Source organism: Jaculus jaculus, chromosome 15, assembly GCF_020740685.1.
Source record: "Jaculus jaculus isolate mJacJac1 chromosome 15, mJacJac1.mat.Y.cur, whole genome shotgun sequence".
NCBI lineage: Eukaryota > Metazoa > Chordata > Mammalia > Rodentia > Dipodidae > Jaculus > Jaculus jaculus.
The window spans coordinates 34371913-34482656 of NC_059116.1; the positions used below are offsets into that span (position 1 = coordinate 34371913).

The 110744-nt window shown below is 52.0% G+C and overlaps 5 protein-coding genes and 1 long non-coding RNA gene across 15 annotated transcripts; 3 read left to right on the top strand and 3 right to left on the bottom strand.

Annotated features, from left to right (window-relative positions):
* Nucleotides 1-9538: 9538 nt before the first annotated feature.
* Nucleotides 9539-23808, top strand: Scamp4 (secretory carrier membrane protein 4). 8 transcript variants are annotated; one of them, XM_004654903.2, is made up of 7 exons: nucleotides 9539-9618; nucleotides 14969-15010; nucleotides 15520-15648; nucleotides 15830-15986; nucleotides 17948-18049; nucleotides 21500-21617; nucleotides 22650-23808. In XM_004654903.2, the coding sequence occupies exons 2-7, from the start codon at nucleotides 15004-15006 to the stop codon at nucleotides 22827-22829; spliced, it is 693 nt and encodes a 230-aa protein (XP_004654960.1). In that variant the 5' UTR covers nucleotides 9539-9618; nucleotides 14969-15003; the 3' UTR covers nucleotides 22830-23808. The 8 variants fall into 8 exon arrangements, with proteins under 8 accessions (XP_004654960.1, XP_044990994.1, XP_044990995.1 ...); XM_045135059.1 differs by lacking the exon at nucleotides 9539-9618 and adding an exon at nucleotides 9669-10039; XM_045135060.1 differs by lacking the exon at nucleotides 9539-9618 and adding an exon at nucleotides 9669-9967.
* Nucleotides 9566-13876, top strand: Adat3 (adenosine deaminase tRNA specific 3). Its single transcript, XM_004673319.3, has 2 exons — nucleotides 9566-9618; nucleotides 12508-13876. Exon 2 carries the CDS (start codon nucleotides 12522-12524, stop codon nucleotides 13578-13580), a length of 1059 nt encoding a protein of 352 aa, XP_004673376.2. The 5' UTR covers nucleotides 9566-9618; nucleotides 12508-12521; the 3' UTR covers nucleotides 13581-13876.
* A 7590-nt stretch (nucleotides 23809-31398) lies between the features above and the next one.
* On the top strand, nucleotides 31399-51701 carry Csnk1g2 (casein kinase 1 gamma 2). 2 transcript variants are annotated; one of them, XM_045135030.1, is made up of 12 exons: nucleotides 31400-31512; nucleotides 44824-45242; nucleotides 49376-49416; nucleotides 49560-49629; nucleotides 49711-49859; nucleotides 49943-50177; nucleotides 50259-50344; nucleotides 50413-50497; nucleotides 50571-50719; nucleotides 50828-50911; nucleotides 50984-51090; nucleotides 51190-51701. In XM_045135030.1, exons 2-12 carry the CDS (start codon nucleotides 45059-45061, stop codon nucleotides 51242-51244), a joined length of 1245 nt encoding a protein of 414 aa, XP_044990965.1. In that variant the 5' UTR covers nucleotides 31400-31512; nucleotides 44824-45058; the 3' UTR covers nucleotides 51245-51701. The 2 variants fall into 2 exon arrangements, with proteins under 2 accessions (XP_044990964.1, XP_044990965.1); XM_045135029.1 differs by having other exon boundaries at nucleotides 31399-31512; nucleotides 49560-49859.
* Nucleotides 48125-49593, bottom strand: LOC123455088. Its single transcript, XR_006633671.1, has 2 exons — nucleotides 48636-49593; nucleotides 48125-48402 (listed from the first exon to the last, which is right to left on the bottom strand). It is a non-coding gene; the product is annotated as an uncharacterized LOC123455088 (long non-coding RNA).
* Nucleotides 51702-54717: 3016 nt separating the features above from the next.
* Btbd2 (BTB domain containing 2) lies at nucleotides 54718-74751 on the bottom strand. Its single transcript, XM_004654905.2, has 9 exons — nucleotides 74372-74751; nucleotides 65491-65610; nucleotides 63348-63504; nucleotides 59024-59129; nucleotides 58050-58247; nucleotides 56653-56845; nucleotides 56291-56378; nucleotides 55959-56105; nucleotides 54718-55842 (listed from the first exon to the last, which is right to left on the bottom strand). The coding sequence occupies exons 1-9, from the start codon at nucleotides 74749-74751 to the stop codon at nucleotides 55681-55683; spliced, it is 1551 nt and encodes a 516-aa protein (XP_004654962.2). The 3' UTR covers nucleotides 54718-55680.
* Nucleotides 74752-83586: 8835 nt separating this feature from the next.
* On the bottom strand, nucleotides 83587-94038 carry Mknk2 (MAPK interacting serine/threonine kinase 2). 2 transcript variants are annotated; one of them, XM_004654906.3, is made up of 14 exons: nucleotides 93972-94038; nucleotides 93721-93837; nucleotides 90065-90152; nucleotides 89873-89974; nucleotides 89689-89786; nucleotides 88076-88155; nucleotides 87845-87918; nucleotides 87560-87664; nucleotides 87422-87477; nucleotides 87228-87323; nucleotides 86656-86850; nucleotides 86401-86565; nucleotides 85855-85898; nucleotides 83587-85590 (listed from the first exon to the last, which is right to left on the bottom strand). In XM_004654906.3, exons 2-14 carry the CDS (start codon nucleotides 93769-93771, stop codon nucleotides 85350-85352), a joined length of 1395 nt encoding a protein of 464 aa, XP_004654963.1. In that variant the 5' UTR covers nucleotides 93772-93837; nucleotides 93972-94038; the 3' UTR covers nucleotides 83587-85349. The 2 variants fall into 2 exon arrangements, with proteins under 2 accessions (XP_004654963.1, XP_044990986.1); XM_045135051.1 differs by lacking the exon at nucleotides 93972-94038 and having other exon boundaries at nucleotides 90049-90152; nucleotides 93721-93739.
* Nucleotides 94039-110744: the final 16706 nt, after the last annotated feature.

Consider the following 110744-nt stretch of genomic DNA (forward strand, 5'->3'; position numbering starts at 1 on the left):
CAGACAGAGGTAGGAGGATCACTGTGAGTTTCAGGCCAGGCTGAGACTGCAGAATAAGTTCCAAGTTAGCAAGGACTAGAGTGAGATCCTGCCTTGAAAAAAAAGAAGAAGAAGAAGAAGAAAAGGAAAGAAGGAGCTGGACAGATGACTTAGTGGTTAAGGGATTTGCCTTCAAAGCCAAAGGACCCAGGTTTGATTCTCCAGGACCCACATTAGCCAGATGCATAAGGAGGTGCATGCGTCTGGAATTCCTTTGCATGGCTGGAGGCCCTGGTGCACCCATTCTCTCTCTCTCCCTCTTTCTCTGTCAAATAAATAAATAAATAAAAATATATTTTAAAAGAAAAGGAAGGAAGGAAAGATGGATAATGGGGCTAGGGAAATGAGATGGTTCAGTGGGTCGACACACTTACTGAGGTAGGAGTCTGAGTGCCAAGTTCCATCACCAACACAAAAGTTAAAAGCCTAGCATGGGGGCTGGAGAGATGGCTTAGTGCTTAAGGCCATGTCTGTGAAGCCTAAGAACCCAGGTTCGATTCTCCAGGTCCCACGGAAGCTAGATGCACATGGTGGCACATGCATCTGGAGTTTGTTTGCAGTGGCTAGAGGCCTTGGCATGCCCATTCTCCTCTCTCTCTCTCTCTCTCTGTGTGTGTGTGTGTGTGTGTGTGTGTGTGTGTGTGTGTAAAAATAAATAAAAGTCTAGCATGGTAGGACACACATGGAACCCCAATGCTGAGGGGTAAAGAGAAGAGAGTTGCTTACTCCCTAATAACAGTGTGACTAAGTCTACTGGGGCACACATATGTTCATACACCACGCACATCAAATTCTGTACAGAGCACAGACATCTGCCTGCTCACTCATACTACACACTCTACACATATCACATGCTGTGCAAAGAACAGACGTCTACTCACACATGTGCTTACACCACACACATCATATGCTGCACGCAGCACACATCTGCTCACACGTCATACAACACAGACACATCACATGCTGCACATCTACTCACTCATGTGCATATACCACACATATCATAAGCTGCACAAAGCACACACATGTGCAGACACCACACACAGCACGTGCTGCACACAGCACACACATCTGCTCACAAGTGTTATATACCATTCATCATATGCTTCACACAGAGACTGGCTGAAATAAAAGAAAAATAAGTAAATGAAGGAATGATTACAAAACCTTCTTGCAAGCCAGGCATGGTGGCGCACACCTTCAATCTCTGCACTCAGGAGGCAGAGGTAGCAGGATCGCCATGAGTTTGAAGCCACCCTGAGACTACAGAGTGAATTCCAGATCAGCCTGAACCACAGACCCTACCTCAAAAAAAAAAAAAAAAAATTGTTGCAGCTGTGCAGATAGCTTCAGGCCCTGCATTCCAGGAGTTTTTTTCTACCTTGTAGAGATAAACCGGAGCTCTAAGGACAGTTCCCTAGATGTTGCCTGCTTTGGGGCTCCTGCCCAGAGCTCCTCACCACTTCCCTGGGCTGTTCAGAGCTATCCTTCACTGCTCTCAGATCAAAAGGTCAGCCAGACCAAGACCCCACCCCAGTGTCCTCTAACTTCTCTGAGATCTGTCTCCAGTCTCCTTCCCCAAGTGCCAGGAGGGGGGTACCAGAGCTGGATAACCCAGAAAGACCAGATGTGCCTGGAATAATTGTTCCATGTGGAAAGAGGGTGACAATATGTACGAAGTGGTCATAGGAGGTGGGGATGGGACACAGCTCCCACACCTCAAGAGCTCTAATGTACCTGAGGACATGCTGTAATACCAGCACTAGGCAGGCAGAATCAGGAGGATTGAGAGTTTAAGGACATTAGTAGCTACAAGAGACCATATCTATCCACTCTAGTAAACCTAGAATGTAGTAGCTGTAAGTGGTGACTCACACCAGTAATCCCAGCACTCACAAGGCTGAGGCAAGAGGATTGCTGGGAATTTGAGGTCACCCTGAGACTACAAAGTGAATTCCAGTCTTGCCTGGGCTAGAGTGAAACCCTATCTTAAACAAAAAAAAAAGCATGGGCTAGAAGGATAGCTTAGTGGTTAAGGTGCTTGCCTGCAAAGCCAAAGGACCCAGGTTTGATTCCTCATTACCCACGTAAGCCAGATGCACAAGGTGGCATATGCATGTGAAGTTTGTTTGCAGTGGCTGGAGGCCCTGGTGTGCCCATTAACAGAAAGGAAAAAAAACAAAGCAGCTGGGACAACTCAGGAGAGGAGGTGTGGGGCGGGTCATTAGATCCCCACCTGAAGTCTCAGGCACCCCTGTGCCAGCTGCATACAATGATACACAAGGTCTGATGGTGTCAGGGGGAGATGAGTAAATAGAGGGCAAAAGATCCAGGGGCAAGAAGCTCCATCAAAATGGCTTCACTGGGGCTGGAGAGATGGCTTAGTGGTTAAGGCCTGTGAAGAGTAAGAACCAATGTTCCACTATCCATTTCCCACTTAAGCCAGACGCACAGTGACACAAGAATGAGGTTGCACTTGCCCACTAGGTGGCACAAGGGTCTGGAGCTCTACTTCAGCGGCTGAGGCCCTGTCACAACAATTCTCTCCCTCCCTTTGTTTGTGTCTCTGTCTCTGTCTATCTGTCTGTCTCTCTCCCCCCCCCCCACTTATCTCTCTCCCTAAAATAAAATTACAAATGGCTTCTTTGGGGAATCTCATGCTCTATAAACCATCACCCTGAGACTGAGTGAGGAGCATCTGTGGAGGTGATCCCAATGTAGTGAGTCCCACTGAATTGCTGCTTCAAGGTCTCCATACTCCTGTACAGGTCAAAGAGCTCCTTTAGGTGGCCATGGGGAAGTTTTCTTTGGGGGGTGGGATGAAACTTGGTGGTGCAGCTGCTCTCGGGTCCACATGATCTGTAAGTAAGCCCTTACCCTGAGGCTGAGGGAGGAGCATCCAAGGATTAATATAAATTTTTAACTTTTATTAATCTATTTATTTGCATAGAATTCCAGGTCTTTTTGGGTTCCTGTCCCTAACTAAAATTACTTAAAAAGCTGGGCATGGTAGTGCATGCCTTTAATCCCAGCACTCCAGAGGCAGAGGTAATTTTTTTTTTTTTAATGTTTTTTCAAGGTAGGGTCTCACTCTAGCTCAGGCTGACCTGGAATTCACTATGTCGTCTCAGGATGGCCTTGAACCCATGGCAATCCTCCTACCTCTGCCTCTGGACTGCTGGGATTAAAGGCGTATGCCACCACGACCGAAAACAATTTTTTAAAAAAACTTAATTAATCGCCGGGCGTGGTGGCGCATGCCTTTAATCCCAGCACTCGGGAGGCAGAGGTAGGAGGATCGCCGTGAGTTCAAGGCCACCCTGAGACTACAGAGTTAATTCCAGGTCAGCCTGGACCAGAGTGAGACCCTACCTCGAAAAACAAAAAAAAGCAAAAAAAATTAATTAAAAAAACTGCTTAAAAGAAGCTAGCTTTCTCCTAAGTCTCCTTCATTTGGCTGTCACTCTACCTCTGACCACGCCCTCAGCCCTCACTGTGGATTCTAGGCCGTCACTCTACCTCTGACCACGCCCCCCGCCCTCTCTGTGGGTCCCAGGCCGTCACTCTATCTCTGACCACGCCCCCCGCCCTCACTGTGGGTCCCAGGCTGTCACTCTACCTCTGACCACGCCCCCCGCCCTCTCTGTGGGTTCCAGGCTGTCACTCTACCTCTGACCACGCCCCCCGCCCTCACTGTGGGTCCCAGGCTGTCACTCTACCTCTGACCACGCCCCCAGCCCTCACTGTGGGTTCCAGGCTGTCACTCTACCTCTGACCACGCCCCCAGCCCTCACTGTGGGTCCCAGGCTGTCACTCTACCTCTGACCACGCCCCCAGCCCTCACTGTGGGGTCTAGAGATGCAGGATTTGGAGATTCAGGAGGGAAGCTAACCAGAACCTCGAAGTTCAGCAGTCAGCCAAGACCTTGTTCCTTTCTTCTTCTTTTTTTTTTTTTGCTTTTGTTTTTCAGAGGTAGGGTCTCACTCTAGCTCAGGCTGACATGGAACACAATAAACCATGGTAATACCCCCTACATTCTCCTCTCTAACTCCACTCTCCATTACACACCTTCCCCTTCTCAATCAGTCTCTTTTATTTATTTATTTTATTTATTTTTGAGGCAGGATCTTACTGTAGCTCTGACCTAGAATTCACTATGTAGTCTCAGGGTGGCCTTGAACTCATAGCAATTCTCCTACTTCTGCCTCCTGAGGGGTGGGATTAAAGGCGTACCCCACCATGTCTGGTTTTATTTATTCATTTAGTTAATATTTTTTTTTGTTTTTTTTGGGGGGGGTTCAAGCTAGGGTCTCGCTCTGGCCCGTGCTGACCTGGAATTCACTATGTAGTCTCAGGGTGGCCTCAAACTCACAGCGACCCTCCTACCTCAGCCTCCCGAGTACTGGCATTAAAGGCGTGCGCCACCACACCCGGCTTTTTAATTTTTTTATGTTTATTTATTTATTTTTGTTTTTGTTTTTAAATATTTCAGTTATTGGAGAGAGAATGGGTGCACCAGGGCTTCCAGCCACTGCAAATGAACTCTAGATGCATGTGCCACCTGTGCATCTGGACTATTTGGGTACTGGGGATTCAAAGCTGGGTCCTTAGGCTGAAGGGATGACTTTTTGGATGCGAGCACTTACTGCATAAGCGGGAGGATCTGTGTTCATTCCCCAACACCCATATAAAAACTGGGGTCTGGCTGCACATGCCTGTCACCCCAACATTGAGTGGGTAAAGATGAGAATATCACTGGAACTCATTGGTCAGCCAGTTTAGCCAAAAGAAAACAGAGAACTGCTGGTTCAGTGAGAGATTCTGCCTCAAGGAATTAATGCAGAAGAGCGCTAGCGGGACACTTCGTGTTCTTCTCCAGCCTCTGCACATGTATGTAGGGGGCATGCATATCTGTAGACACATGTATATACCACTTGCACACACACATATATACCACACATACACCAAAACCCTTTGTCAGATTCAGTGCAAAATATTTTTTCTCGTCTGTTTACATTTCATGTTTTCCCCTTTTAGAAGTATTTTTTTATTTTTTTTATTTTTTTAAGCATTTTCCATTATAAAAAAAATCCCATGGTAATTCCCTCCCTCCCCCCCACTAATTTTTTTATTTTTTTAATAACAACTTCCATGATTATAATAAATACCCCCTGGTAATACCCTCCCCCCCCCTTGCCCCTTTGAAACTCCACTCTCCATCATACCCCCTCCCCATCTCAATCAGTCTTTCTTTTACTTTTGATGTCTTGATCTTTTCCTCCTCTTATGATGGTCTTATGCAGGTAGTGTCAGGCACTGTGGGGCCATGGATATCCAGGCCATTTTGTGTCTGGAGGGAGCATGTTGTATGGAGTCCTGCCCTTCCTTTGGCTCTTATATTCTTTCCACCACCTCTTCCGCATTAGACCCTGAGCCTTGGAAGGTGTGATACAGATATTGCAGTACTGAGCACTGTGGTCATTTCTTTCCATTACCATAATAACTTCTGAGTTGTTTCAAGGCCACTGCCATCTGAAAAGAGAGAATTCTCAACCAAAAGTGAGAGTAGCATTAATAAAAGGGTGTGAACATTAACAGAAGTGTGTACTGGGCAGTTTGATAAGCATAGTATATACATTTGGCCAGACAACAGCAGATGTTACACCACTAGGGCTCATGACTACCCCTGTTTTAAGTTTTCAGTATCAGGGATGTATTCCATTCCCATGGAGCAGGCCTCCAGTCCAATTAGAGGGCAGTTGGTTTCCTCCATAAAAGACATGCCACTATTGCACCCATTGGCTCATTTGGCCTGGCTGGCCAATTATAAGGCTTGCAGTGTCCACTGATGAGTATCTTCATTGGTGATTTCTCTTTCTCCTATTGAACTACATGCAGAATGGCTTCTTCCAGCTTTTTTTTGAGAGAGATACAGAAATAGGCAGATAGACAGAGAGAATGGGTGCTCCAGGGCTTCCAGCCACTGCAAATGAACTCCAGATGCGTGCGCCTCTTGTGCATCTAGCTAATGTGGGTCCTGGGGAATCGAGCCTCTAACCGGGGTCTTTAGGCTTCACAGGCAAGCACTTAAACCGCTAAACCATCTCTCCAGCCCTATTAATTTATTTTTAATATTTTATTTTTATTTATTTATTAGAGTCAGAGAGGGATGGGAAGGAGAGAGAGAGAATAGGCATACCAGGGCTTCCAGCTACTGCAAACAAAGCTTATGTGGGACCTGGAGAATTGTACCTGGGTCCCTATGGTTCACAGGCATGCGATTTAACTGCTAAGCCATCTCTCCAGCCCTTTTAATTTTTTTTAATTAAATTTTTTTTTTTTTTGAGGTAGGGTTTCACTCTAGCTCAGGCTGACCTGGAATTCACTATGTGTTCTCAGTGTGGTCTCAAACTCACAGCAATCCTCCTACCTCTGCCTCCTGAGTGCTGGGCTTAAAGGCATACCCCCCCATGACCAACTGATTTTTTAAAAAAATTATTCATATATTTGCAAGCAGAGAGGGAGATAGAGAATGGGCACACCAGAACCTCCTTCTACTGCAAAGGAACTCCAGACACATGCACCACCTTGTGCATCTGGCTTTATATGGGTCCTGGGTCGTTAGGCTTTGCAGGCAAGTGCCTTAACCACTAAGCAATCTCTCCACCTCATTTGTTTATTTATTTATTTATTTTTTGTTTGTTTTTCAAGGCAAGGTGGTCTCACTATAGCTCAAGCTGACCTGAAATTCACTATGTAGTCTCAGAGTGCCCTGGAACTCATAGCAATCCTCCTACCTCTTCCTCCCTAGCGCTGGATTAAAGACCTGTACCACCATGCCTGGCTTATTTCTTTATTTTTATTTATTTTTTTAGTTAGTTTTTAGTTGTTTTAGTATTTGGAGGTAAGGTCTCACTCTACTTCAGGCTGAAATGGAATTCACTGTGTAGTCTCAGGATGGCTTTGAGCTCACAGTGATCCTCCTACGTCTGCCTCCTATTTTTTTTTTTTAGTTTTATTTATTTATTTATTTAAGACAGAGCACGTGCGCAAGAGAGAGAGGGGAGAGGGAGGGAGAGAGAAAGGGAGAGAATGAGCATGCCAGGGCCTCCAGCCACTGCAAATGAGCTCCATACACATGTGAAACATTGTGCATCTGGCTAATGTGAGTCCTGGGGAATTGAACCTGGGTCCTTTGGCTTTGCAGACGTTTGTCTCCTGAGTGCTGGAATTAAATGTGTGTACCACCATGCCTGGCTTACTTACTTATTTGAAAGAGGGAGAGGGGTAGATAGAGAAAGAACGGGCACAGGAGGATCTCCACCTGCTGCAAACAAATACTAGATGCATGTGCCACCTTGTGCATCTGACTTACATGGGTCCTGGGGAATCAAACCTGGGTCCTCTGGCTTTGCAGGCAAGCACCTTAACGGCTAAGCCATCTCTCCAGCCCAGGTCTTAACGATTTCTGTGCCATCACAATTCAGCATTGTCTGTGCCAAGAAGTCCCTAGACAGCCCACACAGACACTTCTTGATGGCTAAACATGTGGAGGTCATGCCCTGGGCATGCAGGGGCATCCAGCCTGGTCCCCATGCCTTACCCACCCTGTGCAGGTCCTCTTTAGAAGCCTTTTGTGAACTCTTCCTCCCTTTTCTTTTCTTTCTTACTGTCTGTCCTGGAAGTCACCCTGTAGTTCAAAATAGTTACAGTCTCCCATTTATTTTGAGACAGGGTCTCATTAAGTTGCCCAGGCTGACTGGAACTCATTCTGCCACTTACCTCACCTGAGTGGCTGGGTTGACTTTCCTGCTCTGCCCTGCCCAGTCATCTCCACACCTTTCAGGGTCACTGAAATCTTTAATTAATTAATTAGAGAGAGACAGAGAGAGAGAGAGGATATGAATTTGGGCACACCAGGGCCTTTAGCCATTGCAAATGAACTCCAGACACATGTACCACCTTGTGCATATGGCTTTACATGGGTACTGGGGAATCAATCGTAGGTCTTTAGATTTTGCAGGCAAGTGCCTCAACTGGTGAAGCCATCTCGAGCTCAAAATCTGTTCTATTTGTTTTGAGGTAGGTTCTCACTCTCCAGCTCAGACTGGACCTGAAACTCATTCTGTAGTTCCAGGCTGGCCTTGAATTCACAGCCATCGTCCTACCTCAGCCTACCGAGTGTTGGGATTAAAGGCATATGCTGGGCTGAAGAAATGGTTCAGCAGTTAAAGGTGCTTGCTTGCTGGATTAGATTTCTCAGTACCCATGTAAAGCCAGATGCACAAAATGGTGCATGTGTCTGGAGTTCTTTGCAGTGGCAAGAGGCCCTGGTACATGCACACTCTCACTCTCTCTGTTCACCTCTTTCTGTTTCTCTTACATAAATAAAAAAGTAAATGTATGTGGAAAACAGTGTGGAGGTTCCTAAAACAGCTAGAGATTGATCTACCATATGACCCAGCTATAGCACTCCTAGGCATATATCCAAAGGACTCATCTCATTTCCTTAGAAGTACATGCTCAACCATGTTTATTGCTGCTCAATTTATAATAGCTGGGAAATGGAACCAGCCTAGATGTCCCTCAACAGATGAGTGGATAATGAAGATGTGGCACATTTATACAATGGAGTTCTACTCAGCGGTAAAGAAAAATGAAGTTATGAAATTTGCAGAAAAATGGATGGACCTGGAAAGTATTATACTAAGTCAGGTAACCCAGGCCCAGAAAGCCAAGCGCCACATGTTCTCTCTCATATGTGGATCCTAGCTACAGATGACTGGGCTTCTGCGTGAGAATGAAAATACCTAGTAGCAGAGGCCAGTAAGTTGAAAAGGAGGCATAAAGGGTGGAGAAAGGAAGGGAGGATGATACTTAATAGGTTGATATTGTATATATGTAATTACAATGATTGTAATGGGGAGGTAATATGATGGAGAATGGAATTTCAAATGGGAAAGTGTGGGGGTGGGGAGGGAGGGAATTACCATGGGATATATTTTATAATCATGGAAAATGTTAATAAAAATTAAAAAAAAATAAAAAGTAAATGTAAAAATAGCCGGGCGTAAGGCAAAGGATCGCCACGAGCTCGAGGCCACCCTGAGACTGAATTCCATGTCAGCTTGAACTAGAGTGAGACCCTACCTTGAAAAAAAAATAAAAGAACAAGCAAACAAAAACAAAGAAAAACGAAACAAAACAAAAATAAAGTCGTGCGCCTCCACACCCAGTTGTGAAAGGCACAATTAGATTAGATTCCTCACTGGTGTCTTGGGTCGGGAGCTCTCAGAATGACTAAAGATGGCAATAACCTCCGTCTTGTGCCTCAGTCTCCCCACTCTCCAAGTGTCCTCATGGGCCACTCAACAGCTGGTCTGTAACCCACAAGCTGGTAAAGCCCCGCGGCGCCATTCTGGAGGGGGCGGAGTCAGTCGAAGGCAGCCGAGGTCCTGGCCCCGCCCCCTCGCGCAAGGCCCCGCCCCCTGCACCGCGCTCCCGTCGTACCTCGCGGCGGCAGGCGGGGCGGCCGGTTGCTAGGACCTGGTGAACGCTGTGCTCCCGCGTCCTCCGCAGGTGAGCAGCCGTTTGGAAACCGTGGTGCCTTTAGCCTGGAGTGTGACACGGGGAAGCGGGGACGGCGACTGGGTCGAGGCGTTGGGCGGAAGGGGGCTGTACTGGTCTCCTGGGTGGATACGGGAACGGTGCCTGAATCTGGGAGCGCGTGCACGAACGAGTCCTGCCAGTACGCATGCGCTCAGAGCCCTGGCTCTGCCGCTCCGGGGCCTGTCCCAGCCGTGCCTAGCCCTCTCCACGATCCGGAAATCCCGTGCTTTCCAGCTGCTTCCGTTCGCCCCTTGCCACCCGGCACACGGTAGCCGCCCAACTCACTTTGCACGCCGAGGCTTTATTTTTATTTTCCGAGGTAGGGTTTCGCTCCAGCCCTCGAACTCTTGGCGGTCCTCTTGTCTCAGCCTCCCGAGTACCGTGATTAGAGGTATGCGCCACCACGTCCGGTCCTGAGTCTTGAGTTAAGAGTGTCGTTAAGTCTTCTGGGCTGTCCTGGCACTTGCCATCCGCTTGCCTCTGCCTGTTGAGTTGCTGGGATGAGAGATCTGTGTCCCCTCGACCTGCTTGGACAACGTTGTCATGTTGCAAGGGAAATGTGTGGAGGTTCTCGATAGCACTCCCTCACCCAGCCGTACTCTGGGAGCCCTACCAAAAATAGACAGTGGCACCTAGTGACCCTCATTTGGGGGGTAACCCCCATAGCCCAGGTCTCAGGTCTTGAGGTGTCCAGCCTTGCTGGTGTCCTCTGAGATAGTGCATCATTGTATCATGGCATATGGAGTGGGACGCCTAACTCACCCTCTGGGCACATCCGTTGGGGTCAGGCTGAGACCAGAGTGCCCAGGTCAGCTTGGATGGTGAGCAACTTTGGGTACCATTCTGTAGTCTCTGTGAAGGAAGAGTCACTCTTTGGGGCATGGAAGGCAGTAGAGGGGACCCCACCAGGGGAACTGGTGGCTTTGAGACAACAAGCAAGGTTAAGTGCAAGTGATTCACTAAGACACTGATGCTGTCCTCCCACGTGGCCTATGATGCCTCCCTGTGAAGCTGTTGCCCTGGTCCCTAATGCCCTTACCCTGGCATGCTGAGAACAGTCAGGGTTCAGGCTCTGAGGACTGTGTGCCATGGGGTGGTGAATGCATCTCCAGCTTCATGAGAGCACTGGATGCAGCTGGCACGAGCCTTGGCAGAAAACTCAGGTGGCAGGAGGGAGCAGGTTCCTAGCCTAGCCCACTCCAGCAGGAGGTGGAAGAGCCTTGCTCTGGCCACATGGGAGAACCCCAAGTGCACCCTGGCTGCCAGGCCATGGCCACAAGCACAGCCTGGTGCTGAGGACTGTGTCCTTGGAGCACTTATTGTGACCTGTCTTTTCGAGTATGTAGGTAGGATTGAGATGGGGTCTTCTTAAATGTTTTTACTTATTTGAGAGAGAGAGAGAATGGGCACACCAGAGCCTCCATCTACTACTGCAAGGGAACTCCAGATTCATGCACCACCTTGTGCATCTGGCATATCATGGGTGCTGGGATATTGAACCTGGGTCCTTAGGCTTTGCAGGCAAATGCTTTAACTGCTAAGCCATCAATCACTCCAGGCCACAGGGTCTCATTATATAGACCAAGCTGGCCTTGAACTTTCTGCCCGTCCTCTGCCTCTGTCCCCAAAATGCTGGGTTGACCCACCGAGCCTGGTTCTGTGTTCTTCCTCTGTCATCCTGGACGTATTTTACAGAATTCATTAGAGATGGGTGTGCTGGGTCAGGGTGGGCTATGCCTTGTTCTAAAAGAGGGGAACATGTGCCCCAAACCTGGCATCTTCTTTTCCATCATTATAGCAAACTGTTACTAGTTTATAGTGTAAAGTGATGACTGCTCCCTTTCCATGGTCAACAACCTGGGCACAGCATGGTGATTCCTCTCCAGCTCTCACATGGCTGGAGTCAGATGAAGGCTGCATTCTTACATGGGCTCAACTGGGAACGTTATTGCAGGATTTGGGTCCTTCCTTGCCTCTAGTCTCACTGACCCAGAGTTGGGGTGAGTGTAGTTTGGAGTTCGGGAGTTTGAAGGTAGCAATGGTTGCATGTCTCCAAATGTGCTCTTAAAAATGGTGGCCTTTAGTAGGGTGTGGTGGTGCAGGCCTTTAATCCCAGCACTCAGGAGGCAGAGGTAGGAGGATTGCTGAGTTCCAGGTCAGCCTGGCTTAAAGTACTTGTCTTGAAACAAAACAAAACAACAACAAAAAATGGCTGCCCTCAAGCTGGGTGTGGTGGTGCATGCCTTTAATTCCAGTAGAGGTAGGAGGATCCCTATGAATTCGAGGCCACCCTGAGACTACATAGTGAATTCTAGATCAACCTGAGCTAGAGCAAGACCCTGCCAAAAAAAAAAAAAAAAGGCAGCCCTCATAGTGTGGGAACATGTCAGTGTTGTAATGTCCTCGGAGAGGATTGGATTGTGTGCAGGTGCACATGCATGTGGAGGTCAGTACAACCTTGGGTGCTGCTCCTTAGGAACACTGTCCACCTTCTTTGAGACAGGGACTCTCCAGACTGTCACTGACCAATGAGCTCTACACCAGGAGGCTCCTGCCCAACACCCCAGCACTTGCTTACAGGTGCATGCCACCATACCTGGCATTTTACATGGATGTGGGGGACAAGTTCACTCAGGTCCTCATGCTTATGAGGCAAGAACTTTGCTCATTTAGCTGTCTCTGCAGCCCAAGGGGTTTTACTCTGTGCACATCTAGAGACAGTGAGCATAAATGGTGTGTTATCCATATTGCTGAGCCTCTGGCCTCTTGGAGTCCGTGGCCTCCTGGGATGGACCCTGGCTGAGCCAGGCCCGCTGCAGCCAGCAGATGATGCCCCGCTCCGATCTCTGTCTCCCACAGTCGAGTCTTGGAGGATGGAGTCTGCCCTGGGCCTCATGGACCAGCCTGGGCTTGGGAAGACCAAGAGTGAGGAAGAGCCTGCACCATGGCGAGCCCTGCCTGTCCTGTCTGAGCAGCAGTCTGGGGCCGTGGAGCTGGTACTAGCTTATGCTGCGCCAGTCCTTGACAAGCAACAGACTTCACGCCTCCTCCGTGAAGTGTCCACACTCTACCCACTGCCTGCCCAGTCCCACCTCAAGCGGGTCCGCTCTAGCCGTGGAGCCAAAGGTTCCCATGCCCTGGAGCTGCTACTGTGCTTGGCCAGGCCATCGGCTGGCCCATGCTCCCTGGCTGAGCTTCTTCCGAAGCCAGCTGTGGACACCCGTGGCCTGGGGCCACCCTTCTTGGTGCTTGTGCCTGCCCGGCCGCCCCTCACCCGGAACCAGTTTGAGGAGGCACGTGCACACTGGCCCACATCTTTCCATGAGGACAAGCAAGTGACCAGTGCGCTGGCTGGCCAGCTCTTCTCAGCCCAGGAACGGGCTACCATTCAGAGTCACATGGAACGGGCCATGCGGGCAGCCCAACGGGCAGCAGCCCAGGGCCTGAGGGCCATGGGTGCTGTTGTGGTGGACCCAGCCTCAGGCCAAGTGCTGGCTACCGGCCATGACTGCAGCTGTGTGAGCAGTCCCCTGCTGCATGCTGTTATGGTGTGCATTGACCTCGTGGCCCAGGGCCAGGGCCGTGGCACCTGGGATTTCAGGCCCTATCCAGCCTGCTCCTTTACCCCAGCCACCGTCCTGCAAGGTGCCCATGTGGGCAGTGTTCGTAAGCTGGACGCTGTTGAGGATGAGGATGGCTTGCCCTATGTGTGCACTGGCTACGACCTGTATGTCACCCGTGAGCCCTGCATCATGTGTGCCATGGCCCTCGTCCACTCCCGCATCCAGCGTGTCTTCTACGGGGCTCCCTCTCCTGATGGTGCCCTGGGCACGCGCTTCCGCATCCACGCACAGCCGGATCTCAACCACCGATTCCAAGTATTCCGAGGTGTCCTCGAGGACCAGTGCCGCCAGCTTGACCCTGACCCGTAGGCCTGGTGCCCTCTGCTTCCAGAACATTCTCTGCTTTAGCCAGTCTCAGTTGTGTCACCTGAGGCCCTGTTGCTCTTGGTCCAGAGGCCCTGTCCTTTGTAAGGACATTGGCGCTTATCCCAGTATGTGGCTCCTTCCAGCCCGAAGCAAGTGCCCCCTCTGTCTGCTGGATGTGAGGATCCCAGGGCTCAGCTCCTCATGGAGCAAGCTCAGTGGCCATCTTGTCTACCTAGTGGTCCTCTACTGTCCTGACCAGGAACAGCTATGGTGTGGAAATAAACCAGCTCCTGTCTGCACGGAGGCCCCAGTCACTTTTTTTTTTTTTTAACATTATTTATTTATTTGACAGAGTGAGAGAAAGAGACAAATAGAAAGAAAATGGGCATGCCTGCAAAACTCCACTTGCAGGTGCCACCTTGTGCATCTGGTTTAGTGGGTCCTGGGGATTCAAACCAGGGTCCTTAGGCTTTGCAGGCAAGTGCCTTAACCACTAAGTCCTCTCTCCAGTCCCCCAGTCACTCTTACATTGATGTCTGTGGAGGGTGGCTAGCTGGGTGGCACAAGTATCAGAAGATGGCCTTGACGCTGCTGGGTTCACACCCAGCCTGTAGGCACAGTAGGCCGGGCCTAGGATAGATGGAGACTTTTGGGTCAGCTGGGCAGAGGTGGACTCAAAATGGAAGCTGTGGCCACAGAGAGTGGGGACCAGGGTCCATGCTGCTCCACAGAAGGCAGGTCAGGGTCCCTCCCAAAAGGTGTGTTCCCAAAACTACTGGATGGGTGACTTGGGTGGGGGTGGAGAGGGAGGGTCTGAGCAGCCTACCCTGGAAGCCTGGGGAGATGCACCTCAGCATGCCTGTGGCACTCTCACCTGAAGTGGTAAGAGGTCCATAGTCCAGGCTGGTTCCTTCCCTCCCACACAGCTATGTGCTAGGCCCTCGTGGGCACCAAGGCCTGGTCTGTGTTGTGCATTGTCACTGGGGACTGAGCTGCCCTGAGGACCCACGAACTGTGTCAGGGTTCTTTGGCAAGTGCAGTGCAACTCACGGCGTGATGTGACTTGATAGAAGTCACAGGGCAGCAAGCTGGGTTCTGAGTAATGCAGTGGCACAGGTCTTTGTGCTTGGAGGGGAGCAGAGGCTGGGATGGGGAGCCCTCTGGAACCCAGCCATATCCTGAACCCAGGTGAGCACCCTGACCCTTCCCCTTCTACCAGCACCTATCCCTGAGAGGAAATCACGTGGGGTGGCCCCATATCCTGTCCTGAGACATCTGCTGAGCCAACAGCTGAGCTGATAAGCCTTGCCAGTAAAGCCCCAGATGTTGGACACCATTAGGGGCACTCTGAGCCTCATGGCCATGAGACCCTCATGCCTGTCTCCTTGCAGGTGGCAGCTCCCACTCGACGCTGTCCAGCACAGACATGGCAGGTGAGTCTGCCAGCAAGGCCCTGTCTTTGGGCAGCGTCTTCAGGCAGGAGAGACACAATGGCTTTGGCTTTTGACTTAGCTTCCTCACCCCTCCCTCCCAGCTCATGGGCTGGGCCCTCAGCTCTTGACACCTTGGGCAGAGCAGTTGGGTGCACGCATGTTCTGGCCTGTGAAGACGCCATCTGAAAGTTCCACTGGCCACTGGCCAGTGTCTTAGAGATGGGAGAGGGCATGAGTGAAGTACCTCAGGCCTTGGAAGGGTGTGCAGTGGACCTTAGGGGCCATGGAAATTCCTCTGACTTCCTTTCTCCCTGCTGGCTTGACTACTCCAGGACCCATTGGGTTCTCACTCCAGGACATTTGCACCAGCAACATATAGCCCACATGGTCCAGGCTGGTCCTTCTGAGGCTCTTGCAAGGGTGGCTGGGCCTGGGGAAAGCCTGTGTCTTTGGTTGGGGCAGGATGTCCTGGCCACCACAGTCCATGTGACTCCGTTTCCTTCCAACAGGAAAGGAGAACAACTTCCCGCCCCTGCCCCACTTTGTGCCCCTGAAGCCGTGCTTCTACCAGGACTTTGCTGACGAGATTCCCATCGAGCACCAGGTGCTGGTGAAGAGGATCTACCGCCTGTGGATGTGTGAGCTGTGTGGGCGGGCGGGGTTGTCCTCACCCCAGAGACCCCAGGCAAGCCCGGCTCTGTGCCACATAAGGCCCATGTCCCCACACCCTAGTCACCCAGATCATCCTTCATATATGGCCCTGCAGGAGATCCTGTCCCTCCAGGTGGCACTGGTGACCCCTTGTCCCTCTACCCTCAGTTTACTGTGCCACTCTTGGGGTGAACCTCATTGCCTGCCTGGCCTGGTGGATCGCTAGACGCAGTGGGGCCAACTTCGGCCTGGCCTTCGTCTGGCTGCTGCTCTTTACCCCCTGCAGCTACGTATGTTGGTTCCGGCCCGCCTATAAGGCCTTCCGGTAAGCTAGCTCTGGACCTCCCGTTCCTGTGATGGGGGGATCTCAAGACACTGCTCAGAGTCATGGGTGACCCACACAACTGCCTGTGTGAGCTCTGGTTTCTGTCACCCCAGGAGGCTGTCTGCAATGGGATATAGCTGTCCCTGCTCTTGTGCAGTTTGGATAGCTTTTGATATTGAGGTCCTTGAGCCATGGCCTCAGGCCATGTCCAGCTGTCTGGGTTCTGTGGGGTTTGCTGTGGGGGAGCAGGTGCTTGGGTGGAAGCCAGAGCATCAGGCATTCCTGGCAAGCCCTCACCACTGAGCTGTTGGGCCCTGAAAGGCCCAGGCGTGAGGCCTAGTGGAACTTCCTGAGCCTAGCTAAAGTTTGGCGACCTGTCTCTGGCCAGCTAGGACTCAGCAGGATGCCTAAGGGCTTCTGGCCTGCTACTTCCTCGTGGTAATTGTAATTACCATTTCAATAGTTAAAGTTTACTATTGGCCCTTACCTCTTCTCCCACCCTAAAATCCCCGCCTTCATCCCCAACATGATATAGGCAACTGCTCAGAGTAATAAAGCGAGTTGTTCCTGCATTGCAAAGACTCCCGACTCAGTGGGGTTTGTCTCCGGTGGCCAGGAGAGGTTTCTGAGTCGTCCGACGCTCATCATCCCCTCAACCCCTAGGGAGGAACCAGCAGGCCTGGTCCTTCCCTCGGCACTACCTGTGCGGGAAGGAGCCCCGCACTGAGCCATGCTCCCAAGCTGACCATCCTCCTTCCTTAGCCTCCTGAGTGTTGGGATTTCAAGTCTGTGCCTGTGAGCTCTGTTTGATTTGGTCTTGCTGTAGTCCAAATTCCAGCTGACCTGGAATTTACTATGTACTTTCAGGCTGCCCTTGAACTCACAGCGGTCCTCTTACCTCTGCTTCCCAAGTGCTGGGATTAAAGGCCTGTGCTACCGTGCCCTGCTTTTTTTTTAGTTTTTAAATTAGAGTCTCACTCTAGCCTGGGCTGATCTGGAACTCACTCTGTGGTCACTGGCCTCCAACTCACAGCAATCCTCCTACCTTTGCCCCCTGAATGCAGGGATTAAATTCATGCTCAACCACCACCATGCCCAGCAGTGACCGGTTTAAATTTTAATAACAACTTAGGGAACCACACTTCACAGCACATTGCACACTTTGCCATCACAGTAAACTTACCCCAGTGCTCAGTGGCTCAGCCTTGCTACTTCCTATTTCCAAAATGTTCCATTGCCCCTATAAAAAGCTCTGTACCCCCAAGCTATTACCCAAATCCCTCCCCAGCACCCCCAGATCCATTTTCTATCCCTGGATTGGCCTGTTGTGGTCATTTCCTGTCATGGAGTTCTATATTGTGTGGCCTTTTGTATCTGGTTCTCTCACTGATGTCCTTCCACACCTTGACTTGTGTCCAAACCTTCATGGCTGAGTACTGTTCAGTGTGTGTATGGATGGATCATGCCGCATATCCATCGGCTACCCATGTACGCTGGGCTTTTCCACTCACACTGGTTGTGAGTCACGCTAGGTAGATGTCTGCCCTCAGCTGCCCATCCCCCACTCCTTTGGAAAGTCCCGCTTGCTCTCCCATTGATGTCCCTGAACTGACTTCGCTGAGAGTCCCTAGGTCTGGAGCTCTCCTAAAGAAGGCAGACCTCTCCCAAACCTGGGCCTGGGACAGGGAGGAAAAGACCTTGTCCTTAGCAGCCCTCCACTTCCCTCCTGGTGGGCTGGAAAGGCCTGGCCTCAGCATGGTCCATCACAGGGCTGCAGAGCAGGGCCATCTTAGTGGTGCTGGGGACTGTGGGGTCCTCCAGCACTGACCCCAGGAGCCACAGTGTCCTGAGTTGTCATAACGCAGGCCAAGTACGTGTGGGAGCAGCTGAGGGTCAGTGAGATACCCCACCTTCTCTCTGGCACCATCTCCACCCTGCCTGTCTGCCACATGTCTCCGCAGAGCCGACAGCTCCTTCAACTTCATGGCATTCTTCTTCATCTTCGGGGCCCAGTTCATCTTGACTGTCATCCAGGCCATCGGCTTCTCAGGGTGGGGCGCATGGTAAGCTCTGGCAGACCATGGTGAAGGGGATGTATGTCACCCATAGACGGGTGGGTGTGTGCGCACGCACAAATATGTGTCAGTCAGCATGTGTGTCATGTCCATGGGCTCATGGTGACCAAGGAACAGGTATCCACGCCCACCCACATGCAGGCTGGGCCAGCATTGTGACCACTGCAGCCCTACATCGGCCTGGAAGAATCAAGCCAATGGCTGCCAGCCGCTGCAAGGGTGAGCGAGGGCAAGAGGTGAGGGGATCAGCATATTCCAGCAAGGCATGTTGTCCACACAGTATGGCCCCAGTGGCTTCCTGTGGTGGTGCCAGGAATGGGCCTTGTGTGTGCCAGGTAGGCACTCACCAGTGGGCAACATCAGTCCTTTGCCAGCCTTTGGGATGTCCCCTTTTTTTTTTTTTAATTATTTGAGAGAATAGGTGCACCAAGGTTTCTAACCATTGCAAACAAACTCCAGATGCATGTGCCACCTTGTGTATCTGGCTTTCCGTGGATACTGGGGAGTGGAGCCTGGCTCCTTTGCGCCTTAACTGCTAAACCATCTCTCTAGCCTCTCCCCCCTGTTTTTTGTTTGTTTGTTTTTTGAGGTAGGGTCTCATTCTAGCTCAGGTAGACCTGGAATATACTATGTAGTCTCAGGGTGGCCTCGAACTCAGTGATCCTCCTACCTTTGCCTCTCAAGTGCTGAGATTAAAGGTGTGTGCCACCATGCCCAGCTCTTCCCCCTGCCTTTTGTTTTTAATTTATTTTGTTTTTTCAAGATAGAGTCTTGCTGTAGCTCAGGCTGACCTGCAATTTACTATGTAGTCTTAGGGTGGCCTTGAACTCACAGAGATCCTTCTACCTCTGCCTCCTAAGTACTGGGATGAAAGACATGCACCATCATGCCTAGCTTATTTATTTGCTAATTTTATATTTGTTTGCATGTATGTGGGGGGCTGCAACAGTGTCTCCTGCCCTACAAAGGGAATTGAAGCCAGGTCGGCAGGCTTTGCAAGCAGATACCTTTAACTGCTGAGCCCACTCCCTAGCACAAGAGCTCCTCCCAAGAGCTGGAATTAAAGGCATGTGCCAACAGGCCCAGCTCCCCCCCATGACTTTCTAATGGTGACTTTTTTATTTGTTGTATGTTGTGTGTTTTTTTTTTAAGGTTTATATTTTATTTATTCATTAGAGGCGGGGAGAGAGAAAGAGAGAGTGAGAATGGGCACACTGGGTCCTCTTGCCACCGCAAACGAACTCCAGACACTTGTGCCACCATGTGCACCTGGCTTTCGTGGAACCTTGAGAATAAAACCTGGGTCCTTAGCCTTTGCAGGCATGCGTCTTAACCACTAAGCCATTTATTTCTCCAGCCCTTTTGTGTTGTTTTTGAGACTAGCCTCAGATTGCCATGTGGCTGGGACAGACTTTGAACTCCTGAGCCTCCACCTCCCAGTGCTGGGGTGGCAGGTGTGCCCACTTCATCTGGCTCCTGTAACGTTAGTTCTGAGATTCAGGGCACAGCCCTGTTCTGTAGGGTTAGTGAGGCCCTGACTTATAGCTAAGCACTTGACGGCATATTTTGTGAAGTGAAACCTTTTACTTTATTGTTGCTATTATTTTTTAATATTTATTTGCAAGCAGAGGGAGACAGAAAGAGAAAGGGTGCTCCAGGGTTTCTAGTCACTACAAATTCCAAATGCATGCAACACTTTGTGCATCTGGCTTTATGTTGGTACTGGGGTTCTAGTACTTTGAACTTTGCAGGCAAGCACCTTAACTGCTGAGCCAGCTTGCCAGCCCATTTTTTTAAAATTTTATTTATTTATTTATTTATTTATTTATTTATTTATTTGAGAGAGGAATAGAATGGGTGTGCCAAGGCCTCTAGCCACTGCAGACAAACTCCAGATGCATGTGCTACCATGTGCATCTGGCTTACATGGATTCTGGGGAATCGAACCTGGGTCCTTAGCAAGCAGGTGCCTTAATTGTGAAGCCATCTCCATTTCCCAATTTTTAAAAAAATATTTTATTTGTTTGTTTGAGAGAGAGGAAGAGGCAGAAAGAAAGAGAATGAGTGCACTGGTGCCTCTAGTCTCTGCAAATGAACTCCAGACGCATGTGCCCCCTTGTGCATCTAGCTTACATGGGTCCTGGGGAATCAAACCAGGGTCCTTAGGCTTCACAGGCAAATGCCTTAACCACTAAGCCATTTCCCCAGACCCCCTTCTCCCACATTTTAGAAAATATTTTATTTATTTATTTTGAGAGTGAGAAAGAGGCAGATGGAGAGAGAATGGGTACACCAGGGCCTCTAGCCACTGCAAAGGAACTCCAGATGCATGTGCCATCTTGTGCATCTGGCTTTTTAAATTTTATTTTATTTTATTTTGGTTTTTCGAGGTAGGATCTCACTCTAACCCTGGCCAACCTGGAATTCACTATGTAGTCCCAAGGTGGCCTTGAATTTATGGTGATCCTCCTACCTCTCTGCCTCCTGTGTGCTGAGATTAAAGGTGTGCCCCACCACTGCCACGTTCAAGGTTTGTTGTTGTGGGGGGGGGCGTTTGTTTGTTTTTTGGTTTTTTGAGGTAGGGTCTCACTCTAGCTCAGGCTGATCTGGAATTCACTACTTAGTCTCAGGGTGGCCTCGAACTCAACAGTGATCCTCCTACCTCTCCCTCCCAAGTGCTAGGATTAAAAGTGTGTGCCACCACGCCTGGCTAAGGTTTTTTTTGTTTTTGTTTTTTTTTTAATGATGGAAAAAAGTAGTTTACCAGTGTGATGGTAGGAAAGGGAAATCCTACCTGGTTCTCACTGGTGTGGTGGTAGAGAAGGTATGCCACATCCTAGCTCCTTACATGATGTTTTGACAATGTTTCTTTTTTTGTTTGTTTTGTTTTGTTTTGTTTTGTTTTGTTTTGTTTTTGTTTTTCAAGGTAGGGCCTCACTCTGGTCCAGGCTGACCTGGAATTAACTGTCATCTCAGGGTGGCCTTGAACTCATGGCAATCCTCCTACCTCTTTCTCCCGAGTGCTGGGATTAAAGGCATGCGCCACCACGCCCGGCTTTGACAATGTTTCTTAGTCACTTCGTCATCCTTGAAGATTAATTGCCTGTTCTGTTTTTTAAAAAAATATTTATTTATTTGAGGAGGGGGAGGCAGAGAGAGAGAGAGAATGGGCTCATCAGGGCCTCTAGGTGCTGCAAACAAACTCCAGACACATGCCACCTTGTGCATCTGGCTTACGTGGGTCCTGGGGAGTCAAACTTGGGTCCTTTGGCTTTGCAGACAAATGCCTCAACCTCTAAACCTCTAAACCATCTCTCCAGCACCTGGATCACTTGTTCTTGAGAATTTTTTTTCTTACTGATTTGTGAGTGCTCTTTAACATATGAAGAACAAGCCCTTCTCTTATATGCTGACTCCATGCCCCCTCTCTCTCTGCAGTGGCTGGCTGGCGGCCATTGGATTCTTTCAGGTCAATGTTGGGGCTGCAGTGATCATGCTGATCCCAGCCATCATGTTCTCCATCTCAGCAGTGACAATGGCCATAGTGATCATGAAGGTGAGCTGCCCTTAGGTCTCACCATGTGCCCTAGCTCTCTGCTTCCCTAAGCATTCTAGGTGCAGAAAGTTAGGTGAAGCAGGCAGGTGCTTCCAGAACCTTCTTTCAGAAGTCATGCAGGATGCACTTCATCTCCTCAGCAATGAGGTATGACCATGCTTGTTATCTGTGAGGTCACAGAAACTTAGCACCTGGATGTTTTACATGGGGACATGTGGCCCCTCTGCCCAACACATGCACACTGACTTTGGGGGGCAGAAGACTTGGGCACGTGGAACCAATGGATTCACCCAGGAGCCTCTCCCAGCAGAAGACATGTGGGTGACCCTACCCTGCTCCCGTCCCTCACACATTTCTGTAGTGGACAGCTACTTGAGTGGGACAGACCCCACCCAAGGATGATGAGCCCACTCAGCTGGGCCGATGAATGAAATCATCAGTTTAAAAGCTTTATTTATTTATTTATTTAATATTTTGGATTTTCAAGGTATGGTCTCATTCTAGTCCAGGCTGACCTGGAATTCACTGTGTAGTTTCAGCGTGGCCTTGAACTCTAGGCAATCCTTCTACCTCTGCCTCCCGAGTGGTGGGATTAAAGGCGAGCACCATCATACACAATTTTTTTGTTTGTTTATTTTTAAGGCCAGCTCTTGTAGTCCAGTCTGGCTTCCAACTCTGATTTAGCCTCCCATGTGCTGGGACAGCATAATGTGTGTCCCTCCACATCCCCACACCAGAATGTCATTATTACACAGTGACCAGAATTTTGCCTCTGGGCACAGAATGATCACAGAGCTCACGACTCTTCCCACCTCGAGGCCACAGTGATATGGTGCCACAGTGCATGTGGCCCTGGGGATACAGTTAAGTTGAGGTGTCCAAAAGACTTCAGAGTAAAGAATGGCCTTGTGCCCCATCTTGTTCTGTCTGGGGGCATCAGGAGGGGAGACCCTTCAGACATGAGGGAGCCAGGGAGTTGTGGTGTCCCTCCACCGGCCTGCTGACCTCCTATCCATGTCCCCCACCCTGCAGGTGCACAGGATCTACCGTGGAGCTGGTGGAAGTTTCCAGAAGGCACAGACTGAATGGAGCTCAGGGACCTGGCGGAACCCACCATCACGAGAAGCCCAGTTTAACAACTTTTCTGGGAACAGCCTGCCTGAATACCCCACAGTCCCCAGCTACCCAGCCAGTGGTGGCCAGTGGCCATAGAGGGAGCAGGTGACCTGTCACCACCAGCATATTGCTCCTGTCATCCTTGGTCCCGTGAGACCCAAACATTTCCCCATGTTGAGTTTATCTCTCGCCCAAGCAGAGCCCTCAGTAAGCACTGCCTTGCAGTGGACACCCTCCTGCTTCTGAGAACCTGCTGCCACTTGTGGCCTTTTCCTCCAGAGCCATGGACACAGCCAGACTGGCCCTGAGTTGGAACCCACTGTTGACAAGGGCAAGGCCATGTGTGCAGGCCCTGTTTTCCTGAGACGCTGGGCATCATCCTTCATGCTATTGTCCTCTCGGGCCCGCCAGCCCTGGTGGATGCGGGGTGGACAGAGGCAGGGGTGTGTGTACCCATTCGCTCCCTGGGGCTCAGTAGTCCCTCTGCCACTCATCTAGCCCACTCCTATGCTTTCCTGGAACTGGACCCCAGGCAAGGCCTCAGATGACTGATGCCTTCAGCCTGGAGATGCTGCTCTAGAGGCATCAATGATAGGAGGTGAGAAATCACGCTTTGCTATGTGGCTGCTCACCCCAGGTCTGGAGGATAGCTGAGACCCCGAGACTCCTGCTTAGAAGCAGCAACCAGAGAACCCTCTAGTCTGCAAGATGCAGTGCTCAGGGGCTGACATGTGCCTTAGAGAGGAGTCTCCTCCCCTTCCTTCTCCCACCCAGGACAGGCATGGCCTCCTGGGAGTGCCCATACCACTTTCAGTGATATTTGGGCCAAATACCCTTTCCTCATGACCTTCCTGGGCTGCATGTCTGGGGTGCTGGTCTCTCACCAACCTGCCCAGGCACTTTGCTGCATTAGGCATCCCCAGGGTCACTGCCCTGCACCCCAAGGTGTGCCTCAGTGTAAGTACCCTGTGGGCAGCATAGGCAGTTCCTTGCCTGTCCCCCCTCCACATAAGTGCTCAGCTCGATGTGGGTTTTATGATATGAGGATATTCCAGAAATAAATGCTCTTTCTATAGCACAGTGATTGGACTGACATTTGTGGTGTGTGAGTGTGTGTACGCAAGCACATGTGCATGTGTCTCAGGCTGTCCTACCTATCAGAGGATCCCAGAGCTCTTGGCCAGTAGGAGCCTGGCCTATGTTCCAGCCTCAGGGTGGCTCTGCCTGGCATCTTGGTACCACCTAGTGCCTGACAGACTGTTTTGCCCCCAGGGATCTTCCTGCAAAGTTATCCCAGGGTGCAGCAGATGTGAAAGTTCTCATCACACATTTCCTTCATGTAGTTCTTGGTGGTGTGGTGTGTTTCTGGAGGGAAGGTCTCACTAGCCCAGGCTGGCCTTTAACTGATCCTCCTACCTCTACCTCCAGAGTCTGCTGGGATGGCTGGCATGTACTGCCATGCCAGCTCTGCAATCACTTTGTCCTCTCCTCCCCAGACCAGAAACAGATTACCTGTCCCAGGCTTGCAAACCAGCTGGCCAGGTGAACCCATGACTGATGGGGGGAGCACCCTGCCCAAGGTCAGCTGACTAGTTGTTGGGTGAACTTTCCATATGGAAACATGAACAAGCATCTTCCATCCCACCCCCCAGGTAGGGTAGCAATGATAAACCAAGGTATGAGTCCATCCAAGTCCAATTTGGGGAACCAGTGAGTTTATTGCAGCACTTATGGAGAGCAAGTGGTGACAGCTGCTCTCAGGAAGGCGGCCTGTGTTTATGCTCAAAGGACAGTACTCTATAACACTTGTCTGCTAGCCCTTAGGACCCAGGACCTGAACTTTGGCTGTACTGCCCAAAGGTGACAGCAATTGTCTCCCAGGATCTCCAAATCTGAGACCCTCTGCCCCAAGTCTGAGACCTTGAGCTGACCATGCCTCAGCACCATTCTTCTGGAGTTGGGCCCCTCCCTCTTCTGTAATCACACCTGAGAAGATGCCACTTTTTTTTTTTTTTTTTTTTTTTTTGAGGTAGCATCTCACTCTAGCTTAGGCTGACCTGGAATTCCATTCCCTATGTAGTCTCAGGGTGGCCTTGAATTCATGGTGATTCAGCAAAACACCACTCTTATATGAGGCCACCACCACTGGTCCCTCCACTGGCCACCTAGCTGTTCCCATGAAGGGTTCTACCAGACACCTGATTTCCTGTGGCCTCGGTCATGCAGATGAGACTGTGGGGTCTCCATCCATCTGCACCTTGGTAAAACATAGGATGTGGGCCATATTTGGGGCACCAGAGGCAGAATGCCCATCAAGAGGAGCACCCCAGGGAGATACCAACAAACAAGTCTGGAGCTGAGCCAGGCATGTGGTCCACAAGGAGGGTGTTGCAGTCCAGGTTGCATTGCTGGTAGAAATCACCCAACCAAGAGTAGCTTCTGGGAAAAAGAGATTTATTCTGGCTTACAGGCTCGAGGGGAAGCTTCACGATGGCAGGGGAAAATGATGGCATGAGCAGAAGGTGGACATGACCCCCTGGCCAACATAAGATGGACCACAGCAACAGGAGGGTGTGCCAAACACTGGCATGGGGAAACTGGCTATAAAGCCCATAAGCCCGTCCCCAACAATACACTCCCTCCAGGAGGCATTAATTCCCAAATATCCATCAGCTGGGGAGCTAGCATTCACAACACTTAAGTTTATGGGGAACACCTGAATCAAACCACCACAGAGGGTCTCAGCTTTTCCATGAAACAGCCAGAACCTAAAGGAAGCCATATCTCCCCCAGGCCAGTCAAAGTTATTTCTAGTAACCTTTCCAAATTTACCCATGCACCCCTCTGTACAATACACACCCACAGCCTGTCATCCCAGTACTGGGCAGGTGGAACTAGGAGGATCAGAAATACAAGGTCATCCTCAGGTACATAGTGAGTTCAAGCCAGCCTGGGTTAGATGACACCCTCTCTCACAAATTAATAAATCCACTGGAGAGATGGCTTAAAGGTTAAGGCACTTGTCTGCAAAGTTTAAGGACCTAGGTTCCATTCCCCAGAACCCACGTAAGCCAAATGCACATGGTGGTGTATGCATCGGGAGTTCATTTGTAGTGGCTAAAGGCCCTGGTATGCATGCTCTCTCTCTAAATAAACAAACAAATAGAGCTGGAGAGGTGGCTTAGCAGTTAAGGCGCTTGTCTGCAAAGCCAAAGGACCCAGGTTCAAGGCCCAGGACCCACATAAGCCAGATGCACAAGGTGGTATATATGTCTGGAGTTAGTTTACAGCAGCTGAAAGCTCTACTGTGCCCATTCTCTCTTTCTGTCTGTCTGCTTCTTTCTCAAATAAGGAACATAAAATAGCTGGGTGTGGTGGCACACGCCTTTAATCTCAGCACTCACCTTTAATCTCAGCACTTGGGAGGCAGAGGTAGGAGGATCACCATAAATTCAAGGCCACCCTGAGATTCCATAGTGAATTCCAGGTCAGCCTGGGCTAGAGTGAGACCCTACCTCAAAAAACAAAAAGAAAAAGAAAAAAGAAAAAAAAACTGATATTAAATAAATATTTTTAAAAAATCAAAAAACACATAGGGCTGGCCTTATAGCTTGGTGGTAGACATGAAGCCCTAAGTTCAGTCCCTAAAGAAAAAATAAATAAAAATAAAATATTAAAAAATAAAAGCTGGGCTTGGTGGCACATGCCTTTAATTCCAGCACTTGGGAGGTAGAGGTAGGAGGATCGCTGTGAGTTCAAGGCCACCATGAGACTATATAGTGAATTCCAGGTCAGTCTGAACGACAGTGAGATCCTACCTTGAAAAATGAAAAAAGTTATAAATCCAAAACAATAAAGCAGGGGTTGGAGAGATGGCTCAGAGGTTAAGGGACTTGCTTGCAGAACCTTACTTGGAAGCCCTAGTTAAATTCCCCAGTACCAACATAGAGCCAGATGCACAAGGTGGCACATGTATCAGGAGTCCATTTGCAGGGGCTGGAGGGCCTGGCATGCCTATACTATTCTCTCTGTCTTTTTTCTTTCTTTCTTCTTTAATATTTTATTTTTCTTATTTGAGAGAGAGACAGAGAAATAGGCAGGTAGAGAGAGAGAGTGGGAGGGAGAGAGAGAGAGAATGGGTGATCCAGGGCCTCTAACTACTGCAAATGAATTCCAGATGTATGAACCCCCTTCCCTGTGCATCTGGCTTATGTGGGTCCTGGGGAATTGAACCTTGATCCTTTAGCTTTGCAGGCAAGCACCTTAACCACTAAGCCATCTCTCCAGCCCCTCTCTGTCTCTTTTCTGTCTCTCTGCTTGCAAATAAATTTTAAAAAAATTTTGAGGCAAGCCCAACAGACTGGCCATGTGTGTGTGTGTGTGAGAGAGAGAGAGAGAGAGAGACATAGAGAGAGAGAGAGAGAGAGAGGAAGGGAGGGAGGGAGAAAATTGGTGCACCACGTCCTCTAGCCTCTGTAATTGAACTCCAAATGTGTGTAACACCTTGTGTGTATGTGCAAGTTTGCATGCTTCTGTCACCTTATGTATCTGGCTTATGTGAGATCTGAAGAGTTGAACATGGGTCATTAGGCTTTGCAGGCAAGTGCTTTAACTGCTAAGCCATCTGTTTCATGCAATAAAAATATTTTTTAGCAAATTCCTTTTCTTTCTTTCCTTCCTTCTTTCTTTCTAGATTTTTTCTAAGATTTTTTTTTGGTTTTTCGAGGTAGGGTCTCACTCTGGTCCAGGCTGACCTGGTATTAACTCTGTAGTCTCAGGGTGGCCTTGAACTCATGGCGATCCTCCTACCTCTGCCTCCCAAGTGCTGGGATTAAAGGCATGTGCCACCATGCCCGGCATTGTTTTTTATTTCTTTATTTGAGACAGAGAGAGGGGTGGGGGAGAGAGAGAGTGACAGTGGGTACACCAGGGCCTCCATCCAATGCAAATGAACTCCAGGCACATGTGCCACCATGTGCATCTGGCTTATGTGGGACCTGGAGAATCAAACCTAGGTCTTTAGGCTTTGCAGGCATGTGCCTTAACCACTAATCCACCTCTCCAGCCCCCAAACATTTTTTTGTTTGTTAGAGAGAGAATTGGTGTGCCAGGGCCTCAACCACTAAAATTGAACTCCAGATGTTTGCACCACCTAGGGGAAATGTACAATCTTTTGCTTGCCTCACCTTTGTGCATCTGGCTTATGTGGGATCTGGAGAGAGATTGAATTTGGGTCCTTAAGTTTCACAGACAAGCACCTTAACTGATAAACCATCTTTCCAGCCAGAGATATTTTTAAAAATTAATAAATGGAATCTGGGGGAATGGATCAGCAGTTAAGGCACTTGCTTGCAAAGCCTACTGGACTACTGGACTAAGTTCAATTTCCCAGCACCCACATAGGTCAAATATACAGAGTGGTGCGTATGTCTGTGCATTTGCAGTGGCTGGAGCCCCTGCATGCTTATACTTTGTTTCTCTATACCTATATTCCCCACCCTCTCAAATATATATATATATATTTTGGTTTTTCAAAATAGGGTTTCTCTCTTGTCTAGGCTGACCTGTAGCTCACTATGTAGTCTCAGGATGACCTTGAACTCACTTGCAAAGCCTGCTGGCCTGGATTTAGTTCCCCAGTACCCATGTAGAGATGTGCACAAAGTGGCATATGTGTCTCTAGTACATTTGCAGCAGGAGGGGGGCTTGGTGCACCCATATTCTCTCTCCCCTCTCTGATTGCAAATAAATTAAAAAAAAATTTTTTCCAAGTAGGGTCTCACTCTGGCCCAGGCTGACATGGAATTTACTATGTAGTCTCAGGGTGGCCTTGAACTCACGACAAATGGCAATCCTTCTACCTCTGCCTCCCAAGCACTGGGAATAAAGGCGTGTGCCACCATGCCTGGCACTGGTTTTTTTTTTTTTTTATTTTTTTTTATTTGAGAGCGACAGACACAGAGAGAAAGACAGATAGAGAGAGAGAGAGAGAATGGGCACGCCAGGGCTTCCAGCCTCTGCAAACGAACTCCAGACACGTGCGTCCCCTTGTGCATCTAGCTAACGTGGGACCTGGGGAACCGAGCCTCGAACCGGGGTCCTTAGGCTTCACAGGCAAGCGCTTAACGGCTAAGCCATCTCTCCAGCCCCTGTTTTTTTTTAATTAATTTTTTTTAAAATTTATTAGAGAGAGGGAGAGAGAATGGGTGCCCCAGGGCTCCAGCCACTGCAAACAAACTCTAGATGTAGGTGCCACTTTGTGCATTTGGCTTAAGTGGGACCTGGAGAATCGAACCTGGATCCTTAGGCTTTGCAGGCATGCGTCTTAACCACTAAGCCATCTCTTCAGCCCCTTTTTTTGGTGGCCTTGAACTCATGTAAATCCTCCTACCTCTACCTCCCAAGTGCTAGGATTAAAGGTGTGCGCCACCACACCTGGTACTGTTTTTTCTTTTTTTCTTTTTTTTTTTTTTTTTTGGTTTTTCGAGGTAGGGTCTCACTCTGGCTCAGGCTGACCTGGAATTCACTATGTAGTCTCAGGGTGGCCTTGAACTCATGGTGATCCTCCTACCTCTGCCTCCCCAGTGCTGGGATTAAAGGCGTGCACCACCACACCCGGCTGTTTTTTCTTTATTGAGGTAGGGTCTCACTCTAGCTCAGGCTGACCTGGAATTCACTATGTAGTGTCAGGGTGGCCTTGAACTCACAATGATCCTCTTACCTCTGCCTCCCAAGCGCTGGGATTAAAGTTGTACGCTGCCACCACCTCCAGCTAGTTTCATAATTTTGTGTGTGTACCCTGTGTACCTCTCTCCTGGATGGAGATGCACCCACAAGATGTAATACCCTTGGCCAGAGATGCAAAGGTAAATTGCCCCTTGACCTTGGTGGTGGTGTTTTGTTTTGTTTTGTTTTCAAGGTAGGATCTTATTCTAGCCTAAACTGACCTGAAATTCACTCTTCAGTTGCAGGTTGGCCTTGAACTCATTGTGATCCCCCTACCTCTACTTCTCCAGTGCTGGGATTAAAGTTTTGTGTCACCAGGTCAGCTCCTGTTCCTTCTTTGCCGCCCTATGTGGTGGATGTTCCTGCTGGACGGTGTGTATCTAACCCCTAACCAAGCTGATCACTTTTGGCTTTCAGCCTTTAGAGCCCATCTGGCCAATGGAATCTTCCTTAGGCACACTGCCTTCGAGAACATTTGAAATCATAGCGTCCCGCTCTCCCTAGGACTGAGCAGTCAGCTTGTGACACGGGAAAAAGAAGCCCACAGGCCTCACCTGTTTCTCAAGTCTCTGCCTCAGGAGACAGCATACCACAAGGGCATGAGAAAGCACTCTGGAAGGTGCACAAATTGATTGTCAGCTGGGTACAGTCTGGTACCTAAGAGACCCGCTACAGGATGGGGTCTCCAGAGACGCTGGGTCACTTGCATGAACCCTCTCCTCTGGCCCTTGTCAGCATGCCTAAGAAAAACCAGAGGTGCCTGGTGTGGGATTACACACCAGTAATCCCAGCACTCCGGAAGCTGAGGTAGGAGGAGCAAGTGGGTTGGAGGTTGGCTGAGCTACAGCAAGACCCTACCTTGAAAACAACAAAATTCTTTGTTGTTGATTCGTTTAGTATTTATTAGTGTCTCTTTTTTGGGGGGGGAGGGGAGGGTGACTTGGAATTCACTTTGTAGTTCCAGGCTGACCTCGAGTTCACGACGATTCTACCTCTGCTTCCTGAGTGCTGGGATTAAAGGTGTGTGCCACCACGCCAGGCTACTTTTTCTTTTTCTTTTTTCTTTTTCCCCCGAGGTAGGGTCTCTTTCTAGCCAGGCTATGTAGTCTCAGGGTGGACTGGAATTCACGGTGATCCTCCTACCTCTGCCTCCCAAGTGCTAGGATTATCGGCGTGCGCCATCACGCCTAGCTATTTTTCTTGTTTTTAAGTTTTTCTTTACATATCATAAATCTGTACTTTTTCCTTTGCTGACCACTATTCCACTACTTTTTACTTTCACGGAAGCAACTTCCGGGCCCAGCGTCGCCCCCTCCTCCTCAACACGAAACCACACCCTGCGGCACCGCCCGTCGTGACGTCAGGTGGCGAGATCGTGACGTCACAAGCAAGGCGGCGGAGTGGCGCCGGGGCGACCAGCCACGCGTCTCCATGGTGACAGAGGGGTGGAGCCTGGAGGCCTCCTGAAACCCCGCCCCCGTCAGGATGGGACGGCCGCTTGGCACCGCCCAAACTAGCGCGCGCTCCCGCGGCCTCGCGCCTCCTTAGTTCTCGGGTGGTTCCTGCGCGGTCGTAAAGCCTGGTGGCCGTAGAGCAGCGCTCCCCTGAGCTGTCGCAAAACGGCGCGCCCTTCTGTATTCCCCGCCCCCGTGGTGCCGCAAAGTGTTGCGCTCAGCTCTCGGCCACGCCCCCGCTCCGTCGCAAATCGGTCCCGCCCCGATACCTACCCACGCCCCGCGCTGTGACGTATGAAGCGCGCGTCCCGCGACTCAGACTGCGCCTGCGCTATAGCGGTCTCAGCAGTCGTCTCCTCCCTTGGCTGTCCTGACGCTGGCGGCGTAAGGCGCGTGCGCGCGCGCGGGGGCTTCCCCGGAGCGGGCGCGGCGGAGCGGCGGAGCCCGGCCCTCCCCGCTGAACATGCCGAGGCCGGCCCCGACGGCGCGGGAACCTGAACGGGGACCCGAGCCGGAGCGCGAGTGTGCGCGGGGCCCGGAGCGGAGGACGCCGTGCTGCTGAGCCCGGCCGCCGCCCGCGGGCCCCAAGCGGAGCGCAGGTAACGATGCGCGCGCACGGCGGAACCGGGCCCCACCCCCACCACGACCCCTGACGTCCCCCCGCCGCGGACTCCGCTGACCCTGAGCCTTCGACCCCGGTGACCCCCGATGACCCCCCTTTCCCACATTCAGCGCTTCACCGACCCCGATCTCCGCACCTCGGGGTTCTCGCAGCGAGCCCCATCCTCACCTTGGGGTCCCATCCATGTCGCACTCCGAATCCCGACGCCTTCCACCCACCAAGACCTCAATGCTTGCCCCCCCTCAAGTTCCCGCCTCGGTTTCCCCCACTCAGATTCCTCTGTCCTCCATTGACCCTCAGGCCCTAGATTTCCTGATATCCCCAATACTCAATCCCACCTGCGATGCCTATGGATCTCTCCCACATTCCCCTTCTTGTCCTGGGGTCCCTCTGTCCACCTGGTCCCATGGCCTCTTGCCATCTGGGCTTGAAGCGCCTGCCCTTCCTGGTTCCCAATCTTTCTTCACTCTGGTGTCCCCTTTCTAAGACTACACTTTGTGGTTCTGATGCTTTTGAGGGGTACAGGTGAGGGGACTTGGGCACAGGGAAAGGGGTCAGATTTGCAGGGACCTGTTGCAGGCACAGCTTGGGAACTCGGGGCTCTGCTGGCTGCGCCCTCCCCCTTCCGCCCTGGCCACCGGCTTTGTTTTCCGGAAACACACGGATGGAGGAGGGAGGGGTGAGATGTCTAAGCCGGTCACCGCATCCCTCCTTGGCCTTCTCTGTTCCAACTTTTTCTCCAGGGGTGACTTTCTCAATATGGGCAGAGAAGTGGGGAAGGGAGACCACCATGGCATCTGGCGCCAGGCCAGCTTCAGAGGAATCTCCTTCTCATCTGGGTGGCAACTTGGCAGGAAGCAGCCTGGGTGGGGGAGTGCTGTAGGTGGAAGCTTGGTGTCTTGTCGCTGTCCCCTCGGAAGTGCCCCAGCTTGGGTTACTGTCTGTATGCCCAGCTCATATGTTGGGGCTCTGGCTCCTGGGACCTGTTATCCCCACCCCCAGGACACAAAAGAGACTTAATGGTATCTATGGCCTAAGGTTCTGATGGAGCTGATGGGAAAGTAGAAAGGCTTCAATTGTCCTGGGGATGGGGTAACCAGAACTGATCTTTCATGGATGTTAGGAGGTGCCCTCAAGGGTCCTGGTGCTCTGGACCAGAGCATATCATGGCCACAGGTTTGAAAGGGGAAAGCTCGCAGTTGTGTTTTTGTTTTCTGCACCAGAGCTGGGCGCCACCTGCCCACCACAGGTCTCCAGAGCTGTCCCTGATGCTGCCTGGGAGCCAGTGGGAAGGAACCCAGGTCTTTCAGGGACCTGCAGTGGGCAAACAGGGCCACATCTGGGAGGAGCCATGCAGTCTGCACATGGTGGCTGGACTCCCCCACGGGGGAGGCAGGTGGCTGTGGTGTCATAGGACTGGTTTGAACATGCCCCTTGTTTGGAACCAGACTATTGGTATGAGAGGTGGTCTCCTGTCTGATTCAGTCCCTTGGGGTCTGCTGAGGAGGAGTGTGGGGTAAGGGGTGGTGTATGTTGTCACTGTGGGCTCTGGATATGTCTTAGAGGGCCAGCCCTCCAGCGCTGTTGTTGACAGTGTGGAACTCCTGTGATGTCTTTGAATTTCCAGTGACTTCTCTTTTTAATTACATAGTAATTACCTCGGTTGCAGAAGGAAGTAGGTGAGGCTTTGGTAATTGACAGTCTTGGACCTGCACACCACCCCCAGCTTAAGGAAAACCAGCGCCAGCCACTAATTTGTGAATCAAGACAGTTGTGCAGTATGCCTGAAAGATGTGGGACCATTTGTGTTCGTGGAGCTTGTGGGTGGAAATGCCCCCCTGAGAAGCAGGCCCTGGGGCCCTGGCTAGCCTGTTGCTGGATACGTGTCCTCAAAGCTATGCAGGACTGAGGCTATGTGGAGGCACAAGCGATGTTTCTCCTGGGACCTGTTCCAGAGGAGTGTGTATGTGAGAGAGAGAGAGAGAGAGACACTATGGAGTTTGGGGCTCCCACAGTGCCATCCCAGCTCCCCCACCACTAATAGCCCTTCTCTCTGCAGAGGGCTGGGGCACCATTGAGGCCGGGCTGGGGTAGAGGAAGGGTAGTGCTTGTGGACTTCATGCCATGTGGCCTTCACTGTCCAGGTGGTGGGCAGGCCGTGGCTTTCATGTAACCCACAGGGCAAATGGGGTCATGTGAGGAATGCTCTGACTCCTGAGTCCTGGCAGGGTCGCAGTGGTAGTGGAGGGGGAGCAGTTGGGCTTTGTCCATGTTCAGCCACATGTCTGATGTCCTCCAGACTTGGTGGCTGTGCTCATGCTGGATTGTGGGCTTGTCTTAATGGGCTGGGCACCAGCTGTGCCTGGTAGAGCCATGAGGGGCCATCTGCAGATGTTCCGCATGGCCTTCGCTGAATTTTGGTGCTGGTTCCGCTTGAGGCCTGGGGCTTGTACAGGTGAGCCAGGGCCTGGAGGCTTAGGTAGGCCCCTCAAGTCTACAGCTCACTCCATAGCCTTTGTGAGTTTGTGTGATGTGGCTTCAGGGAGGTGGCCGTAGCACCTGGCTGGCCCGCTTGGTAGAGGAAGACCTAGGGTTTGGAGATCTGACTCCAGTGACAACAGGCCAGAGGTGCTGCTGGAAGCTGGTGGGGGGTGGTGGTGGTGGTGGTGAAGGCATGTTTGTAGGAGGCTGTTGTCCTGGGTGGCCCCTTTTGATGTCTCTCCTGCTTCCTGTCCCTGCCATTCCTTCCTGAGGCTGAGCAGCCTGTTCACTGTGGAATGACAGTGCCTGATCTGTCCATGGGCTGCTTTGGCCTCAAGCTGGGCGGGCTGACCTCGTGGTAGTGAGGTGTTAGGTGACGCTAGTGGGTTTCCATTTGTCTCCTGAAAAGCAGAAATACACCTGGAACATTTTAGTGGCTACTTGGTCACCTGCACAGCCCTTCTGTGGCTTCTAGCATTCAGATGTGGGCAGGACCCCAAAGCTGGCTCATCCACCACAACAGGGACCCAGCGTGCTTCCCACACTCAACTCCCCTTGACCCTCCGTGGAGGCTCAGGATCACCGCAACACCCACACTATCCTTCCCTTTTTTCTGTCCCATTCATTTCACTGTGTCACTAGCCCACTTTGTCCTGGCCAGAGGGAGGTCACAGGACACACCATAGGAGTGGTGGCAGGCAGAGAGGTGAGCCTGGAGATGGCAGTGAGGACCTGTCCACTGCTGCCCTGAAGGAGACCTTGGTGGAGTGGCTTGCTCAGGGTCAGCTCTTGTTCCTGCTTCCCTGGGCCCTGCGAGCCTTTGGGCTGTGTGGGGCATGGTGGACAGCACAAGGAGTTCAGTGGCTCAGGAGGGGTAGACAGTGGTTTTTCCTTTCTTTGCCCTAGCTACTCCCCTCAAAGGGACTAAACCATTGTTCAAAGAACTTCCCCATCTCATGACCTGCCCCAGGTCCTCTTCCCTGGAACATGCCTCTGGATAGCCCAGGGCCTCCTGCCCATGCCTGCACCCCTCGGGACGGCTCAGTGCCACAGGCCCAGACAGATTTAGGTCACATCCTGTTAAATAACAGATTCTTCCAGAGTCCTCTTGACACATATTGGGGTCCAGCTGATAGCACACAGACCTGTGCTGCCATCAACTCTTGAAGCCTCCTGTGGGCTTTAGGGGTGCCTTGGAGCCAAGGTGTGAGGCTGTCCCCATGGGGGCCTCGTGGGCCTGTGGCTGTGGGGCTGAGCTGAGAGCTCTGGATGGTATGATAGATAAGAGGACCTGACCCCTGGGACCAGGTAGAGAGCACGATCACTCTTGAGGCGTGCAACCATCACACCACCCTGGTGTCTGGGGCTCCACAGGGCTGGCAGGTGGTCCCAGAGCATAGGCCCGCCTCCTCTCCATCTTACTGTTTCTGTGGCTTGCATTTCCTGTAAGCATACCCTTGCCCTCTGAAGTCAGTCTAAGCCAAGTCCCTGTCAGGTGAACATAGCCCACTGAGAGGAGGCTGGCCCTGGCAGGGTGAACGCTACTCCTCCCAGGTAGATATCTGTATGGGGCAAGCCACTAGCCTTCTCCTCCCGTGATCACCTTCCCCACATGGGGGCCAAATGTCTCTGTGCTGTCCGTCAAGGTTGGTCCTCTGCTTGGTCCCTACAGGCACCTGGTGTCCTAATTCTGTGCCTGCTGGGCAGACATTCCCTCGAAGTGTATGTGGTGGGCAGCATCTCCCCAAAGTTAAGTTTTGTGCTGGTCTTCACCTCTAGAACTGTCTTTGTAAATGTTCCAGGTTTACTTGACTTGGCGTTTGAAGCATGCCTGGGCTACAATGAGACTCTGTCTCAAAACACCAAAACAAGGGCTGGGGAGATGGCTTAGAAGTTAAGGCATTTGTCTGTGAAGCCAAAGGACCCAGATTCGGTTCCCTAGGACCCACGTAAGCCAGATACACAAGGGGCACATGCATCTAGAGTTTGTTTTCAGTGGCTACAGGCCCTGGCGTGCCCATTCTCTGTCTGTCTATCTGTCTCTCTTCTATCTCTCTTGCTTTCTGCTTGCAAATAAATAAAAATTTTAAGTTACTTAAAAAAGAAAAACACAGGGGCTGGAGAGATGGCTTAGCGGTTAAGCGCTTGCCTGTGAAGCCTAAGGACCCCGGTTCGAGGCTCGGTTCCCCAAGTCCCACGTTAGCCAGATGCACAAGGGGGCGCACGCGTCTGGAGTTCGTTTGCAGAGGCTGGAAGCCCTGGCGCGCCCATTCTCTCTCTCCCTCTATCTGTCTTTCTCTCTGTGTCTGTCACTCTGAAATAAATAAATTAAAAAAAAAAGAAAAAGAAAAACACCAAAACAAGCTGGTGGCACACACCTTTAATCTCAGCACTCAGGAGAGGAGCCAGAAGTAGGAGGATCCCCATGAGTTCGAGGCCACCCTGAAACTACACAGTGAATTCCATGTTAGCCTGGACTAGAGTAAGACCCTACCTGGAAAAAAGCTTGGGCCAGTCAGTTTTGCTTGCATATGTGTGGATGCTGTTATCCACCTGTCTTGGTTTCTGTGTGTGCCTGGTTCTACTCAGAGATGGCCCAGGTCTTAGGGACACTGAGTGCCTTGCCTAGGTTTGGGCACATGTCTCTAACCCATTCTCTCCCCTTGGCACTGTGGTTGACACTGGCCTGGCAGTCCTGGGCTCTGCAGGGTGCTGAGTAGCACCTCTGGCTTCCACCCCCTCTGTACCAGGCTCCCCCAGTGGTAAAGGCCACACAGGTCCTTAAACATGTCTCTGAGTTCCATGGATGTCAGTGTTCCCTGGATGAAATCCCCTGGGTCAGGTGACTCCACAGGCTTCAGGAGACTGCTTCCCATGGTCACCTGCCCTGCTGAGGTCCAGGGACACTGCCCATATGGAGACCTCTACATTGATTGGAGAGGGAGACAGGAGGTCAGTCCAACAAGCTTGGGTCCCCTGGGTGACACCATCTGCCCCAGTGGGACATGTTCTGTTGTGACCAGTGCCTAAGTAGCAGAAGGCATGGGACCCATTTCTCCCTCTCTTCATCCTGTGTCCCCTTGACAAAGGCACAGTCCTTCTGCTTTCTTGTTCCCCAGCCCCCACTACAGTGCTGTTTCTCAGGACCACTGTTGGGACAGTGTGCACCTGGCCCATGGCTTCACATTGTCCTGTGCTGACATGTGCCCCAGGACCTGGGATGTCTGTGTGCAGGTTGAGAGGTACACATTTGTCTCATAGAGATCTTTCTTTTTTTAAATTTTTTTGGGTCATTTTTATTTATTTATTTGAGTGTGACAGAGAAAGAAAGAGAGAGAGAGAGAGAGAGAGATTGGGCACGCCAGGGCTTCCAGCCACTTCTAACGAACTCCAGACACGTGCGCCCCCTTGTGCATCTGGCTAACTTGGGTCCTGGGGAATCGAGCCTCGAACCGGGGTTCTTAGGCTTCACAGGCAAGCGCTTAACTGCTAAGCCATCTCTCCAGCCCCCCCTTTTTTTAAATTTATAATTAGGGAGAGGGGGAGAGAGAGAGATAGACAGAGATGGGGGGGGGAGAAATGGGTGCACCAGAGCCTCCAGCTACCAAAAATGAACTCCAGTTACACGCGCCACCTTATGCCTCTGGCTTATGTGAGACCTGGAGAATCGAACTTGGGTCCTTTGACTTCCCAGACAAACACCTTAACCACTAAGCAATCTCTCCAGCCCTCACAGATCTTTCGAGAGCTGTATGCAGGCTTTGCCCTTCCCTGTGTCATCAAGGGGTTCAAGTGCTGAGAGCGAGGATATGCATGCAGTGCAGGATGGGTTGGGCCGCTTCTCCAGGCCATCCCAGCTATACTGACACCACACATGGTTTCCTCTAGGCCCCAGCCTCACTTCCTATGCGGTTTTTTTTTTTTGTTGTTGTTGTTTGTTTCTTTGTCTTTGTTTTTTGAGGTCGGGTCTCCCTCTAGCCCAGCCTCAGCCTGACCTGGAATTCACCATGTAATCTCAGGGTAGCCTTGAACTCATAGCAATCCTCCCATCTCTGTCTCCCAAATGCTGGGACCAAACATGTGTGCCACCATGCCCAGCCCTCCTGTGCTTATTTATTTTTATTTACTTATTTGAGAGAGGGAAAGATTTGGGGGGGGGGTAGAGAGGGAGAATGGGTATGCCAGGGCTTCCAGCCACTGCCAATGAACTGCAGATACATGCGCCACCTTGTGCATCTGGCTTATGTGGGTCCTGGGGAATCAAACCGAGGTCCGTTAGCTTTGCAGGCAAGCACCTTAACCACTAAGCATCTCTCCAGCCCACCTCCTGTACTTTTTTTTTAAAAAAAAATTTTATTTACTTATTGGAGAGTGACAGAGAGAGAAAGAGGCAGAGAGAGAGAGAATGGGTGTGCCAGGGCCTCCAGCCACTGCAAATGAACTCCAGACAGCATGTGCCCCCTTGTGCATCTGGCTAATGTGGGTCCTGGGGAATTGAGCCTCGAACTGGGGTCCTTAGGCTTCACAGGCAAGCGCTTAACTGCTAAGTCATCTCTCCAGTCCCCTCCTGTGCTTTTGAAGACAGTTGTTATGATTTCTCAGGCAGGTTTGGGATGAGCATGTTGGCATCTTCTGGGGTATCTTTCTCTAAGGCCAAGAGTTCTTATCTCACAGGGACTAAGAAGCCCTCTGTGGCTGGGGAGATGTCTCAGTGGTTGCAGGCACTTGCTTGCAAAGTCTGTTGACTTGAGTATAGCCCAGGTTCAGTCTCTAGCACCATAGAAGCCACTTGCAGGCCAGGCTTGTTTGTGTCAGCAAGAAGATGGTGTCTCAAAGTGGAGCACAGACGTGTGTACCTACCTACACATAAACACACACACACACGCACACACACACATAAATGCACACACACATTTAATAGAAGTCCTCTGCCATTATCCAGGCCTAGAGTAAGGGTCTTATGGCTTCCAGACCTATCCTTGGCCATTCCCTTGCATAGTCATCCCTGAATCTCCCATGAGGTACAGTAGGTATCTTCTCTATTACTCACTGGGGCATGGTTTTCTTCCCATCCAACTCTGGGTCCTGCCAGCTTGATGTACCCTGCTATGATACCTGCTCCATCTCGGTTGAGTTTTTTTTCCTTTCATCAGCCGGGGTCACAAGTACTTGAGGTTAGTGGGCTTATGTCCTATGGGGTCCTCTCGCCTTCTCAAGCCAGAGGAACAGGGAATAGGCCTGCAAATGCATGTCAGGGGTCACAGCCCTCTGGGCTACAGCCTGAATTCACACCAGGCCCATGCATGTCACTCAGGTGTCAGCACTCTGTGCTGCAGCCTGGATTCACACCAGGTCCATCCATGCATGTCACTCAGGGGTGTCAGTACTCTGGGCTGCAGCCTGGATTCATACCAGGTCCATGCATGTCATTTGGGTATTAGCACTCTGGGCTGCAGCCTGGATTCACACCAGGTCCATGCATGTCACTTGGGTGTCAATGCTCTGGACTGCAGCCTGGATTCACACCAGGTCCAAGCCTTGGTGGGGCTAGGAGTGCTGGTGATGTCACCCAGGGACTGTGACATCACTGAGTATAAATGCAGAGAAGAGGCTTGGGGCCTTCAGCAGGGGAGCGGCCTGGGACCCGGCAAGATGGGGGACCCCAAAAAGAGCAACACAGGTGCGTGCTGGGTTTGCAGGAGGAGGGCTCTATGTCTTGGGTGCCTCTCCTTTGAGCTTGGTGGGCAATCAGCTGGCTAGCTTGACAGTGAACACCCTGGGCCTGGCTTTGGGCTCAGTATGTTTCTGGAGTCAGGGCAAGCCCTGGGGACAGATTCATATGGCTGAAGGCCTTGTAGGTCAGGCTAGGGTGGGTAGTTTTAGCTTCAGCCTCAGCCTGGGCCAGGACTGGCAGTGGCATTCCCACTTCCCTTGGGGACTTAGGGTCACCACCCTCACTTCCCTTGCTCATATCACTCTATTCCAGGAGGACACTTATCATTATATCCTCTTATTCAGGGATGTCACTGGTCTTCTAGAACCCATCTCAGGGGTTCAGTTCTTTCTTGTGGATGGGGATCGGTGGGATTCAGTCAGGGGCAGCTGTGGTGTCTTCAGTGTTGTGCTTGCCATCCTCCAGGGTGGTGTTCCCCTTCATCTGGCCTGTTGCAGAGTAGGATGCTAGTGTCTGTCAGAGTGTTTCAGAATGCAAGGGGACAGTAGAATCACCTCTCTGGGTCATGTGAGTGTTATGTTCACCAAGGTCATGGTCAGCTGGGGTCTAGGCCTGCGTCCTTCCTGTTCCTGCCTGGTTTATGCTGCATTTCTCTAGCTGCCTGCGTGCCCTGCTGAGCTAGTACCCTTCGTGGAGTTAAGGTTGCACACAGGAGGTCACACAGACTTCGGTGTGAGGACTGGCCCCGGGGGGCACTTGGCCTACAACAGGCACTTCCACAGGTGCCTGGAATTTGCAGCCTTGTCGGGCCCCAGTGGGGTAAACAGTGGCTGTCCCCATGTTGGACTTCTGTCATGTGAGTGGGCCAGCCAGCTCCATCCCTATAGTTCAGGTCTTTCTCCATCCTATGGCCATGCCCTTCCTGCAGGAGGAAAGGGGTGGCTGGGCTATAGTGGGGTACGAATGCAGGGTTGCCCTCTGCCACAGTGCCCCATGTCCCTCCCCTGAGTGGCCCTGCATACAGCACTGGCACCATGTGGTGTCTTGAGAGTCTGACACTAGCCAGGCAGGACCTGTCCCCAGTGCTGCCTGGCTTCCATGTTGGCCCTCCACACATTAGGGCTCTAACTGCATGTGATTACCAAGGGTTTGGGATCCTCTTCCTGGCTTATGGACTTCCAGGGTACAGGGCTCTGGGGCCAGACATGGCTGTTTAAGGGGTGCATTATGGCTGGCTGGCTGCCCATTGACCTATGTACCTACTCTCTTTGCATCTCCTTTCCCATGTCTGGGCACAACCCATGATGATAGCTCACCAGGTGACTCCTTGCTCATCCGGATGCTAGGGGTGATGAGGAGTGTGTGGCCTGCAGGGGCTGTGTGTGAACTTCATTTCTTTGTCTCTTGGCTTTTTGTTATTTATTTGCAAGTAGATAGAGAAGAGAGAGAATGGGCATGGGCATGTCAGGGCCTCCAGCTGCTGCAAACAAGCTCCAGACACGTGTCCCTTTGTGCATCTGGATTTACTTGGGTACTGGTGAATTGAACCTAGGATGTTGGGTTTTGCAGGCAAGCACCTGAACTGCTGAGCCACCTCTTCAGCCATGTATTTTGTCTTTTTGATACAGGGTCTTGCTGTGTAGTGCTAAATGAAACTCTTTCCTTATAGAAACACAAACACACTTCTGCTCATGCCACATAGAGCTCAGATGACAGATCAAAGCATGATTGCACCAAAATCCAATTTTGGTGAACCAGTGAATTTATTGGGGTTACTTACAGAGCAGATGAGGGGTTGCTTAGAGGAGCATCAGTGACTAAAAGGCAGCTGCATTACTGGCAAGCCCACCCCAGCATTAGGTGACCACTCATGGAAGCTTCATCTCTTTAGCTTACTGTACATCCTGCAGGCAGCTGATCTGGTCAGTGTCCAGCACACTGCATAATGTGTGACATGTACACGGCTGGTCAGTGAACAGTTGTTCACTGCTCCTGTGACCTAGCTCTCCAGACCTGTTGACCACTTGACTACTACTTCCCTTCTGGAGGAAATACTTTAGTCCCGAAGAATTTGCTATATAATGGTAGCCCTAGAAAACCTGGTCCTCCTGGTGCCTCCCAAGTGCTGTGATGACAGGTGTGGGCCACCCTGCCCCACTGGCTTTCCTTTCTGAGGGAAGGAAGGAAATCCTACCATGTCTGTTCATGAAGCAGATATAGACATCACAGTGACCCTGCCCTGTGGATGCTGGGCTTGTCAGGGACTAAGGTGTCTGGAGCTGACTGGTGAAGTGTGGTGCGATACAGCATCTTCCCTGGGGTGGGTGAGAGCGACAGAGTGGCTGTGTAGATGCTGGAAGTCTCACTACTCTAGGCAGAAACAGGGCACCTTGGCCCAGATGCAGCCCACTTTCCCCTAGAGACTTGTAGTTCTGGTCGACATCCTGTCTCATACCCTTGCCATCCCTGAGACCCCCCAGTGCAGTCTTCACAGTGCCACCTGGAGGCATCCCTACACCCTTTCATTCCTGTGCCATGTGGTATTGTGTAACTACGGTGGTGGGATGCCACTTGCTGACAAAAGAGGAGGCAGAGGCCACTAGTGCTGTATAGGGGCCCTTCCTGCTGCAGCCTTTGTGGTGTTGACAGACAGGAAGTCCTGTGACTGTCCCTGGGGTCAGGACCTGAGGCTGGCTGGACCTGTCTGCGTGTTCCATCCCTAGTGTTGGGCTGTGGCTGGCTGGGCACAGAGCCTGGTGGCTAGAACCATTGCTGTCTAATGGAATCATGCCACCATTCTTGGTCCAGGAGGTTCCCGGTGTCCTCTTGTGGGTCCTCAGGGCCGTGTTTTGGGACCTGGGCCTGGTGGGATACGTGTCTCCACAGCACTGCAGTCCTACACCTCTGGATCCCTTCCTAGGCAGCTTCATTTATCCCCAGAAGAGATGCTCATCATGCTTGGGAAGCAGGGTGAAGTCTGCCCGCTGTATGGCTTAGGGAGTCAGGCTGACCACTATTCAAGGACCAGATAAGTGGATTGCCACTCATCTGTCCACTGTCAGCCACCACCCAGCAGAGAAAGTGTGAAATAGGAGGAATTGAAGACAATATGGGCAACCTTGTTGGGGAATGTGGGGACAGGAAGCTGTGTGGCCACAGCTGGTGGCCCTGAACCCTTGCTTCCCAGCTGTCCCTGTTCCAGGGGTGAGCAGCCTTCAGGCAGTGAAGGCCAGTCTAGGCTCAGCATCACCTGGGTTTCTGTGTCCCACACCTCTGCATGTGTGGATGTCCTTTTGTGATCCAGGAGTGGTCACTTATTTTTGATGCACTGTCAGCTGGGAGGGTACAGGCTCTGTGAGGCAGGTGGCACCTGGCCTTCCCTTCACAGACTTGGGCTAAGCTCTTTATACCTGCTTAGAGGGGCCCTGTGTCCACCAGCTGACCCCAAGGGTCCTGGAGTCTTAGGTATCCTCACTCTTGGGTAAGAACTCTGCTGTGGATGCTTTGGGAGCACTGTGTCCTCTACTGACCTTTAGACCTATGAGCCCTGCAGTGTCACAGATGCCCACTGGTTACCTCATTCCATGAGAACCTGTAGGTTTCACATCATCTCTTTGGTTTCCTCTCACCCTTTTATCTCATCCTAACCAGGTACCATGAGTAGCACAACCAACAGGTTTGGACAGTGACCCACCAGATCAATGCTAGGAGCTGAGTCCAGGACACAGGCAGGCTACCCCCAGGGGCCTACTTACTCATGGCTCAGCCTGGGCCAAAGGCCTGGGAGTGGGGCCGCTGTGGGGTTGGACCAGGCCACACAAATTGAGGGAGCACTTAGGTTCTCCCCCACCCCTGGGGAAGAGTCTTGCTTTAGCCCACACTGACCTGGAACTCATTCTATAGTCCTAGGCTGGTCTCAAGATCACAGCCATCGTCCTAAATATGTTTTTATTTATTTATTTGAGAGAGAAAGAGGTAGTGAGAGAGAGAATGGGCATGCCAGGGCCTCCAGCCACTGCAAATGAACTCCAGATTCATGTGCCTCCTTGTGCATCTGGCTTACGTGGGTCCTGGGGAATCAAGCCGGGTCCTTAGGCTTCACAGGTAAACGCCTTAACCTCTAATCCACCTCTCCAGCCCTGTTTTATTTATTTATTTATTTTTTCTTAAGTTTGTTTGCAAGGAGAGAGAATGGGCATGTCAGAGCCTGTAGCCTTTGCAAACAAACTCCAGACACATGCCCCACTTTGTCATCTGGCTTTACATGGGTACTGTGAAATAGAACCTGGGTCAGGCGAGGACCTTAGCCACTGAGCCATCTCTCCAGCCCACGTATGGTCTTTTTGTTTTGTGTGTTTTTGGTTTTTTTGAGGTAGGGTCTCACTGTAGCCCAGACTGACCTGGAGTTCATTATGTAGTCACGGCAATCCTCCTACCTCTACCTCCCGAGTGCTAGGATTAAAAGCGTGTGCCAGCACGCCCAGCTTGTACATATGATTTTAAAGTGAGTATTAGCCTGTGTTTGATGCTGGGCATTCCTGAGGACATGGGAGAGGCAAGTCCTGTGGCTGTGGTGCTGGTGACTGTCCTTTCTCAGGCCAGTGGGGCATTCAGCTGGATAGGGTGGGTTCTCTGGTTCAGCTCTCCATGTCCCCAGCCCCACTTTCTCCTTGCCAGGGATCATGCTGGACAGCTAGGAATCGCCAGCCTGCCTTTAGCATTTAGTATTCCCCATTGATTCAGGGTATAGAACTTCTGTCCCCACCTGGTTGTCTGTCTTAGCAGCCCCTGGTGTGAAGACAGGCACATATGGACTGATGGGGCAGCTGTGGTTTTGGGGCCTTTCACCAGGCTTTAACCTTCCAGTAACCTGTGCCACTCTGGGTGACCCCATCCTCTTGTCACAGTAGTATGGTGGGCTGGGCACATGACCACTTTACCCAGCTTCTTCCTGGTTACCAGTGGCCTTTGCTGTTACCCCACTCCCATCCATGGCCTCACAGGGGAATTTGGAGCAGAGGTGTCTGTCTCTCTCAGACCTTCAAGGATTTTTCCAGAATACCTGCCTGTTGGATGTACATCCACCCCATAGCAGTCATCCTAGCTCCTAACCTATTGCCTGTCTCTCCACAGCTGGGTGCCACAAGATTTGAGGCGGTGGGACTTGTCAGCAGAATGTCTTCTCTCCCTTTGAGCAACACAGAGGCCACCAAGATGAGCACCACAGCCGGGCCCAGGTGTCAATAGCTGGGAGCCACAGCCCGCCGCAGGTGCGATGTTGTACTAGGCACAGAGCGGCGAGCTCAGGTTCCACAGACCCGGATTGCACGGCACAGTCACCGTGGAGAGGCCAGGGTACCACAAACTTATGGATTTTGACAAGAAAGGAGGGAAGGGGGAGTTGGAGGAGGGCCGGAGAATGTCCAAGACCGGTGGGAGTCGGACCAGCCACAGCGTCCGCTCGGGAAACAGTTCGGGGGTCCTGATGGTGGGCCCCAACTTCAGAGTCGGCAAGAAGATAGGCTGTGGAAACTTCGGGGAACTCCGCCTAGGTGAGTCCCCTGCTTGAACAGTGGCTACCAGCTGTCATCTCTACTCTAGCTGTGGTGTCCATCAGGAGGCTTTGGGAGAGAAGAGGAGCCCCGGCCCTCCTCTTGGGGATGGCTTGTGGTGGAGGCTCTGCAGGGAGAGGGCTGCAGACCACCATGTGAGTAGTAGGGGAGAGACTGGTGTGTACTGAACTCAGTGCTTCCTCCTGCCCAGTTTCTGAGCCACATGAGAGAGCTGGTTAGATTGTTGGTGGTCAGCTGTGGGGCCCAGTCTTGGTGGTGTCCACCCATGCCTGCCAACCTGCTGTGTTGGGCTGCCCAGCCTCTGCACCATCTGTGCCACTGCATAGGTGTGATGAACAGGGTGCTGAGTTCCTAGGCCTTCCTCTCTCAGAAAACTGGGTTCAGGCCCCATCTGTCAGCAGTGCCTGTGAGGACACCTTTTTCCTGCTGTGCCTAGAGCCCAAGGCAGCTGACATTGCCACAGGCTCAGCCCCCTCAGTGTCTATAATGGGGGCCAGGTCCTGGAAGAGCAGGCAAGAGAGGTGGTGGCAGAGGGACCAGCCTTGTATGTGCACCCTACATGGATGGCAGCCACCTGAGAGCCAAGGTCATAGTCCTAGCTGTCACACACAGGACCCCCTCCCCAGGTTCCTCCTCTAAACAGGGGTGTGAGAGTCCTCTCTACAAGGGCTGAAAACATGGGAGTCCCAGGGTTGATACTACAAGTGACAAATATGTGGTCATGCTGAGTGCAGGGTTGCCTCATGGGACCCAGCGAGCCCTTCTGCTTGTGGGAGGTGACCATTGGTGGCAACTGTACTCCATGCCGTCTACCAGACCCCTCTCCATGCTGCCTTCTGCAGTAGCTCAGCCTCAGAGCTCCTGCCCGAGCCTGGGAGGCAAAGTGATTCCCAAAAATGGAGCCTCCCTTGCTGTCCAGGGATGTATGTGCATGTGCCCATGCCCTGGCACTGCAGACAGAACACACAGACACTAACAGTGACACCAGTGTGTGCATGGGCAGTGCCATCACACGTAGGCAAATGCACACATGCACATGGCCTAGAGCAGAGGAGGCCCTGCCCATATGCTGTCCTCAGGCAGTGTGGCAGCCACTCACTGGCTCAGGTGACTTCTCAGGTGCTCTCGGACAGTGAATTGTAAAACACTTTCTACTTGAAGTGTGTTCTCTGGGTGTGGTGTATTTCTGAGAGTAGAGCGCATGGCTGCACAAGTCCCATCATGTACTGTGAGGTCATCTGTGGAGATGCACTATTCAGTTTAAGGTCCTACTGGCCACTTCGGGGTTCCCATTGAGATGATTAGAATAGAGCTTCCTGGACCCTGTGCCGCCAAGCTTTTAGCTGTATATCTGGATTGAAATACAAGCCCCTGGAGTAGGCTGTGCCTCAGTGGTAGTGTGTGAGGTGAGTACCAGTGAGACCCTGGGGTACAGCCCAGACCAAAACCAAAAATGATGTAATAAGCTGACTGTGGAGGCTCACGCCAGCCATTTTATCAGTTGTAAGGAAGGTTGAGGCAGGAGGATCACCACCAAGTTCAGGCTAGCTAGAGTGATGAGACCCTGTCTAACATAATGAACAACAATGAAGCTTAGAGGGCATCACTAATGACACCATGAGTGCCATTCTCTATTCTGTTGTGTACTCAGGTGCTTGTTCCAGGTGGGCTAGAGCTCTCCCCAGCACTTCTTGATCTGTAGAATGGTTTTTAGAAAGGACATGACAGGGCCACTGCAAACAAACTCCAGGTGCATGTGCCACTTTGTGCATCTGGCTTATGGAGGTACTGGGAAATCAAACCTGGGTCCTTAGGTTTTGCAGGCAGGCAAGCATCTTATCTGCTAAGCCATCTCTGCAACTCCCTAGTGACACTTTTTTTTTTTTTTTTTTTCCTGAGGTAAGGTTTCATGCTAGCTTAGGCTGACCTGGAATTCACTATGTAGTCTCAGGGTGGCCTCGAACTCACAGCGATCCTCCTACTTCTGCCTCCCAAGTGCTAGGATTAAAGGCGTGTGCCGCCATGACCAGCCCTAGTGACACTTTGGGTTACATTTATCAACAGTTTACTCATTATGTCTTCTCCATTCTGCCTTTTGTTATGGCTTGCTTATAGCCCTATCATCCTTTTTCTTTTTTCTTTTTTTCTTTTTTTTTTTAAGGTAGGGTCTCACTGTAGCCCAGGCTGACCTGGAATTCACTATGGACTCTCAGGGTGGCCTCAAACTCAAGGCAATCCTCCTCTACCTCTGCCTCCCAAGTGCTGGGATTAAAGGTGTGCGCCACCACGCCCAGCTTTTCATCCTTTTTCTTTTTTCAGTCTCCTTCTATAGTTCAGGCTGTTGTACAACTCCAGCCCAGGCTAGCCTTCCTGTTCTTCTGACTGACGCATTGTACACATACACTTCTATCCCTTATTTGGGACTGGTTCTTAGCAGCTGTCAGTCAAGGGTGTAGAGTCCCACTTGCAGGATGTGAGCTCTGGGGTCTCAGCTGGATGCTGGGGAGTCTGTCCTTAGTGGTTGGAGCGCCCACGTCTCCTAACTTGTGGGTCTACCTGGCATCTTCCTCTGGCCCCACCACCATGCATCATTCCTGTCAGGACCACTGGTGGGCCTTATGTGGTCTGCGTTGCACTAGGGTCTGGAGTATACCAGACCTTCAGCACGTGCATAGGTTTATGCCCACCAGGTGTTCTATAAGGACTTGGCTATGGCAGGTGTCTAAACACAAAGGGCAGCTGAAGGGCTGTTCTTTCAAGCACAGAAAACACCAGAGAAGAAAAGGTGCATGCGAGGTGTAGTCAGTGTCAAATGCTCATGGGCACCACTGACAGCAAGAAGGGCTCAGACCCCAAAATTGGCAGAACCTGCTTTGCTGGACATCAGTGATAAAGAGATTTCCAGTCTGGGCAGAGGGTTTAGACAGTCAGCTGTGGCACAGAGGCGTGACACTTCACTCCCTTCCATGAGTCACAGGGCCACAAATGGACAGACAGCCAACATGGCTGCAGGGTGAGGAGCAGAGTGAGGGCCCTTGAGCGTAGGCCATAGCCTGGCCACTTCGGCAGGGACATGGTGCATGCTGAGAGCTCCCTGGCTGGGTCACTAGAGATGAAGGTGTTCCTGGGTCAGCTTCGCCTGCAGAGAGGAAGGTAGAGCTGCAAGTGGGCTGTGAACTTGGCCTCAGGTGACAGTTGAGGATGGCCTGCTGGAGGCCAGAGCTTGGCAGTACTGCTAAAGCACTGTGGGCTGTGGGGTGACAGGTGCACAGAGGCCCCAGCCAGGCTGTATGGCAAGGAACAGCACATTGCTCCACTGATGACAGAATGAGCACCAGGGGAGGGCTGTGCCATGCACACATGATATGTCACCTCAGCAATCTGCAGGCCAGTGAGGTCCCTGTCGGCCCCATGGGGACACTGGCAAGCTGATGGCTAGCTTTGAAGGCTGATCTGGACAGTAGAACAGTCAGAGCCATCACAGCCAGGTCTCTCTCAAGGCTTCCTGTGGTGATGGGAGGCAGGATGAAGGTGGCATGGGGCTGGAAATGGCCTTCCGGGTGGGTGGCATGAATGTACTCATGTAGGGTGACACTGCAAAGGTATATCATGGTTCTGGAGATGGCAGCCTGGGGTCTGCCTGGATATGGCAGTTGAGACACCTGCAAGGGGGCTGCACCCTTTCTGGGGCTGGGCCACTCCCATGGCTCAGGCACTGAGGCATCACCCTCACTGGGCAGGTGTGGCAATACTGGGGGCTGAGCGCCTCCTCCTCCTTCTCAGCCAGCCCTGACAGGGTGGGGTAGAGGGCTGGGCTACCTCCTCTTGGAGGGGGTAGCTGTGTTCCTGACCCCTTGGGTGCAGGGCTCCTCACCCCACTGTTCAGGACAAGCTAATTTCTTCCTCCTGGAGGCAGGGCTGGTATATCGTACGGCCCATGAACAGCAGGGACTTCTGGCCAGGCTCCTTAGCCATGGGGAGGGGGTATCAAGGTGACTAACCATTGGGGGGTATATGCTAGTGGGAAGGCGCCCTGAAGAGTGTACATGGGCTCTGGGGAGGGTGGGCCTGCCATCCTGATGGCCTCTTTGCCCAACCCCCCCTCCCCCTAGGAAAGAACCTGTACACAAACGAGTACGTGGCTATCAAACTGGTAAGTGTGATCCCCACTCCATGTCCCCCGCCCCCAGGCCAGGCCAAGAGGCTGAATCACCAAGGCCTGGGCCTAGCTGAGGGTTTGGGTCCCCTCAGTCCTGGGCCTGGCAGGGGGTCTGGGTCACAGTCCCTGTCCCGCAGGAGCCCATCAAGTCCCGGGCCCCGCAGCTGCACCTGGAGTACCGCTTCTACAAGCAGCTGAGCACCGCAGGTACGCCGGGGCTGGTGGGCACAGGGAGGACGGTCCCGCAGTCCCAGGGCTCGGTGCCAGTGCTCCCGTGTGCTCCTGCAGAGGGCGTCCCTCAGGTCTACTACTTCGGCCCGTGCGGGAAGTACAACGCCATGGTGCTGGAGCTGCTGGGGCCCAGCCTGGAGGACCTCTTTGACCTGTGCGACCGCACCTTCACGCTCAAGACGGTGCTCATGATTGCCATCCAGCTGGTGCGCTGCGCGTGGATGGGCTGCGGGGTGGGTGCGGCGCTTCCCCCTCCCCGCTGAAGCCGCCCCTCCTTCCCCTGCCCCAGATCACGCGCATGGAGTACGTGCACACCAAGAGCCTCATCTACCGCGATGTGAAGCCGGAGAACTTCCTGGTGGGCCGGCCGGGCAGCAAGCGGCAGCACGCCATCCACATCATCGACTTCGGGCTGGCCAAGGAGTACATCGACCCCGAGACCAAGAAGCACATCCCGTACCGCGAGCACAAGAGCCTGACGGGCACGGCGCGGTACATGAGCATCAACACGCACCTGGGCAAGGGTGAGTGCGCGGGCACGGGCGGGGCGGGGCGGGGCGGGGTCTGGAGCGGCTGGCGTGGCTGAGCCTCCCTCGGTTCCGCAGAGCAGAGCCGCCGCGACGACCTGGAAGCGCTGGGCCACATGTTCATGTATTTCCTGCGAGGCAGCCTGCCCTGGCAGGGGCTCAAGGTGCGTGGGGCTGGGGGGGAGGGGAGTGGCGAGGTGACATGACGTGACGCGACTCCGCCCTCCCCCAGGCTGACACTCTGAAGGAGCGCTACCAGAAGATAGGGGACACCAAGCGAGCCACGCCCATCGAGGTGCTGTGCGAGAGCTTCCCAGGTGAGGCCCCGCCCGCTCCTGCGAGGCCCGTGCCCGGCGGGCCGGCGCCCACGCGCTCCCTCCCCCCCTGCAGAGGAGATGGCCACCTACCTGCGCTACGTGCGGCGCCTGGACTTCTTCGAGAAGCCGGACTACGATTACCTGCGGAAGCTCTTTACCGACCTGTTCGACCGCAGCGGCTACGTGTTTGACTACGAGTACGACTGGGCCGGGAAGCCCCTGGTAGGTGACGGGCGCGGGTGGGAGTCCCTCGTGGGTGGCGGGCGGGGGCAGCCCCTCTGCAGCCAGGGGCGTCTGGCGCCCATCCTGTCCTGACACCTGCTCCCGCAGCCGACGCCCATTGGCACCATGCACACTGACCTGCCCGCGCAGCCTCAGCTTCGGGACAAGGCCCAGCCACACAACAAAACCCAGGTGAGGACCCCGGGACCACCTTGGGAGGGCCAGGGCAGAGCCGTGCCGGCATGACTCCCGTCTCTGCTATAGGCATTGAACTCTACCAACGGCGAGCTGAACGCAGACGACCCCACAGCCGGTCACTCCAATGCCCCAATCACGGCCCCCGCAGAAGTGGAGGTGACGGATGACACCAAGTAAGGCCCTGGGATGGCCTGGCAGGGGGGCTCGCGGGCGCCTCTGCGGCTGGCCCTGCCTCACCTCCCCGCCCCGCTCCGCCTCTCCCCTCCCCTCAGGTGCTGCTGCTTCTTCAAGAGGAGGAAGAGAAAATCTCTGCCGCGGCACAAGTGAGCGGACGCCCGCGCTCCCAGGCTGGAGGCTGGCGGGCCGGGCCGAGGCGGCCCGATGCCGAGCCAGGGCGCCCGCAGGGGCCGCACCCCCTGGACGTGGGGTCACCCCTTCACGTAAGACTGGCCGAAATGCGCGCGCCTCGCCCCCTGGAACGCTTGCGGCTTCCCGGCTGGAGGAGAGCGAGAGCGAGGCCTCCTAAAGTCCAGCTTGTCCCCTCGATCCAAAGGCCATTTTCTCGAGGGGCAGGCGGGGTGTCGGGGTCGCCGTGGGCAGGCTGCCCGCCCCACAAACCAAAGGGGAGGCGACAGGATGCACCAAAGTCGGCCGGGGCGGAGCGGGGCGGGCCAGGGCGTCCCGCCCTACAGTGTACAGAAATGGCATTCATGTTTCTCTGACGCTTCTCTGAAGCCATAGGACTTAGGGGCTTTCTTAAAAAAATAAAAGAAAAAGGAAACTACTCGAATGTAGTGGCTGGTCTTTCTGCCGAGTCGTGGTGGGTGAGGGACGGGCTTCAGGAAGAGGATGTGGGACAGCCCCAGCTGGGTGAGGGCAAGTGATACAGACCAGGCCGGGCAAGCAGGTAAGGGCCTGGGTCTCTGAGGACCATCAGTCCCTGCCTCCCTCCCCTTCCCTCCAAGGTTCTCTTCGACCACCATAGAAAACAGAAGGGACAGGGATGCTGATGCTCTAGGCAGAGGACAAAGACAAGAAACTTCACATTGGATACCCCCAGTGAAAGACTTGATTTCAAAGAGGCAGAGAGTGAAATGCTGGGAAGCTGAGGCAGGAGAGCTGGGGAGATTTCAAGCCCCAGTTTGGGTCACATAGTAAGACTGCATCCGGTGAATGACACAGCCAAGCATGGTGACATACCTGTCCTCCCAGCACTCAGGAACACTCCATCAACTGTGTTCTCCCACAAAATTGCACTTACAAATGCATGTGGCCACGCCCAGCTGCCATGTAGGTTCTGGATAATCACACAAGGGACAAATCAGGCCCTTGTGCTTTTTTACATGGGAAATGCCCTTACCTGCTCAGCCATCTCTCCAGTACAATAGATGTTTTGTTTACTGCTTACTTTTGGTCTACTACTATTCCCTCCTGCCCTGCCCCATTATTACTAGTTTGGTTTTTTCGAGGTAGAGTCTCAGTGTAACCCAGGCTGACTTGGAATTCACTATGTAGTGTCAGGGTGGCCTCGAACTCAGTGATCCTACCTCTGACTAGTGCTGGAGTTAAAGGCATGTGCCAACATGCCAAAGCTCTGCTCTTTTTAAACTCTCTCTCTGTGTTTGTATGGGCTTATGTGCTATGGCATGTATGTGGAGGTCAGAGGACATCTTGGGGGTGTCTGTGGTCCACTGTTCTTGAGACAGGGTCTCACATTGCTGCAAAGGAATTGCCGAACTACAGAGGAACATCAGCAGAGCCAGCCCTTGAGCTCCAGATTCTCCTGGCTCCATCTCCCATTGGCACATTGGGATCACAGATGCAGGCACCACTTTGCATCCAACTTTATGTGGGTGGTGGGGAATTGAACCTAGGCCAGGTTTGCAAGCAAATGCCTTTAACTGCTGTTAACCCCAGCCTTTGCATGATTGTGATGGCAAGCTAAACCACTACAAGAGGACTCCTAAGTCCGTGTTTCTCCCAGAAAGGACAGTGGCCCCAATGTTCCCAGTCTCATCTTTGTAATTGGGAACTGAGTTTGTGAAACTGGATCACCATTTATTATTGGGAACTGAGTTTGTGAAACTGGATCACCATTTATTGAGTTTTGTACCATCCAGGCAAGCACTTTAACTGCTAAGTCACCTCTTAGGCCGATTTTTTTCAATTTTATTTTTGAGAGAGTCAGAGAGAATGGGTGCGCCAGGGCCTTTCAGCCTCTATGAAGGGAACTCCAGATGAGTGCACCCCCTTGTGTGCATGTGTGACATTGCATGCTTGCATCACTTTTGCTTCTGGCTACTTAGGACCTGGAGATTTGAACAAGCATTCTCAGGCTTTGCAGGCAAGCACCTTAACTGCGCAGCCATCTCTCCAGCCTTTTATTTCTTTCTTTTTTTTGTTCTGTTTGTTTTTGCAAGCTAAGGTCTCTCTCTAGCCCAGACCGACCTGGAATTCACTATGTATTCTTTGGCCTTGAATTTAGTGATCCTCCTACCTCAGCCTACCAAGTGCTAGGATTAAAGATGTGTGTAGTCACACCAGCTGAGTTGAGCCATTATTATTTGGAGTTACACTGGCTGTGTTACTGTTAGAGTGACTGCTTTCTGCACAGAAAGTTGTTTCCGGGGAAGGAAACTACTCTGCATCATCACACCCAACTGCCCTTGCTGACTTTCTTTTGTTCACTTTTTAATTTTGAGAAAGAGGCAGAGAGAGAGAATGAGTGTGCCTGGACCTTCAACCTGGTGTGAACTTAACAGATGTGCTCTCTTGTGGGCGTGTGTGACATTGCATGCTTGCGCCATTGTGCATCTGGCTGTGTGGGACCTGGAGATTTGAACATGAGTTCTTAGACCTTGCAGGCAAACACCTTAACTACTAAGCCATCTCACCAGCCCTCTTTTGTTCTTTTTTTACTTTTTTCTTTTTTCCGAGGCAGAGTCTCACTCTAAATCAGGCTAACCTGGAATTAATTCACTATGTAGTCTCAGGGTGGCCTTGAACTCTTGGTGATCTTCCTACCTCTGCCTCCTGAGTGCTGGAATTAAAGGCATGTGGCCACCATGCCTGGCTCTTTTTTTCTTTTCAAGGTAGGGTCTCACTCTAGCCCAGGCTGACCTGAAATTCACTCTGTAGTCTCAGGGTGGCCTTGAACTCACAACCTACCTCTGCCTCCCAAATCCTGGGATTAAAGGCATGTACCACCACGCCCAACTTTTGTTCTTTTTTAGACATGGTGTCTCCCTATGTTTCTGAGGCTTGTCTCAAACTCTTGAGCTGAAGCAGTGCTCCTGCTGCAGCCTTCTGAGTTGCTGGGACCAGAGTCATGTACTACTGCACCTAGCACTTAATATAACTTTTGGTTTGTTTTTGAGACAGGGTCTCCCTCTAGCTCAGGCTAATCTGGAACTAACTCTGTAGTCCAAGCTGGCCTCAAACTCACTGTGATCCTCCTATGTCATTTGAGTGCTAGGATTAAAGGCAGCCAACCACTTACATCTTTCTTACATCTTTCTTTTCACTCTGTCCCAGGCTGACCTGGAATTCACTATGTAGTTCAGGGTGGCCTTGAATTCATAGTGATCCTACCTCTGCATGCACAGTGATGGGATTAAAGGCATGCACCACTTCTCACATCTTTTTCTAAGGCACATTCTCTATACCCCCAGGTGCAAGCAATACTGGCCCTGGGTGCTCTGCTGGTTTAGTGCTGGAGAAGAAAGCCTGCAGGCAGCAGGACACAGGGTGTTCCTGGGCCACATGACTGGGAGGGAAGTGGCAGCCCACAGGCACAACACTAACGTGTTTCTTTGCTTTATTTTAAAAAAATCATCTGGGGATACACTGTGGAGGGCACACCTCCATGGCTTTGGGAAGAAGTTTCCAGGAGGGGTCACTGGGGCACAAAGGGGTGTGGCGGTCTAGGGCAGCCGACTGGGCCTTCCTTCTTGCACATGGCTCTTCAGGACAGGATGCTTGGTAGCCAAGGGCCAGGGTTGCAGTATGTACAGGGGGCAGTGGGTGGCACCCCTAGGCCATGTCAGGTTTGTTGGGGTTTGCTGCATCTCTGTGGGGTCCAACTGACAGCATGGCCACCCAGGCCCAGGGCTGAGGCCTGCTCCCACATTCTGGCCTCAAAGTGAGGCAGGAAGGCAAAGCCCCTCACTGGCCCACTGTTAGACCCAGGCTGTGCATTGGCACAGCATAGACTGCCAGTCCCCCAACTGAGACCTGCTCCCCAGGACTTGGACAGTGTCCTAGAGATGGGAATGCCCAGCAGGTCAGGGGTCAAGATGGAGTCAGGTGCATGGCAGGCCAGACTCCCAGGGAGTAGACAAGAACAAAAGGACACAAGACCCAGAGCAGCAGCTTGAGGAGCTGCTGAGATCAGGACTCGAATGCATTGCGGTGTGCAGTTGAACAGACATAACTTCCCTGGCCCCAGGATGGCCAGGCACCCTGAGCTGCAGGGACCCCGGTGGGATGCCTGCACCCACACACAGCACTCCACCCTGGGCCAGGGTCAGGCACAGTCCTGTGCCCACCCAAGGCCAGGAATTGTCTCAACAGGGTGCCAGCCTATGACCCATCACCTCTCAGTGCCACTGGACAGGTGGTTGACTTGTCACTGTGAACACGGAAGCCCCTTCCGTGAAGCTCAGAGAAGTGGCAGGGAGTGGGCATGGGTTGAGGGAGGCTGGCCAGAACGCATCATGGGGTGAACTAGGTGCAGACCTTGGGGCCTGGCTGGGCCGCGGGCGCTAGGTGTAGAAGATGACCTCTGGGATCTGGCCGTCCTCCACCGATGTGCCGTTGTTGTTCCCGGCAGCATAGCAGAAGGTGAAGCACGTCTTAGCCCCTGTCGTGGGCGACTCATGGGTCACCTTGCGCAGGCCTTTGGTGCCATAGTGGGAGTCAGGGCCCTGTGTGGGTGGGGACCAATGAAGCGGGGAACACTGGGGTGAGAGGAAGACACCCAGAGGAGATATCAAGCCTGGACATGCAGTGTGCAAGACCCATATGGACAGGGCAGACACACCTTGAGCGTGGCGCAGGCTGTGTAGTTGACATTGGGCAGCACCTCCACCGGCTCCTTGAACATGACGCGGAAGGTGCTGGCTGAGCCGTCACAGCTGAATCCTGTGTCGTTCTGGCCCAGGACTGTGTTGCTGTCAGTGTGGATGATCTGAGGGAGGGAAAGCATCAGCACAGGGGTGGAGACACAAGGATGAGCAGGCTGGGGAGGCCATGGCCTGTGTGGGCAGGACAGGGTGTGGATAGGGCCTGGGACAGAGGTGTGCCTCAGTGTGGACTGGGCATGGGCATGGCCCAAGGGTGGGAGGCAGCACGTGAGGAGGGCTAGCCACACACCTGGATGTTCACTTGGTAGTCCGTGGGCCCGTGGATGGATCCGTAGAGCCCAAAGCCCACCACAAAGATGCGTTTGTTGACTGAGAACCTGTGTGTGGGGGGGGTCATTGACAGTGGGCATGGGGTCAACGTCTAGTGACCATGAGGGCAAGCAGGTGGATATGTGCTAAACAGAAGAGACAAGGAAGGAAACCAGGCAGCCTGGAGCACTACCTCCCAGCACCCCTTCCCAGTCTCTGCCACCCACTGTCTGCCTCTGAGACCCTAATGTCTACACTGGCAGCAGCAATGACCCCCCACCTGCTGAGGACAGGCCCTCCTCCCCATCCTCCTCGGCCAATGCCACGACCTCCCCAGCATACCTGATACGGTCACTGGTCCCACTATAGCCCCAGCGACTCTCCACCTGCTGGAAGCGGTTGATACTGCACTCCTTGCCCCGCAGGCAGCAGCGAGGTCGGTCGATGAATTCCACGCGTGGCTTGGGGTTCACAGTGAAGTGCAGGAAGAGACTGACCACCTCACGGTCTACTAGGATGCCAGACTGCGCCGGGCCTGTTGGCAGAATGCAGGCTGATGGCAGGGAGGAAAGGGAAGACTGAGCCGGCCAAGTACCTAAGGCCTCTTGGACAGGCTTCTGCCCACAGTGGCCATGTCTAGCTGTCCTTGGGAACAGGCACACTTCCCACTGTACCCTTTTGCCCTGATGTTCCCCTGTTCCGTCATGCTGGTCTCACAGCCCCCTTGAGGACCCTCACTTTACGGTGAACCAAGGCCATGCCTGCCTGCCCATGCACACCACTTCATTGCCTATGGCCCCTGAGGCTCCTGTAGCTCCAGGGTTCCTGACTCCAGGGTGGACCCTGCATAGTTCACTCCCCAAGAGCTTGCACCACAGGGACAATGGCCAGCTGGCCTGGACAAACCCACAGATGGAAGAGTCCAGAAGGCTGGAACCCATATGGAAAGATGTGAGGACAGGAACAGGAAACACACAGGGCTTGAACAAGCAGGAGCCTCCCCATACTCGCCAGCAGAGCCCACACCTACATGAGCATGGATAGGGCTGTTAACAGGAAGCCAGGGCTGGGCTAGGCTCCATCCCCAGCACATCAGCACTGTACATACACCGGGCATGATGGTGCAGACCTGCCATCCCAGCACTCAGAAAGGAGGTAGAAGCAGGAGGGTCAGAAGTTCAAAATCAATCTTGACTACATAAGGGTTGGAGGCCAGCCGGGGCTATGAGAAACCCCACCTCAAAACAAAATGAAGTAAAAGCAAACAAACTCTGGTGACCCTGTCAGGCATGAACTGAGAAGCCACATGGACCTGTAAAAGGAGACTGTGGTCTGCACCAGCCTCAGGGCTGAGTCACAGAGCCCTAATCTAGAACCTTCCAGGACCAGCTCAGCAACACAGGTCTTGGAACATGTCCACACAAGGGTAGAAGGCAAGGTCACCTACTATGTGAAGGGCCCCAAGTCACCTCATACCCCTTCCTGAGGACTTTTCACAAGGCTGGGTCCTCAGCAGTAGAAAAGACAAGAACCCAAGATGTCCCTCGAGTCCCAGCCAGTGTCCACTTCACAGATATGTTTCTCTCATGTCCTGGCCTAGTATCCCCCATGAGAATGGGCACGAAGTCAGGTTTCTACAACCCTAGCACCTTAAGTACTTCTGCTTCGGCACCACACACCCAGGGCTGTTAAAACTCACAGGGGGAATCACATGGTAGGGGCTGCCATCAGAGTATTACCTGCGGCAAACTCCTCTATGGTCATCAGAGGGAAGCGGATGAGGCCCAGGGCCTTGCCCAGAACCTTCCGCTTGTTTTCTGGCGTCACCTGCATCTGCTGCCGCTGACACTCGGCCTCAGACCAGCGGACAACAGCATTGAACAGCCGCACCTCCCGGATGCCCAGGGTGTCACGCTCCAACACTGCTACCAGCGTGTCTGCAGGGCAGAGGGGCTTCATGTGAGCTGTGTGTGCACAAGCCCCACAGGGGGCCAACTACCTCACAGCAACCACAGCCTATGTCCATATTTGTCACTAAAGGTTTTTTGTTGTTGTTTTTGTTTTATGAGGTAGGGTCTGGCTCTAACCCAGGCTGACTTGGAATTCACTATATAGTTCCAGGGTGGTCTCGAACTCATGGTGATCCTTCTACCTCTGTCTCCCAAGAGCTGGGATTAAAGGTGTGCAATCACCATGACCAGCAATAAAGTTTTATTAACACATGACTCTCCCTGATCATTGTCTTACTCTCTTTTCTTTTCTTTTCTTTCCTTTTTTTTTTTTTTCTTGTTTTTTGAGGTAGGGTCTCACTGTAGCTCAGGCTGATCGGGAATTCACTATGTAGTCTCAGAGTGGCCTCGAACTCATGGTGATCCTCCTACCTCTGCCTCCCAAGTGCTGGGATTAAAGGCGTGCACCACCACGCCCGGCTTCCTTCTTTCTCTTTCTTTCTGAGATAAGGTCTCAATGTAGCCTGGGATGGTCTGGAAGTCACTATACATGGACTGCCCTTGAAGGGTGGCTGCTACCTACTTCGGCTGGCTGAATACTTAGACTATTCTCAGCAGCAGCCTGTCCCTACAAGGCAGAGGCAGGTGATTTGACAGAACTTATTTTTCAGAGTCCTGCCATCACAGCCCACCAACACCAGGAGGTAGATTTCCCCTCATCTTTCCCACAGCCAAGCAGCCCACACTCAGCCCTCTGTACTTACCCAGGTCAATGTCTGTGAAGCCCTCGGCAGTGATAGCATCTGATGTGTTCTTGTCGATGTTCTCCAGGCACAAGCTGGCCAGCTGTGGCTCATCAAAGAGCCGTGCCTGTAGACAGGGAGATGTTAGTAGCTGGGCCAGCCAAACTGCAACTGACCTGCAGCTCTGCAACTGGCTCAGAGCCCATTGTAGTCAGGCCTGTGGCTGCACCAGTTACCCAGCACTTTGGAGGCTGAAGCAGGAAGGCTGTCAGTTTGAGTCCAGCCTGGGTTGCAGAGTGAGACCCTGTCGCAAAACAACCTGCAGGGCTGGAAGGTGGTTCAGCAGTTGAAGCGTTTGCTTGTCCAGATGCTAGAGAACCTTGTGCACCCCATTCTCTCTCTCTCTCAAATATATATGTGTATGTATGTATGTATATATATATATATATATATATATTTTTTTTTTTTTTTTATTTCAAAGTAGAGTCTCACTCTAGCTCAGGCTGATCTGGAATTCACTGTGTAGTCTCAGGGTGGCCTTGAACTCATGTTGATCCTCCTATCTCTGCCTCCCGAGTGCTGGGATTAAAGGTGTGCACCACCACATCTGGTTCTCAAATATATATACACACATACACACACACACATACATATAGTTATATATACACACACACACACATATGTAGTTTTATATTATATATGTGTATACACATACACACACACATATATATATAGTTTGTTCGTTTACTTTTTCTCTTTTTTTTAAATATTTTATTTATTTATTTATTTGACAGAGAAAGAGGGAGAGAGAGAGAGAGAGAGAATGGGCGCGCCAGGGCCTCCAGCCACTGCAAACGAACTCCAGATGCATGCGCCCCCATGTGCATCTGGCTAATGTGGGTCCTGGGGAATCGAACCTGGGTTCTTTGGCTTTGCAGGCAAGCTCCTTAACTGCTAAGCCATCCCTCCAGCCCTATTTTTTATTTATTTGAGAGAGAGAGACAGACAGAGGAAGAAGGAGAGAGAGAGAGAGAGAGAGAGAGGGAGGGAGGGAGGGAGGGAGGGAGAGAGAATGAGCACGCCAGGGCTTCCAGCCACTGCAAACGAACTCCAGACATGTGCGCCCCCTTGTGCATCTGGCTAACGTGGACCCTGAGGAATTGAGCCTTGAACCTGGTCCTTAGGCTTCACAGACAAATGCTTAACCACTAAGCCATCTCTCCAGCCCCATCAAATATATATTTTTTAATATTTATTTTTATTTATTTATCAGAGACAGAGAGAGGGAAAGAAAGTTACAGAGTGAGTGAGAATGGGCATGCCAGGGCCTCTAGCCACTGCAAACGAACTCCAGATGCATGCACCACCATATGCATCTGGCTTACATGGGACCTGGAGCATCTAACCTGGGTCCTCAGACTTTGTAGTCATGTGCCTTAACCGCTAAGCCATCTCCCCAGCCCCTCAAGTATGTATATACTTAAAAAAATAAAGTGCTTACTTGTAAAGCCTGATAGCCTGGGTTTGTACCCACATAAAGCCAGATGTACAAAGTGGCATGCTTCTAAGTTTGTTTGCAGTGGCAAGAGGCCCTGGTGTACCCATTCTCTCTCTTTCTCTCTGTTCTCAAATCAATATAAGCTTAAAAAGAAAAAAAATAATAATAATAACCTGCTATGATTTCAAATCTGAGTCACAGCTTTCACCCAGGGCCTGCTGAGCAGGGGCACTGGGAGTCAGCCAGTCCCCACACCCCTCTGCCAGTCCTAAGGATCAACTTAAAGCAACCACTACAGAACAGGCCCAAGGCCCCAGCCCTGGTCACATGACCATCCCCCGTTAGAAGGGGCTCAGTGAGTGGCAGGTCTGTGACCAAGACTGGTTTTAGCAAGGACACCGGACCTCATAGGCAGTGCCACCAAAGAAGAACCTTGCCCTGTTTCCAATCAGGGTGCTACCTGTCCCTTCTGGCGTCAGAGTGCTCTGGAGCACAGCCGTCTAGACACCCTTCAACTGCTGACCAACCTCTGTAGGGGCTACTAGGTCTCACAGTGCTACCCACCTATTGTGCCATGTCCCTCATTAGCATGGCCACACCAGCCCCAAGCCCTTCAGACCAAAAGGACAGATCTGGGTCACCTGTGGCCCCTGGCATCTCCCTGCCACAACCCCACACACAGACATGACCCACTGAGCAGCAGGAACCTGCATGGTGGACACTTATGTTGCAGTACCCCAGGAGGTAAGATGGTGGAAAAGTTTCTTCCTCCACCTGACCCACTGGGCTGCAGGAAGGAAGTGGATGGTAGACACTTGTGTTGTACTTCCCCAGGAGGTAAGAAGGTAGGAAAGTCTTGTCTTCCACCTGTCAAGCCTTCCAACAGCAGCTAGGGAGAAGAGCAAACCTCTGTGCCAAGATCCTGGCCTCCTCAACTCCAGCTCCCCATGCAACTTCCTCCCTAGCACACTGAGTCTCAGCTCTAGCACCCCATGCAACGCTCCCCATGCACCTCTCCCCAGCACAATGACCCTCAGCTCCAGCTCCCCATGCATCTCTCCTCAGCACACTGACTCTCAACTCCAGCTCCCCATGCAACTTCCTCTCCAGCACACTGACCCTCAGCTCCAGCTCCCCATGCATCTCCTTCCCCAGAACACTGATCTTCAACTCCAAGTCCCCATGCATCTCTCCCTCCCTGCCCACCCAAAGGCAAGTCACACCCTGAGCCATAGGCTAGGGAAAATGACTTAAGAGGCATGGAAAAACTCAGAAATAAAGATCAATACATGGGGCTCAGGGCCATAGCTGGGTGTGATGGCACATGTCTGTCAACTCAGTACTTGAAAGGCTGAAACAGGAGGATGACCTCAAATTAGAGGCCAGCCTGGACCACAAAATGTGACCTTGAGAAAAAACAAAACAAAACAAAGGTTGGGGGAAGGAGAGATGGCTTAGCGGTTATGGTGTTTGCCAGCAAAGCCAAAGGACCTAGGTTCAATTCCCCAGTACTCATGACAAGCCATATACACAAGGTGGCACATGCACCTGGAGTTCCCTTACAGTGGCTGGAGGCCCTGGCATGCCCATTCTCTCTCTCAAATAAATACAAAATTTTTAAATTTTTCAAGTGCTAGAAAATGGTTTAGTAGTTAAGATGCTTGCCTGTGAAGCCTAAGGATCCGGGTTCCATTTCCCAGTACCTAAGTAAGCCAGATGCACAAGGTGGCACGTGCATCTGGAGTTCATTTACAGGGCTAGAGGCCCTGGTGTGCCCATTGTCTATCTGCTTCTCTCAAATAAATAAATTTATTTTTAATTTTGAAAAAAAATGGGCTGGAGAAATGGCTTAGTGGCTGAGGCACTTGCCTGCAAAGCCTAAGGACCCAGGTGCAACTCCCCAGAACCCACGTAAGTCAGTGCACATGGTGGTACATGTATCTGGAGCTTGTCTGCCATGGCTAGAGGCCCTGGTGTGCCCATTCTCATTCTCTCTTTCTCTCTCTCTGATAATAAATAAATAAATAATTTTTGTGGCCAGGTGTGGTGGCACATGCCTTTAATCACTTGGGAAACAGAAGTAGGAGGATCATCATGAGACTACATAGTGAATTCCAGGTCAGCCTGGGCTAGAGTGAAACCCTACCTCACAAAAAAAAAAAAAAATCTTTTTGGGAAAAAAAGGGGGGCCTGGAGAAATGGCTTAGTGGTTAAGGCACTTACCTGCCAAGCCTAAGGACTTGTAATTGACTCTCCAGGTCCAATGTAAGCCAGACACACAAGGTTGATGCAAGAGCATAAGGTCACTCATGTGTACAGGGTGTTTCACGTGTCTGGAGTTCGACTGCAGTGTCTGGAGGCCCTGGCATGCCAATTCTCTCTCACTCATTAAAAAAATTACAAAAAAAAATAATATATTTTTTTTAAAAGGTTGGGCATGGTGACACTTGTCTTCACACAGGACTTGGGAGGTAGAGGTAGGAGGATCAGGAATTCAGGGTCATCTTTGGCTATATAGTGAGTTCAAGGCCAGTCTGAGTTATGTGAGACCCTTTCTCAAAAAAAAAAAAAAAAAAAAAAAAGCCAGGCATGGTGGCATACGCCTTTAATCCCAGTACTCAGGAGGCAGAGGTAGGAAGATTGCAGTGAGTTTGAGGCCACTCTGAGACTACAGAGTGAATTCCAGGTCAGCAAGACCCTACCTCAGAAAATGAAAAACAAACAACAACAAAATTCCACAGGGAATGACATATCCAATGTGATGTCAGGGGAGGACACACTATCTTCTGCTCACCCTGGTCTCAGCTGTGTTCTCACCCCATACCGTCCCTGTCCCATACCCCCCACCTGGGTGAGAAGCATGAAGGCATTGTCCGCCCTGAGGTTCTTCTTAAGGAACTCCACACAGTGAGCCTCGAGCGCTGGCACTGCATACTTCTTGGCTGTGTACAACGTGGTCATGACCGTCTCAGGCCCAATCTGCACCTCATCCGAATACAGGAACCTGAGCAGGAACAGGAGCTATGAGGGGACCATGCGAAATGACTGCCCACTGTCAGACCTGCCACCCATTCCAGGGGGCAGAATGAGTAACCACGTAACCATCCAGAATCAAATCTGTGGTGCCTTGTGAACCGAGGACACAAGTAGGAAAGTGATGCTGTTCTCATGAGGAGCCCATGCCTAGATGGCCTGGAATGCTGCACACCTGCGAAGCATCTACACAGCGGGCTCTGTGAACCTGAAGTCTCAGACCCAGACTCCAGGGTGTTGTGATGAATCCAAAGGGTGTTATTACAACTCCCAAGGGTGCTGTGATATCCACATTCTCATCACATGGGTCATAGTCAGGGATTAAGAAATAAAAATTGGACTGGAAGGTGGCTTAGAGGTTAAGGTGTTTTCCTGCAAAGCCAAAGGACCCAGGTTCGATTCCCCAGGACCCACATAAGCCAGCTGCAAGGTGATGCATACTTTTGGAGTTCATTTGCAGCAGCTGAAGGCCCTGGCATGTCCATTCTCTCACTCTCTACCTACCTCTTTCTCTGTGTCGCAAATAAAAATAAAAAATTTTAAAAAGAGAGAGAAGGTCTGGGAAGATGGCTTAATGGTTAAACTGCTTGCCTGCGAAGACAAAGGACCCAGGTTCAATTCCCAGTACCCACGTAAGCCAGATGCACTAGGGGCACAAGCATCTGGAGTTCGTTTACAATGGCTAGAGGCACTGGTGCGCCCATTCTCTCTCTCTCTCAAACTATCTCTCTGCTTGTAAATAAAATATATGTTGGCTGGGTGTGGTGGCGCACACCTTTAATCCTAACACTTGGGAGGCAGGTAGAAAAATCAATGTGAGTTTACCACCCTGAGACTACATGGTGAATTCCAGGTCAGCCTGAGACCCTACTTCAAAACAAAAAATGTGTGTGTGTAAGCTGGGCGTGGTGGCACATGCCTTTAATCCTAGCATTTGGGAGGCAGAGGTAGAAGGATCACCTTGAGTTTTAGGCCACCCTGAGACTACATAGTGAATTCCAGGTCAGCCTGAGCTACCTCGAAAATCCAAAATTTAAAAAAAAATTTTAAGTGTGTGTGTGTGTGTGTGTGTGTGTGCGTGTGTGTATATTTCCCCCCCACACACCAGGTAAGGTTTTGCTCTAGCCCTGGCTGACCTGAATTCACTATGTAGTCTCAGGGTGGCCTTGAATTTATGGCAATCGTCCTACCTTTGCCTCCCAAGTACTAGGATTAGAGCATGCACTATCATGTTCAGCCAAATAAAATATTTAATAAAAAGAAAAATTGTTGGGCTGAAGACATGGCTTAGTGGTTAAGGGTTTGCCTGCAAAGCCAAAAGACCTCAGTTCAGTTCCCCTGGACTCAGATAAGCCAGATGCACAAGGTGGTGCATGCCTCTGGAGTTCATTTGCAGTGGCTGGAGACTCTGGCATGCCCATTCTCTCCCCCCAACAGCCCCTCCACTGTGTGTGTGTGTGTGTATGTGTGTGTGTGTGTGTCTGCCTCTTTCTCTCTCATGCTCTCTCAAATAAATAAATAAATAAAAATTTTAAAAAATGAAGAAAAATTGTCAGGCATGGGAGTGTACACCTATAATCCCAGCACTTGAGAGGGTGAGGCAAAAGGATTGCTGTGAATTTGAGGCCAGGCCAGAGTGAGTTTCAAGTCAGCCTGGGCTAGAATGAAACCCTACTTTGAATAGCAAAAAAAAAGATGTCTTGCCGGGCGTGGTGGCGCACACCTTTAATCCCAGCACTCAGGAGGCAGAGGTAGGAGGATTACCTTGAGTTCGAGGCCACCCTGAGAATGCAGAGTGAATTCCAGGTCAGCCTGAGCTAGAGTGAGACCCTACCTCAAAAAAAAAAAAAAAAAAAAAAAGATGTCTTTCAGAACTCTCCATCAAGCTATGGACTTCCCAGCCCCTATCACCAGTGGTCTACCCACCCAGCCAAACAGCAAGGACCCCAGAGCTTACTTGAGCAGCGCGAGGAAGGCAGCCGGCTCGACATCAGGCAGCTCAATCTCAGTGGATGTGGTGGCCATTCCACCATTGAACATGGCATCGAAGACGGCACTGCCCACAGCCAGCACAAACCTGGACCAGGAGAGAGGACGCTGCCCATTACCCTGGCTGATAGCACATGCCTGTCGCAGGCATGCCAGTGTCCTGTCATGGCCTCTGCACAGGGATCCATGCCAAGCCCAGGAGATGTCTATCTAGGGCATCAGATCCTTCTACAAGGAGGGTACAGGGAAGTAGGAGGCATCACAGAAGCCAAGCGCTATACTGCAGAGCGGCCACGGTGCTATCACTGCCAACTGCCATCCCTCCATCATTCACTCCTCCATTTACTTGCTTTCTCACTTCCCTCCTTCATCCCTCACATTCATGCCTCAAGTCAATCCTTCACTCCTTGATTCCCTCCCATACCATTCATTCATTTAGTGTTCACTCTTCACACATTCATCTGTTCATTCACTCACAGTTCATCCCTCACACTCACTGTTCACCTCTCATATACCATTCACACTCACACACCATTCACACTCACCGTTCACCCTTTACACTCACCATCTACCCCTCACCCCTTACACTCATCCTTCACCCCTCACATAGTGACTATTCATCCCTCACACACCATTCATACTCACCATTCACCCCTCACACACTCACTGGTTCACCCCTCACACTCACCATTTACCCCTCACACACTCCTATTCACCCTTCAGTCACCATTCACCCCCTCACACACCATTCACACTCACTGTTCACCTCTCATATGCTCACCATGCACTTCTCACATTTTCACCTGTTCACCCCTCACATTCACCCATTAACCTGACACATTCACCCCTCACATAAACTCCTTTCCTTTACATTCACTGTTCTCACACACTCACTATTCATCCCTCACACACTCACTGTTCATCCCTCACACACTCACCCTTCACTGTACACATTCACTCCTTCATCTCTCCCTCTGTCACAGACACCATCACCCATTCTGGCACACTTCTCCAATCTGTGGCAATAAGCATGTGGACCTGGCCCTCATACATGGCAGCAGACAGGACCCAGGCTGGACTAGATGGTCTTGGTAAAAGGACACAGCCTTTAGCAACCACAAGCCCAAAAAAGGTATTTGGATCCAGAGACTACATGAACACAGGAAAGTTTTGGGGGCCACCAGGAGGCAGAAGGTAACAGGCCAGGTGCCAAGCTGTCATCTGTGAAAGAGGCTGTCTGAACAGCTGAGTCCTACATCTCAGACAGTCTGCAGGGATGGGGCAGGAAGCAGTGTGACCTAGGTTAGGACTCAGCTTCCATTCTGTGCAGGGCACAGTCCCAAGGTCAGAGGATATAGCCTGCCATCTATCCTTGGGACCCTGAAGCCCTGTATCATCACCTCCTGCCCCTAGTGTCCCTATGAAGAAATGACTCTGAGTAGTCACCTGGACAGCTGTAGAGGTGACAGACATCCACAAAGCCTCAGGCAGGACAGGGCTAAATCACCATGTTCTCACTGCTGGGGCTCAGCTGGATGCCAGTACCCTCCCCACCATTCCTGAGACTGTCAGCCCACCTCTATTGCATTGCACTTGGAGGCCTGCCCTCCTTTGAATAGATCTTCCCTCCATCCCTGCCTCATTCTCCTATCTCTCTGGGTCCTGCTTGCCTGCCTCCTATCCCAGCACTCTACCAGAGCCTGGCCACACCCTGTGGCCAGGCACAGCCAAACACAGAGACCTCCCAAACAGTGACTATTCTACCCAGAATCTCCCATCAGCTTCTGCAGATGAAGTCAGTAGAGACAAACCACATGGGAGTTCAGGGGGTCTTTATAAGAGGGAATGTGAAAGTTTAAACACACAGGGTTAGAGGAGATAGCAGGGTGTGGTGCTGCAGGCCTGTAACACCCTGCTATACAAGAAGCTGAGGCAGGATTAACAGTTCAAGTCTAGAACTAAAAAGATGGCTCATCAATGGGTGCAATAGTGGCACATCTGCTATGGGGGAAAACAACTGTCTTCTAATTTGACTGGAGGCCCACTCCATGGGCCTGATACTGAAAACCTGTAACATGGGTTGTCATGAGCCCTAGGGGTATAACATCTGCTACTGTCTGGCTAAATGTATGTACTCTGCTCATAAAATGCCCAGTAAACACTTCTCTTAATGTTCATACCCATATATTAATGTTACTCTCAGTTTTGGCTACAGAAGCTCTTCTTTGCAGATGGCAGTGACCTTGGGATGACTCAAAAGGCACCCTGGTGTTGAGAAGTGACAGAGGAGTACTCAGCACAGCAATATCTCTATCACACCTTCCAAGGCTCAGGGTCAGTTGTGAAAGAGGTGGTGGAAAGAATGTAAGAGCCAAAGGAAAGTTAGGACTCCTTACAACGTACTCCTCCAGACACTAAATGGTCTGGATATCCATGACCTCATAGTGTCTGACACTGCCTACACAAGACCATCATAACAGGAGGAAAAGATGATGACATCAAAATAAAAGAGAGACTGATTGAGAGGGGAAGACATGATGGAGAGTGGGAAAAAGGGGAAAGTGTGGGGAGGGAGGGAATTACCATGGGATATTGTTTACAATCATGGAAGTTGTCAATAAAAATAAAATTTAAAAGATGGCTGCCAGGCATGGTGGCACACACCTTTAATCCCAGCACTTGGGAGGCAGAGGTAGGAGGATTGCCGTGAGTTCAAGGCCACCCTGAGACTACATAGTGAATTCTAGGTCAGCCTGGGCCAGAGTGAGACCCTACCTCGAAGGGAAAAAAAAAAAGATCTCTAATTAAAAATGCTTTGCTTGCAAAGCCTGATGACCTAGGTTTGATTCTGCAACACTCGTGTAAAACCAAATGCACAAGGACTTCAGATCATAGCACCCTGTGACCTGCATTCAGCAAACAGATGAGGGAGGGTTGGGCCACTCACTTTCAAGCCAATACAGAGGGTGCTGGACTCAGGTGCCCAGCTGGTGGGGATGAACTATACAGCTGCTTAGGTAAACTGCTGACAGTTTCTTTGAAACCATGTAATGGGCCAGGTGTAGTGGTCTGTAATCACAGCACTCAGGAGGTTGAAAGACTGCTTCAAACTCCAGGCCACCCTTTCTCAAAAAAACATCAAACATCGTTATAGAAGTCAGCAAACTAGCTCTGGTATCAAATCTAGCCCACCACTTGTTTTTCTTAATAAAGTTTTGTTGTTTGGTTTTTTGAGGTAGAGTTTCACTCTAGCCTAAGCTGACCTGGAATTAACTCTGTAGTTCCAAACTGGCCTCAAACTCATGTTGATCCTACCTCTACCTCCTGAGAGCTGGGATTAACGGTGTGTACCAACAAATCCAGCTTCAATAATTTTGGGGGGAGGTGCGGAAGAGGCAGTTCCAGGGTTATAAAGATGTAGGTAGGGTCTCATTCTATCTAGCCCAGGCTGACCTGGAATTCACTATGTAATCTCAAGATGACCTAAAACTCAGTGATTCTCCTACCTCTGCCTCCCAAGTGCTGGGATTAAAGGCCTGCCCTGCCACCAGGCCTGGTCAATAGGTTATTGAACACAATTGTGCTCATTTATTTATCTCTTTTGTTGGGGGAGAACTCAAGGTAGGGTCTCACTCTAGCTCAAGCTGAAATTTATCTCAGGATGGCCTGGAACTCACAATGATCCTCCTACCTTTGCCTCCCAAGTGCTGGGATTACAGACATGAGCCACCTTGCCTCCTGGCTCATTCATCTTTTTTTTTTTTTTTTTTTTTTTCCGAGGTAGGATCTCACTCTAGCCCAGGCTGACCTGGAATTCACTATGGAGTCTCAGGGTGGCCTCGAACTCACAGCAATCCCCCGACCTCTACCTCCTGAGTGCTGGGATTAAAGGCCTAAGGCTATAGTAAGTTAGTTTTTTTGTTTGTTTTCTTTTTGGTACTAAGTAGTTTACATGCAGATTGTGTGGCAGGCCAAAAATAATGTGTTTGGGGGCTGAAGAGATGACTTAGTACTTGCCTGCAAAGCCAAAGGACCCAGTTTGATTCCCCAGGACCCACATAAGCCAAATACACAAAGTAGCCATGTGTCTGGAGCTCATTTGCAGCAGCAAATAAATTAAAAAAAAAAAAAGATGGGCTGGAGAGATGGTTTAGCGGTTAAGAGCTGTGAAGCCTAAGGACCCCGGTTCGAGGCTCAGTTCCCCAGGTCCCACGTTAGCCAGATGCACAAGGGGGCGCACGCGTCTGGAGTTCATTTGCAGAGGCTGGAAGCCCTGGCGCGCCCATTCTCTCTCTCTCCCTCTATATGTCTTTCTCTCTGTGTCTGTCGCTCTCAAATAAAAAAAAAAAAAAAAAAAAAAAGATGTGGTGGTGCACACCTTTAATCCAGCACTTGGGAGGTACAGGTGGGAGGAGCTAAGAGTTGTGAGTTCAATGCCACCTTGAGATTACATAGTGAACTCTAGGTCAGCCTGGGCTACAGTGAGACCCTACTTCAAAAGAACAAAGAAAAAAAAAATTTTTTTTGCGTGACTGGGACAGAATCAAAATCAAGGACCCTACAAATTCTAGACAAGCAGCCTATCACTGAGGTAGTCCCCAATACTGACCGAAAATATTTACTATCGGGCTGGAGAAATGGTTTAGCAGTTAAGACGCTTGCCTGTGATGCCTAAAAACTCCTGTTTGAATCTCCAGATTTCACCTAAGCCAGACTCACAAAAAGGGAGGCAAGCACAAACCTCATGTGTCCACTAGGTGGCACAAGCGTCTGGAGTTCTATTGCAGTGGCTGAGGCCCTGGCATGCCAATTCTTTCTCTTTAAAATAATTTTGTTTTTTGATTTTGTTTTTCGTGGTAGGGTCTCACTCTGGCCCAGACTGACCTGGAATTCACTATGTAGTCTCAGGGTGGCCTCGAACTCACGGCGATCCTCCTACCTCTGCCTGCTGAATGCTGGGATTAAAGGTGTGCGTCACCATGCCCAGCTTTTTAAAATAAAAATTTTTAAGTATATTTACTCTGTGGCCCTTTACATGGACTTTCTGGTACTTGTTCAACTCTACTCATGCCCAAAGCCAATCCCCAGAAGGCAGCAGATATCTGTAGGCTGAGGGGTGACAAGTTATCCCACAAAGATAAATGCTAACAAAGTCCTGACAATGAATAAAATTGGGACAAAGCCATGCAAAGTGCAGTGGCACTCACCTAGACTCCCAGGCTCATGGAAAGGCCAACCCTCATTCAAATGTTCCAGGTCCTACTTCTGATGCTTTTTCAGGCCTCATGTGGCATTCAGGGGTCACACACTCCTTGGGCTACTGGGGCATTCCATGTCTACAATGACCGCTACAGTTAAGAGACCAGGCAAGGTGTCTGCAGAGCAGTCAGATTTGCTGTTTTCTCCTGGCTAAGATGGGTGAGAGTGTGATTGAGTGGAGACCCTTCTAACATGGAGCAAGGCACAAAAACAAACACATAAAAACCAGAGAAATTTATTATACAGTTCTCATGGCCATTTTTGCTTCAAGAGTGGGTTGAGGCAGAGGGCTCCAGGAATCCCTTCACTCCAGGCCAGGACTGAATTAAGATAGGCCAGTGTTATACCACTGACCATGACCCCAGCCCTCACTGTGGGTTGTAGGCTCTCACTACTGCTGACCAACCCTCACTGGATTCTAGGTTGTGTCACTCTACCACAGTGGATTCTAAGTAGTTACTCTACTGCCCTAGCCACTTGCACTTCCAGCCTTCTTTTTCTTTCTTTTTTGGTTTTTCAAGGAAGGGTCTCATTCTAGCCCAGGCTGACCTGGAACATACTCTGTAACTGTAACCTGAGTTTGAATTCAGAGTGACCCTCCTACCTCAGCCTCCTGAGTTACTGGGATTAAAGGTGTGAGACCAAGACTTTTTGTTTTGTTTTTGTTTTTCAAGGTAGGGTCTCACTCTAGCCCAGGCTGACCTGGAATTCACTATGTACTCTTAGGAAGGCCTTGAACTCATGGCAATCCTCCTATCGCTGCCTCCCAGTGCTGGGATTAGAGGCATGAGCTACCATGCTGGGCCTTTTGTTTGTTTGTTTTTCAGGGTAGAGTTTCACTCTGGTCCAGGATGACCTGGAATTAACTATGTAGTCTCAGGGTAGCCCTGAACTCACAGCGATACTCCTACCGCTGCCTCCTGGGTGCTGGTATTTTTTTTTGCTTTTTAATACAAGGTCTGGCTAAATTGCCCATGCTAGTCTGGAATTTGCAATCCTCCTGCCTCAGCCTTTTCAGTAGCTGAGAAGACAGCAGACCCACTATTCCGTTCTATCTTGACAGCAGACCCTAAGCAGTGCTGGTGGTGGGTGCAAATCAGTTCTAGTGACAATACCATAGCAGGAGGCCACACATACCTCTACAGAATGGCCCATGTTCTCTGGCCTTAGATCTGTTCCTTGTTTATGGCTGCCGAGATGAGCCCTGGGCCACCTCGTTGTGGCAAGTACTCTGTGGGAGTAATGCTTTCTAGCAGCCCCAGATGGACATGCCTAAGCGACACCCCATTTTCCAGGTATGGAAACTGAGGCCCAAAAAACTCAGGATGCATCACCATGCTGCTATCATGAAACAAGTAATGTCACAATGACCATGTGTTCCCTCAAAGCCTGTCCTCACTTGTGACACTCAAGCCACCTGCCACAGTCCTACCAACCCACTTGTTAACCTTGTCTCAAAAATAGGAGCCAGGCATGGTGGCACACGCCTTTAATCCCAGCACTCGGGAAGCAGAGGTAGGAGGATCACCATGAGTTCAAGGCCACCCTGAGACTACATAGTGAATTTCAGATCAGCCTGGGCTAGAGGGAGACCCTACCTCGAGAAAAAAAAAAAAAAAAAAAAAAAGGAAGCCGGGCGGGGTGGCGCATGCCTTTAAATCCCAGCACTCAGGAAGCAGAGGTAGGAGGATCACTGTGAGTTCGAGGCCATCCTGAGACTCCATAGTGAATTCCAGGTCAGTCTGGGCTGGAGTGAGACCCTACCTCGATAAAAACCAAAAAAATTTTTTTAAAAAATGGTATTCCTAGGCCGGGCGTGGTGGCGCACGCCTTTAATCCCAGCACTTGGGAGGCAGAGGTAGGAGGATTGCTGTGTGTTCGAGGCCACCCTGAGACTACAGAGTGAATTCCAGGTCAGCCTGGGATACAGTGAGACCCTACCTCGGAACCCCCCCCCCCAAAAAAATGGTATTCCTTAGCCAGGCATGGTGGCGCATGCCTTTAATCCCAGCGCTCCCAGCACTTGGGAGGCAGAGGTAGGAGAATTGCTGGCTGAGAGTTCGAGGCCACCCTGAGACTACACAGTGAATTCCAGGTCAGCCTGAGCTAGAGTGAGACCCTACCACGGAAAACTAAAAAAAAAAAAAAAAAAAAAAAAAAAGGTATTCCTAGGCTCAGAGGTGTAGTCTTCCATCCACCAAGCCCCTATGGTCCTTGCAAGGCCCCAGAGGCACATTCCATACTTCAAAGCCACACTCTGGACATGTTGCTCTAGCCTTGCTTCTTCCACCTACCCAGGTCACCCCTCTGCTGCCTGCCAATCCCACTTTCTCAGCACTCCCACAGTACAGATCACTGCCCTGCTTCTCTCTAGGGGTCTCCACACCCACCTTTATAGTTCCCATTATGAAACCAAAACGTGACCCCTCAAAACGCAATCAGGTAAATACAACTATGCAAGAATCCTGCCCACCCTCCCAAATAGCTCAACGTGGGCAGGGGCACATCAAGACAAAAACTTGGAATCCACTGAACAGGTGGACTGGACGGAGGACGACAGACCACAAATCAACCATCCTCTTGCTGCAAGTTTGGGGAGAAGGGACAGAGGCCAGTCTACAGATAGAGCCAAGGGCACCCAGGAAGAAGCTAGAAGCTAATAGGAGCCCTGGGTGCAGAGGTCAAATAAAACCCAAAGGTATAGAGCAAGATAGGGACATGGCAAGCAGGGGACACCAGGCCAATCAGCAAGAACTCCTGAGCTCTGCACAATGGGAGGTGGGACCATTAAGTGGGTAAGGAAACTGCAACCTGGAACAACCATGCCCATTCTCAAAAAAGGCGGCCTAGGGTGTGGAGGAGCAAGGGAATCCTAGAGCTAGAAAGGTGGCAGGGACCCAAGGCTAGGATGAGGACACCATAAAAAGCAAGGTGTCTGATGGGGACAGCAGGGTCAGGAGAGAAGAAAGATAGGAGGGGTCTAGGTGGGAAGGGCAGAGGCAAGGCAACAGAGTCTGGGGAAGAATGGGGTCTGGGGGTTCAATCATGGGAACAGAGGTAAAAGGGTGCAGGCCCAAGTGGTCCTAAGATGGTGTGGAGATGAGTAGTGAGAGTCACCATGAATCCAGGAGGAGGGTCTGCAGGGCGGGGTGTCAGAATCAGGACGTGGGGACTCAGACCTGGAGGTATAGGAGTCTAGGAGTCTAGACTTGGACTCCCTGGTATGTGGTCCCATGTAGGAGGGCCTTGGTTGCAAGGGTCCCAGAACTTCGCATGCCAGGTTTGGACTGGGGTGTATGGGGGTTCCCAAGGCAAGACACAGGTAAGGGGGTCCTATGCGCAAGACTCCTGGGTGCAGGGCCCCAGGGGTCAGGAATGGGGCAGGGGGCAAGGTCCAAGTGTGCAGGAATGAAGCAGGGTGCCAGGGTGCAGGGATGGAGCAGAGTGCAGGGTCTTGGGTGTAGGGACAGAGAAGGGTGCAGGGTCCCTGGACGTAGGATTGGGGTATAGGGATGGAGCAAGATGCAGGGTCCGGGGTGTAGGGATGGAGCGGGGTGCAGGGTTCCGGAGGCGCGGCCGCGGCGGCCCACCTGTGCGCGGGGACGCGCTGCGAGCCGAGCCCCTTGCCCACCAGGAAGTGCACGTCGCAGAGCACCTCGTTGTTGAAGAGGAAGGCGAAGCGCTCCTGTACCGTGGGCTTGGTGGCCTGCCAGTTGTACACCGGCTCGCGCAGCAGCGCCGCCCCCGCGCCCGGACCCGCCGCCTCGTCGCGCTCGGCGCCCGCGGCCTGCGCGTCCGCCCCGGGGCCTGGCGGTGTCGGCGGGGATGGCGGTCCGGGAGATGCGGCGGCGGCGGCGGCAGCGTTGCCGGGGGCCGGGGCCGCCGCGTTAGCGCTGGGCCCAAGGCCGCCCGCGCCCGGAACGACCCCCGGCGGGCACGACGCGCGGCCGCCGCTGCCGCCCGCCGCCATCTTGTCGCTGCGGCGCGGGGGCGGGACCTGATGGAATTGGGCGGGACAAGCAGAACAGGGCGGGGCCTAAGGGAACATAGCGGTGCCTGAGGGAGTGTGAGCGGAACAGGGCCCGGGAGAGGGGCGGGGCCTGAGAAGACGTAAGAGGGCCAAAGGGAGGTGGACAGAGCCCAGAGGGGAGAGCAAAAGGGGGGGATGGGGGCGGAGCCTGAGGAAAGAGCAATCCTGAGGGGCTGAAGAGGTGATGGAGAAGGGGGCGGGGCTAGGTGGACGGGGCGGGGCCTGAGAAAACGTAACGGGGTCTAACGGAACAGGACGCCTCCTGGAAACTGGTCAAAAGGAATAAGATAGGATGGGGTGGGGCGGGGTGGGGCGGCGCCTGAGGGAACAGCTAACGTGAGGGGGTGTGGCTGGACGAGGGGGCGGGGCTAGGAAGGCGGAGAGTGAGGGATAGAGGCCGAGATGGGGCGGGGCCCAGGGAAGAGCCAACCTGAGGGAGTGGTGCGATGCATGGGGGTCGGGAGCGCGGCCCTAGTGGCGGACCTGGGAGAGAGAGACGGGGCCTAAGGGGTGGGGCGGGGCCAGCGGGCAGGTCCGGGCTGGTAGAGTGAGACAGCCTGAGGGGGTGGAGCGGGCCGAGAGCAAGGCTGGGAGAGAGGGGGCCTGAGGGGCGGGGCGGGGCCTGGGAAAGTGAGGCGGGGCCTGAGGGGCGGGGCGGGGCCTGGGAGAGAAATGGGGCCTGAGGGGCGGGGCGGGGCCTGGGTGAGTGAGACACGGCCTGGGGGGCGGGGCGGGGCCTGGAGGGAGAGAGAGGCAGACGGCCTGGGGGTGGGGCGGGGCCTGGGAGAGAGAGAGAGAGAGAGAGAGAGAGAGAGAGACAGAGACAGAGACAGAGACAGAGACAGAGACAGAGACAGACACGGCCTGGGGGCGGGGCGGGGCCTGGGGGAGAGAGACACGGCCTGAGGGGCGGGGGCTGAGGGGCGGGGGCTGAGGGGCGGGGCTGAAGGGCGGGGCTGGGAGAGTGAGAGGTCTTTGGGCCCCGGGCGCGTCAGGGCAGGCCTGAGAATGAATGTGCCTCTTGCGGGGAGGAAGGTACTGGGACTGAGACGCGTGGAGTGCGCCTTGAAGGAGCGGTTCAGGGCCTGAGGGAGTAGGGCCGGTCTTGGGAGTCCAAAGAAGAATGTGGGAGACCAGGGAGGGTGGAGCAAGGAGAAGGACGGGAGGAGGCATCAATGAGGAAGGGGAGAGGGAGGGCCGAGAGGAAGGGAGGGGTCGGGTGGTGTGGCAGGAGGGGCGGGGCCAGAGACATGAGAGGAGCGGGACGTAGGCAGAGGGGCGCCCTGAAAGGGGCGGTGGGTCCGCGCGGCTGGGGGGTTGTTGCCAGAGGGTGGGGAAAAGAAGGTAAGGGATTGGAGGACTGAGATCAATGGGGAGAGAGGAAGGAGGAGGGAGGAACATGCAGTAGGAACAGAAGGAAAGGGGGCTGGCCTTTAATTCCAGACCTGGGGAGGCAGAAGTAGGAGGATCACTGTGAGTTCGAGGCCACTCTAAGACTCGTGAATTCAGGGAATACAGGGTTTTTGTTGTTGTTTTGGTTTTTTCAGGTAAGGTTACACTATAGAACAGGCTGACCTGGAATTCACTCTGTAGTCTCAGAGTGGCCTCGAACTCACAGTGAACTCTTGGCGATCCTCCTACCTCTGCCTCCTGAGGTGTGGTATTAAAGGCGTGCACCACCACACCCAGCTTTTATTATTATTATTATTTTTTTTTATTAAGAGCTGGAAAGATTGATTAGCAGTTAAAACACTTGTGTGCAAAGCCTAAGGACCCAGATTTGATTCTCCAGTTCCCACATAAGCCAGATGCACATAGTGGTGCATGCGTCGGGAGTTCGTTTGCAGTGGCTAGAGGCCCTAGACTACTCATTTTCTCTTTTTCTCTCTCTCTCCCTCTCTCTCTCAAAGTAAATAAAAAGGGGGTTGGAGGAATGGCTTAGCAGTTAAGGCATTTGGCTGCCAAGCCAAAGGACCCAGGTTCTATTCTCCAGGACCCACATTAGCCAGATGCACAAGGTGGCACATGCATCTGGAGTTCTTTTGCAGTGGTTGGAGGCCCTGGAGTGCCCATTGTGTCCTTCCCCACCCCCCCCCTCTCTCTCTCTATCAAATAAATAAATAAAAATTAAAAAATAAGGGCTGGAAAGTTGGCTTAGCGGTTAAAGCACTTGTCTGTAAAGCCTAATGACCCAGGCTTAAGGCCACAGTACCCTCATAAACCAGCTGCATAAGGTGGCACATGCATCTGAAGCTCATTTGCAGAGGCTGGAGGCTCTGGTGCACCCATTCTCCCTCTCTCTGCCTCTTTCTCTCTTAAATAAATAAAATATTTAAAAATAATAAATAAAGATTTCCTCTTTCCTCCACAGTCCTACCGACTCACTTTGTCACCTTGTCTCAAAAATGGTACTCCTTAGCCAGGCATGCCTTTAATCCCAGCACTCAGGAGGCAGAAGTAGGAGGATCAATGAGACTTCGAGGCCACCCTGAGACTACATAGTGAATTCCAGGTCAGCCTGTGTTACAGTGACACCCTACATTGAACCCTCCTCCCCAAAATAAGAAGAGTAGAAGAAGAAGAAATACGGATGGCATATAAGCATCTGAAAAAATGTTCTACCTCCCTAGTCATCAGGGAAATGCAGATTAAAACTACACTGAGATTCCATCTCACTCCTGTCAGATTGGCTACCATCATGAAAACAATCAACCATAAATGCTGGCGAGGATATGGAAAAAGAGGAACCCTTCTACACTGTTGGTAGGAATGCAATCTGGTCCAGCCATTGTGGAAATCTGTGTGGAGGTTCCTAAGACAGCTAAAAATAGATCTACCATATGACCCAGCTATAGCACTCCTAGGCATATAGCCTAAGGACTTATCTCATTACCTTAGAAATACTTGCTCAGCCATGTTTACTGCCACTTAATTCACAATAGCTGGGAAATGGAATCAGCCTAGATGTCCCTCAACTGATGAGTGGATAATGAAGATATGGCACATTTATACAATGGAGTTCTACTCAGAAGTAAAGAAAAATGAAGTTATGAAATTTGCAGGAAAATGGATGGATGTGGAAAGGATTATACTAAGTGAGGTAACCCAGGCTCGGAAAACCATGTGTCACATGTTCTCTCTCATATGTGGATCCTAGCTACAGATGATTGGACTTCTGTGTGAGTAGGAAGAAAACTCAGTAGCAAAGGCCAGTAAACTAGAAAAGAGATATAAACGGAAGAGAAAGGAAGGGAGAGAGGTACTTTATAGGATGATATTGTATATATGTAAGTGGGAGAATAGATTAATGGAGGTGAAAAGGCCCAAAGTGAGGTCAGGGGAAGAGATTGGCTAAAGGAAAGGTGGAGGGAGGGCTAATCAAAATCTAACAGGATATAAATAAATCATATGGAATCCTACTTTTTTGGACAATGGAACACTCAGGAACCATAGATTGTTGCTAGAAAATTTTCAATGCCAGGGATGGGATACCTTCCAGTGAGATGTTGGCCAGGGAGATCCCTGATGACCCCCGAACATTACAGGCCATTTGAGGCCCTTGCTTTCCCACCAGGAATAGATGGTAAGACCCTATTGCTGAAAATTCCACATACTTGGGCTGCATGGCCACTGAGAAATCCTGCTAAAACCGAGCTGATAACCTCCTCCATGTAGATCAGCTGACAGAAAACTGGAAGAAGCAATTCTGCATGCAGTTCAATGGGAGAGAGAGAATTCACCAGTGAAGATACTCAACAGTGGACACCACAAGCCTTGTATTTGGCCAGCCAGGCCAAATGAGCCAACAGGTGCAATAGTGGCATGTCTGTCATGGTGGAAACCAACTGCCCTCTAATTGGACTGGAGGCCTGCTCCATGGGAGGGAATACATCCCTGATACTGAAAACTTAAAACAGGGGTAGTCATGAGCCCTGGGGGTGTAACGTCTGCTGTTGTCTGGATAAATGTATCATTATCAAACTGCCCAGTAAGCACTTCTGTTAATGTTCACACCCTTATAATAATGCTACTCTCACTTTTGGTAGAGAATCTTCTCTTTTCAGACGGCAGTGACCTTGGGATGACTCAGAAGGTATCATGGTGATGGAAAGAAATGACCACAGTGCTCAATACTGCAATATCTCTATCACACCTTCCAAGGCTCAGAGTCTAATGCGGAAGAGGTGGCGGAAAGAATGAAAAAGCCACAGGAATGGCAGGTCTCCATACAACATGTTCCCTCCAGACACAAAATGGCCTGGATATCCATGGCCTCACAGTGCCTGACACTACCTACATAAGACCCTCATAAGAGGAGGAAAAGATCATGACATCAAAAGTAAAAGACAGACTGATTGAAATGTGGAGGAGGTATGATGGGGAGTGGACTTTCAAAGGAGTAAGTGGGGGGGGGGAGAGAGGGTATTACCATGGGGTAGTTTTTATAGTCATGGAAATTGTTAATAAACAAAAATTGGAACAAGGGCTGGAGAGATGGCTTAGTGGTTAAACGCTTGTCTGTGAAGCCTAAGGTACCAGGTTCAAGGCTCAAATCCCCAGGACCGAGGTTAGCCAGATGCACAAGGAGCGCATGTGTCTGGAGTTTGTTTGCAGTGCCTGAAGGCCCTGGTGCCCCCATTCTCTCTCACTCTGCCTCTTTTTCTATCTGTTGCTCATAAATAAATAATGAAAATAACCAAAAATTTTTTAAAAAAAGAGGAAGAGGGAGGGGGAGAGGAGGGGCGAGAGGGGGGCAGGAGAGAGAATTGGTACGCCAGAGCTCCAGCTACTGCAAACAAATTCCAGATGCATGTACCCCCTTGTGCATCTTGCTTAAGGTGGGTCCTAGAGAATCAAACTCAGATCTTTTGACTTTGCAGGCAGACACCTTAACCGCAAGCCATCTCGCCAGCCCGATTTCCTCTTTAAAACAAAACAAAACAAAAAAATAAGGACTGGAGAGATGGCTTAGTAGTTAAGCACTTGCCTGTGAAGCCTAAGGACCCCAGTTCGAGGCTCGATTCCCAGGACCCACGTTAGCCAGATGCACAAGGGGGCGCACACATCTGGAATTCGTTTGCAGTGGCTGGAAGCCCTGGCACACCCATTCTCTCTCTCTCTGTCACTCTTAAATAAATAAATTAAAAAAAAAATAGGAGCTCCATGGGTCCATGTTCACCTCACCTGACATACTCTCTAACACTGCCAAAGAAGCGCATGCCAGGTTATTTCTCTTCAACCTTTTCTCACTTTCATTTGCAGGACCCCAGGAAGAAGGAATGATTTCCCTGGAGCCAGGTTGACATAGGCCTGTCATTTTAGCACTTGAGAGGCTGAAGCACAACTGTGGAGGATTGCTGACCTAGAACCAGGCATGAGAAGGATGGGTAGCTTCCACTGTTCTTCTGTTTCCCCAAGTCCTTCTGGAGACAGGTCTCAAAGAACGTTCTGTCTCAGGAGTGGTGACAAGGGAGGTTAAGTCTGAATCCTGATTTTACGTGTGGTACAAGCAGTTGAGTGTATGTGTTTTGCTGGAGATTCAGCCAGGACCTCAGAACATGCTAGACAGTTGCTCTTCCACTAACCCTCACTGTGTATACTATACTATTCTACTGCTGACCAAACCCCCAGCCTTCACCATAGGTCCTACCTAGGCTGTCACTCTACCACTGACCACACCCCCAGCCTCACTGTGGGTTCTAGGCTGTCACTCTACCACTGACCACACCCCCAGCCCTCACTGTGGGTTCTAGGCTGTTACTCTATAGATGACCAAACCCCCATCCCTCTTTCAAAAGATATTTTATTTATTTATTTTTATTTTCAGAGAGACAGATAAGAGAGGGAGGGAGAGAATGGGCATGCCAAAGCCTCTAGCTGCTCCAAATGAAGTCCAGACTCATGTGCCATCTCATGCATCTGGCTTATGTGGGTACTGGGGAATCAAACCTGGGTCCTTAGGTTTCACAGTCAATTGCCTTAATCGCTAAACCATCTCTCCAGTCCCAGCCCTCTTCATCTTCTTGTTTTCTTCCTTTTAATTTTCTTTTTTTTTTTCCTCTTTATTTTCATTTTTTGGTTTTTCAAGACTGACCTAGAATTCACTGTCTCAAGGTGGCCTCAAACTCACAGTGATCCTCCTACCTCTGCCACCTGAGTGCTGGGATTAAAGGTGTGCACACCTGGCAGTCAGCCCTCTTTTTATTGTAAAGTAAGTTATATATTTCATATCTTTATTTATTTGGGATTTTGAGGTAGAGTCTAAAGAGAGACAACAGGACAGAATGAGTGTGCCAGAGCTTCCTGCCACTGCAACATGACTCCAAACACATGCACCTGGCTTGTGCATCTGGCTTTAAGTGGGAATTGGGAATGTAAACTTGGGCTTTGCATGCATGCACCTTTAACCACAGAGTCATCTCCCCTGACTTCCTTTAGTGTTTTGTTTTGTTTTTAGTTTTTCAAGGTAGGGTCTCACTGTAGCCCAGGTTAACCTGGAATCCACTATGTGGTCTCAGGGTGGCCTCGAACTCACAGCAATCTTCCTCTTTCTCTGTCTGTCACTCTCAAATAAATAAAATAAAAACATTATTTAAAAATATTTTTATTTATTATTTATTTGCGAGGGGGGAAAGAGGCAGAGAGAGGGTGGAAAGAGAATGGGTGTGCCAGAGCTTCCAGCCACTGCAAACAAAACCCAGACGCATGCACCACCTTGTGCATCTGAATTACATGGGTCCTGGGGAATCAAACCGAGGTCCTTTAGCTTTGCAGGCAAGCGTCTTAACAGCTAAGCCATCTCTCCAGCCCTCTCTCTCTTTTCTTCCTTCTTTCTTTTTTTTTTTTTTCCAGATAGGGTCTCACTCTAGCTCAGGCTGAACTGGAATTCACTATGGAGTCTCAGGGTGGCCTCGAACTCATGGCGATCCTCCTACTTCTGCCTCCTGAGTGCTGGGATTAAAGGCGTGTGCCACCACGCCCAGCTTCCTTCTTTCTTTCTTGAGGTAGGATCTCACTCTAGCTCAGGCTGGCCTTGAACTCACAGCGATCCTCCCACCCATGCCTCTGGAGTGCTGGGATTAAAGGCTTGCATCACCATGCCTGGCTTTTTGTTGTTGTTGAGACAGTGTCAGGCTGACTTTAAACTCAATAGATAGCTCAGGAAGACTTTGAACTCCTTATCCTCCAGCCTCCATCTTCCAAGTACTGGGATGACAGGCATGCTGATCACCACCTCTGGTTTTTGCTGTATTGAGGGTGTGGAACCCCAGGATCTGCCAGGAGATGCATAACAGACTAACAAGTGCAAGGCCACACCCAGTCCTGGTTCATACCTGGAATGTGAAATAAGGAATGCCTATCCCCTCTTGAAGAAAAACCCCTTCTTGTCCCTTGCTCTGCGTATCTTCCTGGAATCCCAGGCCTCTATCCTCCAGGTGGCATCACGCCGCGAGGCCTTGCCTCTGTTAGGAGAGGCCGTGACCGCTCCCTGCCCCCTGCTGCCTGCCAGGAACAATTTGTCCTCTGAGTGTTTGTGCTAGGTTTTATTTTTGTGATTTTCTCTCAGCCCGTCCTCCTCCATGTCTGTCTCCCCCAGCACAGCAGGGGCATCCTGGAGCCGGTCTGAGGAGATGCGACCCTCTCAGCCTACCTAGGAAGCACAGTAGGCACCTTCTCCAGTGTGGCTCCACCAGGTAAGAGGTGCATGCTGGGTCTGGTCTCATCACTTTTTTTCCGGGGCGAATTATATGCCTGTCATCTCAGCACTTCATAGGCCGAGGCCTGAGGACCAGGAGTCAATCCCAGCTCCGAGTTCCAGGCCAGCTTGGTGTACAGGACGTCACAAACAAGCTTCATTGGGTCCCCATTGTCGTGGGGGTCGCCAGCTGTGATCTGCTTACTCCCCACTTTTTCCAGACCCGACTTTGTAGACACTTTTCTTCCTTCCTCACCCACCTCTTCCAAATAGATTTCTGGGGGCATTACCTTGAAGCTTGCCAGGCTTGCAGTCCAGCCTAATCCCTCCAAACTGGACTACGCCCCTTATGGCTCTAAGCCCCGCCCTCCAGAGCCGAGCCACGCCTCTAAGGCACCATGCCCTTCAGACAGCAATCCCCAACCCTGTGGGCCCAGACCAGGTGGTGGGGTTTGGGGTTCCTTCTTGCTTGGCCAAGGGGATCCCCAAACCTTGGTCTGCAGCGGTGTGGGTGGAGCTGGGACCCCAGCACAGGCTTCCTCCTTCCGGAAGCTCTCCTTGACATCCCTGTAGGATTTTTTTTTTTTTTGGTTGAGGTAGGGTCTAACTCTGGCCCAGGGTGAACTGGAATTCACTATGTAGTCTCAGGGTGGTTTCCAACTCATGGTGATACTCCTACCTCTGCCTTCTGAGATTAAAGGCATGCACCATGGATTTTTAGTTTTGTTTTTGAGGCAGGGTCTCACTCTAGCCCAGGCTGGCCTTGAACTCAAGTGATCCTATCGTAGCCTTCTGAGCGCTGGGATTCAGGGATGAAAAGGCAGCCTTAGGCTATTTGGACTACCCTGTGCCCCTTCCCAGAGGCCAGAATACAGCAATTGCAGCTAAGCTTTGGTTCTTGGAGGAACTGACCTTAGAGGAATGTTTGAGTTGGTGGATAGCATAGTCTAATAGTAGTATTCACAACGTGCTGTCCCCTCTACACCTGGCCATTCCCGTAGGGTCGCACATTAGCCCTGAGGTCCATGCCTTACACCATTATGGAATATGTACTCTACAGTCTGGGTACACATACAGGAGACTTTCATGACTTTTATTAAATCTTTACAAAACAGAATACAAAATTCTGGCGTTGACGGTGAAAAGAATCTTCGTGTTGTTAGCTCACCTGGTACAGTGAATTTCAAAGTGCTCAGATGTATTCCCCCACTTAAAAAATGTTTCTTTTTCAATGTCTGGGCATTGTTAGCGGCTGGCCCCTTCCCCTGCATTAGGCCAGGATCGTCCACTCATTCACAGTAATGGTTCTAACCCACCCTTCAGGTCACAGCATGGAGGCCACAGAATGGGGTGGGAAACAGGAAAGGAAGTGACAGTCCCGCCTCTGGGTGGGTAAAAGAAAGCTGCTCCCAGAATCTGTAGAGGGCGAAGGTCCGTTTGTCCTTACAAAAATGTGGTCAGCTAGGGGAAAGAAATAGAGGGGCCTGGAAGCCCCCCAACGTCTTTGGAAAGGCAGGTCTACAGATAAAGGCAGGCAGAGAGCTGGAAAGGGTGTGTCACCCTTGTCAGCCACCACACTGTGACAATCCTATGACACTGGGGATGGCAGGGGCACTACGCAGCGCTCCACCCAAGAGGCCCCTCGACATTCAAGTATTCTTCAAGAACAGGGAAGCAAGTCAAATGATGTGGTTTTTTTTTGTTTTGTTTTGTTTCCTTTGAAAAAAAAAAAAAAAGCTAAACTAAACTTAACACAACACTAGGAACAATCCCGACCATGGATTTGGAGGTCAGGGGCTGCCTGTCCTCACAGCAGACACCTGAGCAGACCTGGACCTGGGCAGGGCGGCCTGGTCCTTGGCCCCGTCCCCGACCAGCAGGGCTGCGCACATAGGAAACGGGAGCTCTATTGCATAGTAATTCGCGGTCCCCAGGCCCGCGGTGAGCTGACCAGGCCCCAGTGAAGTTTGGGGGAGGAGGGCACCAGGGAGGTCAGCCAACACTCTCTCCCTAGTCCCTCCTGGGTGTCCCAAGGGGGGCCGAGGCAGCTGCGGCCCTTTTCCTGAAGTGGGCATACCCACATCGCTGCCCTTAAGAGTGGGGAAAGGTTGGGGACACCTGGGTCTGACCTCAGCTCCAGGGAAGAGGAGGGAGGGGGTTGACAACTTGAAAATGCCAGATCCAGGGTCAACCTGGGGTGGACATGGCTGGGGCCAGACTGAGCCCTGAGAAGGGGCACACATGTGCCCAGGGTGGGGAGACGACAGTCGGGGACCCCATGTTGGCTACTAAGCCCTGTCCAGCACTGTCCCCACCTGGGTGGAGCCAGTTGGAGACACACCTGTCCCTAGGTCAGTGCAGTTAAGGTGAAGGTCAGAGGCCAACTCCTGCTAGAAGGGGACACTTAGGTCCGGGAGGAGAACTCAACACTCTACTCTCCTAGGGACACAGCAGGTGAGCAAGCTGGGCCTAGGGGGCCACCTGCAGGCCATGTGCCTGCCCCAAAACAGGGAGCTCTCAGCCCCAGCCACCAGTGCACTTCGGTGGAAGGGATGTGGTGTGCTGATCCTGTGGGACCCCAGCACTGGAAGACGGCAGTGACTGGAAGCAGTTGTGGGGGTGCAGGTGGTGCAGGGCCTTCACAGTGCAAGTGAGCTAGCCAGGGCACCCCCACGCCCCGCCTTCCTCCGGCACCTGCTCGGAGGTGTTGAACACAGGTAAAAGGAAAGAAAACCAAACACAAAACAAACAGGCAGGGCTGCAGAAAAGGAAAGAACCCTAACAGCAAGACCCACCGGAAGCCGGCAGGGAAGGGGAGGCCTGTATTCTGAAGGCTGGGGAGTCACGCGCGGTCCCCCACAAGGACCACAGGGGCACCTGACAGGCTTGCTCTCTGGCGTCGCTGGGCCAGCTTGGACTGGGACGGTGGGGACAGCTGCAGGCAGCGTGAGGTAGCTCGGATGACCACGGGCTGGCCCTGCCCTGCGTCCTCCTCGGCTGCGTCCTCCTCGCACTGGGCCAGCTGCCGGTTCATGGCGATGGCCTCAGCCGCAAAGGACGTGAGGTCTTTGGCACAGCTGTTCCTGTGGACAGGACAGGGGAGTCATCCACTGCTCTTTGAAGACTCCTGGGGTCTGCAGTGACCTGGGGACAGCACTGGGACCCCAGTTGGGGGCCCTTGGGGTCAGTACAAGTATGTCTAAACCCTCAGAAGCTGCATCTAGGGCATCTGTGGTCTTAAGAACACCATGGGCTGCTGGCTCAGAGCCAGCCCCTCCCCCACATGTACATTCAGCGAGAAAGTAAAACCCCAATACTTTACCCCACCCTGAGGCCCCAGGCCTCACCTCTGCAGAACCATGGGCGTGGGCAAGGTGTTCTCCGGGGCACACTGCAAGGAGATGGTGGGATCAGGAGACAGAGGACACTCTATGGGGTCCTTGCTGTCCCTAAGGATTGGAAGGTCTGGCTAAGTAAGCCCACCCCAAAACCCAACTCAGTCCCCAGGCTCCATGTGAAGGTGTTCATCAGTCAGACTGTGTGACAAGAGGGAAGGCACGCCAGGCTCCAGCTCTGGGAAAAGAAGTCAGGGTCCACTGTGGGGACACTTGCCAAGGCAGTTAGCTCCCACCTTTAGGAAATCCAGCTACCCTGGGGGCCTCACTGCCCGGGCTGTCCAGAATTGGAGGCTAAGCCCGGCCAGTTCTGGAGTTTTCAGAGGAGGCTAGCACCATTTGCAACCTGCTGACAGGGTCAGGCTACTGAACAGGGCTCACCTGATCCCCTAAGCGCCCATGAGCTGAGCAGAGAGAGGACTTCCCAAGCACCCTGAGCCTTGAATAGTTACTTCACACATGAAGACCCTAGTGCCCATCACAGGAAGCTGGGCTTACCCCCTGCACCCACGGGTGCTGCAGAACTTGAGCAGCACTCAGCCTTTGCTTGGCGTCCCGGACCAGGAGCTTGGAGATGAGGTCTTTGGCGGCGAAGGAGATGTGTGCCCAGTCCTTGTCCGGGAACTCGTACTTGCCTTCCTGGATGCTTTCGAACAGCATGTTCTGGGGGGGAGGGTTCAGAGGTCAGCACTCCATCATCCTGACCACCCCAACGGGCAGATCTGAGCCCAGCAGGATCCCACAGGCGTGCACCTGGCAGGCTGGGCAGGCCTCGCCGCGGTCCCAGCCACAGTCGCTGCCGCAGTGGCCCACGAAGGGCGGGTATCCGCTGAGCAGGATGTACAGGATCACGCCCAGGCTCCACAGATCACAGCGCTTGTCGTAGATGCTGGCCTCCTCGCTGAAGGCCTCCACCACCTCCGGGGCCATGTACTCCGCGGAGCCGCACTGGGGGACCGAGGGAGGAGTAAGTACCACGTGGGCTCCCAGGCTCGACCAATCATAAGACGCGGTCGCACCCCCTCATGCAGGTGCCCGAAGCTACCCTGCGCTGTAGCCACGCCCCACCTTAGTCTGACCAATCAGCAGTTGGTGCTGGAGACATCCCCGCCTCCAACAGCGGACCCGAACTCTAACTCTATCCCCTCCCTCAATTCTAACCAATCAGCAGCTCCTACCGCGGCGCCCGCCCGGCCAGCCAGGGGCTGTTGCCAAGCGGAAGACCCGGCAGTAGGTAGAGCTGCCTGCCCGGCTGCCAGCCGCCCGGCGGGCATCTAGTTACGCAAGCGCAGACCTTCCCCGCACCCGCTGGGGCGCGCCCGCACCGGGGTGAGCAGCTCCGGCGTGGAGATGGGGGAGCAGTCGCCATTGAGTTTGATGCCGCTGCCCAAGTCGAAATCGCAAATCTTCACGGGCGACACCTGGGGGAGCGGGAGAGCAGGGGCGCTGTGGGAGGGTCTGGGGACGACCACCAGAGCTCAGCGCTTGTGGGGTAAAGGTCGCGATCAGAGGGTCTCACCTGGTTGGGGTGCTCACACAGGATGTTCTCCGGCTTTAGGTCCCTGTGGGCAATGCCTGAGTGAGAAGACGGAGCAGAGGTCAGGGGTCAGGGCACCTGCAGCTATTCTGGGCTGGGAATGCACCTGCAGGTACCCACCTTTATTGTGTAGGAAGTCCAGAGCACTGGCCACATCCTGCACCACCATGCTGGCCTCCAGCTCGTTAAAGTGCCGCCTTCTGTGGATGTGGCTCAGGATGGATCCTGGGGGCCGGGCCGGGAGGACTCTATCACCCTCCAGGGTTCCCAGAGCCTGCTCCCAGATCCACCCAGCCAGGGCCACTCCCCACCCTCAGGTCTGGGACCTCCAACCAGATGCTGCGGAAGGTCGATAAGGCTCAGCTGGAAACAACTCCCCCACATCACCACTTCCAGGTCACTTACCTCCACGCATCTTTTCAAAGACCAGGTAGAAGCGGTCCTCTTCCTCGAAAAACTCAATCAGTTCTAGTACATTCCTGTGTGGGCAAGAGGCAGGAGAGAAGCCGCGGCATCCTGAGGCCCCGGAGCACCCACTGCTCAGCAGCCCAGAGCCGCCCTGCCACAGGAAGCCTGCCAATGCCCAGCTCAGCCATGGAAACAAGGCTTGCCTGTGGCAGGGACAAGCCATCTCACCTGTGTCCCTGGCACTGGTACAGCGTCTCCACCTCCCGGAACACCCTGCTGCGAATGTGCCCCGTCTGTTTCTCAATGATCTGAAATGAGGGGACAGTCTGCTGGGTTGGCAACACCTGGTGTCCCCTCCACAACCCACACAAACCTGACCTGGACCCTCATAGAACACCCTGGCAGAGCTCAACTCCCTCTAGAAAGCAGCACTAGCCTGCTGGACTGTTGGCCTGGAACCTGCTGGAAGTCAAACTATGGTGTCAGCACAAGGCAGGGTCTGGTGTTGCCCAGGGAACCAAGAGGGGAGGGAGAGGCAGAGGAAGCCAGCCAGGCTGGTTCTGGGAGGGTCAGTTGGGGCTGGGCCTCCGTGTGAGCCCCCTGCATGGGGTCACAGGCTGGAACACAGTAGCCTGCCAACCCTGTCCCAGCAAGAAACTAGCCAGCCAGATCTCTACTCCCAGACAACCATCACAGAATGAGGAGGCAGCTTTCCATCACCTGGCGGCCAGCCCAGCTGATCCCCAACACCAAGTCCAGCCTAGCTGGCTCCAGGCCAGACTGGGCAGACAGCCTCATGAGTACCGGTCTGGCTCATACCACCGGTGCCTCTGGACCTGGCTAGGTAGCTGAGAAGGTCTAGAAAGTTCTGTGTCTGTAGGCATCCAACACTTTTGCTCTGGAGGGAGAGGAGTCCATAGGCTGTTTCCCTGTCCCCTCATAGAGTGGACAAATTGATCATTTTCACTAGATAGGTGAACCATGGCTAGGGCTATCTGTCCACCACAGTACTGATGGGAGTGTCACACTGCCTACATACTGTACTGTCCCAGGCTCATGAAACTTGTCACCCAAGTGCAGCTAAGAACCAGGTGTAAAGAGGGCTCCCAAAAGTTCCTGGGTCAAAGCAAACTTCATCCTTCTCCTTGGAGGCTGGGACCCAGAAATGGTATGTCCCTGCCACAGGCAAACCACATTTTCATGGCTGAGTTGGGCACCTCCTGTCACCACCTCCTAATGACAGGGACCATGGCTTTGGCCCCAGCCACTAAACTTCCCCTCCTGTCACTTCACAGGGATACAGAAGCTCAGGCTAGGCCTGGATGACCACCAAGGCTGAGGGCTTCCAGCCAATCTCTTACTCCCTGGGGGCTCCTGTCCTTTCCAGGACCTCCCTGGCCCCACCCAGCCTAGGAGCTGAACACCAGTCACGAGGCCTCTCTGGATGGTTTCTTGGAACATGGGGCTGACAGACTGGTCCTACAAGGTCATGAGGCCCGTCAGGCTCTAGTTCCAGACAGCCTTCTAAACACAATGGGCTTAGGGGACACACAGGATCCGATCAGGAACCGGTACTGGTTTCCCCAAATGCAAAGCCCTCTTGGGACCCCTCTACCAGGTGTCAAACTTTTGCTGTTTTATTGTTGTAACCAATCCTTCTGGTCAGTCACCTCAGAGGCAGAAGACCAGTATGAGGGCCACAGCAGGCTTGCATGGCCTCCAACCAAAGGGGCTAGCTGCCAGTGTCACCTGCTGGTTGGCTCTGGGGACTCGGAAGTACTGACCTGGATTCTCAGGGTGGCCATGTTTAGAAGCTTTCCCCACTGCAGGGCACAGCTTACCTTAACAGCATACTCATGGCTGGTGAGGAGGTTGACGCAGGTCTGCACACGGGCATGAGCCCCTTCCCCTAGCACATCCTCCTGCAGCTGGTAGACATCTGCAGAGTGCCAGGGAGACATAAGGATGGTAGCCTGGCTGCCCCTGTACCCACCGCCCCATCATAAGACCCACAGCCCCTCTCACCTTCGAATCTGCCCGAGAAACTGTCAGTGGCACGACAGCGTTTCTTCTTCCGGGCCCTCTTCTTGGCATCCGGGATGTCAATGGGCTGGCTGGTGGGCATGTCTGGGGGGGGCACCCAGAGGCTCAGGAGGGTGCTGTCCAGCCTAGCCCACCTCCCCAAAGGGCCATGCCCCTACCCGGTTGGGCCCTCACCAGGGCGGGCCTCGCACTGTGGGCTGAAGTCAGCGTCCCTGTGCTGGGCCAGGTCTAGGGAGAAGGCCAGCTCGAATGGATTCTGCCCCTGTAGGAGAGGAGGGGAAGTTCTCTCAGGGTGGCCTGGCTATGATACCCAAAATGCTGAATGACTGGTCTGCAGCAAAGCTAAGAGTCCATGCAGGGTCCATGGGGGAAGTAAGTCTCCTCAGACCCCTGCCCACCCTGTAACAACCCCCTACTGAGGTAGTAGCAGGAAGGAAAGACCTCTTTTCCCCCTTCCCAGTCAGTTTGTGAGCAGCATCGCAGGATCCAGAGCCTCTTTGGCTCCCCTGACCAAAGGGATGTCTCCAGGAGGCACAACAATGGATGGTGTGCGGACATGGAGTGGGTGGAGGCCAGGGACAGTGTTTAGTATGCAATGGAGCCAAGTGTCCCTTGGTGAGTGGCCTAGCACCATCCACAGTGCCTAGGGAGTCTGCTTGACCTCCAGAACATGACCTTCCACTCCCAGCCTGCAGCTGAGTCACGGAGGAACCCAAGCCTCATGGCAAGCCTCAATCTGCCCATGTGCAGAATGGGGACAGCCTGTCCAGCCAGCTGACTGTGGGGCTGACCTCAGGGCCAGGCATGGGATCAAAGGCAACAGGCAGGAGCCGCCAGGCAGGACAGGCAGCCTGTTTTCCCACAGCCTTTTAGATTGTCTCAGGGCCACGCCCCCGGCCTTTTGGGTCTCGGCTTCCCTCTGGTGTGGGACATGACCAATTCTCTCCTCCCAACTAGCTTACTCTCCAGCCCATGAATCCAGTACCTGACTTCTGGGCGGGTCCACAGTCCAAAAGTGGAGGGTCATCTCCTGCCCTCCTACATAGGTCCCAACTCTGACACATCTGGAGCAACCTGGACCATCCTTCCTCCCCACAGAATGCATGCACACAAACAATTCTGTTTTCTGAGGACACCAGACCCCACTGTCACCAATGTGACACATACATGGCCAGGGTTCAGCTGAGTCCTTCCTGGCCCTGTGGATCAGCCCCTCCAGGCCCTGGTGCCCAGTTAAGGAGCCCACCCCTCGTGCAGCAACAGGGTTCAAGTTCATTCATGGAGCTGGAATAGGAACCAAATGATACAGCCTGGATGGACAGGAGGGCTGGAGGCCTTGACCACAGCAGGTGAGAGCTGCAAGCTGAGATAATATTCCTCTCTAGGACGGATGCTGCTGGCATGGGCCAAGGGCCCTTCCTGAGTGGGTGAGGCCCTGCAAGGCGAGAGTGAACCAGCTACCCTGAGAACTAGGTAAAGGTTTATCACAAGCATGGGCCAAGCCACTGTCCCTCTCTTGGTACCCAGATCAGTGGGCAGGGTTGACAAGACAGCCATCTGACAAAGGAATCCAGGACACCCTAGAGGGAGCCTGGGGGACAAGGGCTTCCCAGCAGACCAGATACAGGGACAGCTAGGTGGGAATGTGAGGCTTTCCCACTAAGGCTGCTGGGCAGCTAGTTATTAAGGGGCCAGGCAGAGAATGGGGCACAGTAATGGAGCGCGCGCGTGTGCACACACACACAAACCCACACACACACACTCAGCACTCTGGGATGAGGACCCAGGGCAGCTACCGCAGAAGGTGTATTTGGGGGTAAAGAAGCCCTGAGATCAAAGGCCAGCCTTGACACCTGCTGTCTGACCTAGTGGCTTTACTCTAGACCTGTTATGATGAGACAGGAGGCAGCTGCCCTAGAGAACTCTGATAACCTCACTAGAGCAAAAGGGACTCAGTGTAAGCCTCTGGTGTTATCTGGTCACTGGCCCTACATGCTTGTCACAGCCTCCAACTCAGAAAGATGAGAATAGGTGAGGCAGCCAGGACACTGAAGGACAGACATGCAGGAGCTGAGGTGTTGGGCATGGCCACATAGTTGCAAGGAGAGCCCGGGTAGCATCTTGGGTCCTCCACTTTTGTACTTTAAAACACATAAAATAGAGCTAGGTATGGTGGTGCATGTCTTTAGTCCCAGCATTTGGGAGGAAGAGGTAGGAGATCACTGTGAACTGGAGGCCACCGTGAGACTACATAGTGAATTCCAGATCAGCCTGGGTTAGAGAGAAACCCTACCTCAAAATACACACACACACACACACACACACACACACACACACAGACAGAAAATATTGCTGGCGATCAGTCGATGCAGAGCTTGCCTACCATGCATGGGGCTCTGGGTTACCAATAACCTAAAACCAGAAACAAAAACTGAAAACAAGGAAGCCTGGCACTCATGGGCAATGGATCCACTCTAAGGAATCAGGCTCATGGGCAAGCTTCTGGTAGATTTCTTGAGGGACCAGTCCCCAGCCACCTACGGGGCCACCTCCCATGCAGGACTTTCAATCTATCACCCCTCCTACCTCCTACAGGGACTCCCACGGCCCCAGCTCTTTGCAGGGTTGCCCAGTGGCCATGCACAGAGGCCAGCCTGAAGTCACAAGCCATGTGGGCGGCCCAGCTGAGCCTGGGCTGGCTGTGAGCCTCGAGTCAGCAGGCCTGGCAGGAGGTGGCTGGAACCATCCAGAAAGCTTGGGTTTGCTTTGGCCACCTCCCTGACCCTGTGCACTGACTCCCATCTAGGCTTACACCCAGCCCCAGGAGGGGAAAGACCACCACCCACAGGTGACATCTCAGATCCACCTCCCTTTCCCCCACCCCAGCCCAGCTCCAACCCAAGGCTGGCCAAGGATGATAGGCATTTGGGGCAGGGGTGGGGCAGCTGGCCAGAGCCACTGGCTGGACAGGCCAGGGAATTCTTCCTCAAGATCTGTCCACATGCTCCTCCCACTGGGGTTTGGGCATGTGTATACACACACACACACACACACACACACACACACACACACACACACAGAGTCCTGCTTTCTCTACAGAGCAACAGGTCCCTGCCCAACGAAGCCATTACATAACCAAGCCTGCAGGGTGGGGTGGGCAGGCTGACATCACCCTGTCTCCTGGGCCAGGCCCCATGGGGGCCTCTACTCAGCACCTGCTGGCCTCACCACCCTCAGATTCGCTCATTTGACACGGAGACTCAGCAGCCACCACTGCCACCAATGCTAGAGACTTCCCTTCCCGACAGGAAATAGCAACTTGGACCTGAGGTGTCTTGGAGGGAGACATTCAATCCATTCCAGCATATCAACAGTCACCAGTAGGACTGGGGATGGGATGAGGAAAGGATTCTCCAACAGGACACACAGAAGTGGGAATGGGACCGAATGTGGCCTGCTGACCCAACCCGTGCATGTTCAGCTGAGCTGCAGAGCAGACAGGCTCTAGTCAGGCCTACAGGAGAGGCCACACACTGTCGTGGGGGACCCACTGTGACCAGGCTAGGATTTGCAAAAGATACAGTCACCGAAAAAGAGACTCCCCAGGACCTGCTTGCCTGGGGGTTTTCTGAAAGAGAGACCTAAGCAAGGATTTGGGGGCCAGGGCTGTGTGGCCTGCCAACCCTTTCGGTCCAATGCATAAAGCTCCCGGGGTGCAAGGCAAGCTGCCTGCCGTCGGACCTGTGCACCAGCATCCGGAGCGGGCTCGTCTCCCCTCGGCCACTCCCGAGGTCCAGCTCGCAACGCCCCCAAACCGACCCGAGCCTCACCTTGAACGAACGGTGGAAGCCCTTAAGTTCGGCGGCTTTCTTCTGCACCATTTTCAGTCCGGGTCCCGTCGGCGGGGAAGGGGACGCAGGGCCCGGGGGGCGGCCAGGGAGGCGACCCTGCGGGCGGAGCAGACAAAGGGACGGCGGTGAGCGACAACGACTATGGACGGCCTGCGGGGAAATCTCAGGCGCGCTCGATTTCGGGGTTCACTCGGGCAAGGGTTTCCGCTTCTCCTAGAACTAGAGCTCACCGGGATCTGACTCGGGCCGGGGTCGCAGTGCCGACGCCGCCGTCGTCACTCGACGCCACACAGCCTGGACCCCGCTCCGCGGACCGCGCGGGGAACAGCGCCGCCACCGCCGCCACCCGCGGACTCCTCCGCCTGGGCCGCTGCCACCGCAGCCGTCGCCGCCGCCGCCGAGAGGAGCCGAGCGCGCGGCCGGCGCAGCCACATTTATAGGCCCGGCCCTGGTCACTCCTCAACGTAAGCCACGCCCCCAGAGCAGGACCCGCCTCCCGGAGAGCAGAGGCGGAGCACGCAGGGGTGCCGAGTGCGGCTGCGCGCTCCCAACGAGTGGGCGGGGCGTGAAGGGCGCTCTGAGGGAGACTGCGCGTCAAGAGCGCGGGGGTGGGACGCACGGGGCTGCCGACCTGCGGTTTTGCACTCCCGGCGTTGGGGGGTGGGGAGGGCCTGGGGCCGAATGGAGGCTGAGCTGCGGCTGCGCGTCGAGCGCGCAGGGGGCGGAGCGTGTGGGGGAGGGGGGTCTGCGCCTGCGCAGTACGACAGTCGAGGCTCCTAGTGCCAAGCTGGTGGCGCCTTCTCTTAGTCTGCGGGACGCTCGCCCTTCCGTGGAGCGGTGTAATGGAACCACCGAGTCCTGCCGCCTGTCGTCAAGCAGAAAACACCCCTGCTTGTCGATCCAGAACTAGGACACTAATGCTCTTGGGTGATGCATCCGGCTCAACACATAGCCATGGCTCCCTTATTCTGCGCCCCAACATATATTTAGGCCTGGCCATCACTTTCATCTCACACCAACTATGCCACCCCTTCTCCCATTTTTATGGAAGGACCACAAGGGTAGATGAGGACTGATACCCCTGATGGGCAGCTATGTGGTCCTGGGACAACATCTCAACCAGACCTCAGAGCCCCCACTAACTTGAGAAGCCCCTGGAGTGGGTGGGTGGGTATGAGGATGGGATCCCCGAATCAGACTGCATCGCAACTCTTAGCTTGGCTTCTATGGATACATTCCTTCTCCTAAGCCAGCTTGTCTTTCCAGAGCATCCCAATGTCCACTTCAGTTGCCCCCCCATTCAGAATCTGAGCTCAGAAAGGTTAGAGCCCCAGGCTAGAAGGAAAGCCTCCTACCGCTGGTAGGTGTCACCAGCACACCCCCAGGCCTTTTTAGGGAAACTACAAGGAGGTCTCCAGCCATTTATGTTGTGTGACTCTTGTCAGCACGCTTCCCGATGTGCTGGGTCGCAGAAGACACTTGCCTTGGTTGGAGGTGCTGGCCCAGGGAGCTAGTAGAGGTTTCATGGGCCCCTGCTCACGCCTTCCTCTATTGATGTGTACTCTCTGCCATACAGGAATCAGGCTTCCTGTTCACGTGCCCTGTGAGTGGCTCTGGAACAGGTACTAAGGCCACACCTCTCCGCCAAACAGGTCCAAGAGCACAGATCTGCCTCCTGCCTGCTAAGGCCCAAGCACACAAGGGAGCTGGCTAACTATACTCTAGGAGAAAGGATTGTGAGTGTGTGCTTGTGTATGTGTACATGTGGGGTTGTGTGAGTGCGTGGAGTTCCCAGCAGAAAGGGTTCTGTAAACAATTACAGATGTGGAACCTGTGGCGGAGCCCTAGATCTGTGCAGCCCAGTGGGTGTCTGGGCCCTCCACCTCTGTCTCCATTGTCTTGGGTTGCCTTTCACAGTAGCTTCAAATCCAAATCCAAATAGCTTTTTTTTTTTTTTTTTTTTTTTTTTTTTAAGTAGGGTGGTCTCCCTACCCAGGCTAACCTGGAATTCATTATCTAGTCTCAGGGTGGCCTCGAACTCACAGTGATCCTCCTACTTCTGCCTCCTGAGTGCTGAGATTAAAAGTATGTGCCACCATGCCTGGCTCTTCTCTTGTTTGTATGTTTGAGGTGGAACCCAGAGCCTCCCAAAGCAGGCAGGCACTCTACCTGCTATGTGGAGGTAACATTTGCTCTCTTGTCCAAGCTGGCCTCTACCTCACTATCCTGTCTCAGTCTAACTAGAGAGAGAGAGGGAGGGAGGGAGAGAGAGAGGGAGAGGGAGGGAGAGAGAGAGAGAAAAAGACATACAGAAAGATATTTGGAGAATATAGTCATACCAAGGCCTTTTGCTGCTGCAAACCTAGACACATGTGTCACCTTGTGCATATGACTTTACATGGGGAATTGAATCCTGGGCTGACAGGCTTTGCAAACAAGTGCCTTTAACTACTGAGCCATCTCTCCAGTCCCAGTGGTGCTGGACTTTTGAGGCAGGGTCTCACTCTAGCCCAGGCTGACCTGGTACTCATTCTGTGTTTGGGGTTTTTATTTTATTTTATTTATTGATTTGAGAGAGAGAGAATGGGTGCACCAGGGCCTCCAGCCACTGATAACAAACTCCAGATGCATGCGCTACCTTGTGCATCTGGCTTATGTGAGTCCTGGGGAATTGAACTGAGGTCCTTTGGCTTTGCAGGCAAACACCTTAACTGCTAAGCCATCTCTCCAGTTCCCTAGTACTCACTCTGTAACCCAGGCTGGCCTCAGCCTCCCCAGTACTTGTGGTGGCACTTGCCTATAATGCCAGCACTGGGGAGGCAAAAGTAGGAGGATCGCCCTTGAATATAAGGTCATCCTGAAACTACATAGTGAATTCCAGGTCAGCCTGAACTAGAGTGAGACCCTACCTTGAAAAACAAAAAACAAACAAACAAAAAAAGGCATGCACTACCACTCCAGGCTCTGAATTGCTCTTTCCTCTTTCTTTCTTTCCTTCTTTCTTTCTCTCTCTCTCTCTCTCTCTCTCTCTCTTTCTTTCTTTCTTTTGTTGTTGTTGAGGTAGAGTCTCCCTCTAACCCAGGCTAACATGGATCTTACACTGTAGACCTAAGCTGGCCTCACAAAGCAATCCACCTACCTCTGCCTCCTGAGGTCCTGAGGTATGAGCCACCACATCAGGCTATGCTATTTTCTTTCTTTCTTGGTTTTTCAAGGTAGGGTCTCACTTTGGTCAAGGCTGACCTGGAATTCACTCTGTAGTCTCAGGGAGGCCTCAAACTCACAATGATCCTCCTACCTCTGCCTCCTGAGTGCTGGGATTAAAGGCATACGCCACCACGCCCGGCTTTTTTAAGTTTTTCAAGGAAGGGTCTCACTCTAGCCCAGGCCAACCTGGAATTCACTCTATAGTTTTATGCTGGCCTCGAATTTATAGTGATCCTCCTACCTGGGCCTCAGCCTCCCTAGCGCTGGAATTAAAGTTGTGTACCAGCATACCTGGTGAAGTGCTGTTTTCTTTCTTTCTTCCTTTCTCCCCTCTCTTCTTCTTTTTTTTTTTTTTTGAAAGTTTTTTTCTTAATTTTTATTTATTTATTTGAGAGCGACAGACACAGAGAGAAAGACAGATAGAGGGAGAGAGAGGGAATGGGCGCGCCAGGGCTTCCAGCCTCTGCAAACGAACTCCAGACGCGTGCGCCCCCTTGTGCATCTGGCTAACGTGGGACCTGGGGAACGGAGCCTCGAACCGGGGTCCTTAGGCTTCACAGGCAAGCGCTTAACCGCTAAGCCATCTCTCCAGCCCTAATGCATCACTTTTGCATCTGGCTATATGTGGGACATGTAGATCCAAACAAGTGTTCTTAGGCTTCACAGGCAAGCTCCTCAACTACTAAGCCATCTCTCCAGCCCCCTGTGCTGTTTTCTTATAAGGACCCTGTCTGCCTCAGAGCTTACCTTGCATAGACTCAGTCTTTGAAGTTTAATCTGCAAAGACCCTTTTTCCAAATAATATCCCCCTACAGGCTCCTGACATGGACAGATTGTTCGGGATCACGGCTTAGTTCAGGACAGTCCATAGAAAGGCTTCCTGGTGTGAGGCTGTGAAGTTTCTAGACTATGGCCCATCTGTGTTGAACATTCACACTTACCACAGGGGACTGCCCTGAACAGCCAAGCTTAGATGCTGGGCAGAAAAGCCTAATTGCAGAGCCCTAATGGCGGGGAGGGGAGGCTTTGTTTCCCAAACTGGAGCCAGCCTCCACATATTGCATGGGTCCCTTTAGGAGTCCCAGGCTGGAAGTGGGAAACTGAGGAAGCTCAGACATGAGGAACTGTGCCTTGGCCACAGATTCTTCTTCATAGGGTCCCCCAGATCTGTGGATATTGGGCTAAGTCATTCTCTGCATGGTGTTGAGCATGTCCCCCAGCTTCTACCTGTGCCATGCCAGGAACTCCCCTAGTCAGAATAGCCACACCTGTCCCCAGACATGCCCAGAGTCATCTGGGAGCTGTGGAGGTCACCCAGAGGAAGCCCTTTGCTTGCACCTGGATGGAGATAGCTGGTGGGAAGGGGAAAGGGAGTCCAGCCCTACATAAAAAAGCCTGAGGAGCCAGGCAGGTGTGGTGGCGCACGCCTTTAATCCCAACACTCGGGAGGCCGAGGTAGGAGGATTGCCATGAGTTCAAAGCCACCCTGAGATGACAGAGTTAATTCCAGGTCAGCCTGGACCAGAGAGAGTCCCTACCTCAAAAAACCAAAAAAAAAAAAAAAAAAAGCCTGAGGGCTTTCACTTAGCCCCATCCTGCCCTACTCCCCAAGGGTGTGGGGCACTCAGGGTCTGCCAGCCTCTGGTGGGAAGTGGGATACAGAGTGGCCTGGCCTCCCCTAATCCACAGAAGTCTCCAGAGTCTCAGGGAGGAACCTTGTATTGCCTGGGCAGGAAGCCTAGGCCTGGCCTTAGATCCTTCATTTCTTTTCCTTCCTGAGAGGCTGGGTTGGGTCATGAAGGTGACCTGGCATTTACCCAAGGCAAAGCAGAGACAGGCACCACATGGGCAGTGAGGAAAGGAAGGGCCCTAGACTCCGTGGACAGCCTGGAAGGGACTTAGGACTGCTAGGGTGGGGATGGGAAATGGACACAGGCCACTACAGCAGAAGGAGAGGTGTCATCCACAACCTGGAGGACAAACAGGAAATGAGGTGGAGCCACAGGCATTGGGTGCCAACATCCTATATCAGTGCCCATAGTTTCCCTGCTGCCTAACTCCAGGACTCCTTCTTCTGTCCCCACCCCATGCTGGGTATGGAGCTGGTGCTGCCTGCATGCTTGGCTGACCTTAGTACTGACCACGCCCCCAGCCCTCACTGTGGGTCCTAGGCTGTCACACTACCGCTGACCACGCCCACAGCCCTCACTATGCTTTTTTTTTTTTTTCAAGGTAGGGTCTCACTCTAGCTCAGGCTGACCTGGAATTCACTATAATCTCATGATGGCCTAGAACTAACAGTGATCCCAAGTGCTGGGATTAAAGGCATGTCTGACCATTTCTTTTCTTCTTTCTTCTTTTTTTGGGGGCGGGGAGTTTGCAAGGCAGGGTCTCATTCTAGCCCATGCTAACCTGGAATTCACTGTGTAGTCTCAGGCTGGCCTCAAACTCACAGCGATCCTCCTACTTTTGCCCCCTGAGTGCTGGGATTAAAGGTGTATGTCACCATGCTTGGCTCTCACTGTGTATTCTAGGCTAGAGCTTGTTTTGTTTATGTATATGTGTGTGTGTGTGTGTGTGTGTGTGTGTGTGTATGTGTATATATATATTTTAGAGAGAGACAAAGAGGCAGAGGGAGACAGGCCTCCAGCCACTGCAAACCAATTGCAGATGCATATGTAACTTTGTGCATCTGTATTAAGTGGGTCCTGGGAGAATCAAACCTGGAAACTGGGATCCTTTGGCTTTGCAGGCAAATGCCTTAACCACTAAGCCATCTCTCTCCAGCACACCCCCCCCCCCTTTTTATTCTGGTTTGTCCAGGTAGGGCCTCACTCTAGTGCAGACTGACCTGGAATTCACTATGTAGTCTCAGGGTGGACTCGAACTCACAGTGATCCACCTACCTTTGCCTCCCAAATGCTGGGAGTAATGGTATGTGTCACCACACCTGACACCCTTTTTTTAATGCAAGAGACAGAGAGTGAAAGTGAGAGAGATGATTGGCACGTCAGGGCCTCTAGCCATTGCATTTGAACTCCAGATGTGTACACCCCCTGTGTGCATGTGTGATCTTGCGTGCTTCCATCACTGTGCATCTGGCTTATGTGAGGCCTAGAGAATCCAACGTGAGTCCTTAGACTTTGCAGGCAAGTGCCTTAACTGCTAAGCCATCTGTGCAGCCTAATTTCTTTTTTTGAGGTGGGGTCTCACTTCTAGCCCAGGCTGGCCTGTAATTCACTACGTAGTCTCAGGGTGTCCTCAAACTCATGATGATCCTCCTACCTCAGCTTCCTGGGTGCTGGGATTAAAGACATGCGGTACCACAACCGGCTTAATTTTTATTTTACTATATAGAGAGTGGGGATTGGGATGGGTGTGCCATGTAGCCATTGCAACGGAATTCCAAACACATGCACTACTGTGTGCATATAGCTCACAAGTGTACTTGGGGAATCAAACCTGGGTCCTTGGGCCTTGCAGATATGCATCTTAACCACAAAGCCATCTCTCCAGCACTGTTTTGTCAAAAACATTTAAAAATGTGTTTATTTATCTGCAAACAGAGAGAGATAGGGAGAAGAGAAATAGAATGAATGGGCATTCCAGGGCCTCCAGCTGCTGTAAACAAATTTATGTATGTGACACTTTGTGCATCTGGTTTTATGTGGGTAATGGGGAATCAAACCCAGGTCCTTAGGTTTTGCAGGCAAGCACATTAACTGGTGAACCATCTTTGTAGCCCTGAAGCTTGGTTTTTAGATAGGTTGTGGCTTTGTAACCCTTGTTGGCCTCTAATTTGTGACTCTCCTGCCTCAAACCCCTAAATTCTAGAATGATGGGCATAAGCCAACACTTTCTCCTATTGTGTGGGATCTGCCTTTTCATCCCTCCCCCACCGTGTGCATCTGAGTCCCTGTCCTTGACCACAACACTTTGGCTATCCATCACCATCTAGGTCACCTTGTCCCATAGAACCCCCAGGTAGCTTGGCCTGAATGAACCCTGTTCAAGCTGGCCACAAATACCTCATGGCCAGGAATCTCCAGAGTTCTTTCAGAATGCCCAGGGGCCCACAGCTAGCCCATCTCCTGTGAGCTGGCCTCAGAGCATCCCAGACTCTGGGCCACCTGCCACCCTCCAAATGACTTGCACAAGTAGGCAGTGTCTTTGGGCATCATACATATCTGGGAGCATGCCTGAGATCCCAGCACTGGGGAGATCTCAGTGATCCAGGAGCTCCAGGTTCAGAGAGAGAGTGTATCTCAAGGAATGAGGAGAGTGACTGAGGAAGATACATGACCTTGACCTCTGGCCTCCATATGCACATGTGTACGCACACCCACACATGCCAACATGCACACACAGACACCATATACACACGTGAACACCCCCCCACATGACAACATGCACATACCGCATACACATATGCACATGTATGCCACATACATATGCACACATGAACACACTCACACCCATGAGAATATGCACACATACCACATGCACAGGTACACATACCTACACATATGAGAACATGCACACACACCACATACACATGCAAAAAAAAAAAAATACAAGACCCACAGTTTTGTGTTGGTTTTTTGAGGTAGTCTAGTCCAGGCTGACCTGGAATTCACTATGTAGTCTCAGGGTGGCCTCGAACTCACGGCGATCCTCCTACCTCTGCCCCTCTGCCTCCCCAGTGCTGGGACTAAAGGCGTGCGCCACCATGTCCGGCCAAGACCCACAGTTAAACTTGAATTTCAGATAAATTTTCACCAGGAATGGTGATGCAACCTTGTCATCCAGCCCTCAGGAGGCTGAGGCAGGAGGGTGGTCATGAAGTGGGGACAAGACTAAGTTACCTAATAAGACTCTGTCTCAATAAACATGAAGGAAAAATGACTTTTTGGGGGGTGAGGGAGGTGCTTGAGATAGGGTCTCACTCTAGCACAAGCTGACCTAGATTTTACTCTGTAGTCCCAGGGTTGGCTTCAAACTCACAGTGATCCTCCTACCTCAGCCCCCTCAAGTGCTGGGATAAAGGCATGTGCTACCATGCCCCACATTAAAAAAACAAAACAAAACAAAACAAAACATGTGCACATGTGCATGTGTGTGTGTGTGTGTGTGTGTGTTTGTGTGTCAGAAAGCATACTCAGCGTTAGCCAGCCTAGCTGGGCATGGTGGCACATGCCTGTCCTCCCAGCACTTAGGAGGTGGAGGGAGGAGGTTCAGAAGTTCATTGCCAGTCTAGGCTGCATAAGACTCTGTTAAAGACAGAGAGGGAAGTGGGAGGGAGGAGAGGTAATTTCCAAGTCTGGGCCCAGATAGGGTAAATTGTGTATTCATGTAGGAACAGGGATAGGGGTCTGTGTGCATATTAACATGCGTGAGCAAGGGCCATGCTGTGGCTGGGAGCCATGCATCTGGTGCTGGGACTCTGAAGTAGCCTCACACGCCTGTTCCTTTGGGGAGGGATGGGTCCCTCCTGTCCTGCTAGTACCCAGCACCTCAGGCTCAGGGGACTCCACAGGACCCTCCATCAGGGAGCAGGCTCCGGAAAACCCAGAACTCAGCACCTTAGGACCAGGGTCTGGTGGGGCTGCAGCAGTCGGATTGTGGGGATGTGGATTTGACAACTCCAGGCTTGGCATGCAGCCTAGTTTGCACCCCACCCCAACAAGCCCCAGAAAGATACCCCACTAAATGAAGGACAGTCATGGGAAGGCCATTGTGAGTCCCCCAGGGCTGGCCATGGTGGCCTGGAAGATGATCTGATGCAAGCTTCTGCAAGTGGCTCTTCCTGTTGGCTGACTCACTGGGCTATTCCAGGGTAGGGACAGAGCCAGGGCCTGCCCGTGTCCCCTGCAGGGGGTGGGGAGAGGCCACAGTGGGTGTGGCCAGAAGCCAGGGCAGCCAGGCTTAACCTGGCTGTGGGTGTCTGAGCTGTTGTGACTGCTGAAGTATCAAGTAAGTCCTTCTCCCTGGGGGTCGGGTCCTGCTCTGTACCCAAGAGAGAGACAGGGTAGGACCATGTAGCTGGGCAAGGCTGGCTGGGAAGATGGCCCAAAGCCATCAACTGCCTTAGTGACCAAGGGCTTGGCACTGGTGTGTCCTCTGTCCTCTTCCCAGTCACGTCCTTTGATGATGGGATCTTGGGGAAGCTCGGTTGTGTCTGGAGAGAGGTAGAGGGTGCTGGACTGCTGATCCCCCTGACCTGTCCCCTGACAGAGACCCTGGACATCAAGTATAAGATGCCTAGTTTGGAGGGAGACTTCCTGGGTGCATGTGTGATTCTGGGAGGGGGGATTGGCCAGTGCCATCACCTCCTGAAGATGGACTCAAGCTCAACCATCTGGAATCATCCGGGACCCACTGTCCCTACATGGTCCTAAGGGGAAGCAAGGAGGGTAGAGGCAGAGGTCCGTGTTGCTACTGGCCTGAAGAAGGAGGAAGGGGCCACAAGCCAAGGGATGCTGGGGCAAGCAGCACACACAGCTCTGGAAGAGGGCTGGGATCCCGGAAGGTTCATGTCACTTTTATGACCTGAAGTCATGTCAGATGACCCATTCTGGTCCTTTAACCTACTAAATGCCTGGTCACTGCTGCAGTATGTCCTTGCCACTCCATTCCCAAAGCGTCAGAGGAGTAAACTGAGGCAGGCTCAGCCCATTGGCAGGAGCCAGGAAGAGTTCCTGGGTAATCACAGAATCTTGGGAAGGGTCAGGGAGGCCTGGTGGCCAGGGAGGGCTCCTGGCCTGCCACCCTTTCTCCCTCCCCACCAACAGCTGTTTGCAATTCCCCAGCGACCTAGTGGTTGCCTGGAAGATGCCTTTGCCACAGCAATGAGGCTGAGGGCTTTTGAGTGTAGGGTGGAGCTAGTGGTCACTGGACCAGTAAGATTCCAGTGACTTAGGAGAAGGGTGGGGCCAGGACACAAATTCTAACCAGTAGGATTGTTGAACTCCCAGCTGGGGAGTTTAGAGGTTAGGAGGTGAGCCAGCTGAGGTAAGGCCAACTCCTGTCTGGCCCTTGAGTACTGAGCCTCAGTTTCTGTTTATCCTTCTTAAAAATTTACTTATTATTTTTCGAGGTAGGGTTTCACTCTAGCTCCGGCTGACCTGGAATTCACTATGTAGTCTTAGGGTGGCCTTGAACTCATGGCAATCCTCCCATCTCTGCCTACCGAATGCTGGGATTAAAGGAGTACACCACCACTCCCAGCCCTTTTCGTTTTTTTTTTTCGTTTTTTTTTTTTTTGTTTTTTTTTTGAGACAGGCTCTCATGTAGCTGAAGGTTGGCCTCAACCTTGCTGTGCTAGCTGAGGATGACCTCGAACACGTGATTGTTGTGCGTGGCTTCTGAGCCTTAGTTTCCTCAGGGGACATACGTCAGCAACTCTGGTGAGAGGAGTCATCCCTTCCAAAGACCCCTGCTCCTGCCAGATGGGTCAGGTGTCAAAGTTTTACCTTCTTTAAGGGCTGTGGGTTAGGTGCAGTGTCCCTGTCACAGTGGGTCATAAACCAGGGAGAAGAATAGATACTGGAGGTGGGGGAGGGGGGAGTTGTAGAGCTGGTTGACTTGAGTTTGATTCCCCAGTATTCACATAAAACCACATGCACAGAGAGGATGCATGCACCTGGAGTTTGTTTGAAGCGGTTAGAGGCCTTGGCGTGCCCCTTCTCTCTTCTTCTCTGTCTCTCTCTGCATAAAAAAATAAATAAAATCTAAGAGTAAGGCATGGTGGTACATGCTTTTAATCCCAGCAGAGGTAGGAGGATCACCATAAGTTTGAGGCCACCCTGACTATATAGTGAATTCCAGGTCAGCCTGGGCTAGATTGGAAAAAAAAAGTACACACACACACACACACACACACACACACACATATATTTGTTTGTTTGTTTTGTTGTTTTGAGGTAGGGTCTTGCTCTAGCCCAGTGACCTCAAACTCAGGGCAATCCTTCTACCTCTGCCTCCTGAGTGCTGGAATTAAAGGCGTATGCCACCATGCCGGCTTTGTATGTATTTTTTTTTAAATTTTTATTTATTTATTTATTTGAGAGCAACAGACACAGAGAGAAAGACAGGTAGAGGGAGAGAGAGAGAATGGGCGCGCCAGGGCTTCCAGCCTCTGCAAACGAACTCCAGACGCGTGCGCCCCCTTGTGCATCTGGCTAACGTGGGACCTGGGGAACCGAGCCTCGAACCAGAGTCCTTAGGCTTCACAGGCAAGTGCTTAACCACTACGCCATCTCTCCAGCCCCTTTGTATGTATTTTAAAAATATTTTTATTTTTATTTATTTATTTGTGAGAGAGAAAGAGGGAGAGAGAGAGAGCTCCCCCAGGATTCAGCAGGTGGTCTGGTTAGCCTTGAATATGAGCTGTGTGTCCGGAGACACAGAGAGCCCAGCCGCCACAGGACCTCTGTGGCTGCCAGGGCCACTGTTTTGCATCCTGGCCCTGGAGGGACCTGCCAGTGGACCCTTGGCCAGCCTTGAGCCTGTCACACTCCGAGACTGGGATATCTAGAGCAGCAGCGGATGCCTGGTCGGCTGGAGAAGTACGTGATGATTTGGTGAATGAGCCGTGGGGAGTGGGTCTGGGTGAGGCCTGGCCCTGGGAAAGGCAGGAGGGAGCTTGGACGGCCAGGGATCTCTCTCTGGCTGTTTCTCCCAGAGGCTGTGGAGTGCAGGGCGGTTAGTCAGCTGTGGTTGTTTTCCACTGCCTGACTCTGGCTCAGAAAGAAGGCAGTGGCCACAGAAATATCTAGGAACGCAGGCCACACCCCCAGGGGACTGCCAGGCTGTCAAAAGGTCAACAGAAGTGCAGAGTAAACAAGGGACAATCCAGACACCACTACCGGACACACACGGTACACCAACCTGATGTGGAGCAGACGGCTGCCAGGTCCAATGTGCACTGGGTGTCATCCAGTGCCAGTGATTAGAGGGGAGGGTGGCAGCTGGGAGAGGTGGCACATGCCTGTAACCCTAGCACTTGAAAAGCAGAGGTAGGAAGATGGCCACGAGTTTAGAGGCCACCCTGAGACTACATAGTGAACTCCAGGTCAGCCTGGGCTAGAGCAAGCCCCAACCTCGACAAAATAAACAAAAAGATAGGGCTGAACAGATGGCTTAGTGGTTAAGGCATTTGCCTGCAAAGCCAAAGGACTGAGGTTCGATTCCCCAGGACCCACGTAAGGCAGATACACAAAGTGGCACATATATCTGGAGTTTGTTTGCAGTGGCTGGAGGCCCTGGTGCACCCATTCTCTCTTTCTCTATGTGCCAGTCTTTCTCAAATAAATAAATAAGTAAAAATAAATTTTCCCTGTTCCTTACTAAAAATAAAGTTAAAAAAAGAAAAAAGTACCTTGAGGGCTGTGGGGAAGAGCTCTCGTGGTGCCATCTTGAGGATCTGGATGGATCCCTAGCACACACATGAAAAGCCAGGCATGGCTCCACATGCCTCAGCCCACGCCTTTAATCCTGCTGCATTATGAGTGTCACCATGAGGTCAAGGCCAACTTGGGATGCTACAGAGTGAGCTCTAGGTTGGTTTGGGCTAGTGTGAGACCCTACACCAAAAACAAACCAAACTGGGCATAGTGGCACACATCGTTTTTTTAAAAAAAGTTTTGTTCATTTTTATTTATTTATTTGAGAGTGACAGAGAAAGAGGCAGATAGAAAGAGAGAGAGAGAGAGAGAATGGGTGTGCCAGGGGCTCCAGCCACTGCAAACTAACTCCAGATGCATGCGCCCCCTTGTGCATCTGGCTAATGTGGGTCCCGGGGAATTGAGCCTTGAACTGGGGTCCTTAGGCTTCATAGGCAAGCACTTAATGGCTAAGCCATCTCTCCAGCCTGGTGGCACACATCTTTAATCCCAGCACTTGGAAGGCAGAGGTAGAATTGCTGTGAGTTCGAGGTTACCCTGAGATTCCATAGTGAATTCCAGGCTAGCCTGGGCTAGAGTGAGATCCTACCTTGAAAAACCAACAACAAAACAAGGCGAGGACAGGGACATGGCTCAGCTGTTAAGGCAGTATTGCATGCAAAAACCTTCCAGCCTGGTTCAATTCTCCAGTACCCATGTAAAGCCAGATACACAATGGTGCATGTGTCTGGAGTCCCATGGGCCGACACACCCATTATCTGTCTCTGCAAGTAAATAAAGTTAAATATTTAAAGAAAACTGAAGGGGAGCGTGGTGTGGTGGCGCATGTCTTTAAACCCAGCACTCAGGAGGTAGAGATAGGAGGATCGCTGTGAGTTTGAGGCCATCCTGAAACTACATAGTGAATTCCAGGTCAGCCTGGGCTACAGTGAGACCCTACCTTGGTGGGAAAGAAAGAAAAAGAAAAAGAAAGAAAACTGAAGAGCAGGTCTCAGGGACTAAGGCAGAAGAGTGACAGAGAACTTTTGTGGCCTCTGCATGCATGTGCATATGCCATACACACACACACCCAAAAATAGAGCATAAATTAAATGAATTGTCTGGGAACTGTATTTCTAGAAGTGACTATTCCTGCCAACTTGTCCATCTAATGTGTTAATGTCACTGTGAGACTAGGAGTGTCATGTACCATGAGGGTGAAAGGGTGGGATATCCCTTAAAGGGGTCAGATTCCATAGTGTCCCTGTGTGGCCTGTCCTATCAGGCGTTGGGAAGTGTGTCCTCCTCCGTTGAATGGAGTCCACAGGAGAGCTCAGGTGAGGACTTACTATGCTGATCTGCACCAGGCCCCACTCGTGACCCTGGGAGAAGGCCTGTGATCTGACAAGTTCTCTCAGCAGTAGCAGATGTAGCTCTGCTAGGCTAGCAGGACCATGGCTTATTGCACCGAGTCCCTTGTGACCCCATCATGCCCCATGGGAAGCCTGCTCTGTCCCAGAGCCACATATCTAGTTTTCCTGCTCCAGAAGCAGTAGCCAAAGAGGAGAGAGGTGGATCTGGAAGTTTCTAGGCTTCTTTGGGAGCTACAGACCTCTCCTTTCAAGTCCGTGGTGCCCTCTAGGGATCAAAAGCTGCAGGGCCCTGGATTCTAAGATTCCTGTTGGAGCTCCTGGGCCTCAAAGTACTCCCCCCCTTTTTTGTCCCAGGTAGGGTTTCCCTCTAGCCCAAGCTGACCTGGAATTCACTATGTAGTCTCAGGCTGGCCTTGAATTCACAGTAATCCTTTTACCTCTACCTCCCAAGTGCTGGGATTAAAGGCATGCGTCATCATGCCTGGCAAAGTCCTCTATTCTTGTTACCCACACTGCACAGGGCCAGATGCCCCACTTGGCTCCCTTCAGCTGAGCATGGTGGGGCACCTTTCACCACAGAACTTGGGGACCCTAAAGCACAGTGCTCTCTGTGCTGTTTCAAGGCCACCGTGGGCTATGTGGAGAAACATTCCATGGATAACAGATAGATGATAGATAGACAGAAGATGGATGGATAATGGACAAATTGTAGATAGGTGGACAGATGACTGATAAATGTGAATAACCTCTGCCTCCTTTTTCTTCAATGCCATGGTGGGTTCCTGTAAAGGGTAGAAAGTGAGTCGGGTGTGGTGGTACACGCCTTTAATCCCAGCACTTGGAAGGCAGAGGCAGGAGGATCACTGTGAGTTTGACACCACAGAGACTACATAGTGAATTCCAGGTCAGCCTGGGCTAGAGGGAGACCCTACCACAAAAATCCAACCCCCCAGAAAGAGTAAAAAGTGGCAACCATGCAGCCCTTTGCTTGCCAGCTCCTTCTACCTTTTTGTAGAAATTTCTGCTCCCAACTTTCCACCTTCCCTAGAAGTTTTTTCTTAAAGTAAATTAAATTAACTAATTAATTTTATTTTCTGAGGTAAGATCCTTCTCTAGCCCAGGATGATCTGGAATTCATTATGTAGTCTCAGGGTGGCCTCAACCTCAGGTGATCCTCTTACCTCTGCCTCCTGAGTGTTAGGATTAAAGGTGTTTGCCACCACACCCAGCTTGTCCAAAATTTAAACGCCAGCTGCACATGGGGAATCTATTTGAGAAGCTCCCTGGTCTTCGTGGCTCCCTGGGAATGTTTCCATTTCCAGTCTCCTGGGGGGCATAAATGACAGTTAGCAGCCCTGGGTACCAAGAGGACACCATTTATTTAATACTTTGATTTGGGATGGGGTAAGGATGGGGCAACCCCACCTGTGCCCTCTCCCTGTGGGTGGCTGGGATGTGGGACATCAGCGTGGCGGCAAGAGTGGCTGCAGGGGCTGGCTGTGGTCTTGCAGGTGGGAGATACATTCAGTCAAGTCCTGAGGGCTGGTCACTGGACCTTCCCTGGGCTTCTGAAGGGCTCAGGTAGTAACTGTCACAGGCTCCCAAACCCCAGCACATAATCGGAAGTTCAGGGTCCTGAACAGTGCAGGGGTCACCAGGAAGTGCTGAGGGCAGTCAGGGGCCACAGGAAATTCAGTGAGGGGTGGCAATGGCTGGGGCAAGTGTGGGAAACAGATGCCCCTGGAGTTTGGTCCTGTGACCTGTGGGAGTCACGTAAACATGAGGTTTGCTAGAAAATCCACAGGAATAGTCAGGCTTGAGGCTTGGGGAGATGGCTCAGTGAATAAAGCAGTTGCAACTCAAGTCTGAGTGTCTACATGCAGACCCTCGGACCTCATATACAGGCCTGAAGTGTGACAGCTTCTGTAAATCCAGCACTGCCAGGAGACTGGAGAATTCTCTGAAGCTTGTGGAACAGACACCCCATGAACAGAGCCAAACAGTGAGAATAATATCCTGCCTTGAAAATGAAGATGGGTCTAGAGAGATGGTTTAGTGATTAAGGCATTTGCCTGAGAAGCCTAAAGACCTTGGTTTGACTCCTCAGAACCCATGTAAGCCAGACATACAAGGTGATGCATGCACATAAGGTGGCATACGTGCGTGGAGTTTGACTGCAGTGGTTAGAGGCCCTGGTGTGCAAATTCTTTCTCTCCCATAAAAAAATTAAATTTTAGGAGGAAAATCGGGTATGGTGGTGCATGCCTTTAATCCCAGCACTCAAGAGGCAGAGAAGTAAGAGGATCCCTGTGAGTTCAAGACTAGCCTGGGACTACAGAATGAGACCCTACCTAAAAAACAAACAAACAAAAAACAACCTGACACCGGCAAAGTTGTCTTACCTCCACACATGTGTGCCCAAGACACACACACACCCCAAAAAGAAGTAAAGAGAAAGCCTGATGTCAGCTGACCCTAGACAGAACTTAAGATCTCCAAGTAGGGAGTGAAGGCCACATTAGAACTCATTCCTTGGCTGTCGGTAAACTGACTAAAATCTTATAAAAAGAAACCTCAAGATTAGGATGAAAAGGAAATGGAGACAAAAGGATCAGTGGGCTCACTGATCAGCTAGGCTGGCTAAAAAATGGGGAGCTCACTGTTCAGTGAGACTCTGAGTCAGGGAAATAAGGCAGAAGAGTGATAGAGGACACCTAAGGCCTCTGCACACATATGTACGTGTGACACACACACAATTTCAAGATGGCTGTGAAAGACTATATAAAAATTGAATCTAAGCTGGGCATAGTGGTGCACTCCTTTAATCCCAGCACTCAGGAGGCAGAGATAGGACGATTGCCAAGAGTTCAAGGCCACCCTGAGACTACATAGTGAATTTCAGTACAGCCTAGGCTAGAGTAAGACCCTACCTCAGGGAGAAAAAAATATTCATTCTAGTGCTGGAGAGATGGTTTAGCAGTTAAGATACTTGCCTATAAAGCCTGTTCAATTCCTCAGTACCCACGTAAGACAGATGCAC

Excerpts from the sequence above, each read along its gene's own strand:
- Mknk2 (XM_004654906.3), bottom strand. The coding sequence starts at position 93,771 with ATGGTGCAGAAGAAAGCCGCCGAACTTAAGGGCTTCCACCGTTCGTTC. Across the intron at positions 89,975-90,064 it reads ACAGTGCGAGGCCCGCCCTG|ACATGCCCACCAGCCAGCCC; the intron begins GTGAGGGCCCAA and ends TGCCCCCCCCAG. Across the intron at positions 89,787-89,872 it reads TTTCTCGGGCAGATTCGAAG|ATGTCTACCAGCTGCAGGAG; the intron begins GTGAGAGGGGCT and ends GGCACTCTGCAG.
- Scamp4 (XM_045135056.1), top strand. The coding sequence starts at position 14,257 with ATGGAAGCTGTGGCCACAGAGAGTGGGGACCAGGGTCCATGCTGCTCC. Across the intron at positions 15,649-15,829 it reads GATCTACCGCCTGTGGATGT|TTTACTGTGCCACTCTTGGG; the intron begins GTGAGCTGTGTG and ends CTCTACCCTCAG. Across the intron at positions 21,618-22,649 it reads TGGCCATAGTGATCATGAAG|GTGCACAGGATCTACCGTGG; the intron begins GTGAGCTGCCCT and ends CCCACCCTGCAG.
- Adat3 (XM_004673319.3), top strand. The coding sequence starts at position 12,522 with ATGGAGTCTGCCCTGGGCCTCATGGACCAGCCTGGGCTTGGGAAGACC.
- Btbd2 (XM_004654905.2), bottom strand. The coding sequence starts at position 74,751 with ATGGCGGCGGGCGGCAGCGGCGGCCGCGCGTCGTGCCCGCCGGGGGTC. Across the intron at positions 59,130-63,347 it reads CCTTCATGCTTCTCACCCAG|GCACGGCTCTTTGATGAGCC; the intron begins GTGGGGGGTATG and ends CCCTGTCTACAG. Across the intron at positions 58,248-59,023 it reads CTTCACAGACATTGACCTGG|ACACGCTGGTAGCAGTGTTG; the intron begins GTAAGTACAGAG and ends TCTGCCCTGCAG.
- Csnk1g2 (XM_045135029.1), top strand. The coding sequence starts at position 45,059 with ATGGATTTTGACAAGAAAGGAGGGAAGGGGGAGTTGGAGGAGGGCCGG. Across the intron at positions 50,720-50,827 it reads ACTGGGCCGGGAAGCCCCTG|CCGACGCCCATTGGCACCAT; the intron begins GTAGGTGACGGG and ends CTGCTCCCGCAG. Across the intron at positions 50,912-50,983 it reads AGCCACACAACAAAACCCAG|GCATTGAACTCTACCAACGG; the intron begins GTGAGGACCCCG and ends TCTCTGCTATAG.